Source organism: Musca autumnalis, unplaced genomic scaffold, assembly GCF_047663935.1.
Source record: "Musca autumnalis isolate F117 unplaced genomic scaffold, ASM4766393v1 scaffold_4, whole genome shotgun sequence".
Classification (NCBI taxonomy): Eukaryota; Metazoa; Arthropoda; class Insecta; order Diptera; family Muscidae; genus Musca; species Musca autumnalis.
In genome coordinates, this window is record NW_027411977.1 from 224,712,594 (window position 1) to 224,834,489 (window position 121,896).

General features: G+C 34.6%; 2 protein-coding genes across 7 annotated transcripts; one reads left to right on the plus strand and one right to left on the minus strand.

Annotated features, from left to right (window-relative positions):
• Positions 1-33,855: 33,855 nt before the first annotated feature.
• Positions 33,856-120,201, minus strand: Pi3K68D (phosphatidylinositol-4-phosphate 3-kinase catalytic subunit Pi3K68D). Of its 6 annotated transcripts, none has more exons than XM_073986846.1 (19): positions 119,961-120,196; positions 119,758-119,889; positions 92,177-93,548; positions 92,053-92,108; positions 66,810-66,953; positions 66,204-66,749; positions 65,808-66,140; positions 58,779-59,168; positions 58,141-58,711; positions 57,441-58,086; positions 55,015-55,260; positions 54,656-54,941; positions 54,439-54,589; positions 53,982-54,374; positions 53,715-53,915; positions 34,776-34,972; positions 34,617-34,708; positions 34,402-34,551; positions 33,856-34,338 (listed from the first exon to the last, which is right to left on the minus strand). In XM_073986846.1, exons 3-19 carry the CDS (start codon positions 93,481-93,483, stop codon positions 34,159-34,161), a joined length of 5,889 nt encoding a protein of 1,962 aa, XP_073842947.1. In that variant the 5' UTR covers positions 93,484-93,548; positions 119,758-119,889; positions 119,961-120,196; the 3' UTR covers positions 33,856-34,158. The 6 variants fall into 6 exon arrangements, with proteins under 6 accessions (XP_073842947.1, XP_073842948.1, XP_073842946.1 ...); XM_073986847.1 differs by having other exon boundaries at positions 119,965-120,183; XM_073986845.1 differs by having other exon boundaries at positions 119,758-120,201.
• On the plus strand, positions 38,882-50,348 carry LOC141401996 (uncharacterized). Its single transcript, XM_073982598.1, has 4 exons — positions 38,882-39,239; positions 39,318-39,535; positions 46,262-46,346; positions 46,405-50,348. Exons 1-4 carry the CDS (start codon positions 39,209-39,211, stop codon positions 50,235-50,237), a joined length of 4,167 nt encoding a protein of 1,388 aa, XP_073838699.1. The 5' UTR covers positions 38,882-39,208; the 3' UTR covers positions 50,238-50,348.
• Positions 120,202-121,896: the final 1,695 nt, after the last annotated feature.

Consider the following 121,896-nt stretch of genomic DNA (forward strand, 5'->3'; position numbering starts at 1 on the left):
ACAGAAAAAATTCATTCAGCTAATTTTTTCTAGAGGAAAAATCAATTGAGCTAACTTTTACTACAGACAAAATCAATTCAGCTAACTTTTACTAGAGAAAAATTCAATTCAGCTAACTTTTGCAAGACAAAAGGCCATTCGGCTAACTTCTACTACAGAAAAAATCAATTCAGTTAACTTTAACTACAGAAAATGTCAATTCACCTAATTTTTCTAGAGAAAAAGTCAATTCAGTAAACTGTAGCATATAACCAATAAAGGGAGTTCGAGGATTTATAAGAAGCTAGCGCACGTACGATAGACCGGCCTACTAGCTCGTCGGGGGGTAGGTTCAGGGCTTCACCAGCTTTATCAATGCCACTATAAGTTATTTTATTTTATACGTGCTGAGAGTAAAATAGTCTTAGGAATAAATGAGTGATTTGATTCATTAGTGCACTATCTCATGGTAGACGCTGTGGTGTTGACACGCCTCTATTGCCCGCCCAACCTAGTCGTAGGAGATTTGTCCGATAAAAAAGATATTCATCCTATGACCCATACGCAACAGAAAAGTGGCTTACCTACCTACGACATCCAGAGATCAAACAGGGTATTTCAAAACTCTAAGCCATATCCATAATAGGTTTATTAGTTAAATAATGAAAATTCATACTTCCTTAATATTAACCGTAGGACTAATCTTAAAAACTAACCTTAATATAAACTTCCATTTTAACATCTGACTTAAAGGTAAGGCAACCCTTAAAAACAATATTAAACAAATATAAATAATATCAGATGGTATCGGTATCTCTGCATACAATATATTCAATATCTTTACCCACTCTATTGTATCAACACGCTTAGTAAGAAATACTGTTATCACTGAAGTAAAATACTAAAATAAAAGATACAAAGAGAAGCAAACAGTACTCACGATTTACATACCAACTGTAATAGTGCTCCAGCGTCGAAAGGCCTTTCGAAGAGTGCTTGTTGTTATGTTTGTGTTTGCTGTTATCATAATAAATTCCGATGTTAACAGGGTAATGAAGTTCTCTTCAGTTTTGTTACAGTAAGCGGTGATAATAAATTGACACTTTTGTCTGTAAAGCAACATATATTATTGACAGCAGAGAAATCGATGTTATTAAGTTACAAGCAAAACGGTTAGATCACACCTCTCTGTTACTATAGTGGATAGCCCGAATGCAGAGCAACAGAATGTATGTTTGTCACAAGAATCAATGTTGGTTTGTGTGTTGACCTTGTCTTGCTTGAAACCAGATGGCTAAGCCAACATGAGAGATAATGTTTCAATCACTATTAATATTACACTACAGATTATAAGCAAATTCTAAGAAACAAATTAAAGGTTTGGATTGATTGCGTTTAAAAAAAAACTGCAATTGCTGCACAATTACTCCAGTTAGGAAGAAAAGGACACATTCACTTAATGGCAATGCACTTTGGTTCTTTGTTTTTACTATGTTTGCGATAAAATTTGGTAAAATCGGCAATAGCAATTGGCATGATTTTTCCTAAACACGACCAGTCCAGACAGTTGTTATAATAAAATCTAATTTTAGCACGGAATCTGCAATAATGATCTTACGTAGACACCTTATAGTACTTTTATCCCAAAATGGCGCGATTCTCCTCGTTGTAGTCATGAACAAACGAAACATATCGATTCACACAATTTTTAAATGTTTTTTTTTTCCAACGACCAGGCATTCGGGGATCTTCGAGAAGTTTCGTCACGATAATTAAAATGGAGCAAGGTGATGTTTTCCACAGTTTAAGACAATTTTTATCGACAATTGGGGTCGTAAGAATTCATATTCAAGTGATTTTGCGGTTTGAAGGTATGTGCACGTTTTGGTTGCTAGGTTTTGTTTTATGATCTTTTCTTTCCACTATGTAGTTGCAAACTAATGTGACGGACAAGATCAATGCGTTCACTGATGGGTTTTTTATCTCTGCTTTGTGCACAGACTAGGCAGGGGCAGAGGGAAGAAAACCTGTACTCGATGACTGTCCGCACAAGATGACAAATATGATCAGGTACTTGGTGCCAATCCTTATTGAAACAGAGAGAAAATAGAAAAAAAAACAGGGCAATTTTTAATTCTCCCTCCTTACATTTCGTTTTGAAACTATTCAACTCACCGCATACGCGCGATATGGCATAATCATTGATGGGTAATTATAATTAACCAATGTTCGAGATAATGACCGTCCAGATCATTCGAGGAATGCGGGTTTAAACCATATAACAATGGTATCAATGTTCAGCAAAGCCCAACCAGTTAAAAACTATAAAACATTTTTTCATCACAATTTTAAACGTTGAAACTCAGTGACAAAATCACTTACCAAAAGAAAAGTTAACATGGAAAACTTACGAAAAGATTGGTTATGAAAAACCTTCGAATTGAAGAAAAAAAAACCCGATATGATCTGCACAAATCTTAACCATGCAAATTTCACTGAGACCAAACTTTTCATTCGTAAGTAGAACGGCCAAATGACCGAGAAAAGCAGGTCATTAGACAAGGAAACCTATGCAATGCCTAGATCTGTCAGCGAATTTCCAGGCTATTAGCAATAAACGAAAAATTAGAGGTATTAAACCATCACTAGCCCCATTCGCTAATCGATTGCTTTAAGAAACAACTGAGGTATAGATGGCGCTGTCAATATTTAACCAGTATATTACCATAAACAAGTTTCCGGAATAAAAAAAAATCGGAAAAGGAAATCATGGCAAGTGTAACCCTTACATTCCCCCCTTCCAAAATCAGACTTCGGGGATGCCTGAAGACCAGAAGCTGATAACACTTGCCAAAACAGACAATGCAAGATTAACCTCATTGACGTAAATCCTTAGCATGATAAATGCCTACGGTGTTACCACTGGGGTCCTCCAGTTCGTAGTAGGAGTTTCCCAACCTTTTCCTAACCCGAGCCTTAACGAAGGTAGGGGCTAGTTTGGCATTGTAACCATGCTCAAAGTTGCTTTGCCTGAAGTTACGGCGGTACACTTCCTGTCCTTCTGCATATGAAATTTCCCTTGACCGAAGGTTATATGTTTTCTCGTTCCTTAAAAACTGTTTTTGGACCAATTCCGCTGCTCTTTTTGCCATTATGTCCCTGGAATCATTACGATCGAAACGAACCGAACGATCTTCCAGCAGTTCAAGTTGGCGAAGAAGTGGATATATCGCGCCATTTGTGACCATATTCTGTCCAAAAGCTAAGTAATATGGAGAGGTTCCAATAGCTGAATGTTGCGACGAACGCAAAGAACAACAAATACTGCTAAGCAGTTCGTCCCAATTCTTTTGGTCAGGCTTAATGTATGATTTAATGGCAGCTAATACTGAACGATTAACCCTCTCCGAAGCATTGGCTTGGGGGGAGTGTATAGCAGTATATATATGATTAATCCCATACCTTTTCAAAAGCTGGTTAAAAACAACAGCCTTGAATTGGGAACCATTATCCGACACGATGGATTCTGGAACGCCAAAAGTGTGAAACAATTCACATTCTAGATATTCCACCACTACATCTGCTGTGAATTTCTTGATGGGTTTTAGGAAAGGGAATTTTGAAAAATGGTCTAACGCAATAAAAATTCCAACGTGACCAGATTTCGACCGTGGATACGGACCCAGAAAATCCACATACAGCTTCTGAAAAAATCTGCATGTGTCAAACGTCCTACCCATTGGAGGTCGCAATACCGTATTTGGGTGTTTCACAGACTTACACACCCCACAATTGTTAACATATGTCTTGACATCCACAGCTAAATTTGGCCAGAAAAAGTATTGCCGTATTCTGGCTAAGGTTTTATTTATTCCACAATGTGAAGAAAGGGGACTGTCGTGTGCTTTTCTTAGCACCTCAGGCACTAACTCCCGCGGTACCCAAAGCTTCCATATCTGGTCATCATGAACCTGTTCCCCATTGGCGTGTTCAGTTCTTCTATAAATAAACCCATCCACTATTCTTAAGTCGGGCATTTGACCTATGTTCTTCCCAATTTTCTCAACGAGTTGCCGGTACTCATCAGACTTGAAGTGTGCGGATTCTAAATCCACAAAAAACCCGGACTGATCTTCAACATCAGACAGACTTTCCACGCCTAGAGCGGATAGGTCCTCAGTATTGGCCCTGGAAAGAGTATCAGGGACTATGTTCAAGTTCCCACGTCTATGCTGAATGTGAAACTTGTACCCCTGCAGTTTCAAAGCCCACCGAGCCAGCCTTGTACTTAGATCTGTCTGGGACATGAGCCACTTCAATGACGCATGGTCAGTGATGATAGTGAACTCATGTCCTTCGACGTATGGTCTAAACTTTTTAACGCTTAGCATTGCTGCTAAGCATTCCTGTTCGGTCACGGAGTAATTGCGTTGGGCTTTGTTGAGTTTCCTCGACATAAAGGCGATAGGAACCTCTTCACCCTCCGCATTTACCTGTACCAATACGCTTCCTATACCTGTTTTACTAGCATCGCAGTGTATATAAAAAGGCTGCGAGAAATTGGGGCTATGTAAAACAGGGGCTGAGCTCAAGTGTGACTTCAAAACCTCAAAAGCTTTTTGGGCTTCCTCGGTCCATACAAATTTCTTTTTACCCTTCAATAAATCAGTTATAGGCGTGGTAATTGAAGCATAATCCCTAATAAATTTCCTGTACCACCCTGTCATGCCAAGGAATCTGCGAATCTGCTTTATCGATTTTGGGGCAGGAAATTCGGTAATGGCGGAGACTTTGTCCGGATCGGTGCGAATGACCCCATTACCCACTACATGGCCTAAATACCTTACTTCGGGGACACAAAAATGACTTTTGCCAACATTTATGGTCAACCCAGATTCACGAATTTTCCTAGCCACCCTACTCAGAACTTCCAGATGCCGATTGAAAGATTCCGAAATGACCAGAAGATCGTCGAGATAGACGAACACCTCCGCCCTGAGCTCCGGAGGTACCACTTTGTCCATCAACCTGGACATCGTCTGGGGGGCATTGCAAAGCCCGAAGGGCATTACCTTAAAGTGGTACAACGGCCTCCCAGGGACAGTGAATGCCGTCTTTTCCCGAGATCTCAGGTCTAACGGGATCTGCCAAAAGGCATCCTTCAGATCCAAGCTAGTTATATACCGGGCTTTAGGGAGCCTGCTCAAAATTCCGTCAATTTGTGGCAATGGGTAGGCATCACCTACGGTAACAGAATTTAGTTTTCTGCTATCAAGGCATAGCCTATTTTTACCTGGCTTGCGATGTAGCACTACCGGCGAAGACCAGGCACTATTTGACTCTTCAATCACGTCCAACGAAATCATACGGTCCAATTCTTCATAAATAAGCTTTTCAATAGCCGGGGATACTGGGAAGTGCCGTTGCTTGATCGGTCTGGCATCGCCAGTATCAATGCTATGACACACGACATCTGTTCTTCCCAGTCCCTCCTTGGCATAAGACGGAAATAAGGATATCACATGATCCAACCTCTGCCTCTCGCAATCTGATAAAGGTATTTGGTTGGATATCTCGCACAAATTAGCAGAAGATGACGGTTTGACGCTTCGCAACTCCATAGGTAGTAAATTAAACTTTTCCCAGAAATCAATACCAAGAAAGAGATCTCTATCTAATGTCGGAATAATAAAAATGGTTATGGGCAACTCACTGCCCTTGAATGAAATGTTCGTATCCACATAACCCACTACTTCCTGACCCTTTCCGTCAGCTGTTCGGACACTAGAGTTAAGCTTCTTAAAAGATATTTTTGATTGTAGGAACTTCTTGGCGGCGTTAGAACCAATGCACGAAATTGAAGCCCCGGTGTCCAACAAGCCAAGCATTCTTTCCCCAAAGAGGGTGACTTCAGCATAGGGTCTAATGTCCGAAGAGCAATCAAAAATCGAACACACCAGCTTCTTTTTTACGTTCCTAATCTTTCCCCAAAAGGTTTTCATTCGAAGTGCTGATCGCGTCTTCTTACCAGTTTCGCTGAAAATTCTCTCACGAGCCTTGTTATATTCATGGATTCGGATATGCAGTGGTTTGAAAGGCAAAAACCTTGAATTATTGGGTTCATCTTTGGGTGGATTTGCAGAGGGAGAACTTTTTATATAGTCTAATCCGGTTAAATTTGTGGTTTCATCAGTGAAATTGTCTGTTTTAGGTATAATTATGGGCTCTCTCTTTAACAACTTTATTCTAGTTCCCGATTCGGAACTCTGGGCGACGGTAGTGCACTCTTCGGTGCACCCGTTCGACCGTTTTTTGACGTGCATCTGACACAATTGGGTTTATATATGTTGGGTGCCCCACATCCATAGCAGAACACCGTTCTATCATCCAGGCAGTCTTGGTACCGATGACCATTCTTGCCACAATTCCAACATACTAAATTAATGGCTGAAATTTCTTCAGGGTGGGGACTCACATCTGCTGGCATCTCAACCTCATCCATGTCTATCTCAGACACTCTTTTGGACATTTGAATGGGTTTTGAAAGGGTTAAGCCGTGTCTACGACGCATGTCTTGCATAAAAAATTCGCGCCGTCTGCACGTATCACGCAGTAACGGTAATGACCTGATCTCTATATTTAGAATTTCGTGTTGGATTTCCGGAAGTAGGTTCCTACGAAGGATTTCCACCAACGAAACTTCAGATAAGGGGGTCCTTAACCTATCAGTCAACGCCACAACCGATTCGTAAAAACTGTCAAAGGACTCGTTCGGTTTCTGCTTACGCTCGCGAATTAATTCCCTAATATCCATATCTGTTCTGGAGTCCTGGTATTGCTCACGGAGAGCTATACACAGCTCATGCCAACAAATGCTATTCACTGAGCGATGGTACCGCCAATACCAATCATTCGCTTTGCCATCAAATAACGAACTGGCGTTTCCACAAAGCAAATTGAAGTTCCCTTGCAGAGTTTGCGCTGTCAATGCTTCCACGCGATAAATAAAGTTATCAACAGTGAGACCATTCAAACCGCCATTAAACTTTAGCTTCCAGTTTGACATTATTTGCAAAACTTTGTCGGGCCGAGAGTTTAATTCGGTTGAATTACCATACGACGAAATGTTCAATGCCGATGGAACACTGCTCGGAGGATGCCTCACTTGAGGTGAGGTATGCGGTTGGGGACGTGGGTTGACGCCAAAAAGGTCCCTAAAAGTTTGATCCTCAACATCCGGCAAGGTGCGCATCTGTTGAGGTGAAGGGTGTAGCTGAGGGGGTCCACTTTGTGAGGTCTGAGGCACCAAACCTGGTAAGCTTCTTGCTACCTGAATCTCGATCAGTTGGCTCATTTGAGCTTTAAGATCAGACATGAACTGAGTCTGTTGGGCAGAAACCAAATTTGTTACGATCTGCGCTATAATCTCCCGCTCTGGTAATCCAGTAGTATTGGCAGTATTATTGGCAGCAACCTGGGTCGAAACCGATTCTGAAGACGTTGCATTAGCGGCTTGCTTCGACTGAGACCTAGTCGTAATACTCGATGGGCTTGAGGCGCTTGGCGCATTCCCAATTCGAACATTACATACCGGACAATAAGGTCTGGTTTTAACGCACTTTTCGAGACAGGCCTTATGAAAAATATGACCACACGGAATTTTCTGTGCAGTCGAAGCTGATGTAATAGTTTCTTCACAACCGTCGCAGCAAACAGTAGTGCCTGCAGTTGGAAGAGCAGGAGCCTTCTCTCCTGTGTTTGTTGCCATTATACTGGGAAATCAGGAAGGTGCTACGCCTCCAAAGAACTAAACAAATTACCCAATTTCCGACTTCAAGCTAAAATAACGGTAACTGATTATTCAGACCGTAGCCTCATAACAAAATGGCATAAAAACCCGATAATTTATGATTAAACTCCCAAGAAATCTCTATAAGAGTTGACAAAGTCGTTTAAGAAGAACTCTTTCTACCAACAGCAAGAAAATATAACAAAGTACATAGATTAAGTTATCACTCTCAGGAAATTATTCTACGAATTTATGGAATGGTAGTTATTCGGATAATTTGAATAATCGTATGCAAATATATTAATAGACATTAGACTCCAGTATACGTTATGTGGAACTAATGCATCCCATACAGACTTCATAAAACAGTATTCAAAGAAAATGTTGGTACGAATACTTAATTATACGCCAATATTTCAAAATCTGCTTCAAAAGATCAATAATCAATCTTTACTGGTAAAAATATAAGTTGTGGACAAACAGGTATAGTCTGAAACTATTAAAGGGTCAAACTATAATTCAGCACGTTGTAAAATTCATTTAAACCACAATCACAAATACTTCATACGGAAGCTGGGAGAACCTCTCAACTTCCAAAATGATCACTCAACTTGCTGACGAATTAAAACCTGTATTGGCCCCAAAAAGTGGAAAGAAAATTATCAAAGACCGAATAATGAACTGACGTCCCTTGAACTTATAGAAAAATGCCAATAATTTCAAAAAACTGAGGTTAATATTAACTCAACAACTCATATGTTGTATATATCGTTGGGTACAATCAAACCATCCATGTATCATCCTTAATGAAACATCATCTGCAGAATCTGGGACAATTCTTTTGGTTCTATTCTTTATGGCAGATTTGCGACTTTGATCTATAAAAACTCCTTCAAACTACTACCGTTTAAACTTTATGTACAACTAAACTTGAAGAAATGCTTATAGCGAATACTATTCTCCACACAATTATCTCGATTTTCTTGAATACAATAAAAAATCCCTGCTTGATCTCTCAGACACTTTCAGTAGGTTTGTCACATAATTCGAAACAAAATAATGACCAATGAAACAATACTCAAAATGATAAAAAAAGAACGAAAGAATGTACCAAATCGGATGAAATCAACATTGTTTCAAATTCCAGATTGTGGTAGATAGAAAATGTTAATATCTTGAGCATAGCTGTGGTCAGATCCAGTACCATAGCCCAGAAACTGCTTTCCGTCCAGCTAATTACAAAGGTAAAAACATTCTAGAGATTGCATAAGGGAGATAAATACCATGGCAGGCTGCAAAGTAATGAATGTTAAAATCCTTGATACCTTCCATATTCCATGCCATGCCAAAAATCACAAAAGAAAGCGAAACTAAGCATTTTAAAATAGAGAAAAAATAGATAGAATATAAAAGAAGATTAAATACTGAGCCGAATTTGATGATTCTAATCCGAAAAGGACTGAAAAGGTGTAACAAAATTGAAGTATTAATTCGGCCTCACGTCTGGGCGCCAAAAATAACTTATTATGTAGCATATAACCAATAAAGGGAGTTCGAGGATTTATAAGAAGCTAGCGCACGTACGATAGACCGGCCTACTAGCTCGTCGGGGGGTAGGTTCAGGGCTTCACCAGCTTTATCAATGCCACTATAAGTTATTTTATTTTATACGTGCTGAGAGTAAAATAGTCTTAGGAATAAATGAGTGATTTGATTCATTAGTGCACTATCTCATGGTAGACGCTGTGGTGTTGACACGCCTCTATTGCCCGCCCAACCTAGTCGTAGGAGATTTGTCCGATAAAAAAGATATTCATCCTATGACCCATACGCAACAGAAAAGTGGCTTACCTACCTACGACATCCAGAGATCAAACAGGGTATTTCAAAACTCTAAGCCATATCCATAATAGGTTTATTAGTTAAATAATGAAAATTCATACTTCCTTAATATTAACCGTAGGACTAATCTTAAAAACTAACCTTAATATAAACTTCCATTTTAACATCTGACTTAAAGGTAAGGCAACCCTTAAAAACAATATTAAACAAATATAAATAATATCAGATGGTATCGGTATCTCTGCATACAATATATTCAATATCTTTACCCACTCTATTGTATCAACACGCTTAGTAAGAAATACTGTTATCACTGAAGTAAAATACTAAAATAAAAGATACAAAGAGAAGCAAACAGTACTCACGATTTACATACCAACTGTAATAGTGCTCCAGCGTCGAAAGGCCTTTCGAAGAGTGCTTGTTGTTATGTTTGTGTTTGCTGTTATCATAATAAATTCCGATGTTAACAGGGTAATGAAGTTCTCTTCAGTTTTGTTACAGTAAGCGGTGATAATAAATTGACACTTTTGTCTGTAAAGCAACATATATTATTGACAGCAGAGAAATCGATGTTATTAAGTTACAAGCAAAACGGTTAGATCACACCTCTCTGTTACTATAGTGGATAGCCCGAATGCAGAGCAACAGAATGTATGTTTGTCACAAGAATCAATGTTGGTTTGTGTGTTGACCTTGTCTTGCTTGAAACCAGATGGCTAAGCCAACATGAGAGATAATGTTTCAATCACTATTAATATTACACTACAGATTATAAGCAAATTCTAAGAAACAAATTAAAGGTTTGGATTGATTGCGTTTAAAAAAAAACTGCAATTGCTGCACAATTACTCCAGTTAGGAAGAAAAGGACACATTCACTTAATGGCAATGCACTTTGGTTCTTTGTTTTTACTATGTTTGCGATAAAATTTGGTAAAATCGGCAATAGCAATTGGCATGATTTTTCCTAAACACGACCAGTCCAGACAGTTGTTATAATAAAATCTAATTTTAGCACGGAATCTGCAATAATGATCTTACGTAGACACCTTATAGTACTTTTATCCCAAAATGGCGCGATTCTCCTCGTTGTAGTCATGAACAAACGAAACATATCGATTCACACAATTTTTAAATGTTTTTTTTTTCCAACGACCAGGCATTCGGGGATCTTCGAGAAGTTTCGTCACGATAATTAAAATGGAGCAAGGTGATGTTTTCCACAGTTTAAGACAATTTTTATCGACAATTGGGGTCGTAAGAATTCATATTCAAGTGATTTTGCGGTTTGAAGGTATGTGCACGTTTTGGTTGCTAGGTTTTGTTTTATGATCTTTTCTTTCCACTATGTAGTTGCAAACTAATGTGACGGACAAGATCAATGCGTTCACTGATGGGTTTTTTATCTCTGCTTTGTGCACAGACTAGGCAGGGGCAGAGGGAAGAAAACCTGTACTCGATGACTGTCCGCACAAGATGACAAATATGATCAGGTACTTGGTGCCAATCCTTATTGAAACAGAGAGAAAATAGAAAAAAAAACAGGGCAATTTTTAATTCTCCCTCCTTACATTTCGTTTTGAAACTATTCAACTCACCGCATACGCGCGATATGGCATAATCATTGATGGGTAATTATAATTAACCAATGTTCGAGATAATGACCGTCCAGATCATTCGAGGAATGCGGGTTTAAACCATATAACAATGGTATCAATGTTCAGCAAAGCCCAACCAGTTAAAAACTATAAAACATTTTTTCATCACAATTTTAAACGTTGAAACTCAGTGACAAAATCACTTACCAAAAGAAAAGTTAACATGGAAAACTTACGAAAAGATTGGTTATGAAAAACCTTCGAATTGAAGAAAAAAAAACCCGATATGATCTGCACAAATCTTAACCATGCAAATTTCACTGAGACCAAACTTTTCATTCGTAAGTAGAACGGCCAAATGACCGAGAAAAGCAGGTCATTAGACAAGGAAACCTATGCAATGCCTAGATCTGTCAGCGAATTTCCAGGCTATTAGCAATAAACGAAAAATTAGAGGTATTAAACCATCACTAGCCCCATTCGCTAATCGATTGCTTTAAGAAACAACTGAGGTATAGATGGCGCTGTCAATATTTAACCAGTATATTACCATAAACAAGTTTCCGGAATAAAAAAAAATCGGAAAAGGAAATCATGGCAAGTGTAACCCTTACAAAACTTTTATTACTGAAAAAGTAAATTCAGCTAACTTTTGCTAGAGAAAAGTCAATTCAGCTAACTTTTGCTACTGAAAAAGTGAATTCAGCTAACTTTTACTACAGAAAAAATCAATTCAGCTAACTTTTATTACAGAAAAAGTTTATTCAGCTAACTGTTACTACAAAAAAAATTAATTCAGCTAAATTTTACTGCAGAAAAAGTCAATTCAGCTAACATTTATTAGTTAAAAAGTCAATTCAGCTAACTTTTGCTACTGAACAAGTCAATTCAGCGAACTTTGGCTAGAGAAAAAGTCAATTCAGCTAACTTTTACTACAGAGAAAGTCAATTCAGCTAACTTTTACTACTGAAGAAGTCAATTCAGCATACGTTTTCTATAGAAAAACTCAATACAGGGAAGTCTTTATAAAAACCCAACTCTGCTATACTTTTCTTTAGAAATACTCAAATAAGTGATCATTTTCCAATCAATACAGCTAACTTTTGCTAGACAACAAGTCAATTCAGCTAACTTTTAGTGCAAACAAAATGAATTCATCTAACTTTTGCTACTCAAAAAGTCAATTCAGCTTACTTTTGCTAGAGAAAAGTCAATTAAGCTATCTTTTACTACAGAAAAAATCAATTCAGCTAATTTTTATTACACAAAAAGTCAATTCAGCTAATTTTTTCTAGAGGAAAAGTCAATTCAGATAACTTTTACTACAGACAAAATCAATTCAGCTAACTTTTACTAGAGAAAAAGTCAATTCAGCTAACTTTTATTACTGAAAAAGTCAATTCAGCTAACTTTTGCTGCTGAAAAAGTCAATTCAGCTAACTTTTATTACAGAAAAAATCAATTCAGCTAATTTTTTCTAGAGGAAAAGTCAATTCAGCTAACTTTTACTACAGACAAAATCAATTCAGCTAACTTTTATTACTGAAAAAGTCAATTCAACTAACTTTTGCTAGAGAAAAATTCAATTCAACTAACTTTTGCAACAGAAAAAGTCCATTCGGCTAACTTTTACTACAGAAAACATCAATTCAGTAGTTAATTCTGTAGTTAAAGAAAATGTCACTTCACCTAAGTTTTTCTAGAGAAAAAGTCAATTCAGCAAACTTTTATTACTGAAAAAGTCAATTCAGCTAACTTTTGCTAAAGAAAAGTCAATTCAGCTAACTTTTACTACAGAAAAAAATCAATTCAGCTAACTTTTACTAGAGAAAAACTCAATTCAGCTAACCTTTACTACAGAAAAGTTCAATTCAACTAACATTTACTACAGCAAAAGGGAAATTCTGCAAAATTTTACTACAGAAAAAGTTAATTCAGCTGAATTTTACTACCGAAAATATCAATTCAGCTAACTTTTTCTACAGAAAAAGTCAATTCTGCTAACTTTTGCTATAGAAAAATTCAATTCGGCTAACTTTTACTACAGAAAAAGTCAATTCAGCTACCTTTTCTATATGGAAAAGGTAAATCAGCAAACTTTTACTACAGGAAAAGTCAAGTCAGCTAACTATTAATACAGTAAAAGTTAATTCAGCAAACGTTTGCTATAGAAAACCCCAATCTTTACTACACAAAAAGTCAATTCAGCTAACAGCTAACTTTTACTACAGAAAAAGTCAATTCAGCTAACTTTTGTTAAAGAAAAATTCCATTCAGCTAACCTTTGATAGAGAGGAAGTCAGTTCAGCTGATTTTTACTACAGAAACAATCAATTCAGCTAACTTTTATTGCTGAAAAAGTCTATTCAGTTAAATTTTGCTAGAGAAAAGTCAATTCAGCTAACTTTTATTACTAAAAAAAGTCAATTCAGCTAACTTTTATTACTAAAAAAAGTCAATTCAGCTAACTTTTGCTAGAGAAAAATCAATTCTGCTAACTTTTATTACAGAAACAGTCAATTTAGGTATATTTGTTAAAAAAAGTCAATTCGGCTAACCTTTGCTAGAGAGAAAGTCAGTTCAGCTAACTTTTACTACAGAAACAATCAATTCAGCTAACTTTTATTGCTGAAAAAGTTAATTCAGCTAACTTATACTACTGAAAAAGGCAATTCAGCAAACATTTTATATAGAAAAATTCAATTCAGCAAACGTTTTCTATAGAAAAACTCAATTCAGGGAAGTCTTTATAAAAACCCAACTCTGCTATACTTTTCTTTAGAAATACTCAATTAAGCGATCATTTTCCATAGAAACAATCAATTCAGCTAACTTTTGCTCGAGTATAAGATAATTCAGCTAAATTTTAGTGCAAACAAAATGAATTCATCTAACTTTTGCTAGAGAAACGTCAATTCAGCTAACTTTTACTACTGAAAACATCAATTCAATTAACTTTTATTACAGAAAAAGTCAATTCAGCTAATTTTTTCTAGAGGAAAATTCAATTCAGCTAACTTTTACTACAGACAAAATCAATTCAGCCAACTTTTATTACTCAAAAAGTCAATTCAGCTAACTTTTGCTAGAGAAAAATTCAAATCAGCTAACTTTTGCAAGAGAAAAAGTCCATTCAGCTAACTTCTACTACAGAAAAAATCAATTCAGTTAACTCTAACTACAGAAAATGTCAATTCAGCTAACGTTTACTACAGAAAATGTCAATTCAGCTAAATTTTGCTACAGAAAATGTTAATTCAGCTAACTTTTACTACAGAAAAAGTCAATTCAGCTAACTTTTGCTAGAGAAAAATTCAATTCGGCTAACTTAAACAACAGAAAATGTTAATTCAGCTAACTTTTACAACAGAAAAAGTCAATTCAGCTAACTTTTCCTAAAGAATAAGTCAATTCAGCTAACTTTTACTACAGAAAAAGTTAATTCAGCTAGCTTTTACAACAGGAAAATTCAATTCAGCTAACTTTTACTACAAAAAAGTCAATTCGGCAAACGTTTTCTATAGAAAAAGTCAGTTCAGTTAGCATTTTCTATAGAAAATTGCAACTCTGCAAAAGTTTTCTACAGAAAAACTCAATTCAGCTAAGTTTTTCTGTAGAAATTCTCAATTCAGGTAACTTTTTCTACACATAAAACCAATTTTTTTTTCATAAATCAATTTAGCAAATGTTTTCTATATAAAAACTGAATTCAGCAAAGTTTTTCTGTGGAGAAACTTAATTCAGCGGTGATTTTCTATATGAAAACTCAATTAAAAAAACTTTTCTGTAGAAAAAGTCGAATCAGCTAAAGTTTTCTATTGAGAACCCCACTTCAGCAAAGTTTTTCTTTAGAAAAACTCAATTCTGCGAAGTTTTTCTATGGAAAAACTCAATGCAACAAATTTTTTCTGTTGAAAAGCGCACTTCAGCAGAATTTTTGGTGTAAAAGAACTCAATTCAGCAAAGTTTTTCTATCGAAAAACTCAATTAAGCAAAGTTTTCTATCGAAAAATCAACTTAGCAAAGTTTTTCTATGAAAAAACTCAATTCAGCAAAGTTTTTCTTTGGAAAATTCAATTCAGCTAAGTCTTTCCATGGAAAAAGCCAATTCAGCTAAGTTTTTTTTACAGAAAAACCCAATTCAGCTAAGTCTTTCCGTTAAAAAACTCAATTCAGCAGGGATTTTCTATAGAAAGACTCATTTCAGCAAAGTTTTTCTATAGAAAAACTAAATTCAGCAAAGTTTTTCTATAGAAAAAATCAACTTAGCAAAGTTTTTCTATGGAAAAACTATATTCAGCAAAGTTTTTTCTTTGGAAAATTCAATTCAGCTAAGTCTTTCCATGGAAAAAGCCAATTCAGCTAAGTTTTTTTTTACAGAAAAAGTCTTTCCGTTGAAAAACTCAATTCAGCAGGGATTTTCTATAGAAGGACACATGTCAGCAAAGTTTTTCTATAGAAAAACTAAATCTAGCAAAGTTTTCTATAGAAAAAATCAACTTAGCAAAGTTTTTCTATGGAAAAACACAATTCAGCAAAGTTTTTCTTTGGAAAATACAATTCAACTAAGTCTTTCCGTGGAAAAACCAATTCAGCTAAGTTTTATTTTTTTTTGCAGAAAACCTCAATTCAGCTAAGTCTTTCCGTTGAAAAACTCAATTCAGCAGGGATTTTCTATAGAAGGACTCATATTAGCAAAATTTTTCTATAGAAAAACTAAATTCAGCTAAGTTTTCTATAGATAAAATCAACTTAGCAAAGTTTTTCTATGAAAAAACTAAGTCTTTCCGTGGAAAAACCAATTCAGCTAAGTTTTTTTTTTTTGCAGAAAACCTCAATTCAGCTAAATCTTTCCGTTGAAAAACTCAATTTAGCAGGGATTTTCTATAGAAGGACTCATATTAGCAAAATTTTTCTATAGAAAAACTAAATTCAGCTAAGTTTTCTATAGAAAAAATCAACTTAGCAAAGTTTTTCTATGAAAAAACTCAATTAAGCAAAGTGTTTCTTTGGAAAATTCAACTCAGCTAAGTCTTTCCGTGGAAAAAGCCAATTTAGCTAAGTTTTTTTTACAGAAAACCCCAATTCAGTTAAGTCTTTTCGTTGAAAAACTCAATTCAGCAGGGATTTTTTTATAGAAGGACTCTTATCAGCAAAGTTTTTCTATAGAAAAACTAAATTCCGCAAATTGTTTCTATAGAAAAAATCAACTTAGCAAAATTTTTCTATGGAAAAACTCAATTCAGCAAAGTTTTTCTTTGGAAAATTCAATTCAGCTAAGTCTTTCCGTGGAAAAAGCCAATTCAGCTAAGTTTTTTTACAGAAACCCCTAATTCAGCTAATTCTTTCCATGGAAAAACTCAATTCAGCAGGGATTTTCTATACAAGGACTCATATCAGTAAAGTGTTTCTATAGAAAAACTAAATTCAGCAAAGTTTTTCTATAGAAAAAATCAACTTAGCCAAGTTTTTCTATAGAAAAACTAAATTCAGTGAATTGTCTATATTAAAAATCTATTTAACAAATTTTTTTTATTGAAATCCGAAAATCGTCTTCATTTTTGTTGCCGTTCATTTAATTGCGCAATTTTGAATTCCATCCTTAATTAAAGATTGAAATTCCAGCAGCATTGAAGACCATTGAGTATTTTTGAAAAACCATAAATCTTAATAAACAATAAATTGTGAATAGTTTGATTTTTGTTACAATAACAAATTCCACACATACTTCCTCCATCTCTACCACTACTACATTTGCAATAGTTGTTAATATTTGTAACTCCTCCTTTTGCTGCAGTGTCATGCCAGGCTGTCTGTCTGTCCGTCCTTTTGTTTAAGGAATTTATGGTTATTAAGATATCACCACTTGACATGGCTGTCAATCGAGCTCAGCCCACCTGCCCACACTCAGACTGAATGAACATCTCCTCACAGCTACACCTATTGTCTCAAGTATTACTTCCCCCCCCCCCCCCCCCCTCCCCCTCTTTATCGGCCATTATATAACATTACAAGGTACATTACATGGCCTTATTACCTCCAAATGGCGTCTTACGCATGCATTATTGCCAATAATATGTTGTGTAAGTGTATGGGTGTCATTTTGATTTGTATTTGCCTGTTGTTGTTGTTGTCAATGGCAGTATTGATGATCTGTGTGTGTGTGAATATGTGTAGGTGTGTATGCCATAATAATATCTATAATGTTTATTTAGGAATCGGAATTTATTGAATATATTAAAGGTGTAGAATGTTATGATTGTGTCGGTGGTGTATGAGGGTGGTTCTGGAAGGTGCGGGGAAAACAAAAATTATATTAATTCACAATAATTCGCAATCAAAGTCAGGAGTTTAAAAACTATATTAAAGAGAATGTGAAACATTTGTTTTTTCACTTTTCCTGCCTTAATGATCTGACCTCGTTTCTTCTTTCTTTCTCTCTTTACAAAATACACATTCACTGAGGTGTAAATCTAAGAATACCTGAAATGTAGATGAATTACTTAATAACAAATCAAAATCGTATTATTACTGTTGCTTATACATATCTATACGATTCCAACGATTGTTTTATATCCTCTGACATTCTAATTCAGCCAACATGAATTATTACTCTCAACATGAATAATGTGTGAAACAACAAAGTAGCATGGGAGAACAGAGAATAAATTAGATAAGTTACAAAGAAACTTCTTATATTAAGTTTGCAAATAGGAAAACTTTAACGAAACGTGTATTTTCCCTAGGAAAACTTCGATAAATTGGGGTTTTCTTTAGTAAACTTTGCTGTATTGAATTTTTCTCTAAGAAAACTTTGCTGAATTGAGTTTTTCTATAAGAAAACTTTGCTGAATTGAATTTTTCTCTATGAAAACATTGCTGAATTGAGTTTTCATACAGGAAAACTTTGCTGAATTGATTTTTTTCTATAGAGAAACTTTGCTAAATTGGGGTTTTCTATAAGAAAACATTGCTGAATTGAGTTTTTATATAGGAAAACATTTCTGAATTCATTTTTTCTCTAAGAAAACTTTGCTGAACTGAGTTTTTCTACAGAAAAACTTTGCTGAATTGGCATTTTCTATAGGAAAACTTTGCTGAATTGAATTTTTTTCTATGAAAACATTGCTGAATTGAGTTTTCATACAGGACAACTTTGCTGAATTGATTTTTTCTATAGAAAAACTTTGCTAAATTTGTTTTTTCTATAAGAAAACTTTGCTGAATTGAGTTTTTATATAGGAAAACATTGCTGAATTGATTTTTTCTCTAAGAAAACTTTGCTGAATTGAGCTTTTCTATTGGGAAATTTAGTTTTTCTATAGAAAAACTTTGCTGAATTGTCATTTTCTATAGGAAAACGTTGCTGAATTGAATTTTTTCTACGAAAACATTGCTGAATTCAGTTTTCATACAGGAAAACTTTGCTGAATTGATTTTTTTCTATAGAAAAACTTTGCTAAAATGGGGTTTTCTATAAGAAAACATTGCTGAATTGATTTTTTCTCTAAGAAAATTTTGCTGAATTGGCATTTTCTATAGGAAAACTTTGCTGAATTGCATTTTTTTCTATGAAAACATTGCAGAATTGAGTTTTTATACAGGAAAACTTTGCTGAATTGATTTTTTTCTATAGAAAAACTTTGCTAAATTTGTTTTTTTCTATAAGAAACTTTGCTGAATTGAGTTTTTATATAGGAAAACATTGCTGAATTGATTTTTTCTCTAAGAAAACTTTGCTGAATTGAGTTTTTCTATAGGGAAATTTAGTTTTTCTATAGAAAAACTTTGCTGAATTGGCATTTTCTATAGGAAAACTTTGCTGAATTGAATTTTTTCTATGAAAACATTGCTGAATTCAGCTTTCATACAGGAAAACTTTGCTGAATTGATTTTTTTCTATAGAAAAACTTTGCTAAAATGGGGTTTTCTATAAGAAAACATTGCTGAATTGAAGTTTTATATAGGAAACATTGCTGAATTGATTTTTTCTCTAAGAAAACTTTGCTGAATTGGCATTTTCTATAGGAAAACTTTGCTGAATTGAATTTTTTTCTATGAAAACATTGCTGAATTGAGTTTTCATACAGGAAAACTCTGCTGAATTGATTTTTTCTATAGAAAAACTTTGCTGAATTGAATTTTTCTATAAGAAAACTTTGCTGAATTGAGTTTTTTTATAAGAAAACTTTGCTGAATTGAGTTTTTCTATAAGAAAACTTTGCTGAATTGAGTTTTCATACAGGAAAACTTTGCTGAATTGAATTTTAAGCTATGAAAACATTGCTGAATTGAGTTTTTATATGGGAAAACATTGCTAAATTGTGTTTTTCTCTATGAAAACATTGCTGAATTGAGTTTTCATACAGGAAAACCTTGTTGAATCGATTTTTTCTATAGAAAAACTTTGCTAAATTGGGTTTTTCTATAAGAAAACTTTGCTGAATTGAGTTTTTCTATAGAAAAACATTGCTGAATTGACTTTTTCTCTAGGAAAACTTTGCTATATTGAGTTTTTCTACAGGACAGCTTTGCTGAATTGATTTTTTCTATAGAACAACTTTGCTAAATTGGGTTTTTCTATAAGAAAACTTTGCTGAATTGAGTTAGAGATAGGAAAAGTTTGCTGAATTGAGTTTTTCTATAAAAAAAACTTTGCTGAATTGACTTTTTCTCTAGGAAAACTTTGCTATATTGAGTTTTTCTACAGGACAGCTTTGCTGAATTGATTTTTTCTATAGAACAACTTTGCTAAATTGGGTTTTTCTATAAGAAAACTTTGCTGAATTGAGTTTTTCTATAGAAAAACATTGCTGAATTGACTTTTTCTCTAGGAAAACTTTGGTATATTGAGTTTTTTCTACAGGACAGCTTTGCTGAATTGATTTTTTCTATAGAACAACTTTGCTAAATTGGGTTTTTCTATAGGAAAAATTGTGCTGAATTGAATTTTCCCTATGAAAACTTTGCTGAATTGAGTTTTTCGCTAGGAAAACTTTGCCGAATTGAGTTTTTCTATAGGAAAAGTTTGCTGAATTGAGTTTTTCCCTAGGAAAACTTTGCTGAATTGAGTCTTTCCTTAGAATAAACTTGCTGAATTGAGCTTTTCTGTAGAAAAAGTTTGCTGAATTGAGTGTTTTATAAGAAAACTTTGCTGAATTAGGTTTTTCTATAGGAAAACTTTGCTGAATTGAATTTTTCCCTATGAAAACTTTGCTAAATTGATTTTTTCTATAGGAAAACTTAGCTGAATTAAGTTTTTCTATAGGAAAAGTTTGCTGAATTGAGTTTTTTATAGGATAACTTTACAGAATTGTTTTCCGATAGAAAAACTTTGCTTAATTGACTTTTTTTATGGGAAAATGTTGCTGAACCGACTTTCTCTATAGAAAAACATTGCTTAATTAACTTTTACCAAAGAAAAACTTCGCTGAATTGCCTTTTTGTGTAGAAAAGGTTTGCTGAATAGACTTTTTCTATAGAAACATTTAGCTGAATTGACTTTTTTGTAGTTAAGGTTTGTTGAATTGACTTTTTTCGTAGTAAAAGTTAGCTGATTAGCCTTTTTCTTTTGTAGAAGTTAGCAGAATTGCCTTTTTCTGTAGTGAAAGTGAACCGAATTGACTGTTTCTCAGGTAAAAGTTTGCTGAATTAAGTTTTACTGTATTAAATGTTAGCTGAATTGACTTTTTCTGTATTAAAAGTCAGCTGAATTGACTTTTTCTGTATTAAAAGTTAGCTTAATTGAATTTTTTGTATGAAAGTTAGCTAAATTGACTTTCTCTGTAGTAAAAGTTAGCTGAATTGACTTTCTTGTATTAAAAGTTTGCTGACTTATTCTGTAGTAGAAATTAGCTGAATTAACTTTTCTTCTAGTAAAAGTTAGCTGAATTCACCTTTTCTGTACTAAAAGTTAGCTGAATTGATTTTTTCTATAGAAATAGTAAGCTGAATTGAATTTTTCTGTATTAAAACTTAGCTGAATTGGCTTTTTCTGTATTAAAAGTCAGCTTAATTGATTTTTTCTGCATTGAAAGTAAGCTAAGTGAATTTTTTCTGTATTAAAAGTTATATGAATTGGCTTTTTCTTTTGTAGAAGTTAGCTGAATTTTCTTTTTCTGCAGTGAAAGTGAACTGAATTGACTGTTTCTCTAGTAAAAGTTAGCTGAATTGAATTTTTCTGTATTAAAAGTTAGCTGAATTGACTTTTCCTGTATTAAAAGTTAGCTGAATTGGCTTTTTCTTTTGTAGAAGTTAGCTGAATTGCCTTTTTCTGTAGTGAAAGTGAACTGAGTTGACTGTTTCTCTAGTAAAAGTTCGCTGAATTGAATTTTTCTGTATTAAAAGTTAGCTGAATTGACTTTTCCTGCATTAAAAGTTAGCTGAATTGGCTTTTTTGTATTAAAAGTTAGCTGAATTGACTTTTTCTGTATTAAAAGTTAGCTGAATTGGCTTTTTCTTTAGTAGAAGTTAGCTGAATTGCTTTTTCTGTAGTGAAAGTGAACTGAACTGACTGTTTCTCTAGTAAAAGTTAGCTGAATTGAATTTTTCTGTATTAAAAGTTAGCTGAATTGAATTTTTCTGTATTAAAAGTTAGCTGAATTGACTTTTCCTGTATTAAGAGTTAGCTGAATTGGCTTTTTCTTTTGTAGAAGTTAGCTGAATTGCCTTTTTCTGTAGTGAAAGTGAACTGAGTTGACTGTTTCTCTAGTAAAAGTTAGCTGAATTGAATTTTTCTGTAGTAAAAGTTAGCTGAATTGCCTTTTTCTGTAGTGAAAGTGAACTGAGTTGACTGTTTCTGTAGTAAAAGTTAGCTGAATTGAATTTTTCTGTAGTAAAAGTTAGCTGAATTGACTTTTTCTGTAGTGAAAGTGAACTGAACTGACTGTTTCTCTAGTAAAAGTTAGCTGAATTGAACTATTCTGTAGTAGAAATTAGCTGAATTAACTTTTCTTCTAGTAAAAGTTTGCTGAATAGACTTTTTCTGTAGTAAAAGTTGGCTGAATTAAATTTTTATGTTTTAAAAGTTTGCTGAATTGACGTTTTCTGTATTAAAAGTCAGCTGAATTGACTTTTCCTGTATTAAAAGTTAGCTGAATTGGCTTTTTTGTAGTAAAAGTTAGCTGAATTGCCTTTTTTGTATTGGAAGTTTGCTGAATTGACTTTTTCTGTAGCAAAAGTTAGCTGAATTGACTTTCTTGTATTAAAAGTTTGCTGAATTGACTTATTCTGTAGTAGAAATTAGCTGAATTAACTGTTCTTCTAGTAAAAGTTAGCTGAATTGATTTTTTCTATTGAAAAAGTTAGCTGAGTTGAGTTTTCCTACAGAAAAAAGTTAGCTGAATTGACTTTTTCTCAAGTAAAAATTAGCTGAATTGACGTTTTCTGAATTAAAATTAGCTGCATTGACTTTTTTGAATTAAATGTTAGCTGAGCTGACATTTTCCGTATTAAAAGTTAGCTGAATCCACTTTTTCTGTAGACAATTTTCGCTAAATTGGTTTTTTTCTATAGAAAAAGTTTGCTGAATTGACTTTTTCTAATGAAAAGTTGGCTGAATTGACTTTTTCTTTAGTAAAATTTAGCTAAATTATCTTTTTTTATAAAGTTCGCTGAATTGAATTTTTCTATAGAAAAACTTCGCTGAATTGATTTTTTGCATTTAAAACCGTTGCTGAACTGAGTTTTCTATAGAAAATCTCGGCTGAATTTATGTTTTCTATAGAACATTTTTATAAATTAAGCTTTTCCACAGAAGACCTTTACTGAATTGGCTTTTCCTATAGAAAAGTCTGCTGAATGTACTTTGTCCATTCTTTCTACAGAAAAAGTTGGCCATAAAGTTTTCTGCCTTGTCATAATGACGTCGTAGTAACACCAGTTGGCAAAGGAACATCTGTTTCCAACATTGTTTACCTTTACAATTATTTTCTTATCACCAGAAATATAGTTATCTATCATAAACCCCCTCTACCCCTAATTTTCCCTTCCCCACCGCATCAATTAATAACTATCCAATCATGGGTAAACTTCTGTTCTATTGTAGATAACAAAATTCTATTTTTAGCCACATGTGAAAAAAAAGCTTTTTCACCTGAGAAAAAAACTTTAAGTGAAGAGTTAGACCAAAATTAGTCGCAGTTCTTATCGTAACTTGCGTGGCTTCGAATGTACCGAATTGGGGAAAATTCACTAATGTGAATTTTGGGTCCTCTGGTATTCGAGCCAACAAGTTCGTGCCCGGTTTTCGGCTTTATCTTTTTTTTGTTTTTTTTTATTTCCAAAAAATTATGAGTAGGCCAATTATTTTGTTTTTGTATTTTATAACATAATTGTTTTATTATTTTGATTGTTTTTTTGTTGGGGTAAGCAAATTGTTATTGTAAATTTAAATAGTGTACCTGGTAATTAGTCAATGCACTTATGACTCAAGAGGTTTAGAGGTGTCATAATTGTGTTGCGGGTTTTTATTTTCAGGGTGATCAGGTGGACGTGTGATAAGAAAAAATAGTTTTTTGCAAAGGAAATTGTTTTGGTGGAAATTTTAACAAAATTTTTGGCAAGAAAACTTAGACTGAGGCTCTTTTTCTAGTGAAAAAATCAATTCAGCAAACATTTTCTATGGAAAAAGTCAATTCAGCAAACTTTTTCTATGGAAAGAGTCAATTCAACAAGCTCTTCTATAGGAAAAGCCAATTCAGCAAACTCTTTCTATGGGAAACGTCAATTCAGCTAATAATTTCTATGGAAAAAGTCAATTCAGCAAACTTTTCTATGGGAAAAGTAAATTCAGCAAACTTTTTCTGTGGAAAACGTCAATTCAGCAAAAAATTTTATATAAAAGTTCAATTCAGCTAACTTTTTTGATCAATTCAGCAAACTTTTTCAATACAAAAAGTCAATTCAGCAAACTTTTCTTATAGAAAAACTCAATTCAGCAAACTTTTCTATGGAAAAAGTCAATTCAACAAACTTTTTCTATAGAAAAAGTCAATTCAGCAAACTTTTTCTATAGAAAAAGTCAATTCAGCAAACTTTTTCTATAGAAAAAGTCAATTCAGCAAACTTTTTCTATAGAAAAAGTCAATTCAGCAAACTTTTTCTATAGAAAAAGTCATTTCAGCAAACTTTGTCTATAGAAAAAGAAATTCAGCAAACTTTTTCCACGGGAAAAGTCAATACCGCAAACTTTTTCTATAGAAAATCAAATCAGCAAACCTTTTCTATAGAAAAAGTCAATTCAGCAAAATTTTGCTATAGAAAAGTTAATTCAGCAAACTTTTTCTATAGAAAAATTCAATTCAGCAAACATTTTCTATAGAAAAGGTCAATTCAGCAAACATTTTCTACAGAAAAAGTCAATTTTGCTTACTTTTACTATAGAAAAAGTCAATTCAGCAAACTTTTTCTATAGAAAAAGTAAATTCAGCAAACTTATTCTGTGGAAAAATACAATTCAGCAAACTTTTTCTGTGGAAAAACTCAATTCAGTTAATTTTTGTATAGAAAAAGGCAATTCAACTAATTTTTCTATGGAAAAATTCAATTCAGCTAACTTTTTCTATAGAAAAACTAATTCAGCTAACATATTCCATAGAAAAAGTCAAATCAGCAAACCTTTTCTATAGAAAAAGTCAATTCAGCAAAATTTTGCTATAGAAAAAGTTAATTCAGCAAACTTTTTCTATAGAAAAATTCGATTCAGCAAACATTTTCTATAGAAAAGGTCAATTCAGCAAACATTTTCTATAGAAAAGGCCAATTCAGTAAACTTTTTCTATAGAAAAAGTCAATACAACAAACTTTTTCTATAGAAAAAGTCAATTCAGCAAACTTTTTTCTATAGAACAATTCAATTCAGCCAACTTTTTCTATAGAAAAAGTCAATCCAGCAAACATTTTCTGTATAAAAAGTCAATTCAGCAAACTTTTTCTATAGAAAAATCAATTCAGCAAACCTTTTCCACATAAAAATTCAATTCAGCAAACCTTTTCCACACAAAATGTAAATTCAGCTAACATTTTCTATAGAATAGGTCAATTCAACTCTATAGAAAATAGAAAAAGTCAATTCAGCAAACATTTTCTATGGAAAAAGTCAATTCAGCAAACTTTTTCTATGGAAAGAGTCAATTCAACAAGCTCTTCTATAGGAAAAGCCAATTCAGCAAACTCTTTCTATGGGAAACGTCAATTCAGCTAATAATTTCTATGGAAAAAGTCAATTCAGCAAACTTTTCTATGGGAAAAGTAAATTCAGCAAACTTTTTCTGTGGAAAACGTCAATTCAGCAAAAAAATGTATATAAAAGTTCAATTCAGTAAACTTTTTTGATAGAAAAAGTCAATTCAGCAAACTTTTTCTGTAGAAAAAGTCAATTCAGCAAACTTTTCTTATAGAAAAACTAAATTCAGCAAACTTTTCTATGGAAAAAGTCAATTCAACAAACTTTTTCTATAGAAAAAGTCAATTCAGCAAACTTTTTCTATAGAAAAAGTCAATTCAGCAAACTTTTTCTATAGAAAAAGTCAATTCAGCAAACTTTTTCTATAGAAAAAGTCAATTCAGCAAACTTTTTCTGTAGAAAAAGTCATTTCAGCAAACTTTGTCTATAGAAAAAGAAATTCAGCAAACCTTTTTCACAAAAAAAGTGAATTCAGCAAACTTTTTCTATAGAAAAACTCAATTCAGTCAACTTTTTCTGTAGAAAAATTCATTCAGCAAACTTTTTCTTTTAAAACGTTAATCCAAATTTTTGTATGGAAAACGTCAATTCAGCAAACTTTTTGTATGGAAAGCGTCAATTCAACAATTTTTTTTATAGAAAAAGTCAATTCAGCAAATATTTTCTATAAAAAAAATCAATTCAGCAAACTTTTCCTATAGAAAAATCTAACTCAGCAAACTTTTTCTATAGAAAGAGTCAATTTAACAAACTTTTTCTATAGAAAAATTCAATTCAGCAAACATTTTCTATTGAAAAGGTCAATTCAGCAAACTTTTTCCATAGAAAAAGTCAATACCGCAAACTTTTTCTATAGAAAAAGTCAAATCAGCAAACCTTTTCTATAGAAAAAGTCAATTCAGCAAAATTTTGCTATAGAAAAAGTTAATTCAGCAATCTTTTTTTATAGAAAAATTCAATTCAACAAACATTTTCTATAGAAAAGGTCAATTCAGCAAACATTTTCTACAGAAAAAGTCAATTTTGCTTACTTTTACTATAGAAAAAGTCAATTCAGCAAACTTTTTCTATAGAAAAAGTAAATTCAGCAAACTTTTTCTGTGGAAAAATACAATTCAGCAAACTTTTTCTGTGGAAGAACTCAATTCAGTTAATTTTTGTATGGAAAAAGGCAATTCAACTAATTTTTCTATGGAAAATATCAATTCAGCAAACTTTTTCTATAGAAAAAGTCAATTCAGCGAAGATTTTCTATAGAAAAATTCAATTCAGCTAACTTTTTCTATAGAAAAACCAATTCAGCTAACATATTCCATAGAAAAAGTCAAATCAGCAAACCTTTTCTATAGAAAAAGTCAATTCAGCAAAATTTTGCTATAGAAAAAGTTAATTCAGCAAACTTTTTCTATAGAAAAGGTCAATTCAGCAAACATTTTCTATAGAAAAGGCCAATTCAGTAAACTTTTTCTATAGAAAAAGTCAATACAACAAACTTTTTCTATAGAAAAAGTCAATACAACAAACTTTTTCTATAGAAAAAGTCAATACAACAAACTTTTTCTATAGAAAAAGTCAATTCAGCAAACTTTTTCTGTAGAACAATTCAATTCAGCCAACTTTTTCTATAGAAAAAGTCAATTCAGCAAACATTTTCTGTATATAAAGTCCATTCAGCAAACTTTTTCTATAGAAAAATCAATTCAGCAAACCTTTTCCACATAAAAATTCAATTCAGCAAACCTTTTCCACATAAAAATTCAATTCAGCAAACCTTTTCCACACAAAATGTAAATTCAGCTAACATTTTCTATAGAAAAGGTCAATTCAATTCTATAGAAAATAGAAAAAGTCAATTCAGCAAACTTTTTCTATAGAAAAAGTCAATTCAGCAAACTTTTTCTATAGAAAAAGCAAATTCAGCAAACATTTTCTATATAAAAAGTCAATTCAGCAAACTTTTTCTTTAGAAAAAGTCAATTCACAAACATTTTCTTTGGAAAAAGGCAATTAATCGAACTTTTTCTATAGAAAAAGTCAATTCAACAAACTTTTTCTATAGAAAAAGCAAATTCAGCAAACATTTTCTATATAAAAAGTCAATTCAGCAAACTTTTTCTATAGAAAAAGCCAATTCAGCAAAGTCTTTCTATAGAAAAAGTCAATTCAGCAAATTTTTTCTATGGAAAATGTCAATTCAGCATACTTTTTCTACGGAAAAGTCAAATCATATAACTGTTTTCTATGGAAAAACTGAAGTCAGCTCACATTTTATGTAGAAAAAATCAATTCAGCTAGCTTTTTTCTGTAGAAAAAGTCAGCTCAGTTAATTTTTCTATAGATAAATTCAATTCAGCAAACTTTTTCTATGGAAAACAGTCAATTCAGCAACCTCTTTCTAAAGAAAGAAGTCTATTCAACTAAATTTTTCTATAGAAACCTTCAATTCAGATAGTTTTTTTTTTCGTTTGGGTTTGCTATTCCATAATGCTGAATTTAGCTTTATTTTCTTCGGACATTTCGTATTCAGTGACATTTTTTTCAAATCCAAATTTTTGCCACTTTCCTACCTCCCCCAAATTTGCATAATTTAAAAAATTCTGCATTGGTTTAAAGTGGTCTCGAAACTAATACTTTTTGCTCATATCAAATGCCATGTTCGGGTATTGAACTCTTAACCCTTTGCAATTTCTGAAAATGCGAAAGTTTCTGTACTGAAATTGCATACAATTGAAAAGACATTTGGCATTATTGCAATACACATTAGCCAGCGAAACCATTCCAAACACGATAAAATCTTAACTAAAATGCAATAATTAATAAAACGCCAATACCTCCTGCTTATCCCTCATCCTCTGGCAGGCCTATTGCAATACCCTCTCCATGGCGGAGAGGGTGCAATCTATTGTTGCACTTTGTTTGATGAATTCAATCAGTAATCATAAGTAGTCATAATTATGAAAGATAAGATAGGCAGGCCCCTTAAATCTATATTTATACCCATACAAAAAGTTGGTTACACTCACAAGCGTAACGGCGATTTGCAGATCGGATTAGGTGACTTTGAGATGTAATGCAGTTGTAAGGGAATTCCCAATTCAGAGACATTTTTTTGTGTCCGAAAGTGAAAATATTTTTAAAAATCCACGAGCCTTTGTGGGTGCCCTAAAAATATTTTTAAAAATCCACGAGCCTTTGTGGGTGCCCTAAAAATATTTTTAAAAATCCACGAGCCTTGCTAGTTGCCCTAAAAATATTTTTAAAAATCCACGAGCCTTTGTGGGTGCCCTAAAAATATTTTTAAAAATCCACGAGCCTTTGTGGGTGCCCTAAAAATATTTTTAAAAATCCACGAGCCTTTGTGGGTGCCCTAAAAATATTTTTAAAAATCCACGAGCCTTTGTGGGTGCCCTAAAAATATTTTTAAAAATAAACGAGCCTTGGTATTTGCCCTAAAATATTTTTAAAAATCCACGAGCCTTTGTTGGTGCCCTAAAAATATTTTTAAAAATCCACGAGCCTTGGTAGTTGCTTTAAAAATATTTTTAAAAATCCACGAGCCTTGGTAGTTGCTTTAAAAATATTTTTAAAAATCCACGAGCCTTGGTAGTTGCTTTAAAAATATTTTTAAAAATCCACGAGCCTTGGTAGTTGCTTTAAAAATATTTTTAAAAATCCACGAGCCTTGGTAGTTGCTTTAAAAATATTTTTAAAAATCCACGAGCCTTGGTAGTTGCTTTAAAAATATTTTTAAAAATCCACGAGCCTTGGTAGTTGCTTTAAAAATATTTTTAAAAATCCACGAGCCTTGGTAGTTGCTTTAAAAATATTTTTAAAAATCCACGAGCCTTGGTAGTTGCTTTAAAAATATTTTTAAAAATCCACGAGCCTTGGTAGTTGCTTTAAAAATATTTTTAAAAATCCACGAGCCTTGGTAGTTGCTTTAAAAATATTTTTAAAAATCCACGAGCCTTGGTAGTTGCTTTAAAAATATTTTTAAAAATCCACGAGCCTTGGTAGTTGCTTTAAAAATATTTTTAAAAATCCACGAGCCTTGGTAGTTGCTTTAAAAATATTTTTAAAAATCCACGAGCCTTGGTAGTTGCTTTAAAAATATTTTTAAAAATCCACGAGCCTTGGTAGTTGCTTTAAAAATATTTTTAAAAATCCACGAGCCTTGGTAGTTGCTTTAAAAATATTTTTAAAAATCCACGAGCCTTGGTAGTTGCTTTAAAAATATTTTTAAAAATCCACGAGCCTTGGTAGTTGCTTTAAAAATATTTTTAAAAATCCACGAGCCTTGGTAGTTGCTTTAAAAATATTTTTAAAAATCCACGAGCCTTGGTAGTTGCCCTAAAAACATTTTTAAAAATCCACGAGCCTTGGTAGTTGCTTTAAAAATATTTTTAAAAATCCACGAGCCTTGGTAGTTGCTTTAAAAATATTTTTAAAAATCCACGAGCCTTTGTGGGTGCCCTAAAAATATTTTTAAAAATCCACGAGCCTTTGTGGGTGCCCTAAAAATATTATTTTTGAAAATCCACGAGACTTTGTGGGTGCCCTAAAAATATTTTTAAAAATCCACGAGCCTTTGTGGGTGCCCTAAAAATATTATTTTTGAAAATCCACGAGACTTTGTGGGTGCCCTAAAAATATTTTTAAAAATCCACGAGCCTTTGTGGGTTCCCTAAAAATATTTTTAAAAATCCACGAGCCTTTGTTGGTGCCCTAAAAATATTTTTAAAAATCCACGAGCCTTTGTTGGTGCCCTAAAAATATTTTTAAAAATCCACGAGCCTTTGTGGTTGCCCTAAAAATATTTTTAAAAATCCACGAGCCTTTGTGGGTGCCCTAAAAATATTTTTAAAAATCTACGAGCCTCTGTGGTTGCCCTAAAAATATTTTTAAAAATCCACGAGCCTTTGTGGGTGCCCTAAAAATATTTTTAAAAATCCACGAGCCTTGGTAGTTGCCCTAAAAATATTTTTAAAAATCCACGAGCCTTTAGTTGCCCTAAAAATATTTTTAAAAATCCACGAGCCTTGGTAGTTGCCATAAAAATATTTTTAAAAATCCACGAGCCTTGGTAGTTGCTTTAAAAATATTTTTAAAAATCCACGAGCCTTTCTGGGTGCCCTAAAAATACTTTTAACAATCCACGAGCCTTTGTTGGTGCCCTAAAAATATTTTTAAAAATCCACGAGCCTTGCTAGTTGCCCTAAAAATATTTTTAAAAATCCACGAGCCTTTGTGGGTGCCCTAAAAATATTTTTAAAAATCCACGAGCCTTTGTTGGTGCCCTAAAAATATTTTTAAAAATCCACGAGCCTTGGTAGTTGCTTTAAAATTATTTTTAAAAATCCACGAGCCTTGGTAGTTGCCCTAAAAATATTTTTAAAAATCCACGAGCCTTTGTTGGTGCCCTAAAAATATTTTTAAAAATCCACGAGCCTTTGTTGGTGCCCTAAATATTTTTAAAAATCCACGAGCCTTGGTAGTTGCTTTAAAAATATTTTTAAAAATCCACGAGCCTTGGTAGTTGCTTTAAACATATTTTTAAAAATCCACGAGCCTTGGTAGTTGCCCTAAAAATATTTTTAAAAATCCACGAGCCTTTGTGGGTGCCCTAAAAATATTTTTAAAAATCCACGAGCCTTTGTGGGTGCCCTAAAAATATTTTTAAAAATCCACGAGCCTTTGTGGGTGCCCTAAAAATATTTTTAAAAATCCACGAGCCTTTGTGGGTGCCCTAAAAATATTTTTAAAAATCCACGAGCCTTTGTGGGTGCCCTAAAAATATTTTTAAAAATCCACGAGCCTTTGTGGGTGCCCTAAAAATATTTTTAAAAATCCACGAGCCTTTGTGGGTGCCCTAAAAATATTTTTAAAAATCCACGAGCCTTTGTGGGTGCCCTAAAAATATTTTTAAAAATCCACGAGCCTTTGTGGGTGCCCTAAAAATATTTTTAAAAATCCACGAGCCTTTGTGGGTGCCCTAAAAATATTTTTAAAAATCCACGAGCCTTTGTGGGTGCCCTAAAAATATTTTTAAAAATCCACGAGCCTTTGTGGGTGCCCTAAAAATATTTTTAAAAATCCACGAGCCTTTGTGGGTGCCCTAAAAATATTTTTAAAAATCCACGAGCCTTTGTGGGTGCCCTAAAAATATTTTTAAAAATCCACGAGCCTTTGTGGGTGCCCTAAAAATATTTTTAAAAATCCACGAGCCTTGGTAATTGCCCTAAAAATATTTTAAAAAATCCACGAGCCTTTCTGGGTGCCCTAAAAATATTTTTAAAAATCCACGAGCCTTTGTGGGTGCCCTAAAAATATTTTTAAAAATACACGAGCCTTTGTGGGTGCCCTAAAAATATTTTTAAAAATCCACGAGCCTTTGTGGGTGCCCTAAAAATATTTTTAAAAATCCACGAGCCTTTGTGGTTGCCCTAAAAATATTTTTAAAAATCCACGAGCCTTTGTGGGTGCCCTAAAAATATTTTTAAAAATCCACGAGCCTTTGTGGGTGCCCTAAAAATATTTTTAAAAATCCACGAGCCTTTGTAGGTGCCCTAAAAATATTTTTAAAAATCCACGAGCCTTTGTGGTTGCCCTAAAAATATTTTTAAAAATCCACGAGCCTTGGTAGTTGCTTTAAAAATATTTTTAAAAATCCACGAGCCTTTGTGGGTGCCCTAAAAATATTTTTAAAAATCCACGAGCCTTTGTGGGTGCCCTAAAAATATTTTTAAAAATCCACGAGCCTTTGTGGGTGCCCTAAAAATATTTTTAAAAATCCACGAGCCTTGGTAGTTGCCCTAAAAATATTTTTAAAAATCCACGAGCCTTTGTGGGTGCCCTAAAAATATTTTTAAAAATCCACGAGCCTTTGTGGGTGCCCTAAAAATATTTTTAAAAATCCACGAGCCTTTGTGGGTGCCCTAAAAATATTTTTAAAAATCCACGAGCCTTTGTGGGTGCCCTAAAAATATTTTTAAAAATCCACGAGCCTTTGTGGGTGCCCTAAAAATATTTTTAAAAATCCACGAGCCTTTGTGGGTGCCCTAAAAATATTTTTAAAAATCCACGAGCCTTTGTGGGTGCCCTAAAAATATTTTTAAAAATCCACGAGCCTTTGTGGGTGCCCTAAAAATATTTTTAAAAATCCACGAGCCTTTGTGGGTGCCCTAAAAATATTTTTAAAAATCCACGAGCCTTTGTGGGTGCCCTAAAAATATTTTTAAAAATCCACGAGCCTTTGTGGGTGCCCTAAAAATATTTTTAAAAATCCACGAGCCTTGGTAATTGCCCTAAAAATATTTTAAAAAATCCACGAGCCTTTCTGGGTGCCCTAAAAATATTTTTAAAAATCCACGAGCCTTTGTGGGTGCCCTAAAAATATTTTTAAAAATCCACGAGCCTTTGTGGGTGCCCTAAAAATATTTTTAAAAATCCACGAGCCTTTGTGGGTGCCCTAAAAATATTTTTAAAAATCCACGAGCCTTTGTGGTTGCCCTAAAAATATTTTTAAAAATCCACGAGCCTTTGTGGGTGCCCTAAAAATATTTTTAAAAATCCACGAGCCTTTGTAGGTGCCCTAAAAATATTTTTAAAAATCCACGAGCCTTTGTGGGTGCCCTAAAAATATTTTTAAAAATCCACGAGCCTTGGTAGTTGCTTTAAAAATATTTTTAAAAATCCACGAACCTTTGTGGGTGCCCTAAAAATATTTTTAAAAATCCACGAGCCTTTGTGGGTGCCCTAAAAATATTTTTAAAAATCCACGAGCCTTTGTGGGTCCCCTAAAAATATTTTTAAACATCTACGAGCCTTGGTAGTTGCCCTAAAAATATTTTTAAAAATCCACGTGCCTGTGTAGGTTTCTTGTAAAAACCCCACACCTTAGTAAAAAACGATTTTTATATTGGTAATTAAATAGTTTTTTTTTTAATGGAAACACAAATATTTAACAAAGCTATGTGTGAATTGACATTGCTGCAAATACAAATACATACAAATATACGAATAAATAAGCAAAAAATTATTATATTTTTATAAAAAAAGACACATGGAAATACTTAAAATATAGTTGATGTTGAGTTGGTTGGCTTACTAAATCGCTTGTTAAAAAATGTTTAAATAAAATATTGTATAAATAAATATTGTGCATAATTTTTGTTTGTTTATGTTTTAAACAAGTTTGTTTTTAAATGACAACATCTAGGGGGGTGGTGGGGTATTAATGAATAATTTGATGTTTTTTTTTTCTATTTTATAAATAATTATTTAAGAAATACTTTTAAATAAAATAATAATTAATTATTTAATAATTATTAAATATAGGGGGAAATAATAATTATTCATTTAAAAAATAATAAGAATAAATGAAAAGTTAAATTTGGAATGTAAAATCACTTACACACATGCGCGCTTGCTTTCTTCATATACCACGATACATACAAAAATACATTCACATTCTCTATTTTTTCTTCTTCTTCTTGTTATGTACAATATAAATTTATCTTAACATTTAATTTTTTGTATATGTATATGTAATATATCTCAAATCAATCTCAACACAATAAATAAAATGATTGTTCGACAATGATTTTCAGTGGAAACAACCGGCAATGAGTTTCTATTGTCCAGAGTTTTGACGCCCTCAGTCCGCTAGCCACAATTCCAGGTTATTTTGTACAATTGTTGCCCATGTCTAGGCGTTGATAATTCCATTCTCTCCCCGGATTGGGGAGTTCATTTGGCCAGGGTCAGTGTCTTGACACAGTGCCAAGACGAAACCATTCAATTATTTCTTTACGCAAATCATATTTACGCAACTCAATTTTAAAGCCACCCAGTAGCTCATTTTCCTGTAATGTATCATGGGACCACACTGTGACATGTAATTCTCGATTTTGTATAATTTCCAAAGGCATGCGATATTCCAACTGAAATTAAAAAATATTTATTAGAAACTATAATTCTCCTAAACATAACCTCAAAATCCCTACCGTTTCCATATAACTGGGAACACATGTTTTGCGCACAACTTTTGTCTTGCGTTTGGTGGCCTTTTTGTCATCGGGTTTTAAATAGCACTTGACATAGGTGTTGGGCTCCTGGCCACCGGCCAGTGAAGGCAAACCTTTGGCGTGATGTATCTAAAAAAAAAAAACAAGAAAAATTTTTTCATTGGAATTTAGGAATAGTTTAATGTCGTGCTTACCATAACAGTCAAAACATCTCTTCGATATTGCATTGATAGTTTCAATTGACCCACCTCATTGGGTTGTTCACGTGATGTTTGCGGTCTAATCTCTGCAAGAAATTTAAAATATTGAATTTAGTTCCGAAAAACCAAAAGAAAATGTCCACAAATCCTTACCTCTCACTTTTGACATATTTAAATTAGCCTCTTTTTGATCTCTCAACAGCGGATGGAAAAATGTATAAACCAAATCTGAATGTGCAATTTCATCGGCTGAATTGAATAGTGAGACTAGGAACAGTCTGATTTCGGGTAGACGTCTTTCGGCCACAGATTTAACGTTGGAACGGCCCACATGCATGCCGCTGGGTAAACTGTAAAAAAAGTAAGACAAAAAATATACAATTAGTATGAGGACAATGTTACTCAGTAAAGTTTAAAAAAATGGAAAAAAAATCAATTTGGACAATTTTTTCTATAGATAAAGTCAAGTTAAACAACTTTTTCTAATAGAAAAAGAAAATTCGGCAAAATTTTCTATAGAGAAAGTCAATTCGGAGAACGTTTTCTATAGAAAAAGTAATTTGGAGAACTTTTTCTATAGCAAAAGTCAATTCGGAAAACTTTCTATAGAAATATATCGGATAAAATATTTTCGTATGGGCTCAAAGGCCATCTATCGTTGGATAGATGGGCTCAAAGGCCATCTATCGTTGGATAGATGGGCTCAAAGGCCATCTATCGTTGGATAGATGGGCTCAAAGGCCATCTATCGTTGGATAGAAGGGCTCAAAGGCCATCTATCGTTGGCTAGATGGGCTCAAAGGACATCTATCGTTGGCTAGATGGGCTCAAAGACCATCTCTCGTTGGATTGATGGGCTCAAAGGCCATCTCTCGTTGGCTAGATGGGCTCAAAGGCCATCTATCGTTGGCTAGATGGACTCAAAGGCCATCTATCGTTGGATAGATGGGCTCAAAAGCCATCAATCGTTGGATAGATGGGCTCAAAGGCCATCTATCGTTGGATAGATGGGCTCAAAGGCCATCTATCGTTGGATAGATGGGCTCAAAGGCCATCTATCGTTGGATAGATGGGCTCAAAGGCCATCTATCGTTGGATAGATGGGCTCAAAGGTCATCTATCGCAGGATAGATGGACTCAAAGGCCATCTATCGTTGGATAGATGGGCTCAAAGGCCATCTATCGTTGGATAGATGGGCTCAAAGGCCATCTATCGTTGGATAGATGGGCTCAAAGGCCATCTATCGTTGGATAGATGGGCTCAAAGGCCATCTATCGTTGGATAGATGGGCTCAAAGGCCATCTATCGTTGGATAGATGGGCTCAAAGGCCATCTATCGTTGGATAGATGGGCTCAAAGGCCATCTATCGTTGGATAGATGGGCTCAAAGGCCATCTATCGTTGGATAGATGGGCTCAAAGGCCATCTATCGTTGGATAGATGGGCTCAAAGGCCATCTATCGTTGGATAGATGGGCTCAAAGGCCATCTATCGTTGGATAGATGGGTTCAAAGGCCATCTATCGTTGGATAGATGGGCTCAAAGGCCATCTATCGTTGGATAGATGGGCTCAAAGGCCATCTATCGTTGGATAGATGGGCTCAAAGGCCATCTATCGTTGGATAGACGGGCTATAGAAAAAGTCAATACAGCTTACTTATTCTATAGAAAAGCTCAATTCAGCAAACTTTTTCTATAGAAAAACTCAATTCTGTAAATTTCTTCTGTAGAAAAAGTCAATGCTGCAAACTTTTTCTATTGAAAAACATAATTCAGCAAACTTTTTCTATAAAAAGAGTCAATTCAGCAAACTTTTTCTATAGAAAAACTCAATTCAGCTAAGTTTTTCTATAGAAAATTCGATTCAGCAAGGTTTTGCTATACAAAAACTCAATTCAGCAAAGAAATCCTTTAATTACCGAAGTATAAATATAGAAAATCTCAATTCAGCAATGTTTTTCTACAGAATAACTCAATACGGCAAAGTACTTCTATAGAAAAACTAAATCCAGCAAAGTTTTCCTATAGAAATACTCAATTCAGCAAAGTTTTCCTATATAAAAACTCAATTCAGCAAAGTTTTTCTTTAGAAAATCTCAATTCAGCAAAGTTTTCCTATAGAAATACTCAATTCAGCAAAGTTTTCCTATATAAAAACTCAATTCAGCAAAGTTTTTCTTTGGAAAATCTCAATTCAGCAAAGATTTACTTTAGAAAATCTCAATTCAGCAAACTTTTTCTGTAGAAAAACTGAATTCAGCGAACTTTTTCTATAGATAAAGTCACCTCAGCAAAATTTTCTATAGAAAAAGTCAGCTCAGCAAACTTTTTCTGTAGAAAAAGTCAATTAAGCAAACTTTTTCTATAGAAAAAGTCAATTCGGCAAAGTTTTTCTTTAGAAAAACTCAATTAAGTAAAGCTTTTATGCTGAAAAATTCAATTCACCAAAGTTTTTCCGTAGAAAAACTCAATTCAGCAAACTTCTTCTGTAGAAAAAGTCAATGCAGCAAACTTTTTCTGTAGAAAAAGTCAATTCAGCAAACTTTTTCTATTGAAAAACATAATTCAGCAAACTTTTTTTATAGAAAAAGTTCATTCAGCAAACTTTTTCTATAGAAAAAGTTCATTCAGCAAACTTTTTCTATAGAAAAAGTCCATCAGCAAACTTTTTCTATAGAAAAAGTCAATTCAGCAAACTTTTTCTATAGAAAAAGTCAATTCAGCAAACTTTTTCTATAGAAAAAGTCAATTCAGCAAACTTTTTCTATAGAAAAACTCAATTCAGCAAACTTTTTCTGTAGAAAAACTGAATTCAGCAAGCTTTTTCTGTAGAAAAAGTCAATTCAGCAAACTTTTTCTATAGAAAAAGTCAATTCGGCAAACTTTTTCTATAGAAAAAGTCAATACAGCTTACTTATTCTATAGAAAAGCTCAATTCAGCAAACTTTTTCTATAGAAAAACTCAATTCTGTAAATTTCTTCTGTAGAAAAAGTCAATGCAGCAAACTTTTTCTATTGAAAAACATAATTCAGCAAACTTTTTCTATAAAAAGAGTCAATTCAGCAAACTTTTTCTATAAAAAGAGTCAATTCAGCAAACTTTTTCTATAGAAAAACTCAATTCAGAAAACTTTTTCTATAGAAAGTCAATTCAGCATACTTTTTCTGTAGAAAAAGTCAATTCAGCAAACTTTTTCTGTAGAAAAAGTCAATTTGCCAAACTTTTTCTGTAGAAAAAGTCAATTCAGCAAACTTATTCTATAGAAAAACTTAATTCAGCAAACCTTTTCTTTAGAAAAACTCAATTCAGCAAACTTTTTCTGTAGAAGAAGTCAATTCAGCAAACTTTTTCTGTAGAAAAAGTAAACTCAGAAAACTTTTTCTATAGAAAAAGTCAACTTAGCAAACTTTTTCCATAGAAAAAGTCAATTCAGGAAGGTTTTCATATAGAAAAGGTCAACTCAGCAAAGTTTTTCTTTGGAAAAATGCAATTCAGTAAAGCTTTTATGTAGAAAAATTCAATTCAGCAAACTTTTTCTATAATGAAAGTCTACTCAGTAAACTATTTCTATAGAAAAAGTCAATTCAGCAAACTTTTTTCTATAGAAAAACTCAATTCAGCAAACTTTTTTCTATAGAAAAACTCAATTCAGCAAACTTTTTCGGTAGAAAAAGTCAATTCTGCAAACTTTTTCTATAGAAAAACTCGATTCAGGTAAGTTTTCCTATAGAAAATCTCAATTCAGCAAAGTTTTTCTTTAGAAAATCTGAATTCAGCAAAGTTTTCTTAAAGAGAAACTCAATTCAGCAAACCTTTCCCATAAAAAATGTAAATTCAGCAAAGGTTTTATATATTAAAATTTAATACAGCGAAGGTTCTCTATAGAAAACCCCTATTCCGCAAAGTTTTTCTATAGGAAATATTAACTCAGTAAAGTTTTTGTATTAAAACCCTCTATTCAGCAAAGTTTTCCTATAGAAAAATAACTTTCTGTTTAGGTATTCTATAAAAAAATCTCAGTTCTGCAAAGAAGTTCTATGATTTTTTTCTCTGAGAAATATTTGTGTTAACTCTTTGATTTCAAAGAGAAAAGTGGGTTTAAGAGTATCAATTCATTTTCAATGCAAAACTTTATCAGCAATCTTTGGGCACTGATAAAAAAAACCTACAGAACCGTGTTATAAAAATACAGAAATAACAACAACAACAACGGAGTTCATAAACACAAATAATTCTAAATATGGGGGTAAAACCATTACTATTTGTGGAGAGTCGGTCAATAGCTTTTCGCCGCCTCCAATCAAAACGGGGAGTATCGGTTACACGCACGATCAAAATTCTTGTTGAACGGAAGACAAAAGTGTTTGAAGAAAAAAAAAAACAAACAAGTAAAACGAAACGAAAAGTTTTCAAACATCGAAAAAAAGAAAACAAAAAAAAAGAAGAAATCAAATGATAACAAGAAAAAATAATATGATAAAATTATAGTTGAAGAAAACGGTCGGGGTATATCATCAAGGACGGTCGGGCAGGTGGAAAAAAATATCAAAGAAAATAGGCAACAAAAAAAAATAAGAAATAATTATGGCAAAAATTAGTTACAATTCCAATCAAGGTATGAAGAAGAGGGAGAAGTTCTTTAGAGTTTGTTGTTATTAAATTGTGTTCCTTTTGTTTTCCTCCTCCATTAAAGCAAATCCCGGTACCGTGGCAATTCTCGGTTCCCTGGGTTTATTTGTGTGTTTGATATTCTCAGTGTTGGGCATAAAGTTGTGGTGGTTTAAACGTCGCCTGGAATTCGATCAAACCACCACACAAAATGGAGCTGCTGGCGGTAGTCCACCACAGGTTGTGGTGCCACGCAGAGAAAAGAAAGGGAAATTCTCCAAAGACAAACGCTGGTCACAACAGGTAAGCAGAACTCAAACAAACGACACTACCTTTTAGGGGAGTTCCTTTCTACTTATGGAAAATAAAATGATTTAATTATTAAAATTGCCAATTAGGCTTTCAATGTTGCCGAGAGTTAATTTTTGAATAAATAAACTGTCTAATTAAAGAAATCCAATTAAACCTGGGGTGCTGAGTGACAGTCGTCCGTCACTCATATAACAATGGAACAAAAAAAAAAAACAACAATAAAACTATATTTTTTTCTATATAGATAAGAGTTTTTATATGGTGGCTACGGTTACGTGGATGACGCATTGAATTTTTAAGCGAAAAAAAATTCTTCGTCTTCTTTTTTTTTAATTATTTAACTCCATCATATATTTCTTTAGGAACTGAATGAAACATAAAGGTGGTGGAGACGCATGTTTTCTCTTAAGATATTTGTTTAAAATAAAAACAACAACAGCAACAAATTGATAAACTTAATGTTTATTAAATATAAACAGAAAATAATTTTTAACAACTAATAGCTTGGGAGCAGAAGAAAGTTGGGAAGAGGAGAGAGAGGGCAAAATATGCGGTACTACCACAACAATGACAGGTGACAACTGTCATCTACTTACTCTAAGGCCAAAAGAAATCACGAGAAAAGTTAAGTTACTAACGAAAGGCTTTTAGGCGAAAGTTGATATGACAATTTTTTGCAAATCGCGTGAATTTGAAAATTCAAAATATTTGGAAAAGAAAATTTTTGCAAAGAAAAAATTTCAGTTAAATTATTTTCATAGAGAAAATATTTCGAAAAATATTTTTTGGCATAGAAAAAATTTTGTATAGAAAATTTTTGTTTAAAGTTTTTTGGTATAGAATAAATTTCTTTTAAATTTTTTCTTTAAAAGTTTCATTTAAAGATTTTTATATGGAAAATTGTTTCGTATAGAAAAAATTTCCATGAATTCCTAATTTTTCAATGCACCTCTTAAGAGAATTAATTTAAATATCACTATAAAATGACCTTCGCCTTAATAAGGTAAAAATAGAAAAAAATCGTTTAAATTTTTTTCGTATAGAAACAATTTCGAATAAAATTTTTTCGTTAGACAAAATAAAAAAATCGTCGGATAAAATATTTTCGCATAGAAAATATTTCGGATAAAATATTTTCCATTCTAGAACATTTCCTTTACGAAAATATTTTATGTTAATATTTTCTATACGAAAATATTTTATCAGAAGTATTTTATATGTGAAAATTTTTGATGCGAAATATTTTCTATGCGAAAATGTTTTATCCAAAATATTTTCTATGCGAAAATATTTTATCCGAAATATTTCCTATGCGAAAATATTTTATCCGAAATATTTTCTATGCGAAAATATTTTATCCGAAATGCTTTCTATGAGAAAATTTTAAGTCCGAAATATTTTCTATGCGAAAATATTTTATCCGAAATATTTCCTATGCGAAAATATTTTTTTCGAGATATTTTCTATTCGAAACTATTTTATCCGATATTTTTCTATGCGAAAATATTTTATCCGAAATATTTTCTATGCGAAAATATTTTATCCGAAATATTTTCTATGCGAAAATATTTTATCCGAAATATTTTTATGCAAAATTATTTTATCAGAAACACTTTCTATACGAAAATATTTTATCCGAAATATTTTTTATGTGAAAATATTTTATCCGAAATATTTGTATGCGAAAATATTTTATCCTTAATATTTTCTATGCGAAAATATTTTATCCGAAATATTTTCTATGCGAAAATATTTTGTCCGAAAGATTTTCTATTCGAAAATATTTAATTCGAAATATTTTCTGTACGAAAATATTTGATCCGAAATATTCTCTATACGAAAATATTTTATCCGAAATATTTTCTATGCCAAAATATTTTATCCGAAATATTTTCTATGCGAAAATATTTGATCCGAAATATTTTCTATGCGAAAATATTTGATCCGAAATATTTTCTATGTGAAAATATTTGATCCGAAATATTTTCTATGCGAAAATATTTGATCCGAAATATTTTCTATGCGAAAATATTTGATCCCAAATATATTCTATGCGAAAATATTTTATCCGAAATATTTCCTATACAAAAATATTGTATCCGATATTTTTCTATGCGAAAATATTTTATCCGAAATATTGTCAATGCGAAAATATTTTATCCGAAATATTTTCTATGCGAAAATATTTATCCGAAATATTTTCTATGCGAAAATACTTTATCCGAAATATTTTCTATGCGAAAATATTTTATTCGAAATATTTTTTATACAAAAATAATAATAGGCCTTCAGGCTTACTTTACAAAATGTTTCAATAAATAAATAAAATAAAAATATTTTATCTGAATTTTTTTCTATACGAAAAAATTTTATCCGAAATTTTCTACACAAAAAAATTTTATCCGAAATTGTTTCCTTACAAAAAAATGTTATCTGAAATTTTTTCTATACGAAAAAATGTTATCCAAAATTTATCCGAAATATTTACTATAAGAAAAAATTTTATTCGAAAAAAATTGTATACGAAAAAATTGTATCCTAAATTTTTTGTATAATAAAGGCCATCTGTCGTATAAGAAAAAATGTTAACCGAAATTTTTTCTATACGAAAAAATGTTATCCGAAATTTTTTCTATACGAAAATAGTTTATCCGAAATTCTTTCTTTGCGAAAATATTTTATCCGAAATATTTTCTATATGAAAAAATTTTATCCGAAATTTTTTTCTATATGAAAAAATTTTATCCGAAATTTTTTTCTATACGAAAAAATTTTATCCGAAATTTTTTCTATACGAAAAAAATTTTATCCGAAATTTTTTCTATACGAAAAAAATTTTATTCGAAATTTATTTTTATACAAAAAAAATTTTATTCGAAATTTTTTCTATACGAACAAATTTTATCCGAATTTTTTTTCTATACGAAAAAATTTTATCCGAAATTTTTTTCTGTACGAAAAAATTTTATCCGAAATTTTTTTAGAAGCATTGTGGCGTTTTTTTTATTGAGATAGCGTTTACAATTTTGTTTTTGTTTTTCAAAATAGTCTGGCTTAATCCCATTGTTGTTGTTTTAATATTTTAAAACAACTATTTTATTAGTGGAAAAGATTTGGCATTGTTTTTTTTCTGTACGAACAAATTTTATCCGAAATTTTTTCTGTACGAAAAAATTTTATCCGAATTTTTTTCTATACGAAAAAATTTTATCCGAAATTTTTTTCTATACGAAAAAATTTTATCCGAAAATATTTTATCCGAAAATTTTTTCTATATGAAAAAATGTTATCCGAAAATTTTTTCTATATGAAAAAATGTTATCCGAAATTTTTTTTCTATACGAAAAAATGTTATCCGAAAATTTTTCTATACGAAATAATGTTATCCGATGGCCTTTGAGCCCATCTATCCAGCGATAGATGGCCTTTGAGCCCATCTATCCAGCGACAGATGGCCTTTGAGCCCATCTATCCAGCGATAGATGGCCTTTGAGCCCATCTATCCAGCGATAGATGGCCTTTGAGCCCATCTATCCAGCGATAGATGGCCTTTGAGCCCATCTATCCAGCGATAGATGGCCTTTGAGCCCATCTATCCAGCGATAGATGGCCTTTGAGCCCATCTATCCAGCGATAGATGGCCTTTGAGCCCATCTATCCAGCGATAGATGGCCTTTGAGCCCATCTATCCAGCGATAGATGGCCTTTGAGCCCATCTATCCAGCGATAGATGGCCTTTGAGCCCATCTATCCAGCGATAGATGGCCTTTGAGCCCATCTATCCAGCGATAGATGGCCTTTGAGCCCATCTATCCAGCGATAGATGGCCTTTGAGCCCATCTATCCAGCGATAGATGGCCTTTGAGCCCATCTATCCAGCGATAGATGGCCTTTGAGCCCATCTATCCAGCGATAGATGGCCTTTGAGCACATCTATCCAGCGATAGATGGCCTTTGAGCACATCTATCCAGCGATAGATGGCCTTTGAGCACATCTATCCAGCGATAGATGGCCTTTGAGCCCATCTATCCAGCGATAGATGGCCTTTGAGCCCATCTATCCAGCGATAGATGGCCTTTGAGCCCATCTATCCAGCGATAGATGGCCTTTGAGCCCATCTATCCAGCGATAGATGGCCTTTGAGCCCATCTATCCAGCGATAGATGGCCTTTGAGCCCATCTATCCAGCGATAGATGGCCTTTGAGCCCATCTATCCAGCGATAGATGGCCTTTGAGCCCATCTATCCAGCGATAGATGGCCTTTGAGCCCATCTATCCAGCGATAGATGGCCTTTGAGCCCATCTATCCAGCGATAGATAGCCTTTGAGCCCATCTATCCAGCGATAGATGGCCTTTGAGCCCATCTATCCAGCGATAGATGGCCTTTGAGCCCATCTATCCAGCGATAGATGGCCTTTGAGCCCATCTATCCTGCGATAGATGGCCTTTGAGCCCATCTATCCTGCGATAGATGGCCTTTGAGCCCATCTATCCTGCGATAGATGGCCTTTGAGCCCATCTATCCTGCGATAGATGGCCTTTGAGCCCATCTATCCTGCGATAGATGGCCTTTGAGCCCATCTATCCTGCGATAGATGGCCTTTGAGCCCATCTATCCTGCGATAGATGGCCTTTGAGCCCATCTATCCTGCGATAGATGGCCTTTGAGCCCATCTATCCAGCGATAGATGGCCTTTGAGCCCATCTATCCAGCGATAGATGGCCTTTGAGCCCATCTATCCAGCGATAGATGGCCTTTGAGCCCATCTATCCAGCGATAGATGGCCTTTGAGCCCATCTATCCAGCGATAGATGGCCTTTGAGCCCATCTATCCAGCGATAGATGGCCTTTGAGCCCATCTATCCAGCGATAGATGGCCTTTGAGCCCATCTATCCAGCGATAGATGGCCTTTGAGCCCATCTATCCAGCGATAGATGGCCTTTGAGCCCATCTATCCAGCGATAGATGGCCTTTGAGCCCATCTATCCAGCGATAGATGGCTTTTGAGCCCATCTATCCAGCGATAGATGGCCTTTGAGCCCATCTATTCAGCGATAGATGGCCTTTGAGCCCATCTATTCAGCGATAGATGGCCTTTGAGCCCATCTATCCTGCGATAGATGGCCTTTGAGCCCATCTATCCTGCGATAGATGGCCTTTGAGCCCATCTAACCTGCGATAGATGGCCTTTGAGCCCATCTATCCTGCGATAGATGGCCTTTGAGCCCATCTATCCTGCGATAGATGGCCTTTGAGCCCATCTATCCTGCGATAGATGGCCTTTGAGCCCATCTATCCTGCGATAGATGGCCTTTGAGCCCATCTATCCTGCGATAGATGGCCTTTGAGCCCATCTATCCTGCGATAGATGGCCTTTGAGCCCATCTATCCTGCGATAGATGGCATTTGAGCCCATCTATCCTGCGATAGATGGCCCTTGAGCCCATCTATCCACCGATAGATGGCCTTTGAGTCCATCTATCCAGCGATAGATGGCCTTTGAGTCCATCTATCCAGCGATAGATGGCCTTTGAGCCCATCTATCCAGCGATAGATGGCCTTTGAGCCCATCTATCCAGCGATAGATGGCCTTTGAGTCCATCTATCCAGCGATAGATGGCCTTTGAGCCCATCTATCCAGCGATAGATGGCCTTTGAGCCCATCTATCCAGCGATAGATGGCCCTTGAGCCCATCTATCCAGCGATAGATGGCCTTTGAGTCCATCTATCCAGCGATAGATGGCCTTTGAGTCCATCTATCCAGCGATAGATGGCCTTTGAGTCCATCTATCCAGCGATAGATGGCCTTTGAGCCCATCTATCCAGCGATAGATGGCCTTTGAGCCCATCTATCCAGCGATAGATGGCCTTTGAGCCCATCTATCCAGCGATAGATGGCCTTTGAGCCCATCTATCCAGCGATAGATGGCCTTTGAGCCCATCTATCCAGCGATAGATGGCCTTTGAGCCCATCTATCCAGCGATAGATGGCCTTTGAGCCCATCTATCCAGCGATAGATGGCCTTTGAGCCCATCTATCCAGCGATAGATGGCCTTTGAGCCCATCTATCCAGCGATAGATGGCCTTTGAGCCCATCTATCCAGCGATAGATGGCCTTTGAGCCCATCTATCCAGCAATAGATGGCCTTTGAGCCCATCGATCCAGCAATAGATGGCTTTTGAGCCCATCTATCCAGCGATAGATGGCCTTTGAGCCCATCTATCCAGCGATAGATGGCCTTTGATCCCATCTATCCAGCGATAGATGGCCTTTGAGCCCATCTATCCAGCGATAGATGGCCTTTGAGCCCATCTATCCAGCGATAGATGGCATTTGAGCCCATCTATCCAGCGATAGATGGCCTTTGAGCCCATCTATCCAGCGATAGATGGCCTTTGAGCCCATCTATCCAGCGATAGATGGCCTTTGAGCCCATCTATCCAGCGATAGATGGCCTTTGAGCCCATCTATCCAGCGATAGATGGCCTTTGAGCCCATCTATCCAGCGATAGATGGCCTTTGAGCCCATCTATCCAGCGATAGATGGCCTTTGAGCCCATCTATCCAGCGATAGATAGAGCCTTTGAGCCCATCTATCCAGGGATAGATGACCTTTGAGCCCATCTATCTACAAAAACATTTGGGACGATCTTTAGCAATTCTGTATCTTCAAAACATTATCCTAACACATTTCTTCCCTCTTTTTCAGGTCTATCACAATGTTGAGGTCCATGGTGTGTTCAAGCCCAAAAAGGAGGAAGATACCCTGATTCAAAGGCCAGCCCAATTGCCACGTAAGTATGAGATTAGAATATCCATGAAAACCTCTTCTAATGGCTCCTATTTTTATAGCTGTGCGCATAAGACCTTCAGGAAGTGCTCCCTCGCTTATACTACCGCCTCCACGGCAAAAAAGACGTTCTCAATTGGTGCAATCCACAGCATCTGAGGAAATTACGGGATCATTGGGAAGTATTGCTGTGGCATCAACAACACCATCCTCACCTACCCTATCCCAGGAAATATTTAGCAATCTAAACGGTATGCCAGGGACGCCGATAACGAATCTAAATCCTGCTACTTCTTCTGCTCCTCCTAATTTGCCTTTGCCATCCAAAGTAGCCGAAAAATCACCTGAAATTTCCCTGACCTTCAAGGAGGTAGAAAAGGATTTAAAAATACCCGCCTTGCCAGTAGATATTGTAACACCCTTAAGGCAGCAACAAACAGCTCCCATACCACCGAAACGTCTAAATCGCAGTTCTTCACATGCCACCGCACAACAGGTGCAGGAGAAGCCTCATCGTTTCTTGAAAAGTTCACAATCGGTATCGGTGCCAGAATTTCGCAAGGTGATTGAAAGGAGACCTACTGGCTTCCACAGGCCGGAGGAGATTGATGATTTGACGAAAATTGATGATTTGGATGAACCGAAATTTGAGTTATTCGGCGATCGCCGTCCCACGGGTTATATAAAATATGAAGAAGTGGATGTGGTCGATATGGATTTGGGAGATTATCGTTTTGAAAGGGCATATCTGAAAAGTGGGGCGTCGGCTTATGCTGATCCCATTGATGCCTTGAGGGATGAAGAAATAGTTTATCAAAATCCCACAAGTCCGGATATTTGTGAAATCAATGAGGCCATAGAGAGTTATGAAAAGTCCCAGAAATGGAATGGTGGTGGTGGTGTTGAGGGAGAGGTTGGTGGAGGTTTTAAAAGACAAGATTTCAGTGATTTCCATAAGAGTTATGGCCATAGGGACGCAAGTTCGAGGGGTGAGGATTATGAAAAGAGGGAGTTCTTTGAAGAAACTCGTAATGGAAAGGAAACTCAAAAACCGATTGTTCCGAATATGACCGTGGAACTGAGAGACCAAACTATACCCCAGGATTTTGAGTCGTATTTGCCAAGGCAGGAAACTGATGAAGAGTTTAAATCCCATGAAAAGTCTTTGAGTAGTTCTCCTCCTCCTCCTTCCAATGATGTATTGGATGGCGAAAGCAAAGAGAGTAGTTCCTTTGCAGGTCATACATATTGTGAATCCTTTGAGGAGCCCCAGTGTTTCGAAGAAAAGCCCCTAAGCTTCGAAATCAACCAAACGAAAGTTCAATTTTCCGCACCGGAGGCTCTTGAAAATGGCGAAGAGAAATTCACCTTGAACCAAAGAAGGCCAACAGAATTTGTGCGATTTGAAATGGAGGATGAAGAAGAAGAGGAATTGGAGGAGAAGCCCACACAACCTTCTAAAGCCAAATATTCCTCTCTTAAGGCCTTTTTGATGTCGGAAAAACAACGGGAATCGGAATCGGATGAGAGTCAAAGTGATTACTACCAAGATCAAATTAGTGGCGAAGAGAGTAAAGCAAAAGATCATGGTGTGAGATTTAATACTTCTCATTTTAGCGAGAGCGATGGGGAGGAGAAGTTTACCTTAAATCAAAGAAGACCCACCGCATTTCAAAGAGAAGTTCTCCCTGTAGAGCCAGAGAGTAGCGTGAGATTTGCTGTTGCTGAGAAAGAGAGCGATGAAGAGAAGTTTACCTTGAACCAAAGAAGACCAACGTCATTTCAAAGAGAAGCTTTCTTAGAAGAATCAGAGAGTAGTGTGAGATTTGCTGTTGCTGAGAAAGAGAGCGATGAAGAGAAGTTTACCTTGAACCAAAGAAGACCAACAGCATTTCAAAGAGAAATTCTTCCACAAGAGCATGAGGAGAGTAGACAAGGACAAACTGCCAGATTTAATAGCTCTGAAACAGAGAGCGATGAAGAGAAATTCACCTTAAATCAAAGAAGACCAACAGCTTACCAAAGAGAAGAGAGTTTTGAACGGCAAACTGTGAGATTTAATTCTTCCACTCTTGGAGAAGATGATAATGAAGAGAAATTTACTTTGAATCAAAGAAGGCCAACGGCATATGTGAGAGAGAAGGATGATGAAAAAGTATCACAACAACAAAGTAGGGTCCATTTTGAAAATCTCTCAACTCCAGAGAGTAATGAAGAAAAATTCACTCTCAATCAAAGAAGACCAACGGAATTTGTGGGAAATAACAACGCAGAGAGAGTGAGATTTGATGATTCAATTACTCTCCCGGAGACCAATGAAGAGAAATTCACCTTAAATCAAAGAAGACCTACGGCATATGTTTTGTCCATGGAAAAGGAAAGTGAAGAAAATGGGAAAACAGTAATTTTTGCCACCTCTGAGGAGGAAAGTGAGAGTGAAATGAGACCCACAAACGGCAAAAAAGTATCACAAACCGCCAATATGGTGAGATTTGAAAACTCTTCTGCTTACTCAGAGAGTGATGAAGAGAAATTTAGCTTAAACAAGAGAAGGCCAACAGGATATGCTCCTAAAAATGGAAATGAAAATCACACGGTGATAAGGTTTGCGAATGAAAGTCAAGATGAAGAGGAAGAAAAATTCACCCTCAACCAAAGAAGGCCAACAGCATTTCCCCTGGAAGAATCTGCAACTGCCCCAGCCAAGGTAACCTTTAATTTGTTACAAGATTTTGATCCCTTTGAGATGATTGAAGAAAAATTCACCCTTAACCAAAGAAGACCCACGGCCTTTAATAACCCACCACAGGATTTTGAAGAACAGGTCACCAGTTTTATGACCCAAGAGGATGAGGATGATGATGTCTTTGAACAAAACACCAACTCCAACAATTTGAAATTTTCCACCTCCATGAAATTGCATGAAAATCACCAAGACATCATATGGCAGGAGTTGGAAAAGGACATAGAAAAGGATTTTGCCCAAAACATAGAAGAAGAATTCGCCAGGATACGCCAATCACTGGAGCTAAATGAAGGCGATTTCTTGGAGCTCAAAGAAGATTTGCAATTAATGAACTCCCCCATTGCCGAGACTCCCATAAAGCTTTTAAATTCCTTTGAAAATGGTAATGGTTTTGGCAAGTCCATAGATGAGGATTGGGAAAATTTTGAAAAACTCAACACTCCCTCCACCCCGGGAGATATACAAATAATCTACGATAAACAAATGAGTGGTAGTGGGTCGTCATCGACCACCGTTTCAATACTCAAAGAAAGTAAGGAGAAAACGAATGGTGATTCCCCTCCCACCGCTAAGCCCAGGAAAAGTAAAGTCACCTTTGATTTCAAGACCGAGGAACATTACATACCAGCCCGTAGATCGGTATCAGATGAAGATGACAGCGATGTGGATAATGAGTACTATGATAAAACTCCACCACCCATAGCCAGTCAAAGGTTCCATTATGAGGAAGAAACCCTGTTTGAACCGATAGTGGTAACCACTCCCAAAACCATATCACTATTTGGTTCCCTTTCCCAAGAAGATGAGGCGGGACAAATGGAAGATAGTTGGTCGGCAATACGTAAACATCGTCACATGACGGCCCAGTTCCAGGGGTTGACATTGGAATCAACATCCTCGTCACCACCACCACCTTCATATCCACCGCCACCACCACCAAACATCAGCACACAAGAAGATGATGAAGTGGAAATCCATACACCAAAACCAGCATATCGCAACCCCATGGCCCTGCTGGCAGCCCAAAGAGCCAAGGAGGCCCGCCAGGATTTGGGAGAGTTCAAGGGACGTTCCATCAAAAATGCCCAAAAGAGGACGAGTCAAGAATTTGTTAACTTGCAGAACGATTTTGATGACACGGAAGCCTAAGCATGTTTTCTTGAAATTAGTTGTTAAGTTTTAGGAAATATAAATTCTGGAAATTATAACTTAAAAATTAATTACATAAAATAAAAAATTAAACTTTTAAACTTAAAAAAATTTTGATTTAAAGAAAGGGCGCTTTCAGAGACCCTTACTTTCAGAAAGGGTGCTTCCAGAGACCCTTACTTTCAGAAAGGGTGCTTCCAGGGACCCTTACTTTCAGAAAGGGTGCTTCCAGAGACCCTTACTTTCAGAAAGGGTGCTTCCAGAGACCCTTTTATAGCACCTTTCTGAAAGAAAGGGTGCTTTTATAGCACATTTCTTAAAGAAAGGGTGCTTTTATAGCACCTTTCTTAAAGAAAGCGTAATTTTATAGCACCTTTCTCAAAGAAAGCGTGCTTTTATAGCACCTTTCTCAAAAAAAGGGTGCTTTTATAGCACCTTTCTCAAAGAAAGCGTGCTTTTATAGCACCTTTCTCAAAGAAAGCGTGCTTTTATAGCACCTTTCTGAAAGAAAGGGTGCTTTTATAGCACCTTTCTGAAAGAAAGGGTGCTTTTATAGCACCTTTCTGAAAGAAAGGGTGCTTTTATAGCACCTTTCTGAAAGAAAGGGTGCTTTTATAGCACCTTTCTGAAAGAAAGGGTGCTTTTATAGCACCTTTCTGCTTTTATAGCACCTTTCTGAAAGAAAGGGTGCTTTTATAGCACCTTTCTGAAAGAAAGGGTGCTTTTATAAAACCTTTCTGAAAGAAAGGGTGCTTTTATAGCACCTTTCTGAAAGAAAGGGTGCTTTTATAGCACCTTTCTCAAAGAAAGGGTGCTTTTATAGCACCTTTCTGAAAGAAAGGGTGCCTTTATAGCACCTTTCTGAAAGAAATTGTGCTTTTATAGCACCTTTCTGAAAGAAAGGGTGCTTTTATAGCACCTTTCTGAAAGAAAGGGTGCTTTTATAGCACCTTTCTGAAAGAAAGGGTGCTTTTATAGCACCTTTCTGAAAGAAAGGGTGCTTTTATAGCACCTTTCTAAAAGAAAGGGTGCTTTTATAGCACCTTTCTAAAAGAAAGGGTGCTTTTATAGCACCTTTCTGAAAAAAAGGGTGATTTTATAGCACCTTTCTGAAAGAAAGGGTGCTTTTATAGCGCCTTTCCTAAAGAAAGGGTGCCTTTATAGCACCTTTCCGAAAGAAAGGGTGCCTTTATAGCACCTTTCTCAAAGAAAGGGTGCTTTTATAGCACCTTTCTGAAAGAAAGGTTGCTTTTATAGCACCTTTCTGAAAGAAAGCGTGCTTTTATAGCACCTTTCTGAAAGAAAGGGTGCTTTTATAGCACCTTTCTTAAAGAAAGCGTGCTTTTATAGCACCTTTCTTAAAGAAAGCGTGCTTTTATAGCACCTTTCTTAAAGAAAGCGTGCTTTTATAGCACCTTTCTTAAAGAAAGGGTGCTTTTATAGCACCTTTCTTAAAGAAAGGGTGCTTTTATAGCACCTTTCTTAAAGAAAGGGTGCTTTTATAGCACCTTTCTTAAAGAAAGGGTGCTTTTATAGCACCTTTCTGAAAGAAAGGGTGCTTTTATAGCACCTTTCTCAAAGAAAGGGTGATTTTATAACACCTTTCTTAAAGAAAGGGTGCTTTTATAGCACCTTTCTTAAAGAAAGTGTGCTTTTATAGCACCTTTCTTAAAGAAAGGGTGCTTTTATAACACCTTTCTTAAAGAAAGGGTGCTTTTATAGCACCTTTCTCAAAGAAAGGGTGCTTTTATAGCACCTTTCTGAAAGAAAGGGTGCTTTTATAGCACCTTTCTGAAAGAAAGGGTGCTTTTATAGCACCTTTCTTAAAGAAAGGGTGCTTTTATAGCACCTTTCTTAAAGAAAGGGTGCTTTTATAGCACCTTTCTTAAAGAAAGGGTGCTTTTATAGCACCTTTCTTAAAGAAAGGGTGCTTTTATAGCACCTTTCTCAAAGAAAGGGTGCTTTTATAGCACCTTTCTTAAAGAAAGGGTGCTTTTATAGCACCTTTCTGAAAGAAAGGGTGCTTTTATAGCACTTTTCTGAAAGAAAGGGTGCCTTTATAGCACCTTTCTGAAAGAAAGGGTGCCTTTATAGCACCTTTCTGAAAGAAAGGGTGCTTTTATAGCACCTTTCTGAAAGAAAGGGTGCTTTTATAGCACTTTTCTGAAAGAAAGGGTGCCTTTATAGCACCTTTCTGAAAGAAAGGGTGCCTTTATAGCACCTTTCTGAAAGAAAGGGTGCCTTTATAGCACCTTTCTGAAAGAAAGGGTGCCTTTATAGCACCTTTCTGAAAGAAAGGGTGCCTTTATAGCACCTTTCTGTAAGAAAGGGTGCTTTTATAGCACCTTTCTGAAAGAAAGGGTGCCTTTATAGCACCTTTCTGAAAGAAAGGGTGCCTTTATAGCACCTTTCTGAAAGAAAGGGTGCCTTTATAGCACCTTTCTGAAAGAAAGGGTGCCTTTATAGCACCTTTCTGAAAGAAAGGTTGCCTTTATAGCACCTTTCTGAAAGAAAGGGTGCCTTTATAGCACCTTTCTGAAAGAAAGGGTGCCTTTATAGCACCTTTCTGAAAGAAAGGGTGCCTTTATAGCACCTTTCTGAAAGAAAGGGTGCCTTTATAGCACCTTTCTGAAAGAAAGGGTGCCTTTATAGCACCTTTCTGAAAGAAAGGGTGCCTTTATAGCACCTTTCTGAAAGAAATGGTGCCTTTATAGCACCTTTCTGAAAGAAATGGTGCCTTTATAGCACCTTTCTGAAAGAAATGGTGCCTTTATAGCACCTTTCTGAAAGAAATGGTGCCTTTATAGCACCTTTCTGAAAGAAATGGTGTTCTTATAGCACCTTTCTGAAAGAAAGGGTGTTCTTATAGCACCTTTCTGAAAGAAGGAGTGCTTTTATAGCACCTTTCTGAAAGAAATGGTGTTCTTATTGCACCTTTCTGAAAGAAGGAGTGCTTTTATAGCACCTTTCTGAAAGAAGGAGTGCTTTTATAGCACCTTTCTAAAAGAAAGGGTGCTTTTATAGCATCTTTCTAAAAGAAAGGATGCTTTTATAGCATCTTTCTAAAAGAAAGGATGCTTTTATAGCATCTTTCTAAAAGAAAGGATGCTTTTATAGCAAATTTTTGAAAGAAATTATGCTTTTATAGTACCTTTCTAGAAGAAAGGATGCGTCGTAAGGACCGTTTCTAAAAGAAGGGGTGGTTCTTAAGGACCCTTTCTAAAAGAAAGGATGCGTCTTAAGCACATTTCGGAAAGAAAGGCTGCTTCCAGAGACCCTTTCTGAAAGAAAGGCTGCTTCCAGAGACCCTTTCTGAAAGAAAGGCTGCTTCCAGAGACCCTTTCTGAAAGAAAGGCTGCTTCCAGAGACCCTTTCTGAAGAAAATAATGTTTCCAGAGACCCTTGTGGAAGAAAAGTGGGCTTCTACAGGCCCTTCTGAAAGATATAATTCTGTCCTTAAACTTATTCTCCACTTACCTATGCAATTTAGCCAATGGGAAATGTAAACATAACTTCTGATGGAATTCTGTGAATTCTTTGTATGAACGAAATAGATGAGTAGGATCCTTTTGACCATGGCGGGTTACTTGTAAAATATATGTATAATACTTTTCCATATCGTAGTGTTTTTGACAGCGGACAACCATAACACTTTTTAAGCGGCCATCCTGCTGCATTCTGAAAAAAACAAAGAACACAATTATAATACAACCAAAGAATCCTTGATAACCATTTCCAACTTACGTATATTTCCTAGGAACAAAAGACAACAGCTCTCCATTACCCTCATCATTGGAGAAACGCATTTGTGCTAAATTGTGCAAAAAGAAATTGAATTGTGTGAACCAACTCTTCAGCGAAAATTGTATCATTTTGGCAAATGAGGCTGCCGCCTCAGGATTCGATTGAGAGGGTAGCAGAGCTTTGCGTACATAGGTAACAGCATCGGCTGTTACACCCGGTATGCCGGCAGTGGCCATCAAGGCCAACATATGTAGTAAAAGATCACCGTGTTTGCGTATAATATTAAAGGCACGACAACACAAGTCCACAAAATGATGGAAATCTGTTGAGGGTTTATCACCATTGTTAATGACATAGGCCATGTCGGAGGTTAAGACAAATGGAGTGCGGTCTCTGTAAGGTACACAAATAAGCATTAACTTATAAAGATTATGAAATAAGAGTGTTTACATCATACCTTTTGAAATTGCCAAACATTTGGGCATCACCCAAAAATTTGCCAAAATCAATGTGAAACAGATGACCGGAGGTTTTCAGCATAATATTGTCATTATGTCTATCACAAATGCCCAAGATATAAGTAGCTACACTATAACCAGCACAGGAAACTGCAGAGCAAACAAAAACACACACATTAAATGAAAAGAAAATTTAAACCTTTATTTTATACCTACCCGTAAAATTCTTTACCGCCCTTTGATATTCCAATTGACTGGGATTTTGTTTGGCCAACCATTCGGCAATTGGACGATCTTTAAAGGAACCCGTTAAACCATATTCAACTTGAATTTTCCTCAGAGTTTCTGCATCAGAAACCAATTCAATCATTCCCTTCTTATAGCCGGTGGGTACACAGTTGAAGGTGACAATTTTCAAATCTAAACCTTCGGCAAGCCACATTTTATTCATAACCCGTATCAGTTGAATGGTCAACATGTCCTGTTGTAAATCATCACCAGACTAAAGGAAGAAAGAGAGAGAGACACACAAACTTTACAATAACTTCCGGGGATATGTGTGAATGAAAACTTACCTTAAATATGGCAGGTAGAGGTTCATTATCTGGACCCACAAAGGAAATTTTCAATGGCAATGTATTCGAATTGAAGTAGCTACAATTGCGTACATTTACACCACTAACTTCCAGCTCTGGACCTAAAGGCAAAGAGGTGTGCTTATCCAAAAGCTCTTGGTTTATTTTATCCATGCCACTGCACAAGAATTGCTGACGCATGGCCTCCTTAGCCTCTTTGACTTTTTCAGCAGTATTGGCAAGATTCTGGAAAAGGAAGGGAGGGAAGGAATTATTGGAACAAATATTTTACTCGTTCTCTATATAGAAGACGACCTCATTAGCCTCCTAGGTTTAAACGACGGTCTCATTGGTTGTCCTCTGTACAGAAGAAGACCTCAACGGTCGTCCTCTGTGTAGAAGACAACCTCAGTGGTCGTCCTCTGTATAGAAGACAACCTCAATGGTCGTCCTCTGTATAGGAGACGACCTCAATTGTCGTCCTCTGTATAGAATACGACCTCCGTCTTCGTCCTCTGTATAGAAGACGACCTCAGTGGTGGTCCTCTGTATAGTGGTAGTCCTCTGTGTAGAAGACGACCACAATGGTCGTCCTCTGTGTAGAAGACGACCACAATGGTCGTCCTCTGTATAAAAGACGACCACAATGGTCGTCCTATGTATAGAAGACGACCTCCGTGGTCTTCCTCTATATAAAAGACGACCTACGTGATCGTCCTCTGTACAGAAGAGGACCTCAGTGGTCGCCCTCTGTATAGTGGTAGTCCTCTGTGTAGAAGACGACCTCAGTGGTGGTCCTCTGTATAGTGGTAGTCCTCTGTGTAGAAGACGACCACAATGGTCGTCCTCTGTATAGAAGACGACCACAATGGTCGTCCTCTGTATAGAAGACGAACACAATGGTCGTCCTCTGTATAGAAGACGTCCTCATTGGTCGTTCTCTCTAAAGAAGACGACCTCATACGTCATCCTCTCTATAGAAGACAACTTCATACGCCCTTTTTATAGAAGACGACCTCATTGGTCGTTCTCTATTTAGAATACAATCTCGTCCTCTATACAGAAGACGACTTCATAAGTCATCCACTCTATAGAAGACGACTTCATAAGTCATCCTCTCTATAGAAGACGACTTCATACGTCATCCTCTCTATAGAACCCGACTTGGTACGTCATCCTCTCCTTAAAAGACGACCTCAAATGTCGTCCTCTCTAAAGAAGACGACTTCAATGGTCGTCCTCTGTCTGTACAGAAGACGACTTTATAGGTTGTACTGTGTATAGAAGACGATTTCAATGCCCGTCCTCTGTAAAAAAGACGGCCTCATTGGTTGTCCTTTGTATAGAAAACGTTCTCAGTGGTCGTCCTCTGTATAGAATACGACCTCAATAGTCGTCCTCTTATTAGAAGGCGACAGCATTGGTCGTCCTTTCTATAGAAGACGACCTCATTGGTCGTTCTCTCTGTAGAATACGACCTCATTGGTCGTTCTCTCTAAAGAAGACGACCTCATACGTCATCCTCTCTATAGAAGACGTCCTCATTGGTCACCCTCTACTTAGAATACAACCTCGTCCTCTATACAGAAGACAACCTCAAATGTCGTGCTCTCTAAAGAAGACGGCTTTAATGGTCGTCGTTTCTATAGAGGATGACCTCTCTATAGAATACGACCTCAATGGTCGTCCTCTATATAGAATACAACCTAGTCCTTATACAGAAGACTACTTCATAAGTCATCCTCTCTATAGAAGACGACCTCAAATGTCGTCCTCTCTGAAGAAGACGACCTCAATAGTCGTCCTCTGATAAAAAGGTGACCTCATTGGCCGTCCTTTCTATAGAAGACGACCTCATTGGTCGTTCTCTCTGTAGAATACGACCTCATTGGCCGTTCTCTCTAAAGAAGACGACCTCATTGGTCGTTCTCTCTAAAGAAAACGACCACATACGACCTCAATGGCCGTCTTCTGTATAGAAGACTACCTCAATGGTCGTCCTCTGTATAGAAGACAACATCATTGGTCGTCCTCTGTATAGAATACGACCTCATTGTTCGATCTTTCTCTAGAAGATGAACTCATTGGTCGTTCTCTCTATAGAAGACGAACTCAATGGGCGTCCTCTATATAGAATACAACCTCGTCCTCTATACAGAAGACGACTTCATAAGTCATCCTCTCTATAGAAGACGACCTCAATGATCGTCCTCTCTATAGGAGACGACCTCAATGGTCGTCCTCTTTTTACAAGACGACCTCAGTAGTCGTCCTCTGTATAAAAGACGACCTCAGTAGTCGTCCTCTGCATAAAATACGACCTCGTTGGTCGTCCTCTGTATAGACGACGATCTCATTTGCCGTTTCTTTATACAAGGTGGCCAAGAGGTCTTGTCTTATCCATTTTCTTTCATTTCCAAACTTACCCTACACATTAGATTCTGCAACAGGAACCTCTCCGATAGCTTTTCTCCACAAATAGCCAGCAAAGCTCTCAGCATCATTTTATTACGACGATGATAGCGTGCCTGTGTCACCAAAGATTCATCAATTTCTGCAGCACTTGCCGAGGTGGAGTCAATGGAATTTTGTGGTCCATCTCCGGGCAGACTATGGACCAGCAACCAATACATATGATGAGCAATTCGGGGTGATTCCAATGACTTACACAGTAAGAAACGTGCCATTGCCGATGCTTCATAGGTATCATGTTTAAGGGCCTGTATCAGCTGTGGCAAATAATCCACCAGCTGATCATTGGGTAACTGGGATATCCATTCTACGGCTTTTTGTCGTACTTTAGCATCAGGATAACGTGGTAATAACAATTCTAAGGCTTGCAGGGGGGCCAAGGGGGTCCAAGAGTATAGGAGCGAATGTAAATCCATAAGACTGGCGTAATCCCAACTATGGGCAGCATGTAATACCTTGGGTAAGGCGTGAGGGATATTTTGTAAATATAAACGTTTTTCCCAGAACACTTCACGTTTATCACTGGCTCCCGGGTAACCTTGATCGGCTGTGTCCAGCAGTTCTTGTTGTAGATTTGTGTCCAACGAATTGAAATCGTATCTAAAGAGAAGAGGAATTTATAATTTATCCTTCAGGGTTTGTTGCAGAACTTACCTTGGAGCTGGTGTTGGATTTTCCACCGGTTCCGGAAATTGTATTCTACCACCATATGGTGGTATTTCAATGCTCAAAACCGGACAAAAATCTGGCTGAGGATGACAACCTTTTGCTGGCGCAGGACACAAAAACTTATCAGCCGTTGCTGGCCACATGGAGAGTAGGTACGAACCACAAATCATCTCCCGCTTGTAGTCGAAGAGCTGTATTGCACACCAACCTAATTCAGTATTGATTTGACTTCTTTCATTATTTTCGCTGCCATTGTTGGGTTCATTCTCAGCCAATTGGGTACCGTAGAGGACAAACACCAAACGAGCCTCACGCGGCAAAGTGCAAATGGGATTTTTGTCAAACGTCAACCAAGAGGAGAATTTCAGGCGAGCAAATAAACCACCTAAGGTATCATTGGAACACTTTGTAACTACCGGTTCTGAGATCAAACGTGTACCGTAGTTTATGTGTACAGCCAAGGAATAACTATCGTATTTCCACAAAGGTGGAGGACGATGTAAACAATTAATGCTGACCACAACCGGCTTCGAAACACAGGAGACGTGAATGGGAGCTGCAACAACAAGAAGAAGAAGAATGTGATTAATCCTAAACACCCAAAATTGAGGTTATTAACTTACTTATCGAATATTCAATGGTCTTGACAGAGAATCCAACTCTAAACACATTGGAATATAATTCTACCAACTCCTGGACAGCATCCCGCAGTTTATTACACTTTAATTTTATTTGTTCTAAATTGGAACGTGGCCTTAAACACACCTCGGCATAATCTCCACAATCGTTGACAATCTCTGGATTCCCCGTGGTGGAGGTATATTTAATTTGACTTTCTTCACAAATATGTTTTAGCTGATCAACACATTCCGCCAATTCCAACGTATCAATGGAGCCCAATAAGGCACATATGGCTTTGACACCCTGCACAACTCCCGAACACGATAAGACACTGCGTGAGGAAGTATCAGCGGCTGCCGATTGCAGTTTATCTATTTCATTTTCAAGGGTTTCTGAAAAAAAGCAAAAGAAAAATATTTTTAAAAGTCTACCACGATTATTGGAAAAATATTTTTTCCAAATCCACGATTATTGGAAAAATATTTTTTCCAAATCCACGATTATTGGAAAAATATTTTTTCCAAATCCACGATTATTGGAAAAATATTTTTTCCAAATCCACGATTATTGGAAAAAATATTTTTTCCAAATCCACGATTATTGGAAAAATATTTTTTCCAAATCCACGATTATTGGAAAAATATTTCTTTAAAAACTCCACGATTATTGGAAAAATATTTTTTAAAAAATCCACGTTTATTGTAGAAATATTTTTTTAAAAAACCCACGATTATTGGGAAAATATTTTTTTTAAAAAATCCACGTTTATTGTAGAAATATTTTTTAAAAAATCCACGTTTATTGTAGAAATATTTTTTAAAAAATCCACGTTTATTGTAGAAATATTTTTTAAAAAATCCACGTTTATTGTAGAAATATTTTTTAAAAAATCCACGTTTATTGTAGAAATATTTTTTAAAAAATCCACGTTTATTGTAGAAATATTTTTTAAAAAATCCACGTTTATTGTAGAAATATTTTTTAAAAAATCCACGTTTATTGTAGAAATATTTTTTAAAAAATCCACGTTTATTGTAGAAATATTTTTTAAAAAATCCACGTTTATTGTAGAAATATTTTTTAAAAAATCCACGTTTATTGTAGAAATATTTTTTAAAAAATCCACGTTTATTGTAGAAATATTTTTTAAAAAATCCACGTTTATTGTAGAAATATTTTTTTTAAAAATCCACGTTTATTGTAGAAATATTTTTTTTAAAAATCCACGTTTATTGTAGAAATATTTTTTAAAAAATCCACGTTTACTGTAGAAATATTTTTTTTTAAAAATCCCCGTTTATTGTAGAAATATTTTTTTAAAAAATCCACGTTTATTGTAGAAATATTTCTTAAAAAATCCACGTTTATTGCAGAAATATATTTTAAAAAATCCACGTTTATTGTAGAAGTATTTTTTAAAAAATCCACGTTTATTGTAGAAATATTTTATTAAAAAATCCACGTTTATTGTAGAAATATTTTTTTAAAAAATCCACGTTTATTGTAGAAATATTTTTTAAAAAATCCACGTTTATTGTAGAAATATTTTTTAAAAAATCCATGTTTATTGTAGAAATATTTTTTAAACAATCCACGTTTATTGGAGAAATATTTTTTAAAAAATCCACGTTTATTGTAGAAATATTTCTTAAAAAATCCACGTTTATTGTAGAAATATTTTTTAAAAAATCCACGATTATTGGGAAAATATTTTTTTTAAAAAATCCACGTTTATTGTAGAAATATTTTTTAAAAAATCCACGTTTATTGTAGAAATATTTTTTAAAAAAATCCACGTTTATTGTAGAAATATTTTTTAAAAAATCCACGTTTATTGTAGAAACATTTTTTAAAAAATCCACGTTTATTGTAGAAATATTTTTTAAAAAAATCCACGTTTATTGTAGAAATATTTTTTAAAAAATCCACGTTTATTGTAGAAATATTTTTTAAAAAATCCACGTTTATTGTAGAAATATTTTTTAAAAAATCCACTTTTATTGTAGAAATATTTTTTAAAAAATCCACGTTTATTGTAGAAATATTTTTTAAAAAATCCACGTTTATTGTAGAAATATTTTTTAAAAAATCCACGTTTATTGTAGAAATATTTTTTAAAAAAAATCCACGTTTATTGTAGAAATATTTTTTAAAAAAAATCCACGTTTATTGTAGAAATATTTTTTAAAAAATCCACGTTTATTGTAGAAATATTTTTTAAAAAATCCACGTTTATTGAAGAAATTTTTTTTAAAAAATCCACGTTTATTGTAGAAATATTTTTTAAAAAATCCACGTTTATTGTAGAAATATTTTTTAAAAAATCCACGTTTATTGTAGAAATATTTTTTAAAAATCCACGTTTATTGTAGAAATATTTTTTAAAAAATCCACGTTTATTGTAGAAATATTTTTTAAAAAATCCACGTTTATTGTAGAAATATTTTTTAAAAATCCACGTTTATTGTAGAAATATTTTTTAAAAAATCCACGTTTATTGTAGAAATATTTTTTAAAAAATCCACGTTTATTGTAGAAATATTTTTTAAAAAATCCACGTTTATTGTAGAAATATTTTTTAAAAAATCCACGTTTATTGTAGAAATATTTTTTAAAAAATCCACGTTTATTGTAGAAAGATTTTTTAAAAAATCCACGTTTATTGTAGAAATATTTTTTAAAAAATCCACGTTTATTGTAGAAATATTTTTTAAAAAATCCACGATTATTGTAGAAATATTTTTTAAAAAATCCACGATTATTGGAAAAATATTTCTTTAAAAAATCCACGATTATTGTAGAAATATTTTTTAAAAAATCCACGTTTATTGTAGAAATATTTTTTAAAAAATCCACGTTTATTGTAGAAATATTTTTTAAAAAATCCACGTTTATTGTAGAAATATTTTTTAAAAAATCCACTTTTATTGTAGAAATATTTTTTAAAAAATCCACTTTTATTGTAGAAATATTTTTTAAAAAATCCACTTTTATTGTAGAAATATTTTTTAAAAAATCCACGTTTATTGTAGAAATATTTTTTAAAAAATCCACGTTTATTGTAGAAAATTTTTTTAAAAAAAAATACGTTTATTGTAGAAATATTTTTTAAAAAATCCACGTTTATTGTAGAAATATTTTTTTAAAAAATACACTTTTATTGTAGAAATATTTTTTAAAAAAATCCACGTTTATTGTAGAAATATTTTTTAAAAAATCCACGTTTATTGTAGAAATATTTTTTAAAAAATCCACGTTTATTGTAGAAATATTTTTTAAAAAATCCACGTTTATTGTAGAAATATTTTTTAAAAAATCCACGTTTATTGTAGAAATATTTTTTAAAAAAATCCACGTTTATTGTAGAAATATTTTTTAAAAAATCCACGTTTATTGTAGAAATATTTTTTAAAAAAAATTACGTTTATTGTAGAAATATTTTTTAAAAAATCCACTTTTATTGTAGAAATATTTTTTAAAAAAATCCACGTTTATTGTAGAAATATTTTTTAAAAAATCCACGTTTATTGTAGAAATATTTTTTAAAAAATCCACGTTTATTGTAGAAATATTTTTTAAAAAATCCACGTTTATTGTAGAAATATTTTTTAAAAAATCCACGTTTATTGTAGAAATATTTTTTAAAAAAATCCTCGTTTATTGTAGAAATATTTTTTAAAAAATCCACGTTTATTGTAGAAATATTTTTTAAAAAAATCCACGTTTATTGTAGAAATATTTTTTAAAAAATCCACGTTTATTGTAGAAATATTTTTTAAAAAATCCACGTTTATTGTAGAAAATTTTTTAAAAAAAAATACGTTTATTGTAGAAATATTTTTTAAAAAATCCACGTTTATTGTAGAAATATTTTTTTAAAAAATACACTTTTATTGTAGAAATATTTTTTAAAAAAATCCACGTTTATTGTAGAAATATTTTTTAAAAAATCCACGTTTATTGTAGAAATATTTTTTAAAAATCCACGTTTATTGTAGAAATATTTTTTAAAAAATCCACGTTTATTGTAGAAATATTTTTTAAAAAATCCACGTTTATTGTAGAAATATTTTTTAAAAAATCCACGTTTATTGTAGAAATATTTTTTAAAAAATCCACGTTTATTGTAGAAATATTTTTTAAAAAAAATTACGTTTATTGTAGAAATATTTTTTAAAAAATCCACTTTTATTGTAGAAATATTTTTTAAAAAAATCCACGTTTATTGTAGAAATATTTTTTAAAAAATCCACGTTTATTGTAGAAACATTTTTTAAAAAATCCACGTTTATTGTAGAAATATTTTTTAAAAAATCCACTTTTATTGTAGAAATATTTTTTAAAAAAATCCACGTTTATTGTAGAAATATTTTTTAAAAAATCCACGTTTATTGTAGAAATATTTTTTAAAAAATCCACGTTTATTGTAGAAATATTTTTTAAAAAATCCACGTTTATTGTAGAAATATTTTTTAAAAAAAAATCCACGTTTATTGTAGAAATATTTTTTAAAAAATCCACGTTTATTGTAGAAATATTTTTTAAAAAATCCACGTTTATTGAAGAAATTTTTTTTAAAAAATCCACGTTTATTGTAGAAATATTTTTTAAAAAATCCACGTTTATTGTAGAAATATTTTTTAAAAAATCCACGTTTATTGTAGAAATATTTTTTAAAAAATCCACGTTTATTGTAGAAATATTTTTTAAAAAATCCACGTTTATTGTAGAAATATTTTTTAAAAAATCCACGTTTATTGTAGAAATATTTTTTAAAAAATCCACGTTTATTGTAGAAATATTTTTTAAAAAATCCACGTTTATTGTAGAAATATTTTTTAAAAAATCCACGTTTATTGTAGAAATATTTTTTAAAAAATCCACGTTTATTGTAGAAATATTTTTTAAAAAATCCACGTTTATTGTAGAAAGATTTTTTAAAAAATCCACGTTTATTGTAGAAATATTTTTTAAAAAATCCACGTTTATTGTAGAAATATTTTTTAAAAAAATCCACGTTTATTGTAGAAATATTTTTTAAAAAATCCACGTTTATTGTAGAAATATTTTTTAAAAAATCCACGTTTATTGTAGAAATATTTTTTAAAAAATCCACGTTTATTGTAGAAATATTTTTTAAAAAATCCACGTTTATTGTAGAAATATTTTTTAAAAAATCCACGTTTATTGTAGAAATATTTTTTAAAAAATCCACATTTATTGTAGAAATATTTTTTAAAAAATCCACGTTTATTGTAGAAATATTTTTTAAAAAATCCACGTTTATTGTAGAAATATTTTTTAAAAAATCCACGTTTATTGTAGAAATATTTTTTAAAAAATCCACGTTTATTGTAGAAATATTTTTTAAAAAATCCACGTTTATTGTAGAAATATTTTTTAAAAAATCCACGTTTATTGTAGAAATATTTTTTAAAAAATCCACGTTTATTGTAGAAATATTTTTTAAAAAAATCCACGTTTATTGTAGAAATATTTTTTAAAAAATCCACGTTTATTGTAGAAATATTTTTTTAAAAAATCCACGTTTATTGTAGAAATATTTTTTAAAAAATCCACGTTTATTGTAGAAATATTTTTTAAAAAATCCACGTTTATTGTAGAAATATTTTTTAAAAAATCCACGTTTATTGTAGAAATATTTTTTAAAAAATCCACGTTTATTGTAGAAATATTTTTTAAAAAATCCACGTTTATTGTAGAAATATTTTTTAAAAAATCCACATTTATTGTAGAAATATTTTTTAAAAAATCCACGTTTATTGTAGAAATATTTTTTAAAAAATCCACGTTTATTGTAGAAATATTTTTTAAAAAAATCCACGTTTATTGTAGAAATATTTTTTAAAAAATCCACGTTTATTGTAGAAATATTTTTTTAAAAAATCCACGTTTATTGTAGAAATATTTTTTAAAAAATCCACGTTTATTGTAGAAATATTTTTTAAAAAATCCACGTTTATTGTAGAAATATTTTTTAAAAAATCCACGTTTATTGTAGAAATATTTTTTAAAAAATCCACGTTTATTGTAGAAATATTTTTTAAAAAATCCACGTTTATTGTAGAAATATTTTTTAAAAAATCCACATTTATTGTAGAAATATTTTTTAAAAAATCCACGTTTATTGTAGAAATATTTTTTAAAAAATCCACGTTTATTGTAGAAATATTTTTTAAAAAATCCACGTTTATTGTAGAAATATTTTTTAAAAAATCCACGTTTATTGTAGAAATATTTTTTAAAAAATCCACGTTTATTGTAGAAATATTTTTTAAAAAATCCACGTTTATTGTAGAAATATTTTTTAAAAAATCCACGTTTATTGTAGAAATATTTTTTTAAAAAATCCACGATTATTGGAAAAATATTTCTTTAAAAAATCGACGTTTATTGTAGAAATATTTTTTAAAAAATCCACGTTTATTGTAGAAATATTTTTTAAAAAATCCACGTTTATTGTAGAAATATTTTTTAAAAAATCCACGTTTATTGTAGAAATATTTTTAAAAAAAATCCACGTTTATTGTAGAAATTTTTTTTAAAAAATCCACGTTTATTGTAGAAATATTTTTTAAAAAATCCACGTTTATTGTAGAAATATTTTTTAAAAAATCCACGTTTATTGTAGAAATATTTTTTAAAAAATCCACGTTTATTGTAGAAATATTTTTTTCAAAAAAATCATCGATTATTGGAAAAAGTATTTTTTATCGGAAAATATTTTTGAAAAAACCAAGTTTATTGGAAAATAATTTTTAAAAAATCAAAGTTTATTGGAAAAACATTTTTTTAAAAATTCACGCTTATTGGAAAAATACTTTTTAAAAAATCCAGGATTTTTGAAAAAAATATTTTTTAAAAAATCCTCGATTATTGGAAAAATATTTTTTAAAAAATCCACGTTTATTGAAAAAATATTTTTTTTTAAATAATTCAATAAACGTATTGGAATAATATTTTTAAAAAAAAAACTGTCCCTCTTTCTATTTGTCTCTCTCTATCCTTACCTATTAATATCATCATATGATCGTAAGTAATTGTGGTGGCCGTTTCATTGGGCAACACATCCTCCGGCCTCAGATCCATATCATTCATATCGTCACGCTGGGTGCGGGCAATGACTTGCATATTTTCCCGGCTCTTCAGGCACAGACCCAATTGTACATCTTTTTCAAGTTTTAAACTATTGTGAACACATTCCAATTGACTTAATTTTGAGGTATTGGCTAGCCATTCGGACAGGCCAATGGGTTTGACGGCATAATCATTAACCGAACCACGTATTTGACCTTCCAGGGAGCAAAATGCTTGGCTAATGACCAGTTCCACGGGGGTATTAACTAAAAACAAAGCAAAGGGTTATTAAAAAGGGTTTTTAAAGAGTATCGCAGTCTCAAACTTACTGTCACAGGTAAATATGACCGGTGCCCCATAACCCTTAAACTGACCACCATTTAAGGTGGCCGCCTCAGCATCGGGAAATAGAGCATTCAAGGCGGGATGTACCAGAATCTTAATACTTGTCTCATAGTGATAATGGTAATTAAATTCCGAGGCAATTATGTGACCCACATTTGTTGTCTCATCATTGTGTGGATAATTCTGACGCAATTCCTTAACCATATAGTAAAAATCTAATAACTCCGGATCAATGGTCCTTTGATCGGTGACCATATCATAGAGACGTGAATAAGTTTTTCGCCTATCCAAAACATGTTCAACATTGAGTACCGGGGCATAGGCTTCATTTGCCACAAAATCACGGGCAAAGGTGTTGAATGAGGCAATACTGCCTCCGGTGCCACTGTTACGCGGTGGCAGAGGTGGTGGTGGAGAATGTGAGTGGGATTGTGTTTGTGCCGAGCCAAAGGAATAGGTGGATTGTGCATCAAAATCACGAGCATTGTCTGCGGCGTTACCATAATCCAGACGCCAACCTATGTTGGATACTGAGAAAAAAAAATAATTTGTTTAATTTCAATAAGATTTTTAAAATCATTACTACATACCATTGGGACTAACAGCTGTCTTGTCCAATTTATTAACTGCCTCATAGACGGGATCTGAACATTGTGTACTACCACCACTGTAGAGATAATCAAATGGATCATATTCGGCATAGAAGGAGGTACAATCGGAGCCATCATCTTCACCTGAAAATATTGAATGAAGCATTTTTTTCAGTTTTCAAAAAACTCTTTCTTTTTTCGCATATGCAACCGAGATAGAACAAAACAAAAAAACTTGTGTTTTCAATACTACATCGCAAGTCTGTTTGAAATTTGTTAATGAAATACAAAATAACAACAAAATCATCAATGTGTTTTGTTGTTGTTGTTCTTTTTTGCTATTCGAGTGATTTCTGAATTATACAATAATAATATTGTTGAGAACAACAAAAAAAAAATATGCGACACACAAAAAAGCGCTGCTATCTCGCGCGATACACGATACAGTATAACACACATGTATTAGGGGTATTCACAACAAACAAAAAATCTCTTTAAAATCAAGAACAAATTAAGAAGTCCAGAGTGTAATTACATTCCACGTTGGAGTTCTGAGTAGACATTGGTATACACAACAGCATCTAATCGCCTTGGTTGGACACCTAAAAATATTTTTAAAAATCCACGAAGCCTTGGTTGGACACCTAAAAATATTTTTAAAAATCCACGAGCCTTTGTAAGAACCCTAAAAATATTTTTAAAATCCACGAGCCTTTGTAAGAACCCTAAAAATATTTTTAAAAATCCACGAAGCCTTGGTTGGACACCTAAAAAAATTTTTAAAAATCCACGAAGCCTCTGTTGGACACCTAAAAATATTTTTAAAAATCCACGAAGCCTTGGTTGGACACCTAAAAATATTCTTAAAAATCCACGCGCTGCTATCTCGCGCGATACACGATACAGTATAACACACATGTATTAGGGGTATTCACAACAAACAAAAAATCTCTTTAAAATCAAGAACAAATTAAGAAGTCCAGAGTGTAATTACATTCCACGTTGGAGTTCTGAGTAGACATTGGTATACACAACAGCATCTAATCGCCTTGGTTGGACACCTAAAAATATTTTTAAAAATCCACGAAGCCTTGGTTGGACACCTAAAAATATTTTTAAAAATCCACGAGCCTTTGTAAGAACCCTAAAAATATTTTTAAAATCCACGAGCCTTTGTAAGAACCCTAAAAATATTTTTAAAAATCCACGAAGCCTTGGTTGGACACCTAAAAAAATTTTTAAAAATCCACGAAGCCTCTGTTGGACACCTAAAAATATTTTTAAAAATCCACGAAGCCTTGGTTGGACACCTAAAAATATTCTTAAAAATCCACGAAGCCTTGGTTGGACACCTAAAAATATTCTTAAAAATCCACGAAGCCTTGGTTGGACACCTAAAAATATTTTTAAAAATCCACGAAGCCTTGGTTGGACACCTAAAAATATTTTTAAAAATCCACGAGCCTTGGTAGTTGCCCTAAAAATATTTTTAAAAATCCACGAGCCTTGGTAGTTGCCCTAAACATATTTTTAAAAATCCACGAGCCTTGGTAGTTGCCCTAAAAATATTTTTAAAAATCCACGAGCCTTGGTAGTTGCCCTAAAAATATTTTTAAAAATCCACGAGCCTTGGTAGTTGCCCTAAAAATATTTTTAAAAATCCACGAGCCTTGGTAGTTGCCCTAAAAATATTTTTAAAAATCCACGAGCCTTGGTAGTTGCCCTAAAAATATTTTTAAAAATCCACGAGCCTTTGTAAGAACCCTAAAAATATTTTTAAAAATCCACGAAGCCTTGGTTGGACACCTAAAAATATTTTTACAAATCCACGAAGCCTTAGTTGGACACCTAAAAATATTTTTAAAAATCCACGAAGCCTTGGTTGGACACCTAAAAATATTTTTAAAAATCCACGAGCCTTGGTAGTTGCCCTAAAAATATTTTTAAAAATCCACGAGCCTTGGTAGTTGCCCTAAAAATATTTTTAAAAATCCACGAGCCTTGGTAGTTGCCCTAAAAATATTTTTAAAAATCCACGAGCCTTGGTAGTTGCCCTAAAAATATTTTTAAAAATCCACGAGCCTTTGTAAGAACCCTAAAAATATTTTTAAAAATCCACGAAGCCTTGGTTGGACACCTAAAAATATTTTTACAAATCCACGAAGCCTTAGTTGGACACCTAAAAATATTTTTAAAAATCCACGAAGCCTTGGTTGGACACCTAAAAATATTTTTAAAAATCCACGAGCCTTGGTAGTTGCCCTAAAAATATTTTTAAAAATCCACGAGCCTTGGTAGTTGCCCTAAAAATATTTTTAAAAATCCACGAGCCTTGGTAGTTGCCCTAAAAATATTTTTAAAAATCCACGAGCCTTGGTAGTTGCCCTAAAAATATTTTTAAAAATCCACGAGCCTTGGTAGTTGCCCTAAAAATATTTTTAAAAATCCACGAGCCTTGGTAGTTGCCCTAAAAATATTTTTAAAAATCCACGAGCCTTGGTAGTTGCCCTAAAAATATTTTTAAAAATCCACGAGCCTTGGTAGTTGCCCTAAAAATATTTTTAAAAATCCACGAGCCTTGGTAGTTGCCCTAAAAATATTTTTAAAAATCCACGAGCCTTGGTAGTTGCCCTAAAAATATTTTTAAAAATCCACGAGCCTTGGTAGTTGCCCTAAAAATATTTTTAAAAATCCACGAGCCTTGGTAGTTGCCCTAAAAATATTTTTAAAAATCCACGAGCCTTGGTAGTTGCCCTAAAAATATTTTTAAAAATCCACGAGCCTTGGTAGTTGCCCTAAAAATATTTTTAAAAATCCACGAGCCTTTGTAAGAACCCTAAAAATATTTTTAAAAATCCACGAAGCCTTGGTTGGACACCTAAAAATATTTTTACAAATCCACGAAGCCTTAGTTGGACACCTAAAAATATTTTTAAAAATCCACGAAGCCTTGGTTGGACACCTAAAAATATTTTTAAAAATCCACGAGCCTTGGTAGTTGCCCTAAAAATATTTTTAAAAATCCACGAGCCTTGGTAGTTGCCCTAAAAATATTTTTAAAAATCCACGAGCCTTGGTAGTTGCCCTAAAAATATTTTTAAAAATCCACGAGCCTTGGTAGTTGCCCTAAAAATATTTTTAAAAATCCACGAGCCTTGGTAGTTGCCCTAAAAATATTTTTAAAAATCCACGAGCCTTGGTAGTTGCCCTAAAAATATTTTTAAAAATCCACGAGCCTTGGTAGTTGCCCTAAAAATATTTTTAAAAATCCACGAGCCTTGGTAGTTGCCCTAAAAATATTTTTAAAAATCCACGAGCCTTGGTAGTTGCCCTAAAAATATTTTTAAAAATCCACGAGCCTTGGTAGTTGCCCTAAAAATATTTTTAAAAATCCACGAGCCTTGGTAGTTGCCCTAAAAATATTTTTAAAAATCCACGAGCCTTGGTAGTTGCCCTAAAAATATTTTTAAAAATCCACGAGCCTTGGTAGTTGCCCTAAAAATATTTTTAAAAATCCACGAGCCTTTGTAAGAACCCTAAAAATATTTTTAAAAATCCACGAAGCCTTGGTTGGACACCTAAAAATATTTTTACAAATCCACGAAGCCTTAGTTGGACACCTAAAAATATTTTTAAAAATCCACGAAGCCTTGGTTGGACACCTAAAAATATTTTTAAAAATCCACGAGCCTTGGTAGTTGCCCTAAAAATATTTTTAAAAATCCACGAGCCTTGGTAGTTGCCCTAAAAATATTTTTAAAAATCCACGAGCCTTGGTAGTTGCCCTAAAAATATTTTTAAAAATCCACGAGCCTTGGTAGTTGCCCTAAAAATATTTTTAAAAATCCACGAGCCTTTGTAAGAACCCTAAAAATATTTTTAAAAATCCACGAAGCCTTGGTTGGACACCTAAAAATATTTTTACAAATCCACGAAGCCTTAGTTGGACACCTAAAAATATTTTTAAAAATCCACGAAGCCTTGGTTGGACACCTAAAAATATTTTTAAAAATCCACGAGCCTTGGTAGTTGCCCTAAAAATATTTTTAAAAATCCACGAGCCTTGGTAGTTGCCCTAAAAATATTTTTAAAAATCCACGAGCCTTGGTAGTTGCCCTAAAAATATTTTTAAAAATCCACGAGCCTTGGTAGTTGCCCTAAAAATATTTTTAAAAATCCACGAGCCTTGGTAGTTGCCCTAAAAATATTTTTAAAAATCCACGAGCCTTGGTAGTTGCCCTAAAAATATTTTTAAAAATCCACTAGCCTTTTTGGTTGGCCTAAAAATATTTTTAAAAATCCACTAGCCTTTTTGGTTGGCCTAAAAATATTTTTAAAAATCCACGAGCCTTGGTAGTTGCCCTAAAAATATTTTTAAAAATCCACGAGCCTTGGTAGTTGCCCTAAAAATATTTTTAAAAATCCACGAGCCTTGGTAGTTGCCCTAAAAATATTTTTAAAAATCCAGAATTCCTCTGCCAGCGACTACCCCTAATATTTTTTTGTGTGAAATTTGCCCCCCAGCTATGAATTGTTTGTTGTGTTTTTTCGTCACCAGAAACCTCTTTTTTAATAGAATGAGGGGGAAATACTGATTATCATGTGTGTCATTATTGTTATTATTGCCATCATCATCATAGTTTCGTTGTGGTGAAGAGTGTCATCCTTGGTGAGATTAGCATCATTTTTTGCTGGGAATTATAATTTGGTGTTCACAGATTAGCAACACTCAGCTGTTTATGTTTTTGACAGCCACTAAAAAAAGAAGTCATCCAAAAAAAGAAGATCTCTCTGAGAAAAGATACTAAAATGAAATATGTACCAACTACATTGTGACATTGACATAGGCCCACACATTATAAATAGATTAACCAAAGAAAATAAAATAGAAATAGAAACACACAATGATTTGTTACTGCTGGTCTCTCGTGTTCTGTTATGGCCAATTTGCTTTCCTTGCCATTTTCCTTATTAATTTTTTAATATTTTGATTTTATCGCGTAAAGTTGTTTGCTTTTATTTGAGGTACCTCTCTCCTCTCTCACTGTGAGTTTTTTTGGGATATGATATGATTAATTTTCATATTATATTGCTTTTGACAAATTAGTTATTTATGCCCTCTCCCTTCTTCCTCTCTTCTTAACTATGACACCTCGAATTTTAAAGTGATGACACGATAAGCATACTCACGACCATTACGTAGTGACCGATCATGTGTAGAAATTATAGAAAATTATTCATAGAACTTCATTGATACGTGCAAACAGTCCCAGCCCCAGCTGATTTTACTATTCCAAGAGTAAACGCAAACAAAAGCCTGTTGCAATTTTTTTCCCAAACATCTGCTATTGTAGAATGAAAGCAGGGAAAAATGTGCACAACTGTTTTTTTATCAAAAATGTATATTTATGCAATTTGCACAGTGGTTACAGATTGAAGTGGGCATGATAAAATAAATTAGTTTCATAGAAATTTTTGACAAAAAGAAGTTTTTAGCAGATAATCCACGGTAGCGGGTTCTATGCACCGGATGGACGCGAAATCCAGAAGGTTTAAGCCGGTCAAATTGGCACACCCATATGCCGCTACCACAACAACAACCCACGATAAAACATATCAAATGTCTCAGAAGAAGATGTCCCCACATCATAGAAAAAATTTATAAAAAATTTTATTATTGCAATCAAAGAATAAAAGGCCTCAGAAAATGACTATCCGGACATATAAGATGACTTCTAGAAACGGTTTTTTTTACCTTTGGGCATACATGTTCTCCCTACCGAACATAAAAAAATGTATCTCTGGGCTTTAGGCCATAAAAAGTTCTCTCAAGCAGCGGACGCGCTTCGATGGCATAGAACATTTATTCAAGGACTCTTAGGCGGCATAGCCGGTAATATAGAAGGTGTGCAGAAACGATATCCCATTACGTGTAAAAAATAATTTCTGCCCATATAAAAACATTGCTAAATGTCAAATATATTTGACACAGGGACTGAGAGGGTTAATGACCTTAGGGTATTCCCGATGATCCAACCGATCTTATAATCATTGACAGCTGTATTGCAGAAGACCAGATAACCGCATAAGACGTCTGTATAGAAAAGGCCTCAGTGGTCGGGCTTCTATATTGAGAAGGTCCGCATAAGACGTCGTCCATTTAGCAGACGGGAGACGATCCAATTTAACTTTTTTTGAAAAGAAGACGGCCCCGACTGGACAACTTCCCTATAAAAGCCCACTTCATAGGAGCATTCTTTATAAAAGTCGGACTACTTCGACAACTTCTGCAATCACAAAAACCTTTTAGGTCGTCTTCTGTATAGAAACGATCTCATTGATCGACTTCTGTATAGAAAACTTCCTCATTGGACGACTGCTGTATAGAAGTCGACCTCATAGGACGACTTCTCTACAGAAAACGACCCTGGATGTCGACTTATGTATATAAAAACGACGCCTGTACATAAGATGGCCTGTCATTAAGCGACGTCTATATATAAGATGACCATATAGTCCCAATTCTGTATGGAAGACGACCTCCTAGGCCGATATCTGTATGGAACATGACCTCATTGGTCGTCTTCTGTATTGAAGACGATCTAATAGGGCGACTTCTGTATAGAAGGCGACCATATAGACGCTTTCTTTAAAGAAGAATCCGTTGTTGGTAGACTTCACAGTATGGAAGACGACCTGGTTTCTTTCAGAAAGGGTCTATCGAACCCCGGTTACGTTTAGAAAAGGTCTATGGAAGCACGTTTTCTTTCAGAAATGGTCTATAGAAGGCCAGTTTCTTTCAGAAAGTGTCTATAGTAGCCCATTTACTTTCAGAAAGGGTCTATAGAATCCCAGTTTCTTTCATAAAGGGCCTATAGAAGCCCGGCTTATTTCAGAAGGAGCCTATAGAAGCCCGATTTCTTTCATAAAGGTTCAATAGAAACCAGGTTCCTTCCAAAAAGGGTCAATAGAAGCCCGGCTTTTTTCAGAAGTAGTATATAGAAGCCCGGTTTATTTCAGAAAGGGTCTATAGAAGCCCGGTTTCTTTCAGAAAGGTTTTATAGAAGCTCGGTTTCTTTTAGGAAGGGTCTATAGAACCTCGGTTTGTATAAAAGCTCTGTTACTTTCAGAAAGGGTCAATAGAAGCACCATTTCTTTCAGAAAGGGTATGTAGAGGCCCGGGTTCTTTCAGAAAGGTTCTATGATTTCTTTCAGATAGAGTCTGTAGAAGAATCTTCCATTCAGAACAGGCCTATAGGCGACTCCATTGTTTGACTTCTATATAGAAGACGATCTCATCGGCCGACTTCTGTATAGAAGACAACCTCATAAGTTGACTTTTGTACAGAAGACGACCTCACAGATTGCCTTCCGTAAAGAAGACGACCTCACAGGTTGCCTTCTGTATAGAAGACGACCTCAGAGACTACCTCATAAGACCCTTTATATATACACGAAGATCTTATTGGATGACTTCTGAGTAGAAGATGACCACATTGGTCGACTACTTTATAGAAGAAATGTTATCTTCTCTATAGAAGATCGCCTCATTGTTTGGTTTCTGAATAGAAGACGACCTCATTGGTCGACTTCTGAATAAAAGACGACCTCATTGGTCGACTTCTGAATAGAAGACAACCTCATAAGTCGACTTCTAAATAGAAGACAACCTCATAAGTCGACTTTTGTATAGAAGACGACCACATTGGTCGAGTTCTGAATAGAAGACGACCTCATTGGTCGACTTCTGAATAGAAGACGACCTCATTGGTCGACTTCTGAATAAAAGACGACCTCATTGGTCGACTTCTGAATAGAAGACAACTTCATAAGTCGACTTCTAAATAGAAGACAACCCCATTGGTCGACTTCTGAATAGAAGACAACCTCATTGGTCGACTTCTGAATAAAAGACGACCTCATTGGTCGACTTCTGAATAGAAGACGACCTCATTAGTCGACTTCTGAATAGAAGACAACCTCATTGGTCGACTTCTGAATAGAAGACAACCTCATTCTGAATAGAAGACGACCTCATTGGTAGACTTCTGAATAGAAGACGACCTCATTGGTAGACTTCTGAATAGAAGACGACCTCATTGGTCGACTTCTGAATAGAAGACGACCTCCTTGGTCGACTTCTGAATAGAAGACGACCTCATTGGTCGACTTCTGAATAGAAGACGACCTCATTGGTCGACTTCTGAATAGAAGACGACCTCATTGGTAGACTTCTGAATAGAAGACGACCTCATTGGTCGACTTCTGAATAGAAGACGGCCTCATTGGTCGACTTCTGAATAGAAGACGACCTCATTGGTCGACTTCTGAATAGAAGACGACCTCATTGGTCGACTTCTGAATAGAAGACGACCTCATTGGTCGACTTCTGAATAGAAGACAACCTCATTGGTCGACTTCTGAATAGAAGACAACCTCATAAGTCGACTTCTAAATAGAAGACGACCTCATTGGTCGACTTCTGAATGGAAGACGACCTCATTGGTCGACTTCTGAATAGAAGACAACCTCATAAGTCGACTTTTGTATAGAAGACTATCTCATTGGTCGACTTCTGAATAGAAGACGACCTCATTGGTCGACTTCTGAATAAAAGACGACCTCATTGGTTGAATTCTGTATAGAAGACAACCTCATAAGTCGACTTTTGTATAGAAGACTATCTCATTGGTAGACTTCTGAATAGAAGACGACCTCATTGGTCGACTTCTGAATAGAAGACGACATCATTGGTCGACTTCTGAATAGAAGACGACCTCATTGGTCGACTTCTGAATAGAAGACGACCTCATTGGTCGACTTCTGAATAGAAGACGACCTCATTGGTCGACTTCTGAATAGAAAACTATCTCATTGGTCGACTTCTGAATAGAAGACGACCTCATTGGTCGACTTCTGAATAAAAGACGACCTCATTGGTCGACTTCTGAATAGAAGACGACCTCATTGGTCGACTTCTGAATAGAAGACGACCTCATTGGTCGACTTCTGAATAGAAGACGACCTCATTGGTCGACTTCTGAATAGAAGACGACCTCATTGGTCGACTTCTGAATAGAAGACGACCTCATTGGTCGACTTCTGAATAGAAGATGACCTCATTGGTCGACTTCTGAATAGAAGACGACCTCATTGGTCGACTTCTGAATAGAAGACGACCTCATTAGTCGACTTCTGAATAAAAAAAGACCTCATTGGTCGACTTCTGAATAGAAGACGACCTCATTGGTCGACTTCTGAATAGAAGACGACCTCATTGGTCGACTTCTAAATAGAAGACTATCTCATTGGTCGACTTCTGAGTAAAAGACGACCTCATTGGTCGACTTCTGAATAGAAGACAACCTCATAAGTCGACTTCTAAATAGAAGACGACCTCATTGGTCGAATTCTGTATAGAAGACAACCTCATTGGTCGACTTCTGAATAGAAGACGACCTCATTGGTCGACTTCTGAATAGAAGACGACCTCATTGGTCGACTTCTGAATAGAAGACGACCTCATTGGTCGACTTCTGAATAGAAGACGACCTCATTGGTCGACTTCTGAATAGAAGACGACCTCATTGGTCGACTTCTGAATAGAAGACGACCTCATTGGTCGAATTCTGTATAGAAGACAACCTCATAAGTCGACTTTTGTATAGAAGACAACCTCATAAGTCGACTTCTAAATAGAAGACGACCTAATTGGTCGACTTCTGAATAGAAGACGACCTCATTGGTCGATTTCTGAATAGAAGACGACCTCATTGGTCGACTTCTGAATAGAAGACGACCTCATTGGTCGACTTCTGAATAGAAGACGACCTCATTGGTCGACTTCTTTATAGAAGACGACCTCATTGGTCGAGTTCTGAATAGAAGACAACCTCAATGGTCGACTTCTGTATAGAATACGACCTCATTGGTCGACTTCTAAATAGAAGACGACCTCATTGGTCGACTTCTGAATAAAAGACGACCTCATTGGTCGACTTCTGAATAGAAGACAACCTCATAAGTCGACTTCTAAATAGAAGACGACCTCATTGTTCGAATTCTGTATAGAAGACAACCTCATTGGTCGACTTCTGAATAGAAGACGACCTCATTGGTCGACTTCTGAATAAAAGACGACCTCATTGGTCGACTTCTGAATAGAAGACAACCTCATAAGTCGACTTCTGAATAGAAGACGACCTCATTTGTCGACTTCTGAATAGAAGATGACCTTAATGGTCGACTTCTGTATAGAATACGACCTCATTGGTCGACTTCTAAATAGACCTCATTGGTCGACTTCTGAATAGAAGACGACCTCATTGGTCGACTTCTGAATAGAAGACGACCTCATTGGTCGAATTCTGTATAGAAGACAACCTCATAAGTCGACTTTTGTATAGAAGACAACCTCATAAGTCGACTTCTAAATAGAAGACGACCTTATTGGTCGACTTCTGAATAGAAGACGACCTCATTGGTCGATTTCTGAATAGAAGACGACCTCATTGGTCGACTTCTGAATAAAAGACGACCTCATTGGTCGACTTCTGAATAGAAGACAACCTCATAAGTCGACTTCTAAATAGAAGACGACCTCATTGTTCGAATTCTGTATAGAAGATGACCTCAATGGTCGACTTCTGTATAGAATACGACCTCATAGGTCGACTTCTAAATAGAAGACGACCTCATTGGTCGACTTCTGAATAAAAGACGACCTCATTGGTCGACTTCTGAATAGAAGATGACCTCAATGGTCGACTTCTGTATAGAATACGACCTCATTGGTCGACTTCTAAATAGAAGACGACCTCATTGGTCGACTTCTGAATAAAAGACGACCTCATTGGTCGACTTCTGAATAGAAGACAACCTCATAAGTCGACTTCTAAATAGAAGACGACCTCATTGTTCGAATTCTGTATAGAAGACAACCTCATTGGTCGACTTCTGAATAGAAGACGACCTCACTGGTCGACTTCTAAATAGAAGACGACCTCATTGGTCGACTTCTGAATAAAAGACGACCTCATTGGTCGACTTCTGAATAGAAGACAACCTCATAAGTCGACTTCTGAATAGAAGACGACCTCATTTGTCGACTTCTGAATAGAAGACGACCTCATTTGTCGACTTCTGAATAGAAGACGACCTCATTTGTCGACTTCTGAATAGAAGATGACCTCAATGGTCGACTTCTGTATAGAATACGACCTCATTGGTCGGCTTCTGAATAGAAGACAACCTCATAAGTCGACTTCTAAATAGAAGACGACCTCATTGGTCGAATTCTGTATAGAAGACAACCTCATTGGTCGACTTCTGAATAGAAGACGACCTCATTGATCGACTTCTAAATAGAAGACGACCTCATTGGTCGACTTCTTAATAAAAGACGACCTCATTGGTCGACTTCTGAATAGAAGACAACCTCATAAGTCGACTTCTGAATAGAAGACGACCTCATTTGTCGACTTCTGAATAGAAGACGACCTCATTTGTCGACTTCTGAATAGAAGACGACCTCATTGGTCGACTTCTGAATAGAAGATGACCTCAATGATCGACTTCTGTATAGAATACGACCTCATAGGTTGACTTCTGTATAGAAGACAACCTCATAAGTCGACTTCTAAATAGAAGACGACCTCATTGTTCGAATTCTGTATAGAAGATGACCTCAATGGTCGACTTCTGTATAGAATACGACCTCATAGGTCGACTTCTAAATAGAAGACGACCTCATTGGTCGACTTCTGAATAAAAGACGACCTCATTGGTCGACTTCTGAATAGAAGATGACCTCAATGGTCGACTTCTGTATAGAATACGACCTCATTGGTCGACTTCTAAATAGAAGACGACCTCATTGGTCGACTTCTGAATAAAAGACGACCTCATTGGTCGACTTCTGAATAGAAGACAACCTCATAAGTCGACTTCTAAATAGAAGACGACCTCATTGTTCGAATTCTGTATAGAAGACAACCTCATTGGTCGACTTCTGAATAGAAGACGACCTCACTGGTCGACTTCTAAATAGAAGACGACCTCATTGGTCGACTTCTGAATAAAAGACGACCTCATTGGTCGACTTCTGAATAGAAGACAACCTCATAAGTCGACTTCTGAATAGAAGACGACCTCATTTGTCGACTTCTGAATAGAAGACGACCTCATTTGTCGACTTCTGAATAGAAGACGACCTCATTTGTCGACTTCTGAATAGAAGATGACCTCAATGGTCGACTTCTGTATAGAATACGACCTCATTGGTCGGCTTCTGAATAGAAGACAACCTCATAAGTCGACTTCTAAATAGAAGACGACCTCATTGGTCGAATTCTGTATAGAAGACAACCTCATTGGTCGACTTCTGAATAGAAGACGACCTCATTGATCGACTTCTAAATAGAAGACGACCTCATTGGTCGACTTCTTAATAAAAGACGACCTCATTGGTCGACTTCTGAATAGAAGACAACCTCATAAGTCGACTTCTGAATAGAAGACGACCTCATTTGTCGACTTCTGAATAGAAGACGACCTCATTTGTCGACTTCTGAATAGAAGACGACCTCATTGGTCGACTTCTGAATAGAAGATGACCTCAATGATCGACTTCTGTATAGAATACGACCTCATAGGTTGACTTCTGTATAGAAGACGACCTCATTTGACGACTTCTGTATTGGTAAGACATGCTGGAGGTAACCAAGGCCAAGTGTCGATTTGTAGGCCATCCAAGTGCTTGAAAATATTTCACCAAAGTAAAGAGGGCAATTGGCCATATTATGCTTTCTATAAGAGGCCTCTGAAAGGTATTCAAGGTCACTAAAGAGTACTTCGGGGTTATAAAGCAGGTAAACTAACGCGGAGGGTCTTCCTTATTCATATTATTTCACATTCATTTTGTTTTTGTTTTGCTTATTTCCGCATTATTATAATTTTTTTTTATTTTCCATTCCACTGTGCATCGTCATTAGTAATCGTCACTTTGTTGTTATTGTTTCATTTCTTTCGCATATATGTAAGTAAAAATATTTTTATATTAAATTTTTTGCGTTTAAAAAAAGAAAAACGTGTCGAACGATTCCATTATTATTTTTTTCGATTTGGCGTTTTTTCTCAATATTTTTAGTATTCACTTGCCAATTGTCGTGCTGGGCGACGCTGTCACCGACATTCACCAGAGCTTATAAACAAAAAAATGGTCTAGCGAAACAAAAAAAAAAACACACAATTGTTGTATATATTTTCCCGACGATAAGTAGCGGCGGCTAGTACCGTTCGTAATAACAACAAAAATCAACTAACTACTAATTCCCGTATCGGGCGCACTTATCATTTTGGCGGGGCAACAAATTCAATAGTTGCTTTTGCTGTTTTGGCCTTTGTAATTTTGGGGGGTTTCGCCGCCAACGAACCCATAATTCACAATTTTGCACAAATCACTTTTTCAACCTTTCGATTTTGAGGTATAATTTTAGGATTTTATTCTTTTACGTTAAAGCAAATACCCAATGGTGTTAATTCCTCTTCTTCATCGGCAATTGATTCGACTTGCACGGCAGACGGTAAATAGGTGGATTGTCTTCTTCGAGGAAATACACAACATTTTATTGATGACATTATTCCGTTATGAATTTATTTTCGACTTTTGTGCTCCCGTTGCGTACGTACTTTGAATGAGATATCAGCGTATTAAAAGAAGCGTAGAATAATCATCTAATGCGGTCAGTTGTTTGGTGGTCACCTTCTGCTAGTCTCCGAGAATCTACATATTTTCAGAGAAGTGTTTCGACAAACTACCACAAACACGAAAACCAAAAACATCACACATAAATCACGTCACCTCGTAGTCCAAAAACAAACAAAACTAAATTTTAAGAGATGTCATAGAGCAGACAGGCGGCTACCCCGAAATACCACATGGACGAGGGTGTGTGTGGTTCCTTTTCGCTACACAAATGTGGTTATTACAGGAAAGACAATAACTTAAAAGGAGAATAGAGAATGACAAATGATACTACGCTAATTGGGGATCTTCTTTTGTATAGAAGACGAGCAAATCCAGATATCAACTTCTACCTCATAGGTAAGAGAAGATCTCATAGTTCGACTTCTGTATAGAATACGACCTCATAGGTCGACTTCTGTATAGACGACGACCTCATAGGTCGACTTCTGTATAGAAGACGACCTCATAGTTCGACTTCGGTATAGAAGACGACCTCATAGGTCGACTTCGGTATAGAAGACGACCTCATAGGTCGACTTCGGTATAGAAGACGACCTCATAGGTCGACTTCTGTATAGAAGACGACCTCATAGGTCGACTTCTGTATAGAAGACGACCTCATAGGTCGACTTCTGTATAGAAGACGACCTCATAGTTCGACTTCTGTATAGAAGACGACCTCTTAGTTCGACTTCTATGTCAAGGACGACATCATAGGTCGACTTCTGTACGGAAGATGACTTCCTAGGTAGACTTCGACCCCACACGTTGACTCCTATATAGAAGACGACCTCATAGGTTGACTCCTGAATAGAAGACGACCTCATAGGTCGATTTCTGTATAGGAGACGACCTCATAGGTCGACTTCTGTATAGAAGATGACCTCATAGGTCGACTTCTGTATAGAAGATGACCTCATATGTCGACTTCTGTATAGAAGACGACCTCATAGATCAGCTGCAGTATTCAAGATGAGCTCATAGGTCGACTTCTGTATAGAAGATGACCTCATAGGTCGACTTCTGTATAGAAGATGACCTCATAGGTCGACTTCTGTATAGAAGATGACCTCATAGGTCGACTTCTGTATAGAAGACGACCTCATAGATCAGCTGCGGTATAGAAGATGACCTCATAGGTCGACTTCTGTATAGAAGATGACCTCATAGGTCGACTTCTGTATAGAAGATGACCTCATAGGTCGACTTCTGTATAAAAGACGACCTCATAGGTCGACTTCTGTATAGAAGACGACCTCATAGGTCGACTTCTGTATAGAAGATGGCCTCATAGGTCGACTTCTGTATAGAAGATGACCTCATAGGTCGACTTCTGTATAGAAGACGACCTCATAGGTCGTTTTCTGTGTGGGAAACGACCTCATAGGTCGACTTCGGTATAGAAGACGACCTCATGGGTCGACTTCTGTACAGAAGACGACTTCATGGATCGACTTCTGTATAGAAGACGACCTCATGGCCGACTTCTGTATAGAAGTCGACCTCATAGGTCGACTTCTGTAGAGAAGACGACCTCATAGGTCGACTTCTGTATAGAAGATGACCTCATAGGTCGACTTCTGTATAGAAGACGACCTCATGGATCGACTTCTGTATAGAAGATGACCTCAAAGGTCGACTTCTGTATAGAAGATGACCTCATAGGTCGACTTCTGTATAGAAGATGACCTCATAGTTCGACTTCTGTATAGAATACGACCTCATAGGTCGACTTCTGTATAGAAGATGACCTCATAGGTCGACTTCTGTATAGAAGATGACCTCATAGGTTGACTTCTGTATAGAAGATGACCTCATAGGTCGATTTCTGTATAGAAGATGACCTCATAGGTCGACTTCTGTACAGAAGACGACCTCATATGTCGACTTTTATATAGAATACAACTTTATAGCCCGACTTCTGTATTTCTGTCGACTGCTGTATAGAAGACGACCTCATGGCCGACTTCTGTATAGAAGACGACCTCATAGGTCGACTTCTGTAGAGAAGACGACCTCATAGGTCGACTTCTGTATAGAAGATGACCTCATAGGTCGACTTCTGTATAGGAGACTATCTCAAAGGTCGACCTTTGTGTAGGAGAAGATCTCAAAGTTCGACTTCTGTATAGAATTCGACCTCATAGGTCGATTTCTGTATAGGAGACGACCTCATAGGTCGACTTCTGTATAGAAGACGACCTCATGGTCGACTTCTGTATAGAAGACGACCTCATGGACGACTTCTGTATAGAAGACGACCTCATGGACGACTTCTGTATAGAAGACGACCTCATAGGTCGACTTCTGTATAGAAGACGACCTCATAGGTCGACTTCTGTTTAGAAGACGACCTCATAGGTCGACTTCTGTTTAGAAGACGACCTCATAGGTAGACTTTTGTATATAAGACGACCTCATAGGTCGACTTCTGTATAGAATATGACCTCATAGGTCGACTTCTGTATAGAATATGACCTCATAGGTCGACTTCTGTATAGAAGATGACCTCATAGGCCGATTTCTGTATAGAAGATGACCTCATAGGTCGACTTCTGTTTAGAAGACGACCTCATAGGTCGACTTCTGTTTAGAAGACGACCTCATAGGTAGACTTTTGTATATAAGACGACCTCATAGGTCGACTTCTGTATAGAATATGACCTCATAGATCGACTTCTGTATAGAATATGACCTCATAGGTCGACTTCTGTATAGAAGATGACCTCATAGGCCGACTTCTGTATAGAAGATGACCTCATAGGTCGACTTCTGTATAAAAGACGACCTCATAGGTCGACTTCTGTATAGAAGATGACCTCATAGGTCGACTTCTGTATAAAAGACGACCTCATAGGTCGACTTCTGTATAGAAGACGACCTCATAGGTCGACTTCTGTATAGAAGACGACCTCATAGGTCGACTTCTCTATAGAATACAACTTTATAGCACGACTTCTGTATAGAAGACGACCTCATAGGTCGACTTCTGTATAGAAGACGACCTCATAGGTCGACTTCTGTATAGAAGACGATCTCATAGGTCGACTTCTGTATAGAAGACGATCTCATAGGTCGACTTCTGTATAGAAGACGATCTCATAGGTCGACTTCTGTATAGGAGACGACCTCATAGGTCGACTTCTGTATAGAAGACGGCCTCATAGGTCGACTTCTGTAAAGAAGACGACCAGATAGGTCGACTTCTGTATAGAAGACGACCTGATAGGTCGACTTCTGTATAGAAGACGACCTCATAGGTCGACTTCTGTATATAGACGACGACCTCATAGGTTGATTTCTGCATGGAAGACGACCTCATAGGTTGGCTTCTGTATAGAAAACGACCACATAGTTCGGCTTCTGTATAAAAGAAGACCCCATTTATCAACCTCCGTATAGAAGACGACCCCATATGTCGACTTCTATATAGAAGACGGCCTCATAGATCGACTTCTGTGTAGAAGACGACTTCATTGTTTGACATTTATATGGGAGATGACCTCATAGGTTGACTTCTGTATAGAAAATCACCCCATATGTCGATTTCTGTATGGACCGCAACCTCATAGGCCAACTTCTATATAGAAGACGATCTTCTAGATCGATTTCTCTATAGAAGATGATCTTATTGATTGTTTTATGTATAGCAGGATATAAATATGTCAACGTTTATGGTCCTTGGAAGAAATCTATCTACAAAAATAGTGTCCAAGGGAGATCCACAACACGAAGTTGAACGGATAGTTAAGTACTAATATGCTATGCAGGGAGGGGTTAGAATTTATGCTTTCAGGGGGTGTGTTAGTGGGAAATCTTAGCTTTCTTGTATTATTCGTGGAACAAACAAAACCAACTGTGAACGATTGTGAATTTTATCAAAATGTAAGAAATGCCTTAAAGGAATAAATTCTAAAATTTCTTTTTTTTTGTTAGCCATTTTTTAAATAATAGGCAACAACAATAACCCAAAGATAGATAAAACAAACAAAAAAAAAAAACAACAATGAGCCATATAAAAATGCAGCAGTAGAGAGGCTAAGAGGCTAAAGGGGGGAAGTGTTAAATGATTTCGGTCTTTTGAGATTGCATTCAAAATTTGCTTAAAATAGGGAATATGCAAATAAAAAAGTGACTGATAACGAATTTTGATGGATACAATTTGTATTAGAGCAAACAAATTTTGGTATAAAAGACAACAAACCCTTTCTTCTTCATCTTCTTCTTGGTTTCTATTTAAAGTTGAAAGGAATAAAACAACAGAGTTTTTTGTTGGTTTGTAATGAACATTTCTGGTTTATTCGCAGACATTTTTATCTCAATACAATGATAATAAAATACAAAAAAGAAACACACACAAAAACAACAACAAGTTTTTTTCAAGATGGACACAAGAAATGATTGTTTAATGTCTTTTTATACAAAAATGAAAACAACAGCAAAGAGGGCACCACTGTTATCAGATAAAAATGTACGAATTTGGGTTTTAAATGAATTGAATGATATTTATTGAATGAATTTTAAAATGTGAAACAAGAAAAACAAAATTATGAGAAAATTTACAAATTGTTGTTTGTTTTTTTTTTAGGTTAATAATACGTACATTGGTTTTTTGTGAATACTATAATTGATAATATATGTATATAATAAAAATTTCAAAACTTTCCTCCTGTTGTTTAAGAAACAAAACTAAAATAATTTGGAAAATTTTGTTAAAATATTTAAAATTATATCCATGAAATACAATATTATAGGCTGCGTTTTGTTTTTGGCAATCAATTTTTTAACTCGAAATTAAAATCGAGGAAAAAGGAAAACATGTTTTTTTTTTAAATTTCTAATCAGACCCTTAGCTCAGTAGCTGCATCAAATACTCATCGTCGTTTTGGTGTTTTATCTATCTTTCGTTTGTTGGTGTAACCTCAGTTTTTTACTTCGATTTTTGTTAGTCAAAATAAATTTTTTCTTGTTCGAAACTGGCTTAGAGAGCATTTTTCTCAGTGGCATTTTTTGGTTTGTTTTTTTTTTTTTAATACAATTTTTAGTTACAGTTCGTTTTGGTTTTTATTGTTCTTTTTCATATCTAATTTTTAGTAAGTCTTTTGGTAACTGAAATTACAAAAAGAGAGAAAGAGAAAAAGAAAGTTTTAAGGATAATCATCATCATATAGAGAAATGTATATTCAATTTTTTGGTAATAGGGGGACAACAAACACATACACATATTTGAATATCAAATTAAAAAAACTCGGAAAAATTAGCATGCTTGTAAGGGGAAATAAATAATTTTGAGTTTTGTAATGTTTCAATTCCATTCAGTAAGCAGAAAAACATCCAATACTCCAAGTTCTATACCCAGTCTATAGAAGCACCCTTTATATCTGAAAGGGTCTATAGAAGCACCCTTTATATCTGAAAGGGTCTATAGAAGCACCCTTTATATCTGAAAGGGTCTATAGAAGCACCCTTTATATCTGAAAGGGTCTATAGAAGCACCCTTTATATCTGAAAGGGTCTATAGAAGCACCCTTTATATCTGAAAGGGTCTATAGAAGCACCCTTTATATCTGAAAGGGTCTATAGAAGCACCCTTTATATCTGAAAGGGTCTATAGAAGCACCCTTTATATCTGAAAGGGTCTATAGAAGCACCCTTTATATCTGAAAGGGTCTATAGAAGCACCCTTTATATCTGAAAGGGTCTATAGAAGCACCCTTTATATCTGAAAGGGTCTATAGAAGCACCCTTTATATCTGAAAGGGTCTATAGAAGCACCCTTTATATCTGAAAGGGTCTATAGAAGCACCCTTTATATCTGAAAGGGTCTATAGAAGCACCCTTTATATCTGAAAGGGTCTATAGAAGCACCCTTTATATCTGAAAGGGTCTATAGAAGCACCCTTTATATCTGAAAGGGTCTATAGAAGCACCCTTTATATCTGAAAGGGTCTATAGAAGCACCCTTTATATCTGAAAGGGTCTATAGAAGCACCCTTTATATCTGAAAGGGTCTATAGAAGCACCCTTTATATCTGAAAGGGTCTATAGAAGCACCCTTTATATCTGAAAGGGTCTATAGAAGCACCCTTTATATCTGAAAGGGTCTATAGAAGCACCCTTTATATCTGAAAGGGTCTATAGAAGCACCCTTTATATCTGAAAGGGTCTATAGAAGCACCCTTTATATCTGAAAGGGTCTATAGAAGCACCCTTTATATCTGAAAGGGTCTATAGAAGCACCCTTTATATCTGAAAGGGTCTATAGAAGCACCCTTTATATATGAAAGGGTCTATAGAAGCACCCTTTATATATGAAAGGGTCTATAGAAGCACCCTTTATATATGAAAGGGTCTATAGAAGCACCCTTTATATATGAAAGGGTCTATAGAAGCACCCTTTATATCTGAAAGGGTCTATAGAAGCACCCTTTATATCTGAAAGGGTCTATAGAAGCACCCTTTATATCTGAAAGGGTCTATAGAAGCACCCTTTATATCTGAAAGGGTCTATAGAAGCACCCTTTATATCTGAAAGGGTCTATAGAAGCACCCTTTATATCTGAAAGGGTCTATAGAAGCACCCTTTATATCTGAAAGGGTCTATAGAAGCACCCTTTATATCTGAAAGGGTCTATAGAAGCACCCTTTATATCTGAAAGGGTCTATAGAAGCACCCTTTATATCTGAAAGGGTCTATAGAAGCACCCTTTATATCTGAAAGGGTCTATAGAAGCACCCTTTATATCTGAAAGGGTCTATAGAAGCACCCTTTATATCTGAAAGGGTCTATAGAAGCACCCTTTATATCTGAAAGGGTCTATAGAAGCACCCTTTATATCTGAAAGGGTCTATAGAAGCACCTTTTATATCTGAAAGGGTCTATAGAAGCACCCGTTATATCTGAAAGGGTCTATAGAAGCACCCTTTATATCTGAAAGGGTCTATAGAAGCACCCTTTATATCTGAAAGGGTCTATAGAAGCACCCTTTATATCTGAAAGGGTCTATAGAAGCACCCTTTATATATGAAAGGGTCTATAGAAGCACCCTTTATATCTGAAAGGGTCTATAGAAGCACCCTTTATATCTGAAAGGGTTTATAGAAGCACCCTTTATATCTGAAAGGGTCTATAGAAGCACCCTTTATATCTGAAAGGGTCTATAGAAGCACCCTTTATATCTGAAAGGGTCTATAGAAGCACCCTTTATATCTGAAAAGGTCTATAGAAGCACCCTTTATATCTGAAAAGGTCTATAGAAGCACCCTTTATATCTGAAAGGGTCTATTGAAGCACCCTTTATATCTGAAAGGGTCTATAGAAGCACCCTTTATATCTGAAAGGGTCTATAGAAGCACCCTTTATATCTGAAAGGGTCTATAGAAGCACCCTTTATATCTGAAAGGGTCTATAGAAGCACCCTTTATATCTGAAAGGGTCTATAGAATCACCCTTTATATCTGAAAGGGTCTATAGAAGCACCCTTTATATCTGAAAGGGTCTATAGAAGCACCCTTTATATCTGAAAGGGTCTATAGAAGCACCCTTTATATCTGAAAGGGTCTATAGAATCACCCTTTATATCTGAAAGGGTCTATAGAAGCACCCTTTATATCTGAAAGGGTCTATAGAAGCACCCTTTATATCTGAAAGGGTCTATAGAAGCACCCTTTATATCTGAAAGGGTCTATAGAAGCACCCTTTATATCTGAAAGGGTCTATAGAAGCACCCTTTATATCTGAAAGGGTCTATAGAATCACCCTTTATATCTGAAAGGGTCTATAGAAGCACCCTTTATATCTGAAAGGGTCTATAGAAGCACCCTTTATATCTGAAAGGGTCTATAGAAGCACCCTTTATATCTGAAAGGGTCTATAGAAGCACCCTTTATATCTGAAAGGGTCTATAGAAGCACCCTTTATATCTGAAAGGGTCTATAGAAGCACCCTTTATATCTGAAAGGGTCTATAGAAGCACCCTTTATATCTGAAAGGGTCTATAGAAGCACCCTTTATATCTGAAAGGGTCTATAGAAGCACAGTTTATATCTGAAAGGGTCTATAGAAGCACCCTTTATATCTGAAAGGGTCTATAGAAGCACCCTTTATATCTGAAAGGGTCTATAGAAGCACCCTTTATATCTGAAAGGGTCTATAGAAGCACCCTTTTCTATCAGAAAGTGTCAATAAAACTCCACGTGTCTTTGTAGTTGCCCTAAAAATATATTTGGAAATCCACGAGCCTTTCTATGTGCCCCAAAAATATTTTTAAAAATCCACGAGCCTTTCTGGGTTCCCCAAAAATATTTTAAAAATCCACGAGCCTTTCTAAGTGCCCCACAAATATTTTAAAAATCCACGAGCCTTTCTAAGTGCCCCACAAATATTTAAAAAATCCACGAGCCTTTCTAAGTGCCCCACAAATATTTTTAAAAATCCACGAGCCTTTCTATGTGCCCCACAAATATTTTTAAAAATACACGAGCCTTTCTAGGTGCCCCAAAAATATTATTAAAAATCCATGAGAATTTTTAGGTGCCCCAAAAATATTTTTAAAAATCCACGAGCCTTTCTGGGTGCCCTAAAAATAGTTTTAAAAATCCACGAGCCTTTCTGGGTGCTTTAAAAATGCTTTTTTTTTAAATCCACGAGCCTTTCTGGGTGCCCTAAAATATTTTTAAAAATCCACGAACCTTTCTGGGAGCCCTAAAATATTTTTAAAAATCCACGAGCCATTCTAGAATCCCCAAAATTATTTTTAAAAATTCACAGGCCTTTCTAGGTGCCCAAAAATATTTTTAAAAATCCACGAGCCTTGGTAGTTGCCCTAAAAATATTTTTAAAAATCCACGAGCCTTGGTAGTTGCCCTAAAAATATTTTTAAAAATCCACGAGCCTTGGTAGTTGCCCTAAAAATATTTTTAAAAATCCACGAGCCTTGGTAGTTGCCCTAAAAATATTTTTAAAAATCCACGAGCCTTGGTAGTTGCCCTAAAAATATTTTTAAAAATCCACGAGCCTTGGTAGTTGCCCTAAAAATATTTTTAAAAATCCACGAGCCTTGGTAGTTGCCCTAAAAATATTTTTAAAAATCCACGAGCCTTGGTAGTTGCCCTAAAAATATTTTTAAAAATCCACGAGCCTTGGTAGTTGCCCTAAAAATATTTTTAAAAATCCACGAGCCTTGGTAGTTGCCCTAAAAATATTTTTAAAAATCCACGAGCCTTGGTAGTTGCCCTAAAAATATTTTTAAAAATCCACGAGCCTTGGTAGTTGCCCTAAAAATATTTTTAAAAATCCACGAGCCTTGGTAGTTGCCCTAAAAATATCCACGAGCCTTTCTGGGTGCCCTAAAAATAGTTTTAAAAATCCACGAGCCTTTCTGGGTGCCCTAAAAATAGTTTTAAAAATCCACGAGCCTTTCTGGGTGCCCTAAAAATAGTTTTAAAAATCCACGAGCCTTTCTGGGTGCCCTAAAAATAGTTTTAAAAATCCACGAGCCTTTCTGGGTGCCCTAAAAATAGTTTTAAAAATCCACGAGCCTTTCTGGGTGCCCTAAAACTAGTTTTAAAAATCCACGAGCCTTTCTGGGTGCCCAAAAAATAGTTTTAAAAATCCACGAGCCTTTCTGGGTGCCCTAAAACTAGTTTTAAAAATCCACGAGCCTTTCTGGGTGCCCAAAAAATAGTTTTAAAAATCCACGAGCCTTTCTGGGTGCCCTAAAACTAGTTTTAAAAATCCACGAGCCTTTCTGGGTGCCCTAAAACTAGTTTTAAAAATCCACGAGCCTTTCTGGGTGCCCAAAAAAATAGTTTTAAAAATTCACGAGCCTTTCTGGTTTCCCTAAAAATAGTTTTAAAAATCCACGAGCCTTTCTGGGTGCCCCAAAAATATTTTTGAAAATCCACGAGCCTTTCTGGGTACCTGGGTGCCCTAAAAATAGTTTTAAAAATACACGAGCCTTTCTGTGTGCCCTAAAAATATTTTTAAAAATCCACGTTCCTTTTTTTGGTGCCCTAAAATTATTGTAAAAAATCCACGAGCCATTCTGGGTGACCTAAAAATAGTTTTAAAAAATCCACGATCCTTTCTGGGTGCCCTAAAAATAGTTTTAAAAATCCACGATCGTTTCTGGGTGCCCTAAAAATTGTTTTAAAACCCCACGAACCTTTCTGGGTGCCCTAAAAATAGTTTTAAAAATCCACGATCCTTTCTGGGTGCCCTAAAAATAGTTTGAAAAATCCACGATCGTTTCTGGGTGCCCTAACAATATTTTTAAAAATCGACGAGCCTTTGCAGATGCCCTGAAAATATTCTTAAAACCCCACGAGCCTTTGCAGATGCCCTGAAAATATTTTTACAAATCCACGAGCCTTGGTAGGTGCCCTAAATATATTTTTAAAAATACACAAGCCTTTCTTATTGCTCTAAAAATATTTCTAAAAATGCACGAGCCTTTTTGGTTGCCCTAAAAATATTTTAAAAAATCCACGAGCCTTTGTAGTAGCCCTAAAAATATTTTTAAAAATCCACGAGCCTTTGTAGTAGCCCTAAAAATATTTTTGAAAATCCACAAGCCTTTCTGGGTGCCCTAAAAATAGTTTTAAAAATCCACAAGCCTTTCTGGGTGCCCTAAAAATAGTTTTAAAAATCCACGAGCCTTTCTGGGTGCCCTAAAAATAGTTTTAAAAATCCACGAGCCTTTCTGGTTGCCTTAAAAATAGTTTTAAAAATCCACGAGCCTTTCTGGTTGCCTTAAAAATAGTTTTAAAAATCCACGAGCCTTTCTGGTTGCCTTAAAAATAGTTTTAAAAATCCACGAGCCTTTCTGGGTGCCCCAAAAATATTTTTAAAAATCCACGAAAATAGTTTTAAAAATCCACGAGCCTTTCTGGGTGCCCTGAAAATAGTTTTAAAAATCCACGAGCCTTTCTGGGTGCCCCAAAAATATTATTAAAAATCCACAAGCCTTTCTAGGTGCCCTAAAGATATTTTTAAAAATCCACGAAAAAAATCTGTGTGCCATAAAAATAATTTTAAAAATACACGAGCCTTTCTGGGTACCCTAAAAATAGTTTTAAAAATCCAGAAGCCTTTCTGGGTGGTTTAAAAATATTTTTAAAAATCCACGAGACTTTCTGGGTGCCCTGAAAATATGTTTAAAAATCCACTAGCCCTTCTGGTTGCCCTAAAAATATTTTCAAAAATCCACGAGCCTTCGTAGATGCCATAAAATATATTTAAAAATCTACGAGCCTTTGCCAATGCCCTGAAAATATTTTTAAAACCCCACGAGCCTTGGCAGATGCCCTAATAGTATTGAAAAAACATCCTAGGCGCATTGTAGGTTATTTGAAAATATTTATAAAAATACACGAGATTTTTTTTATGATAGGACTACCGTAGCCCTAACTCTTCTTTGTTTGGTGAATGTTGCATGGACTAACATGTGAACGTTTCAGTGTGGGGGATATTAAAGAAAAAAACTTAAAGCTTACCATCACTGTTTTCATTGAGTAAAGGATCAAAGGCTTCCAATACACTAACACGGGAACTGTAAAGAATAAAAATCCAGTTAAAACAAATTCCATATGCAAAAAATAAAACATTTTCAAAACCTACTCATCTTCATGGGATAAATCGATTAAATCTGAACCAGGCACCCGTGACATTTTGCGTGCAGGCGGTGTTTGGCGCCTTGCAGCAGCATTAAGGCCATTTGATTGAGCTGAGGCTGCCACAGATGCAGCTGATGTAGATGCGGAGGAGGATGAGGCAGCGGCGGTGGCACCCATTGTTTGATTCATGTTTGCGGCGGCAGAGGAATGTAATTGATTAAAGCTATTACTGCTACTGTTGTGTTGGGAAAATGCCTGGGGCGCCGTATGATTCAATGGTTTCATGTGATTTATACCACTGGCCATGGAAGAGTTCAAAGAAGATGCCGAGGAAGACGACATATTGCTGGCTGCATAAGGATAGGTTTGCCCTGCTGCCATTGGTTGAAATTGAAATCCATATGCATTGGCAGGATATTGCAATGGCGCAGAATATGGTGCTGCACCACCCATCATCATATGGGGTGGTGGTGTATAATATCCTGGTGTACCCATAGGAGGTATAAAACCCATTGCTGGTGGCCGTGGATAAATGGGAGCACTATGTGGTGGTGGTGTCATACTATATAGCTTTTTCAGCTCATCATTGGTCAGAGGTACCTTTTGTTGTTGGGCTGTGGGTACAAATGGCACCAGTTGCATGCCACCTGGACCAAGGGGTGCAGCATATTGTTGAAGAGGTGCTTGGACAGCTGCAGCACTACCGGGTTGAGCATACATAGGGGCTCCCCCTGCTGCTGCTGCATGGTGAAATGATCCTGCTGCTGCAGCCGATGGATACATAGGCGCTGCCGCAGTTGGACCCAACGGCACCAGGGCACTTTGAGGATTTGTGGTTTGCAGCTTTTGCAAATCTTCAATTAATTTCTCAAATGAAGAGCTTTCGGGATTTTTTGAGGTAGGACTAGCAAAGTTAATTAAATCATCTGCCACCGTCGATGATGAGGATGCAGGCGGGGTCTTTGAACGTTCCACCACATCGCTTGATAATGTGTTATGATTGTTGGCTTCGGAATGGCGCCGTTGAGTTTGTTGCAATTTTGGCAGGGCCAATGATACATGTTGTGGTGTTGCCGCATAGCTATTGGAATTATTTTCCCCCGATGAGGTGGTACGGGCATATTGTTGACGCCTTAATTGGGCATATAGTTTATTCTTGGCTTCCTGCTGCGATGACTGGGCATAGGCAGAGCCATATTTCTTGGCCCTATTGTATTCATCTAAGGCCTCTTGTTCTAAACTTAGGGCGGTAGCCTTGGCCAGGTCCTCTTGAAATTGTTTTTCATAATCCACTTCCGTTTGATTTGACATTTTTGTGGCAATACCAGCTCCAAAGACTCCAGATTAGAATCTATATTTACAGAGTATTGGGGGAACTGCAAGTAAAAGAGAGGAAATTTGGGTTTTAGGTCTTCAGTTATGACTGGCTTATTGTTTAATGAAATGGGTAAAATTAAGTTTTTGTTAGTCTACATGTTTACCAGAGTTCGGTGGTAGCTTTATCTATGACGGTATTTTAATCACCTTTTGTTTTGCTCGGCGAAGCGACCAACCGGCAGATAGATAGATTGGTTTGCTTTGTGATTTGATATTATATGCCAGAATTTTGATAAGTAAAATATTGTTTATAACTGTTTTTGTTTTTATAATGTTCAAAAGATAAGAATAACGAAACAGCCGAAAAAATGCATTCGCAATACAAAACTTGGGAAACTGAATTTTCAAAACTTTTTTGGAAAGAAAACTGTTTTATCCAAAAAGATTGTTATGCGTTTCGAAACTGGAATATTGAAAATGTTAAAGATTGCGCCGAACTGTCTGACATTTAGCTTCCCTCTAATGAAATACAAATTGTTTACAAACTATTGGCTATAAACAATGAACGTGGCAGGAAGCCATCATTGTGTTAACATTAGAAAAACAATACACCGTGTGTTTACATGAACAAAATCAATACGAAATAAACATGGAAAGAAGAATGGGAAATAATCAATAAAATTGTATGCAAACAAAATTAAATTGGAGGTATTTAAATAGTATTGGAGGTATTTAAATAGTATTATAAAAAGCCTCAAAATATTTTTAAAAATCCAGGAGCCTTTGTAGTTGCCCTAAAAATATTTTAAAAAATCCACGAGCCTTTGTAGTTGCCCTAAAAATATTTTAAAAAATCCACGAGCCTTTGTAGTTGCCCTAAAAATATTTTTAAAAATCCACGAGCCTTTGTAGTTGCCCTAAAAATATTTTTAAAAATCCACGATCCTTTGTGGGTGCCCTAAAAATATTTTTAAAAATCCACGAGCCTTTGTGGGTGCCCTAAAAATATTTTTAAAAATCCACGAGCCTTTGTGGGTGCCCTAAAAATATTTTTAAAAATCCACGAGCCTTTGTGGGTGCCCTAAAAATATTTTTAAAAATCCACGAGCCTTTGTGGTTGCCCTAAAAATATTTTTAAAAATCCACGAGCCTTTGTGGGTGCCCTAAAAATATTTTGAAAAATCCACGAGCCTTTGTGGGTGCCTTAAAAATATTTTGAAAAATCCACGAGCCTTTGTGGGTGCCCTAAAAATATTTTTAAAAATCCACGAGCCTTTGTAGGTTTGCTAAAAATATTTTTAAAAATCCACGAGCCTTTGTAGGTTTGCTTAAAATATTTTTAAAAATCCACGAGCCTTTGTAGGTTTGCTAAAAATATTTTTAAAAATCCACGAGCCTTTGTAGGTTTGCTAAAAATATTTTTGTAGGTTTGCTAAAAATATTTTTAAAAATCCACGAGCCTTTGTAGGTTTGCTAAAAATATTTTTAAAAATCCACGAGCCTTTGTAGGTTTGCTAAAAATATTTTTGTAGGTTTGCTAAAAATATTTTTAAAAATCCACGAGCCTTTGTAGGTTTGCTAAAAATATTTTTAAAAAAATAGTTTTAAAAATCCACGAGCCTTTGTAGGTTTGCTAAAAATATTTTTAAAAATCCACGAGCCTTTGTAGGTTTGTTAAAAATATTTTTAAAAATCCACGAGCCTTTGTAGGTTTGTTAAAAATATTTTTAAAAATCCACGAGCCTTTGTAGGTTTGCTAAAAATATTTTTAAAAATCCACGAGGCTTTGTAGGTTTGCTAAAAATATTTTAAAAAATCCACGAGCCTTTGTAGGTTTGCTAAAAATATTTTTAAAAATCCACGAGCCTTTGTAGGTTTGCTAAAAATATTTTTAAAAATCCACGAGCCTTTGTAGGTTTGCTAAAAATATTTTTAAAAATCCACGAGGCTTTGTAGGTTTGCTAAAAATATTTTTAAAAATCCACGAGCCTTTATAGGTTTGCTAAAAATATATTTAAAAATCCACGAGCCTTTGTAGGTTTGCTAAAAATATTTTTAACAATCCACGAGCCTTTGTAAAAGGCCTAAAAATATTTTTAAAAATCCACGAGCCTTTGTAGGTTTGCTAAAAATATTTTTAAAAATCCACGAGCCTTTGTAGGTTTGCTAAAAATATTTTTAAAAATCCACGAGCCTTTGTAGGTTTGCTAAAAATATTTTTAACAATCCACGAGCCTTTGTAAAAGGCCTAAAAATATTTTTAAAAATCCACGAGCCTTTGTAGGTTTGCTAAAAATATTTTTAAAAATCCACGAGCCTTTGTAGGTTTGCTAAAAATATTTTTAAAAATCCACGAGCCTTTGTAGGTTTGCTAAAAATATTTTTAACAATCCACGAGCCTTTGTAAAAGGCCTAAAAATATTTTTAAAAATCCACGAGCCTTTGTAGGTTTGCTAAAAATATTTTTAAAAATCCACGAGCCTTTGTAGGTTTGCTAAAAATATTTTTAAAAATCCACGAGCCTTTGTAGGTTTGCTAAAAATATTTTTAACAATCCACGAGCCTTTGTAAAAGGCCTAAAAATATTTTTAAAAATCCACGAGCCTTTGTAGGTTTGCTAAAAATATTTTTAAAAATCCACGAGCCTTTGTAGGTTTGCTAAAAATATTTTTAAAAATCCACGAGCCTTTGTAGGTTTGCTAAAAATATTTTTAACAATCCACGAGCCTTTGTAAAAGGCCTAAAAATATTTTTAAAAATCCACGAGCCTTTGTAGGTTTGCTAAAAATATTTTTAAAAATCCACGAGCCTTTGTAGGTTTGCTAAAAATATTTTTAAAAATCTACGAGCCTTTGTAGGTTTGCTAAAAATATTTTTAAAAATCCACGAGCCTTTGTAGGTTTGCTAAAAATATTTTTAAAAATCCACGAGCCTTTGTAGGTTTGCTAAAAATATTTTTAAAAATCCACGAGCCTTTGTAGGTTTGCTAAAAATATTTTTAAAAATCCACGAGCCTTTGTGGGTGCCCTAAAAATATTTTAAAAAATCCAAGAGCCTTTGTGGGTGCCCTAAAAATATTTTTAAAAATCCACGAGCCTTTGTAGGTTTGCTAAAAATATTTTTAAAAATCCACGAGCCTTTGTAGGTTTGCTAAAAATATTTTTAAAAATCCACGAGCCTTTGTGGGTGCCCTAAAAATATTTTAAAAAATCCAAGAGCCTTTGTGGGTGCCCTAAAAATATTTTTAAAAATCCACGAGCCTTTGTAGGTTTGCTAAAAATATTTTTAAAAATCCACGAGCCTTTGTAGGTTTGCTAAAAATATTTTTAAAAGTCCACGAGCCTTTGTAGGTTTGCTAAAAATATTTTTAAAAGTCCACGAGCCTTTGTAGGTTTGCTAAAAATATTTTTAAAAATCCACGAGCCTTTGTAGGTTTGCTAAAAATATTTTTAAAAATCCACGAGCCTTTGTAGGTTTGCTAAAAATATTTTTAAAAATCCACGAGCCTTTGTAGGTTTGCTAAAAATATTTTTAAAAATCCTCGAGCCTTTGTAGGTTTGCTAAAAAAATTTTTAAAAATCCACGAGCCTTTGTAGGTTTGCTAAAAATATTTTTAAAAATCCACGAGCCTTTGTAGGTTTGCTAAAAATATTTTTAAAAATCCACGAGCCTTTGTAGGTTTGCTAAAAATATTTTTAAAAATCCACGAGCCTTTGTAGGTTTGCTAAAAATATTTTTAAAAATCCTCGAGCCTTTGTAGGTTTGCTAAAAAAATTTTTAAAAATCCACGAGCCTTTGTAGGTTGGCTAAAAATATTTTTAAAAATCCACGAGCCTTTGTAGGTTTGCTAAAAATATTTTTAAAAATCCACGAGCCTTTGTAGGTTTGCTAAAAATATTTTTAAAAATCCACGAGCCTTTGTAGGTTTGCTAAAAATATTTTTAAAAATCCACGAGCCTTTGTAGGTTGGCTAAAAATATTTTTAAAAATCCACGAGCCTTTGTAGGTTTGCTAAAAATATTTTTAAAAATCCACGAGCCTTTGTAGGTTTGCTAAAAATATTTTTAAAAATCCACGAGCCTTTGTAGGTTTGCTAAAAATATTTTTAAAAATCCACGAGCCTTTGTAGGTTTGCCAAAAATATTTTTAAAAATCCTCGAACCTTTGTAGGTTTGCTAAAAAAATTTTTTAAAATCCACAAGCCTTTGTAGGTTGGCTAAAAATATTTTTAAAAATCCACGAGCCTTTGTAGGTTTGCTAAAAATATTTTTAAAAATCCACGAGCCTTTGTAGGTTTGCTAAAAATATTTTTAATATATTTAAAAAATAATTAATTAATATTTAAAAAATAATTAAAAATCCACGAGCCTTTGTAGTTGCCCTAAAAATATTTTTAAAAATCCACGAGCCTTTGTAGGTTTGCTAAAAATATTTTTAAAAATCCACGAGCCTTTGTAGGTTTGCTAAAAATATTTTTAAAAATCCACGAGCCTTTGTAGGTTTGCTAAAAATATTTTTAAAAATCCACGAGCCTTTGTAGGTTTGCTAAAAATATTTTTAAAAATCCTCGAGCCTTTGTAGGTTTGCTAAAAATATTTTTAAAAATCCACGAGCCTTTGTAGGTTTGCTAAAAATATTTTTAAAAATCCACGAGCCCTTGTAGGTTTGCTAAAAATATTTTTAAAAATCCACGAGCCTTTATAGGTTTGCTAAAAATATTTTTAAAAATCCACGAGCGTTTGTAGGTTTGCTAAAAATATTTTTAAAAAATCACGAGCCTTTATAGGTTTGCTAAAAATATTTTTAAAAATCCACGAGTCCTTGTAGGTTTGCTAAAAATATTTTTAAAAATCCACGAGCCTTTGTAGGTTTGCTAAAAATATTTTTAACAATCCACGAGCCTTTGTAGGTTTGCTAAAAATATTTTTAAAAATCCACGAGCCTTTGTAGGTTTGCTAAAAATATTTTTAAAAATCCACGAGCCTTTGTAGGTTTGCTAAAAATATTTTTAAAAATCCACGAGCCTTTGTAGGTTTGCTAAAAATATTTTTAACAATCCACGAGCCTTTGTAAAAGGCCTAAAAATATTTTTAAAAATCCACGAGCCTTTGTAGGTTTGCTAAAAATATTTTTAAAAATCCACGAGCCTTTGTAGGTTTGCTAAAAATATTTTTAAAAATCCACGAGCCTTTGTAGGTTTGCTAAAAATATTTTTAACAATCCACGAGCCTTTGTAAAAGGCCTAAAAATATTTTTAAAAATCCACGAGCCTTTGTAGGTTTGCTAAAAATATTTTTAAAAATCCACGAGCCTTTGTAGGTTTGCTAAAAATATTTTTAAAAATACACGAGCCTTTGTAGGTTTGCTAAAAATATTTTTAACAATCCACGAGCCTTTGTAAAAGGCCTAAAAATATTTTTAAAAATCCACGAGCCTTTGTAGGTTTGCTAAAAATATTTTTAAAAATCCACGAGCCTTTGTAGGTTTGCTAAAAATATTTTTAAAAATCCACGAGCCTTTGTAGGTTTGCTAAAAATATTTTTAACAATCCACGAGCCTTTGTAAAAGGCCTAAAAATATTTTTAAAAATCCACGAGCCTTTGTAGGTTTGCTAAAAATATTTTTAAAAATCCACGAGCCTTTGTAGGTTTGCTAAAAATATTTTTAAAAATCTACGAGCCTTTGTAGGTTTGCTAAAAATATTTTTAAAAATCCACGAGCCTTTGTAGGTTTGCTAAAAATATTTTTAAAAATCCACGAGCCTTTGTAGGTTTGCTAAAAATATTTTTAAAAATCCACGAGCCTTTGTAGGTTTGCTAAAAATATTTTTAAAAATCCACGAGCCTTTGTAGGTTTGCCAAAAATATTTTTAAAAATCCTCGAACCTTTGTAGGTTTGCTAAAAAAATTTTTAAAAATCCACAAGCCTTTGTAGGTTGGCTAAAAATATTTTTAAAAATCCACGAGCCTTTGTAGGTTTGCTAAAAATATTTTTAAAAATCCACGAGCCTTTGTAGGTTTGCTAAAAATATTTTTAATATATTTAAAAAATAATTAATTAATATTTAAAAAATAATTAAAAATCCACGAGCCTTTGTAGTTGCCCTAAAAATATTTTTAAAAATCCACGAGCCTTTGTAGGTTTGCTAAAAATATTTTTAAAAATCCACGAGCCTTTGTAGGTTTGCTAAAAATATTTTTAAAAATCCACGAGCCTTTGTAGGTTTGCTAAAAATATTTTTAAAAATCCACGAGCCTTTGTAGGTTTGCTAAAAATATTTTTAAAAATCCTCGAGCCTTTGTAGGTTTGCTAAAAATATTTTTAAAAATCCACGAGCCTTTGTAGGTTTGCTAAAAATATTTTTAAAAATCCACGAGCCCTTGTAGTTTTGCTAAAAATATTTTTAAAAATCCACGAGCCTTTATAGGTTTGCTAAAAATATTTTTAAAAATCCACGAGCGTTTGTAGGTTTGCTAAAAATATTTTTAAAAAATCACGAGCCTTTATAGGTTTGCTAAAAATATTTTTAAAAATCCACGAGTCCTTGTAGGTTTGCTAAAAATATTTTTAAAAATCCACGAGCCTTTGTAGGTTTGCTAAAAATATTTTTAACAATCCACGAGCCTTTGTAGGTTTGCTAAAAATATTTTTAAAAATCCACGAGCCTTTGTAGGTTTGCTAAAAATATTTTTAAAAATCCACGAGCCTTTGTAGGTTTGCTAAAAATATTTTTAAAAATCCACGAGCCTTTGTAGGTTTGCTAAAAATATTTTTAACAATCCACGAGCCTTTGTAAAAGGCCTAAAAATATTTTTAAAAATCCACGAGCCTTTGTAGGTTTGCTAAAAATATTTTTAAAAATCCACGAGCCTTTGTAGGTTTGCTAAAAATATTTTTAAAAATCCACGAGCCTTTGTAGGTTTGCTAAAAATATTTTTAACAATCCACGAGCCTTTGTAAAAGGCCTAAAAATATTTTTAAAAATCCACGAGCCTTTGTAGGTTTGCTAAAAATATTTTTAAAAATCCACGAGCCTTTGTAGGTTTGCTAAAAATATTTTTAAAAATACACGAGCCTTTGTAGGTTTGCTAAAAATATTTTTAACAATCCACGAGCCTTTGTAAAAGGCCTAAAAATATTTTTAAAAATCCACGAGCCTTTGTAGGTTTGCTAAAAATATTTTTAAAAATCCACGAGCCTTTGTAGGTTTGCTAAAAATATTTTTAAAAATCCACGAGCCTTTGTAGGTTTGCTAAAAATATTTTTAACAATCCACGAGCCTTTGTAAAAGGCCTAAAAATATTTTTAAAAATCCACGAGCCTTTGTAGGTTTGCTAAAAATATTTTTAAAAATCCACGAGCCTTTGTAGGTTTGCTAAAAATATTTTTAAAAATCTACGAGCCTTTGTAGGTTTGCTAAAAATATTTTTAAAAATCCACGAGCCTTTGTAGGTTTGCTAAAAATATTTTTAAAAATCCACGAGCCTTTGTAGGTTTGCTAAAAATATTTTTAAAAATCCACGAGCCTTTGTAGGTTTGCTAAAAATATTTTTAAAAATCCACGAGCCTTTGTGGGTGCCCTAAAAATATTTTAAAAAATCCAAGAGCCTTTGTGGGTGCCCTAAAAATATTTTTAAAAATCCACGAGCCTTTGTAGGTTTGCTAAAAATATTTTTAAAAATCCACGAGCCTTTGTAGGTTTGCTAAAAATATTTTTAAAAATCCACGAGCCTTTGTGGGTGCCCTAAAAATATTTTAAAAAATCCAAGAGCCTTTGTGGGTGCCCTAAAAATATTTTTAAAAATCCACGAGCCTTTGTAGGTTTGCTAAAAATATTTTTAAAAATCCACGAGCCTTTGTAGGTTTGCTAAAAATATTTTTAAAAGTCCACGAGCCTTTGTAGGTTTGCTAAAAATATTTTTAAAAGTCCACGAGCCTTTGTAGGTTTGCTAAAAATATTTTTAAAAATCCACGAGCCTTTGTAGGTTTGCTAAAAATATTTTTAAAAATCCACGAGCCTTTGTAGGTTTGCTAAAAATATTTTTAAAAATCCACGAGCCTTTGTAGGTTTGCTAAAAATATTTTTAAAAATCCACGAGCCTTTGTAGGTTTGCTAAAAATATTTTTAAAAATCCACGAGCCTTTGTAGGTTTACTAAAAATATTTTTAAAAATCCTCGAGCCTTTGTAGGTTTGCTAAAAAAATTTTTAAAAATACACGAGCCTTTGTAGGTTTGCTAAAAATATTTTTAAAAATCCTCGAGCCTTTGTAGGTTTGCTAAAAAAATTTTTAAAAATCCACGAGCCTTTGTAGGTTTGCTAAAAATATTTTTAAAAATCCTCGAGCCTTTGTAGGTTTGCTAAAAAAATTTTTAAAAATCCACGAGCCTTTGTAGGTTTGCTAAAAATATTTTTAAAAATCCTCGAGCCTTTGTAGGTTTGCTAAAAAAATTTTTAAAAATCCACGAGCCTTTGTAGGTTTGCTAAAAATATTTTTAAAAATCCACGAGCCTTTGTAGGTTTGCTAAAAATATTTTTAAAAATCCACGAGCCTTTGTAGGTTTGCTAAAAATATTTTTAAAAATCCACGAGCCTTTGTAGGTTTGCTAAAAATATTTTTAAAAATCCTCGAGCCTTTGTAGGTTTGCTAACAATATTTTTAAAAATCCTCGAGCCTTTGTAGGTTTGCTAAAAAAATTTTTAAAAATCCACGAGCCTTTGTAGGTTTGCTAAAAATATTTTTAAAAATCCACGAGCCTTTGTAGGTTTGCTAAAAATATTTTTAAAAATCCACGAGCCTTTGTAGGTTTGCTAAAAATATTTTTAAAAATCCTCGAGCCTTTGTAGGTTTGCTAAAAAAATTTTTAAAAATCCACGAGCCTTTGTAGGTTTACTAAAAATATTTTTAAAAATCCTCGAGCCTTTGTAGGTTTGCTAAAAAAATTTTTAAAAATACACGAGCCTTTGTAGGTTTGCTAAAAATATTTTTAAAAATCCTCGAGCCTTTGTAGGTTTGCTAAAAAAATTTTTAAAAATCCACGAGCCTTTGTAGGTTTGCTAAAAATATTTTTAAAAATACACGAGCCTTTGTAGGTTTGCTAAAAATATTTTTAACAATCCACGAGCCTTTGTAAAAGGCCTAAAAATATTTTTAAAAATCCACGAGCCTTTGTAGGTTTGCTAAAAATATTTTTAAAAATCCACGAGCGTTTGTAGGTTTGCTAAAAATATTTTTAAAAATCCACGAGCCTTTGTAGGTTTGCTAAAAATATTTTTAACAATCCACGAGCCTTTGTAAAAGGCCTAAAAATATTTTTAAAAATCCACGAGCCTTTGTAGGTTTGCTAAAAATATTTTTAAAAATCCACGAGCCTTTGTAGGTTTGCTAAAAATATTTTTAACAATCCACGAGCCTTTGTAAAAGGCCTAAAAATATTTTTAAAAATCCACGAGCCTTTGTAGGTTTGCTAAAAATATTTTTAAAAATCCACGAGCCTTTGTAGGTTTGCTAAAAATATTTTTAAAAATCTACGAGCCTTTGTAGGTTTGCTAAAAATATTTTTAAAAATCCACGAGCCTTTGTAGGTTTGCTAAAAATATTTTTAAAAATCCACGAGCCTTTGTAGGTTTGCTAAAAATATTTTTAAAAATCCACGAGCCTTTGTAGGTTTGCTAAAAATATTTTTAAAAATCCACGAGCCTTTGTGGGTGCCCTAAAAATATTTTAAAAAATCCAAGAGCCTTTGTGGGTGCCCTAAAAATATTTTTAAAAATCCACGAGCCTTTGTAGGTTTGCTAAAAATATTTTTAAAAATCCACGAGCCTTTGTAGGTTTGCTAAAAATATTTTTAAAAATCCACGAGCCTTTGTGGGTGCCCTAAAAATATTTTAAAAAATCCAAGAGCCTTTGTGGGTGCCCTAAAAATATTTTTAAAAATCCACGAGCCTTTGTAGGTTTGCTAAAAATATTTTTAAAAATCCACGAGCCTTTGTAGGTTTGCTAAAAATATTTTTAAAAGTCCACGAGCCTTTGTAGGTTTGCTAAAAATATTTTTAAAAGTCCACGAGCCTTTGTAGGTTTGCTAAAAATATTTTTAAAAATCCACGAGCCTTTGTAGGTTTGCTAAAAATATTTTTAAAAATCCACGAGCCTTTGTAGGTTTGCTAAAAATATTTTTAAAAATCCACGAGCCTTTGTAGGTTTGCTAAAAATATTTTTAAAAATCCACGAGCCTTTGTAGGTTTGCTAAAAATATTTTTAAAAATCCACGAGCCTTTGTAGGTTTACTAAAAATATTTTTAAAAATCCTCGAGCCTTTGTAGGTTTGCTAAAAAAATTTTTAAAAATACACGAGCCTTTGTAGGTTTGCTAAAAATATTTTTAAAAATCCTCGAGCCTTTGTAGGTTTGCTAAAAAAATTTTTAAAAATCCACGAGCCTTTGTAGGTTTGCTAAAAATATTTTTAAAAATCCTCGAGCCTTTGTAGGTTTGCTAAAAAAATTTTTAAAAATCCACGAGCCTTTGTAGGTTTGCTAAAAATATTTTTAAAAATCCACGAGCCTTTGTAGGTTTGCTAAAAATATTTTTAAAAATCCTCGAGCCTTTGTAGGTTTGCTAACAATATTTTTAAAAATCCTCGAGCCTTTGTAGGTTTGCTAAAAAAATTTTTAAAAATCCACGAGCCTTTGTAGGTTTGCTAAAAATATTTTTAAAAATCCACGAGCCTTTGTAGGTTTGCTAAAAATATTTTTAAAAATCCACGAGCCTTTGTAGGTTTGCTAAAAATATTTTTAAAAATCCTCGAGCCTTTGTAGGTTTGCTAAAAAAATTTTTAAAAATCCACGAGCCTTTGTAGGTTTACTAAAAATATTTTTAAAAATCCTCGAGCCTTTGTAGGTTTGCTAAAAAAATTTTTAAAAATACACGAGCCTTTGTAGGTTTGCTAAAAATATTTTTAAAAATCCTCGAGCCTTTGTAGGTTTGCTAAAAAAATTTTTAAAAATCCACGAGCCTTTGTAGGTTTGCTAAAAATATTTTTAAAAATACACGAGCCTTTGTAGGTTTGCTAAAAATATTTTTAACAATCCACGAGCCTTTGTAAAAGGCCTAAAAATATTTTTAAAAATCCACGAGCCTTTGTAGGTTTGCTAAAAATATTTTTAAAAATCCACGAGCCTTTGTAGGTTTGCTAAAAATATTTTTAAAAATCCACGAGCCTTTGTAGGTTTGCTAAAAATATTTTTAACAATCCACGAGCCTTTGTAAAAGGCCTAAAAATATTTTTAAAAATCCACGAGCCTTTGTAGGTTTGCTAAAAATATTTTTAAAAATCCACGAGCCTTTGTAGGTTTGCTAAAAATATTTTTAACAATCCACGAGCCTTTGTAAAAGGCCTAAAAATATTTTTAAAAATCCACGAGCCTTTGTAGGTTTGCTAAAAATATTTTTAAAAATCCACGAGCCTTTGTAGGTTTGCTAAAAATATTTTTAAAAATCTACGAGCCTTTGTAGGTTTGCTAAAAATATTTTTAAAAATCCACGAGCCTTTGTAGGTTTGCTAAAAATATTTTTAAAAATCCACGAGCCTTTGTAGGTTTGCTAAAAATATTTTTAAAAATCCACGAGCCTTTGTAGGTTTGCTAAAAATATTTTTAAAAATCCACGAGCCTTTGTGGGTGCCCTAAAAATATTTTAAAAAATCCAAGAGCCTTTGTGGGTGCCCTAAAAATATTTTTAAAAATCCACGAGCCTTTGTAGGTTTGCTAAAAATATTTTTAAAAATCCACGAGCCTTTGTAGGTTTGCTAAAAATATTTTTAAAAATCCACGAGCCTTTGTGGGTGCCCTAAAAATATTTTAAAAAATCCAAGAGCCTTTGTGGGTGCCCTAAAAATATTTTTAAAAATCCACGAGCCTTTGTAGGTTTGCTAAAAATATTTTTAAAAATCCACGAGCCTTTGTAGGTTTGCTAAAAATATTTTTAAAAGTCCACGAGCCTTTGTAGGTTTGCTAAAAATATTTTTAAAAGTCCACGAGCCTTTGTAGGTTTGCTAAAAATATTTTTAAAAATCCACGAGCCTTTGTAGGTTTGCTAAAAATATTTTTAAAAATCCACGAGCCTTTGTAGGTTTGCTAAAAATATTTTTAAAAATCCACGAGCCTTTGTAGGTTTGCTAAAAATATTTTTAAAAATCCACGAGCCTTTGTAGGTTTGCTAAAAATATTTTTAAAAATCCACGAGCCTTTGTAGGTTTACTAAAAATATTTTTAAAAATCCTCGAGCCTTTGTAGGTTTGCTAAAAAAATTTTTAAAAATACACGAGCCTTTGTAGGTTTGCTAAAAATATTTTTAAAAATCCTCGAGCCTTTGTAGGTTTGCTAAAAAAATTTTTAAAAATCCACGAGCCTTTGTAGGTTTGCTAAAAATATTTTTAAAAATCCTCGAGCCTTTGTAGGTTTGCTAAAAAAATTTTTAAAAATCCACGAGCCTTTGTAGGTTTGCTAAAAATATTTTTAAAAATCCTCGAGCCTTTGTAGGTTTGCTAAAAAAATTTTTAAAAATCCACGAGCCTTTGTAGGTTTGCTAAAAATATTTTTAAAAATCCACGAGCCTTTGTAGGTTTGCTAAAAATATTTTTAAAAATCCACGAGCCTTTGTAGGTTTGCTAAAAATATTTTTAAAAATCCACGAGCCTTTGTAGGTTTGCTAAAAATATTTTTAAAAATCCTCGAGCCTTTGTAGGTTTGCTAAAAAAATTTTTAAAAATCCACGAGCCTTTGTAGGTTTGCTAAAAATATTTTTAAAAATCCACGAGCCTTTGTAGGTTTGCTAAAAATATTTTTAAAAATCCACGAGCCTTTGTAGGTTTGCTAAAAATATTTTTAAAAATCCACGAGCCTTTGTAGGTTTGCTAAAAATATTTTTAAAAATCCTCGAGCCTTTGTAGGTTTGCTAAAAAAATTTTTAAAAATCCACGAGCCTTTGTAGGTTGGCTAAAAATATTTTTAAAAATCCACGAGCCTTTGTAGGTTTGCTAAAAATATTTTTAAAAATCCACGAGCCTTTGTAGGTTTGCTAAAAATATTTTTAAAAATCCACGAGCCTTTGTAGGTTTGCTAAAAATATTTTTAAAAATCCACGAGCCTTTGTAGGTTGGCTAAAAATATTTTTAAAAATCCACGAGCCTTTGTAGGTTTGCTAAAAATATTTTTAAAAATCCACGAGCCTTTGTAGGTTTGCTAAAAATATTTTTAAAAATCCACGAGCCTTTGTAGGTTTGCTAAAAATATTTTTAAAAATCCACGAGCCTTTGTAGGTTTGCCAAAAATATTTTTAAAAATCCTCGAACCTTTGTAGGTTTGCTAAAAAAATTTTTAAAAATCCACAAGCCTTTGTAGGTTGGCTAAAAATATTTTTAAAAATCCACGAGCCTTTGTAGGTTTGCTAAAAATATTTTTAAAAATCCACGAGCCTTTGTAGGTTTGCTAAAAATATTTTTAATATATTTAAAAAATAATTAATTAATATTTAAAAAATAATTAAAAATCCACGAGCCTTTGTAGTTGCCCTAAAAATATTTTTAAAAATCCACGAGCCTTTGTAGGTTTGCTAAAAATATTTTTAAAAATCCACGAGCCTTTGTAGGTTTGCTAAAAATATTTTTAAAAATCCACGAGCCTTTGTAGGTTTGCTAAAAATATTTTTAAAAATCCACGAGCCTTTGTAGGTTTGCTAAAAATATTTTTAAAAATCCTCGAGCCTTTGTAGGTTTGCTAAAAATATTTTTAAAAATCCACGAGCCTTTGTAGGTTTGCTAAAAATATTTTTAAAAATCCACGAGCCCTTGTAGGTTTGCTAAAAATATTTTTAAAAATCCACGAGCCTTTATAGGTTTGCTAAAAATATTTTTAAAAATCCACGAGCGTTTGTAGGTTTGCTAAAAATATTTTTAAAAAATCACGAGCCTTTATAGGTTTGCTAAAAATATTTTTAAAAATCCACGAGTCCTTGTAGGTTTGCTAAAAATATTTTTAAAAATCCACGAGCCTTTGTAGGTTTGCTAAAAATATTTTTAAAAATCCACGAGCCTTTGTAGGTTTGCTAAAAATATTTTTAAAAATCCACGAGCCTTTGTGATGGCCCTAAAATTATTTTTAAAAATCCACGAGCCTTTGTAGGTTTGCTAAAAATATTTTTAAAAATCCACGAGTCTTTGTAGGTTTGCTAAAAATATTTTTAAAAATCCACGAGCCTTTGTAGGTTTGCTAAAAATATTTTTAAAAATCCACGAGCATTTGTAGGTTTGCTAAAAATATTTTTAAAAATCCACGAGCCTTTGTAGGTTTGCTAAAAATATTTTTAAAAATCACGAGCCTTTGTAGGTTTGCTTAAAATATTTTTAAAAATCCACGAGCCTTTGTAGGTTTGCTAAAAATATTTTTAAAAATCCACGAGCCTTTGTAGGTTTGCTAAAAATATTTTTAAAAATCCACGAGCCTTTGTAGGTTTGCTAAAAATATTTTTAAAAATCCTCGAGCCTTTGTAGGTTTGCTAAAAAAATTTTTAAAAATCCACGAGCCTTTGTAGTTTTGCTAAAAATATTTTTAAAAATCCACGAGCCTTTGTAGGTTTGCTAAAAATATTTTTAAAAATCCACGAGCCTTTGTAGGTTTGCTAAAAATATTTTTAAAAATCCACGAGCCTTTGTAGGTTTGCTAAAAATATTTTTAAAAATCCTCGAGCCTTTGTAGGTTTGCTAAAAAAATTTTTAAAAATCCACGAGCCTTTGTAGGTTGGCTAAAAATATTTTTAAAAATCCACGAGCCTTTGTAGGTTTGCTAAAAATATTTTTAAAAATCCACGAGCCTTTGTAGGTTTGCTAAAAATATTTTTAAAAATCCACGAGCCTTTGTAGGTTTGCTAAAAATATTTTTAAAAATCCACGAGCCTTTGTAGGTTGGCTAAAAATATTTTTAAAAATCCACGAGCCTTTGTAGGTTTGCTAAAAATATTTTTAAAAATCCACGAGCCTTTGTAGGTTTGCTAAAAATATTTTTAAAAATCCACGAGCCTTTGTAGGTTTGCTAAAAATATTTTTAAAAATCCACGAGCCTTTGTAGGTTTGCCAAAAATATTTTTAAAAATCCTCGAACCTTTGTAGGTTTGCTAAAAAAATTTTTAAAAATCCACAAGCCTTTGTAGGTTGGCTAAAAATATTTTTAAAAATCCACGAGCCTTTGTAGGTTTGCTAAAAATATTTTTAAAAATCCACGAGCCTTTGTAGGTTTGCTAAAAATATTTTTAATATATTTAAAAAATAATTAATTAATATTTAAAAAATAATTAAAAATCCACGAGCCTTTGTAGTTGCCCTAAAAATATTTTTAAAAATCCACGAGCCTTTGTAGGTTTGCTAAAAATATTTTTAAAAATCCACGAGCCTTTGTAGGTTTGCTAAAAATATTTTTAAAAATCCACGAGCCTTTGTAGGTTTGCTAAAAATATTTTTAAAAATCCACGAGCCTTTGTAGGTTTGCTAAAAATATTTTTAAAAATCCTCGAGCCTTTGTAGGTTTGCTAAAAATATTTTTAAAAATCCACGAGCCTTTGTAGGTTTGCTAAAAATATTTTTAAAAATCCACGAGCCCTTGTAGGTTTGCTAAAAATATTTTTAAAAATCCACGAGCCTTTATAGGTTTGCTAAAAATATTTTTAAAAATCCACGAGCGTTTGTAGGTTTGCTAAAAATATTTTTAAAAAATCACGAGCCTTTATAGGTTTGCTAAAAATATTTTTAAAAATCCACGAGTCCTTGTAGGTTTGCTAAAAATATTTTTAAAAATCCACGAGCCTTTGTAGGTTTGCTAAAAATATTTTTAAAAATCCACGAGCCTTTGTAGGTTTGCTAAAAATATTTTTAAAAATCCACGAGCCTTTGTAGGTTTGCTAAAAATATTTTTAAAAATCCACGAGCCTTTGTGATGGCCCTAAAATTATTTTTAAAAATCCACGAGCCTTTGTAGGTTTGCTAAAAATATTTTTAAAAATCCACGAGCCTTTGTAAAAGGCCTAAAAATATTTTTAAAAATCCACGAGCCTTTGTAGGTTTGCTAAAAATATTTTTTAAAATCCACGAGCCTTTGTAGTTGCCCTAAAAATATTTTTAAAAATCCACGAGCCTTTGTGGGTGCCCTAAAAATATTTTAAAAAATCCACGAGCCTTTGTGGGTGCCCTAAAAATATTTTAAAAAATCCACGAGCCTTTGTGGGTGCCCTAAAAATATTTTAAAAAATCCACGAGCCTTTGTGGGTGCCCTAAAAATATTTTAAAAAATCCACGAGCCTTTATGGTGCCCTAAAAATATTTTAAAAAATCCACGAGCCTTTGTGGGTGCCCTAAAAATATTTTAAAAAAATCCACGGGCCTTTGTGGGTGCCCTAAAAATATTTTAAAAAAATCCACGAGCCTTTGTGGGTGCCCTAAAAATATTTTAAAAAAATCCACGAGCCTTTGTGGGTGCCCTAAAAATATTTTAAAAAATCCACGAGCCTTTGTGGGTGCCCTAAAAATATTTTTAAAAATCCACGAGCCTTTGTAGGTTTGCTAAAAATATTTTTAAAAATCCACGAGCCTTTGTAGGTTTGCTAAAAATATTTTTAAAAATCCACGAGCCTTTGTAGGTTTGCTAAAAATATTTTTAAAAATCCACGAGCCTTTGTAGGTTTGCTAAAAATATTTTTAAAAATACACGAGCCTTTGTAGGTTTGCTAAAAATATTTTTAAAAATCCACGAGCCTTTGTGGGTGCCCTAAAAATATTTTAAAAAAATCCACGGGCCTTTGTGGGTGCCCTAAAAATATTTTAAAAAAATCCACGAGCCTTTGTGGGTGCCCTAAAAATATTTTAAAAAAATCCACGAGCCTTTGTGGGGGCCCTAAAAATATTTTAAAAAATCCACGAGCCTTTGTGGGTGCCCTAAAAATATTTTAAAAAATCCACGAGCCTTTGTGGGTGCCCTAAAAATATCTTAAAAAATCGACAAGCCTTTGTGGGTGCCCTAAAAATATTTTAAAAAATCCACGAGCCTTTGTAGGTTTGCTAAAAATATTTTTAAAAATCCACGAGCCTTTGTAGTTGCCCTAAAAATATTTTTAAAAATCCACGAGCCTTTGTAGGTTTGCTAAAAATATTTTTAAAAATCCACGAGCCTTTGTAGGTTTGCTAAAAATATTTTTAAAAATCCACGAGCCTTTGTAGGTTTGCTAAAAATATTTTTAAAAATCCACGAGCCTTTGTAGGTTTGCTAAAAATATTTTTAAAAATCCACGAGCCTTTGTAGGTTTGCTAAAAATATTTTTAAAAATCCACGAGCCTTTGTGGGTGCCCTAAAAATATTTTTAAAAATCAACGAGCCTTTGTGGGTGCCCTAAAAATATTTTTAAAAATCCACAAGAAATCCAGTAGAATTTTCAACCAATCCCTTTTTTCCCAATTGCATTTGTTCCAAAAATAGTCACACAATAACAAACAATTTGTACTATAAACAAATTGTTGCAGTAACAAAATCGCTGTAGATAAACATAGGTTTTCCCCCTTTTAGAAATATTGCCGGTAATAAACATTTTAATATCGAATACGTCATCGACCAGTTCAATATACACAAAACAAAAACCACATAATTTTCAGTTCAAGTATCAAGAAGTGTGTTGACTGAAATACATATTGCCAAGCCAACAACAAACAAACCCATTGCATTATCTCTTGCCCTAGAAATTTGCTTAGAGCATTTGTATTACTTGTGCCTGCTTAAGATAAACAATTTCAAACAAAGACCCCTTGAAGAAAATCCAACGTCGTCCAACATACAAACAGTTAAACCTACATATAATTATATATGTTCCTTATATGGTCTTATCTAGAAACAAGATAAATAAATGTATGTCGCCAATATTTACTAAATATTTTTGGAAGCACTTCACATAGTTGTTCTTCTATGGATTTCCATTTTGCCTCTTTTAGCCTTAAAAAAATATGGCCATAAAAAACAAGCTTGTAAGTGGTGCTATTTAGAGCTTAAAAACGCACCCACATGCAATGTTTTTGTGGTGTTATGTTTTACCTTTCATTTCTTGTTTTTTTTTTTTTTTTTGTTCTTGTTCTGGGCAGAAGATGATGAACAGTATTCATGTGGAAAGGCTTAAATGAAAAAAAATAATAAAAATGCCACAACGATTAAATGTAACCACTCGAACAAAGAATAGTAGGAGTATGCACGAGTGAGTATTTTTTGTATGTATTTTTTGTAATTCAATTTTTTTTTTTTTTTTTTTTTATTTATTCATTTATTGCGATTAAAGCTTTTAAGCCAATAAACATCGCAATGCGCAAAACTACTACAAAATCATATTCTGCATAACAAAAAATCTTAAAACTATTATTAAGTAATTAAAAAATTAAGTTATTAACAATTTTTAAGCAAAAACAAAATATAGTATAGGCTCCCCAGCCATAAATAAATAAATAAGTATAAAAATTACATCTATTGCTGATGGTTCAAAATCAAATCAAATCAATGCCAGAGAAAGCAGAAACTACTCAGCAACATCAGCCGACGCTGCTATAAAAAATCATTAACATACATATATGTATGTGTCATGTCGAACCTACTATGGTGCAGCTGGTCTGAGAGCAAAGCTTTCAAACTTGTTACGAAATACTCTTCGGGAAAAAGAAAATTGACGTAGCTCATTGGGAAGTCCGTTCCACAAATGCGCAGAGCGAACAATAAATGATCTTTCGTAAACGGATGAATAAAATCGTGGATAACGTAATTGTGTATTCCTAGTAGATCTGAAAAAACACAGTCTTTCTCGTAGAACAGTAGGTAGGTCCAAAAGCACAGATTTGTAAAGAAATGATATAACACGTTCTTTAACATATATTTTAAAGGGAACTCCAAGAAAGTTACAGGCATGAGCAGAAACATGTTGAGATCTACGCAAATTGTAGACAAATCTAATTATCATATTGAAAAGTCTTTCTAGTTTATCAATGTTCTCCTCCGTTGTACCAGAAATGACTTCTATGCCATAAGATATAATAGACATTAACATGGAATAAGCTAAGTTTCTCTTAATACTAAATGGCAAAAACAGTTCGGTAGAATACAACCTTCGAAGTATACTTATTACCCTAGGGTATAAGCCATCAATATGGGCAGAAAAATCCAGCTTTGAGTCTATAACAACTCCTAAACATTTTAATCTGTCAACAAAACCAATCGTTGAGCCATCAATCTGTATATTCATACTACCATCCATACGCCATATTGGACCGAATAGCATGGCTTTAGTCTTAGAAGCATTTACAATCAATTTGTTGTTTCGCAGCCAATTTGAAATGGCGCATAAGTTAATATTGACGTTATCTTCCAATTGAGCAACAGATTTCCCATTAAAAAATAAATGTATGTCATCTGCATACAAAAAAGGACGACAGGCATTGCCCAGAACACAACTACCAATGTCATTAATATATAAAATAAAAAGAAGGGGTCCCAAAATGGACCCTTGGGGCACACCACTGTAAATATTACGCCTGTTGGAAATACTTCCATTGTATGTAACATACTGGGAACGCCCTGACAAGAATGAGTTGATTAACTTACACGATGTCGAATCAAACAAAAACCTAGATTTGAGTTTATCAAGTAGTATTGTGTAATCTACTCGCTCAAAAGCTTTAGATAGATCTAGGGCAATTAAGACACCACTGTCACCTCTATCAACCGTCTCCCTTATCGAGTCGGTAAGATCTACTAAAAGTGAAGTAGTGCTAAGTCCACGTCTGAAGCCATATTGATAGTTGTGGATACATTTTCTGTCATCAACAAATGTTTGAATTTGATTCAAAATAAGGTGCTCAGCAACTTTTGATAGCGCTGGCAAAATGCTTATTGGTCTCATGTTATCGATTGTATGAACTTCTTTTACCTTGGGAATGGGAACGACCCTAGCTACTTTCCAAGCTTGTGGAAAGACTGAAGTGGTGAAAATAACATTGAAAAAATAAGTCAAATACCTTGAGATATAGGGAAAGATGAGTTTTAAAAACTTGACGGGTATACCATCTACGCCCATAGCTTGCGATTTAATACGCCGCAAAGCCTCGAAAACGTCCATCTCAAAAACACAGCTAAATGAAAAGTTATTACCTTCGACGTCGTGAAAGTTTGAAGATCCATTATTACAAACCCCATTACCCTCTGTAAAAAAATCATTCAATGCATTAGCATCAATACTATCACAATGACTATCCTCGTTACCAATGATACCATTATTCCGGAGATGCCTCCACACCTGTGTCGGGCCAAGTCTACCAAAAAATGTTTTGTAGTATTTACTACGCTCACTTCTCATAACAGATTTAGCTCTGTTTCTAAGACCGCAATATGTTGACCAATTCACTTGAGTGGGGTAACGCATATAATGTTTGTACGCATATATAATTTTAGGGTGATTGACATTTTTATTCGTTTGGCAACAATGGAATAGTACAACAAAGGCCTTTTTTACATGGCCGGTGGGGGAGATTTTATAACAGTTACTGTTCTTTTGTCAAGGTCATGTCTACAATAATTTCCTGTTTTCAAAACTATAGATTATTCCAAAACTCTTTCTTAGAGTTGGTTTACACCAGCATCCGGCAAAAAGGGGCACACGTGCCCTTGATGAGAATAACAACAGAACAACCACCTCTCAGTCTTCGTTCAAAAGTCAACGAAGAAGGTTCTGTTGTCGCTTGTTTCAATGATTTTTAATTTTAGCAATGCATTAACGCACACGCAGTTTGTGGAGAGAGCGAGAGAGAGTCATATGCGTGTGGCCGCAAACAATGCGTTTGTGTTGGTGCCGATACCTGGTTTACACTCTCTATCAATGTCATATGACCCAAAATAAAAACATTCCATATCTACTCACGCAGGCAATGTGGAGACGTAATTTAACTGCATTTTTGCTGGGGTGGACACAAAAAGTAAATGGCGTAAAGAAAATCCCCAATATAGCACTCATTAGCGATTGTATAACGATGGAAAATTTCAGCACATATGACATTGATAGATAGTGTAAACACCCTCTTCAATTGGAATTAACCCGCAAATGGTGTAGGACAAAAGCCCTTGAATTTTGAATTTTTAATAACACAAAGGATTGCGGATTTTCTAAAAAATATTTTGGCATAACCCGAGTTTACCAACTAAGCTCACAGGTAGATCTTGCCACCCTGATCACAAATATATACAACATTTGTTGTGGAAGTCGGATCGGGATGAACTTTTTTTTACAGGTAGATCTCACCACCCCGATCACAATAATATACAATATTTGTTGCGGAAATCCATACTTCCCGATATATGGGCCTCCGAAAATTCCCTTGTTAAGGGCCGGCTATATAAGAAAAATTTCAATTTTTAAAGGAATTTTCAAAATATTTTTAGGGCACCTGCCAGGATTCGTGGATTTTTAAAATTATTTTTAGGGCACTTAACAGGGCTCGTGGATTTTTAAAAATATTTTTACGGAACCTACCAGGGCTCGTGGATTTTCAAAAATATTTTTAGGGCACCTAACAGGGCTCGTGGATTTTCAAAAATATTTTTAGGGCACCTACCAGGGCCCGAGGTTTGTTTAAAAATTGTTTAGGGCAACTACCAGTAGCGCTATTCTTGAACTCATTTCTTGAGTTAGCGAGAATTGTCAGTAAAATTAAAATGATTATTTATAATTTCGGTAATTAGCGATGTTTTTCGGTAAGCCACGCGTGGGACTGCGATAGGGGCTATGTTGCTGCATGCTGCGTGAACACAGTCCCCAGTCGGATTGCGAAACTCCCTCGTCGTCTGATTACGAAACTCTCCCCTCGACAACAACCGCACATGCGGCCTTTAACACCAGCCGTTGCTGTTCCAATCCCAGAAAATTCATCCTATTTGCAATTTAATTGCAATGGGCTCCGAGGTAAGATCGATGAAATAGTGGACTTTATGAATCGGAAGAAGATCAAGGTCGCGGCGGTGCAGGAACCATTATGAACGACCACAGCTCAGTACGTTGTGATGGTTACAACTTGCTAAGGAAAGACCGCAACAGAAGTGGAGGTGGGGGATTAGCTTTCCTATTGCACCAGTCTGTCCAATACAGACCTTTCTCGCTTGAGCCTGTCTCTAATGACCCGTACTTGACTGCTGAGATAGAGTTGCTGAACGTATACATCCCACCGAGAAATAGCTGTATCTCTGATTATAAGCCTGACATTAGCCCGCTTTTGGAAGGTCATAATCGTCTGGTCCTTGGGGGACTTTAATGCGCATCATGAGATGTGGCATTCGGCCCTCGGAAACGACCAGAGAGGTATAGTGCTGGCTGAGCAGTTTGATAGCTCTACGTTTTGCTCGGTCAATGAGGACGCCCCAACCAGAATTAGAAGAGCGTGTCACAGTTCGCCAGACATAACCATAGTGTCACCTGGTATGACAAATGACATCAACTGGCAACCCGTCATTTCACCCGTCATTTGGCCGAGTTTCAAAGAGTTCACCAATCACCGCTTCAGAGAATTGCCCAATCCTTCTGATGTTCGGGTAGCGGTAAGGACGTTCCGAGACATCACCAATGCTGCAGCCGCTCGCCATATACCTGCTGGTCGAATACCCGAAGTAAGACCAAATTTCCCAGCAGAGGCGACGGGATTAGCAAATGAGCGTGATGAGCTTCGTCGAACCAACACCGACGACCCCAGAGAGCCGGTATAAGTAAATTGTGGACAACGGTTAAGTCACTCTTGAACCCCGGAAGGAGGGATGACAGGACCTCAGTCACGTTTGGCGACGTTACGTTGACTGACCCGAAGAGGTGTGCAAGTTACTTCAATCGACTGTTTGTCGAGCATCCCGAGAGTGACAGGGCGAAGAGAAAAGTGTTACGTCGCATTAGATCTCTTCCTGCCGAGGATGAACCACCACAGTTTACAGTGGACGATGTTGCGAATGCCATCAGGAACGCAAAATCATCCAAAGCGTTATGCCCTGACGGAATTTCCATGGTAATGTTGAAACAGCTGGATAAGCCGGGAGTGGAGTATCTCAGTAAAGTTCTCAACCTGTCGCTGGTCACCCTTATTGTTCCCGAAGTCTGGAAAATGGGCAGGGTGGTCCCGCTACTGAAGCCAGGCAAGGACGCCAGCAAAGGTGAATCGTACAGGCCGATTTCGCTTTTGTCACCTGTAGCGAAGACCCTTGAGGCCCTCCCCAGCATTAGAAATAGCTTTCAAGTTTCTGATCATCAGCATGGATTCCGTAAGCAGCACAGCACGACAACAGCGCTGCACGCCATCTCCACACATATTTGTCGAGGAATCAACCAGGAGCGGCCGTGTGATAGTGATGGTGTCGCTTGACTTATCAAAAGCCTTTGATGCAGTCAGGCACTCCACGCTGTTTGAGGACATTGAGCAGACAACCCTCCGGCCAAGTTTGTAACGTTGGATAGTCAACTATATTTGTGGACTCCAGTCGTACGTGGAATTCAGGAACAAGAAGTCCAAACCTCGTAGAGTGAAACAGGGAGTTCCCCAAGGTGGGGGTGATATCTCCGGAACTGTTTAACCTCTACCTCTCCTGTATTCCGCCCACTCCAGACGGCATCGAGATCGTAACGTATGCAGATGATTGCACGATCCTGTCGTCAGGTACCTTCCCCGATGACATCTGTGAGAGACTGAACTCCTATTTAACCAATCTTACCACCTTTTTCCACGCGAGGAATATGCAGATTTCCGCCACAAAATCTACAGCCACTCTATTCACCACATGGGCAGCGCAGTTTGGAAGAGAATTGAATGTCGTTGTCGACGGTAGCAGAATTCCGATCACAAACTGCCCTAAAATTTTAGGGGTCACATTCGACACTACTACTGAAAAGTAGGAACAAGGTCCTCATGTCCCTAACCGGCAGCAGATAAAGAAACCTTGTTGACCACATATAACGCGTTAGGTCGGTCTGTGGTAAGCTATGCGGTGCCAGATTGGTCCACGGGACTATGTGATACGAATTGGAAAAAGATTCAAACCTGTCAGAATGCCGCCCTGAGAACAGCAACAAGGTGCCTCCTCAAGTCTTCAGTGGACATGAGGAGGCAAATATTCTTCCAGTAAAGCAACACAGTGAATTGTTTTCGTTCCAGTACTTGCTTGGGTGTTACCGTTGGAGCCATCCCAATCACCATCTGCTGGCTAGGCCCAACACATTCAGGCATATCAGGAAGGATATTCATGCTCTAGAGAGGGAGGTCCAACAATATATGTAGGAGAGAACCCCTAGATCAGTAATCGGCACCGCCTTACTCGCGAGCAAACATAGAGAACTTTTCTCTCCACTCATACAATTGAACTCATTGAAAAACAATGCACTCACACAATGACAACAGTATTTGCTCAAATTGTTGTTGTTGTGTGCCGTTTGCCGCCCGCCCTATATCAACAAGCATATCAAGCAGGATTGAATAGCATTCACACGGATGCAGTTGCCAAGACCTTAAGCAATTATAGTGTGAATAAAGTACTCGGAGTACATCCTCCATCTATCGCAGCTGAGAAGCGTCAGCTGCCACGACAAACTAGAGTAGTTTTGGCTCAACTACGCTCGGGATATTGCAGTCGCCTAAATTCTTATTGGGCGGAAATCGATCGCGCCGTGCAAGACATCTGCCCAGTATGCGGCATGGGCCCGCACGACATACAACACCTTTTTAACTGCCCCGCCAAACCTACCCATCTAACTCCAGTGGATCTGTGGCTACATCCCATCGAAGCAGCCACTTTTCTGGAACTGGAGATAGACCCAGAGCCAGATTGAACAGAGGAACGAACAAATAAACATAACAAAAACACTGTTACAACAACAACAACCACGAGCTTTAAAATGATACCCATATTGCCCAAGTAAAAATAGTAAAATGTCAAGACCCATATCGCGGGAAGTATGTACTTCCCCCGGAAAACTTATATATCGTTGTGATCAGGGTCCCAAGGACTACCTATGGTGAAAATTTCAGCCCGATCCGAGAGGAGCCCCTTAACGAGACTAAAGACCAATGCTACTTTACCAACATGAATACCACCGCTAATGTCATTAAATCAATATGATCATCAAATTTCACAACCTAAGCGGCGCCTTGTGCATAATGTCAACAAACCATTAACACGATAACCAGTCTATTTATTCACCTTTTGACAAAGAATAATTTAATAAAATTCTATTGATTTCCTATCAAAAGGGCAAAACGTCATTATGTCATGTACTCTCTTCTCTTGATATTTCTTATACTCTCAACTTTCATTAAATCAATTACGTGGGCTAAACCTCGACTCGCGCCTAAACAATTGACATCTACGTCAGGGTTAACAATACAGTAACAACAAAACGAACGAAAACAATAAAAGAAATGCAGAAGACAATAACTAAGAAAAATATTAAAAATTATGGCACCATTCATTAATGGGGCAAGGAACAAGGAAAGCGGAAAGAACAAATATACAAATTAAAAAAAAAAAAAAAAAAACAAAAACAACCATAAAGTCTGAACAACTACAACAAGTGGGCAATGTTAAGTTATGCACAATAAAGCGCACAAGTCCATAATGATTAAAGTCTGCGATAAAATATTTATTAAAACACAACAACAACAATGCGGCTCATCAAACTACAAGATATATAGTAAGTGGGGACGATGGGTGTAAGTAGTGAAAATCACAAAAAAAAAGAAAGCAAAAAAGCAAGCTCCAAGAAGACGTCAATCATCGCACAACAAAATGGAATGGAGGAAAACGCACACAGACAGACACCACAAACTAAAAAGGCCGGTTAGAGAGTAAGCAAGCAACAACCAAGATGGGTTGAGAGTGGGTTTGGGGGGAACCCAAACGAACAATGGGGGGGTTTCTCGTATGGCTCTGTGGAAAACTAAGAATAGCCAGCCAAGACAAACAATATGACGATTTTCCTTAACTGTTTTTAATCATTAAGAACAAGCAATGACACAGTAAATAGCAAAGTAGTGAAATGAATGTCTCTTAAAACAAACAACCAGACAAATGAACTTCATTGAGACAGCTTAAGTACGGAGACAAAGCAAATTGCGTCAAACTTTTTTCCTTTTTCTGTGATAAGCAGCAAATCTTACAATACTTTAGCAATTAAAACTTTACTTACAATTATTTAAGCTGCGATATTTATAAATTTCCGAGATTTAAAAGATTACGTTTTTCTTTTCTGACACCGACACCCCAACACCGCAATTCATTCACTTAACATAATTAATATTGCGAATTTTGCCTGTCTTGGCTTTCTTTTCAAGATTTTTCGAGGGTTTGGTTTTTTGATATTTTTTGCACTGTTTTTTCTTCAACACTCACATACGTCATTCAAACTGAATCTTTTTTCTGGAAAAACTTTTCATACGTTTTTGTTGTCCGATTTATTGTTCATTCCTTGTAGTGGACGCCCCGTTTTCTTTTTGTTTCTTATAATTTCATTAATTTATTACAAACTATAAATATTTTTTATGGAAAAAAACATAAAAAAATCACGATAGTTTCTTTTTACTTGTCGTTCGTAATTATTTGTTTGTGTGAGACTGAGAGACTGGTTGAAAGTGAGTAGGGATTTGTAGGCTGACTTTTGTAAATAGGGAACTAGAGAACTGTAATTAAGTGAAGTGATAACAAATAGTTAGGAATCTATAAATCAATAAGACGATGCAATTTTCAAAGAAAGATATTCAATTTTTGACAAAAGTCCGCATTGGATTAATTTCAATGCGGAATCTAAAGATAATTTTAAATAATGGCGATATTTTGATTGAGACGAACAAAGCAAATATGAAAGCGTGTAACATAGTTCCATGAAATGATGCGTACTCATCATATTTTTTTTATAAAATTACTAGTATATGAAATTTATATATGTATTCCCGTAACCCTGCGTTTACAAATGACAGGACAGTTGACTTCATGTATTGATTGTCAAAATCCCACAACTTGCCTGTGTGACGTAGGCGTCCCGACAACTGCAAAAACAGTTGTAACATTTTGAATAAAAATCGTCGATTTTTTTTGTTTTCCATTGTTCATGTTCTTTTATTTTCAACACATTTCAATTATTATCTCACTTATTTTTACAAAAATGCCAAAAATTTGTCTCCTCTAGTGTCTGTGAAAAAATGATGGACAGCTGGGAGACAAACGACAAATGTATGTATGTGTTAGTAAATCAGAGTTGTATTTGAAGACAAACTGTCTGGTGTAAACGCCTAGTAAATTTTCAATGGCAATGCTAATGCTAGGTTTACATTTACGAAATCCACTCGATTTCAACTATCAATTCCATTGCTCAAACGTGAAATGAAATCTCATCTGAAATCCATTGGATTTCATTTGACGTTTAACCAATGGAATTGACAGTTGAAATCTAGTAAAATCATAAAATTGCTGCAGTGAGGAATTCGATTTAAGAACGCCTAATTTCATGAAATTTTTTAATGAAATTTACGCTAGTGTGGACCGGGACAAAGTGATTTCATCGTAAAAGTTTCATGAAATTATGCGTCCTAGAGTGAATTTCATTATAAAATTTCATGAAATTAGGTGATCTTAAATCGAATTCCCACTACAGCAATCTCATAATTTTTCTCTACTATGTCCCAGTCCACACTATTGTAATTTCATTGAAAAAATTAATGAAATTATGCGTTTCTAGTTTAAGTTCCATAGTCCCGGTCCACACTAGAGTAAATTTCATTAAAAAATTTCATGAAATTAGGTGTTCTTAGGTCGAATTCCCCACTACAGCAATTTCATGATTTTAATCTTTTATGGAACTCGATCTATAGACGCATAATTTCATGTCAAAATTTCAATGAAATTACTCTAATGTGGCCCGGGACATAGTAGAGTAAAATCATGAAATTGCGGTAGTGGGGAATTCGATCTAAGAACTCCTAATTTCACGATATTAGCTTTGTTCCTTTACCTTTTTAATGGTAAGGGTGGTAAAAGAGAAAAGTGTCAAAATTGCTCTCTCATGAACATTTTTACCAGAAAATTAAAGGAACGGAAAAATGGTAGGTCTGGCAGCAATGTCAAAAAGAAACATAAAACAATCAATTTTCGTCTTTTATTTCACAGTTTTTAATTTAGTTTTGTCAGCGTTCGACTTTTTCCTCTGTTTTTCGTCCATTTTCTTTTTCATTGTGAAATAATCGTCAAACAAAAGACGAAAAATCAGTTCTGCCATTTTTTTAACTGCAGAAATTTTGCTGGTAGCCTGTGGTAGAAGAGAAAGCCATTTTCG

Coding starts and splice junctions, on each gene's coding strand:
- LOC141401996 (XM_073982598.1), top strand. CDS start 39,209: ATGGCAAAAATTAGTTACAATTCCAATCAAG. Junction 39,240..39,317: donor TAGTTACAATTCCAATCAAG/GTATGAAGAAGA, acceptor CCTCCATTAAAG/CAAATCCCGGTACCGTGGCA. Junction 46,347..46,404: donor AAGGCCAGCCCAATTGCCAC/GTAAGTATGAGA, acceptor CTATTTTTATAG/CTGTGCGCATAAGACCTTCA.
- Pi3K68D (XM_073986845.1), bottom strand. CDS start 93,483: ATGTCAAATCAAACGGAAGTGGATTATGAAAAACAATTTCAAGAGGAC. Junction 59,169..65,807: donor TCATATGATGATATTAATAG/GTAAGGATAGAG, acceptor GCTTTTTTTCAG/AAACCCTTGAAAATGAAATA. Junction 58,712..58,778: donor GACCATTGAATATTCGATAA/GTAAGTTAATAA, acceptor TTGTTGTTGCAG/CTCCCATTCACGTCTCCTGT.